The 112,287-nt window shown below is 38.8% G+C and overlaps 2 protein-coding genes across 2 annotated transcripts; both read left to right on the forward strand.

The window, feature by feature from the left end:
• The first annotated feature begins 1,075 nt into the window (after positions 1-1,075).
• On the forward strand, positions 1,076-9,308 carry LOC132143869 (arylamine N-acetyltransferase, pineal gland isozyme NAT-3-like). Its single transcript, XM_059554464.1, has 2 exons — positions 1,076-1,473; positions 8,387-9,308. The coding sequence occupies exon 2, from the start codon at positions 8,394-8,396 to the stop codon at positions 9,234-9,236; it is 843 nt and encodes a 280-aa protein (XP_059410447.1). The 5' UTR covers positions 1,076-1,473; positions 8,387-8,393; the 3' UTR covers positions 9,237-9,308.
• A 25,763-nt stretch (positions 9,309-35,071) lies between these two features.
• Positions 35,072-72,112, forward strand: LOC132143870 (neuromedin-K receptor-like). Its single transcript, XM_059554466.1, has 5 exons — positions 35,072-35,490; positions 46,359-46,547; positions 47,257-47,407; positions 64,473-64,669; positions 71,199-72,112. Exons 1-5 carry the CDS (start codon positions 35,123-35,125, stop codon positions 71,485-71,487), a joined length of 1,194 nt encoding a protein of 397 aa, XP_059410449.1. The 5' UTR covers positions 35,072-35,122; the 3' UTR covers positions 71,488-72,112.
• The last annotated feature ends 40,175 nt before the right edge of the window (positions 72,113-112,287 follow it).

Genomic DNA, 112,287 nt, shown 5'->3' on the forward strand with positions numbered 1-112,287 from the left:
AAATTCTTATAAGTAAAATATCTCTGAAGTATATTCCCATTCATATTCACAATTTTAAACACTCCAGAGTGTATATTAATATGAAATTATCCAGCCATGGCTTCTTGTTTCACAGAAATATAAATAGGAGGGAAAACAAAGCCCAAATCCCCTTACTCATCCATTACAATGAGAAAAATTAAAGAAAATATTTCAGATGTGCAGCAAAAGACTATTGAGCTTCACAAATCAGTGAAGTGGCTTTAAGAAAAGAGCTAGAGCAGTGAAAATTCCCATTTCCACCATCAGGTGAATAATGAAGAATTTCCAAAACAACAAAAAGTTTTACGAAACTGCCTGGAAAAGGAGGTGTCACTGTGAGTACATATCCATTGAAAGAATGAGCTAACCAATGGAACACTTTTTATGTGAGTTGGAAAACGGGACAAAGTACAAGTGCAACAATGGAGTTTGATGTTTTGGGTGATTTTGCTTTTAGTTTTCTCCAAAACTATACAGTAAAATGCCTTGAAAATTAATACAGCAATAGTCAGGCTCTCTCTGAATACATATGATTTGAAAGAATGAGCTAACCTATAAAGGTACACTTTTTATGAGTGTTGGAAAATGGGACACAGTGCAATTGCTAGGATGCATTTTTTTTGTTATACACAAACACACACATAATATATATATATATATATATATATATATATATATATATATATACATATACACAAACATATACATATACACAAACGTGAAATAAAAAACAATGAATGAAAATCATTAATATTAACATTTATAAATATTAATAAACGATTTATAATAATGTACAACACAAACGTTTATGTACAAAATAAATTATTTAAAAACAAAAAAATTTAAATCAGTTAAAATAAGCGAAAGTATAAAGGAAACGTGTGTTACAGCTTCTTACATGCATTTTGACTGCTCTCAGCACCCTTTTTTTAAGTGCAAGACAAAAAAAAAAAAAAAAAAAAAAAAGTGCGGCGGGCTGAGAGAGAGAGAGAGAGAGAGAGAGAGGGTAAGCAAGAGGCATGAAATATAAGAAACAATATTCTTAGTCAGTTCTAGTAGAGACATTAGCCTACACAAAAGATTAGGCCATACTGTATCTGCCAAACTCATTTTAGCAACAGTCACAAGACAGGAAGTATCTGCCACAGTCATTTTAGCAACGGTCACAAGAGAGGAAGCATATTGCGTAATGGTCTGAAAATGAAACAAACAGATCAGCATTGGTTTGAGTGTTCATCACGGCTCTTCTGTGAAACAATACTTTAAAAAGCAGTAGTAACGAATGCTGTGTGTTGAGTCGTACAGAAATGTTCAGCCTTTGTGGATTTTGCCCTTTGTTTATCAAAGTTAATTTATTACTCTGTGGTTAAAGTGTGTGTCATTCAGTCTTCTCATTTTGCAGACATTCTGAGTATTGTGCTTCCTTCAGCTCTCACTGGATTCGTCTTAACGGTAGGGTTTTTTAAATTCTAAAGAAATTTCTTTATTGTTTGTTGTATATTTGGGACACTTTTACCATTCAGATGACTATGAAAATGTCCCAGTTAAGCTGAATTTAACCTGCTATGTCTCCAAACGGAGCTTTAAACTAAATTACCTGCATATAAATATAAGTGCTGTCAAACGATTAATCGCATCTAAAATAAATGTTTTTGTTTACATAATATGAGTGGATACGGTTTTTTTATTATGTACAGTACAGACCAAAAGTTTGGACACACCTTCTCATTCAAAGAGTTTTCTTAATTTTCATGACTATGAAAATTGTAGATTCACACTGAAGGCATCAAAACTATGAATTAACACATGTGGAATTATATACATAACAAAAAAGTGTGAAACAAATGAAAATATGTCATATTGTAGGTTCTTCAAAGTAGCCACCTTTTGCTTTGATTACTGCTTTGCACACTCTTGGCGTTCTCTTGATGAGCTTCAAGAGGTAGTCACCTGAAATGGTCTTCCAACAGTCTTGAAGGAGTTCCTCGAGAGATGCTTAGCACTTGTGGGCCCTTTTGCCTTCTGTCTGCGGTCCAGCTCACCCCTAAACCATCTCGATTGGGTTCAGGTCTGGTGACTGTGGAGGCCAGGTCATCTGGTGCAGCACCCCATCACTCTCCTTCTTGGTCAAATAGCCCTTGATGCCTTCAGTGTGACTCTACAATTTTCATAGTCATGAAAATAAAGAAAACTCTTTGAATGAGAAGGTGTGTCCAAACTTTTGGTCTGTACTGTACATATAAAAACACATGAACGTATACATTTAAAAAAAAATGTTATGTTTATATATTAAATATATAGTATTACATAAATTTTCTAAATATGTACTGTATGTTTGTGCATTTATTTATATACAGAAAACACCTTGCTCACTCATTATGCAAACAAAATTTTATTTTGGATGTGATTAATCATGATTAATTGTTTGACAGCACTAATACACACACAGTTGGTACGGAAAGTATTCATACCCCTTAAATTTTTCACTTTGTTATATTGCAGCCATTTGCTAAAATAACTTAAGTTCATTTTTCTCCCTCATTAATGTACACACAGCACCCCATATTGACAGAAAAACACAATTGTTGACATTTTTTGCACATAAAAAAAAAAAAACACACACATGGCCCTAAGTATTCAGACCCTTTGCTCAATATTTAGTAGAAGCACCCTTTTGATCTAATACAGCCATGAGTCTTTTTGGGAAAGATGCAACAAGTTTTTCACACCTGGATTTGTGGATCCTCTGCCATTCCTCCTTGCTGATCCGCTCTAGTTCTGTCAGGTTGGATGGTAAACATTGGTGGGCAGCCATTTTCAGATCTCTCCAGAGATGCCCATTTGGGTTTAAGTCAGGGCTCTGGCTGGGCCATTCAAGAACAGTCACAGAGTTATTTTGGAGCCACTCCTTCATTATTTTAGCTGTGTGCTTAGGGTCATTGTATTGTTGGAAGGTGAACCTCCGGCCCAGTCTGAGGTCCTGAGCACTGTAGAGAAGGATTTTGTCCAGGATATCCCTGTACTTGGCCGCATTCATCCTTCACTTGATTGCAACCAGTCGTCCGGTCCCTGCAGCTGAAAAACACCCCCACAGCATGATGCTGCCACCACCATGCTTCACTGCTGGGACTGTGGACAGGTGATGAGCAGTGCCTGGTTTTCTCCACACATTCCGCCTAGAGTTAAGGCCAAAAAGTTCCATCTTGGTCTCATCAGACCAGAGTATCTTATTTCTCACCATCGTGGAGTCCTTCAGGTGTTTTTTCATGTGTCTTGCACTGAAGAGAGGCTTCCGTCGGGCCACTCTGCCATAAAACCCAACTGGGGGAGGGCAGCAGTGATGGTTGACTTTCTACAACTTTCTCCCATCTCCCGACTGCATCTCTGGAGCTCAGCCACAGTGATCTTTGGGTTCTTCTTTACCTCTCTCACCAAGGCTCTTCTCCCCCGATAGCTCAGTTTGACCAGACGGCCAGCCCTAGGAAGGGTTCTGGTCATCCCAAACATCTTCCATTTAAGGATTATGGAAGCCACTGTGCTCTTAGGAACCTTAAGTGCAGCAGAATTTTTTTTTGTAACCTTGGCCAGATCTGTGCCTTGCCACAATTTTGTCTCTGAGCTCTTTAGGCAGTTCCTTTGACTTCATGATTCTCATTTGCTCTGACATGCACTGTGAGCTGTGGGGTCTTATATAGACAGGTGTGTGTAATCAAACCATCTCAAGGATGATCAGAAGAAATGGACAGCACCTGAGTTAAATATATGAGTGTCACAGCAAAGGGTCTGAATACTTAGGACCATGTGATATTTCAGTTTTTCTTTTTTAATAAATCTGCAAAAGTGTCAACAATTCGGAGTTTTTCTGTCAATATGGGGTGCTATGTGTACATTAATGAGGAAATTTACTTAAATGATTTTAGCAAATGGCTGCAATATAACAAAGAGTGAAAAATTGAAGTGGGTCTGAATACTTTCAGTACCCACTGTGTATATATATATATATATATATATATATATATATATATATATATATATATGTATACAACCCTAATTCCAGTGAAGTTAGGATGTTTTGTAAAGTGCAGTAAAATCAAGAATCTGAGATTATTTAATTCTCTTTAACTGTTATTCAGATGACAAAAGTACAAAGAAAAGATTTCCAAAGTTTTCACTGGCCAACATAATTTATTATATACAAAATGTATTTTGTAAATATAAACAAATTATGTTTTTGACGAACACATTCCAGTTGGATAAGAGGCAAAATAAAGTTGAAAAGCTTATAGTGCATTCTGTTTTCTAACAATTCACAGTAAGCAGGTGAATTGGTAATTGGTCAAGATATCATGTTTGGGTATAAAAGGAACATCTCAGTCTTTGCAAGCAAAGTTGGATCATGTCTCATAACTATAGGCCAAATTTCACAAAAGAAAAGTGTCAAACAAATCAAAAATTGCATTTTGCAATTCAAAATTGCAAAGAATTAAGGTCTTTCACCAAGTACCATACATAATATTGTGTAAAGATTCAGGGAATCCAGAGAACATGTACATGTAGTGCAAGGCAGTTGAATGTGCTTGACCTTTGAGCCCTCAGATGGCATTGCATAAGAAACCATCATGCTTTGGTATTTTATATATATACATATATATATATATATATATATATATATATAGTAACAATTACAAACTTCATAATCATCAGGAAGAAGGAGGCGGGAACCGGCGGACAATCAAATCAAACTTTAATAATCAAATAAACACAAAACAGCATGGCAGCCCCACACGGAAGACTGCTGCGCACAAACAAAATCAAAACACAACTAAAATCCAGGCCTGGTCCTCTCTCGTCCTTCACTGTCGTCGCTCCTGTTTTATATCCTTCCATCTCCTCCGTGGGACTCGAGACCAGTGGGTTGAGCAGGTGTTGCTCATTTCTCAATCACTCCACCGGCCTCGCCCCGTTCCTACGGCTCTCGGCCCCACCCCACTTGAGGAGCGACAGAGACGAGAGAGGGGAGAAAAAAAAAAAAAAAAGATTCCGGTTCCCAGACGCACTGCCGCTCGGCCCTCCACCAGCTGGGTGATCTCCTCCGCGGTGCCTGGCGGTGGCACTGGACGGCCCTGGGCGGACAGCACAACACTCCTCCGCCGCCCGGTGGACGGTGATGGCTCCTCCGGTTTTGGGCAGCCGGCAGGAGTCCCCCGTTCCCTGCTCCTCCCGATTCCATCTAGGATGGCAGCAGGCTCCGGCCCCCTGGCGAACGCCGGCAACTCCTCCGCTCCCTCACGGACGGCAGCCGCACCTCCACATCACGGGTGGCTGCGGGAACCTGGGGGTAGGACAGACTAGGCGAGAGAAAAGGAGATGGAAGGATGAGGAGCGACAGAGACGAGAGAGGGGAGAGAAAAAAAAAAAAAAAAGATTCCGGTTCCCAGACGCACTGCCGCTCGGCCCTCCACCAGCTGGGTGATCTCCTCCGCGGTGCCTGGCAGCAAGCTTGCCCATCCCCGGCAACTCACTCCAGCTCACCGCCTCGAGCGTCCATGGCGGGACACTTCCTCGCCTGCTCGATGGCACCGCGGATTCACCACAGGGCCGAGGGATCTTCAGCAGCACTTCCCTCCTTCTCCCGGGCCTCGGCACCAGTGTAACAATAAAAACTCCATAATTATCAGGAAGAAGGAGGCGGGAACCGGCGGACAATCAAATCAGAACACATCTGAGCTCATCTCAGATAGTCAAAAAGACTGTGTGAAAATGTAGCAAAGCAAACGGCATGGGTGACTGGCATATGTGCAAAGGTACCATTGACATGGAGTCATATATTGGGATTGTACAGAGATACTTCCATCAAGATGATGTCTTTCATGGGAAGTCCATGGTAATTAGATCAAGACAATGCCAGCTCTCATTCTGCATGAGATACAAAAGCATGGTTTCGTAGAGCCATGTTAAATGTGTTAGACTGGCCTACATGCCGTCAAGATCTGTCTCCTATTGAAAATGTATGACCAGTCGTGAAAAGGAGAATCAGACAATGACGATCACAGACTGCTGAGCTTCTGAAATGTAGTATGAAGTGAGACTGGACAAAAATTTTGCTTTAACAATTAGTATCCTCAATTCCCAAACAAAGAAATATTAATTAAAAGGAAGGTTGATGTGACACAGTGTTAAACATGCCTCTTTCCCAACTTTTTTGGAGTATGTTGCAACTATCAAAATCTAAATTTGTTCTTTGGAAATCTTTTCTTTGTACTTTTGTCAATTAAATAAAAGTAAAAAATAATGAACGAATCAAAGATTCTTGATTGCTTTTTACAAACTGTCCCAACTTGAAATTGTGTCTCTGTGTGTGTCTGTGTGTGTATATATATATAATTATTTTCACTGTTGGGAACGTTACTTTAAAAAAGTAATTAGTTATAGTTACTCACTACTTGTTCCAAAAAGTAACTGAGTTAGTAACTGAAGCAATTTTATACTGTTTAGCAATTTAACAAGTCAGTTGAACAGAGTAGAACAGACAGGTGTTTGTACATAACTTTCGGTATTTATTGCACGTCAACAGACAGCAAGAGTTTTATCCTGCAATTCAAGTATTATCTTTGTAAGAAAAGTGTTTTTGGCCACTAGCTTTGTAGATGCGTGTGTCGTTGTGAGATGCTTCATTAAATTAGAGTTGCTTACAACGGATGTCGACAAAGTCTTCGCTCCTGGATATAATGTACACATTACATGTACCTTCTTGCCTTTGACCACAATGAATTTGAAGTAGTGCTTATATCTCCACCTTCAAAAAAATGCCAACTTTTAATCGGATTGCTCCTGACTCGCCATTTCTGCTGCTGCTGCGAAGCTGTTGCTTGTGTGTGTGTGTGTGTGTGTGTGGCTTATCTCGTTATTAACCCACCTCCTCACTCGCTGTTTGAGCCAGGGTTGCGTTCGGATTATACAGTTTATTCAATCAATGCATAGTAACGCACCGCATTTAACGTCCAGTAATGTTAACGGCGTTGTAACGATGGGAAAAGTAATTAGTTAGATTACCCCGTTACTGAAAAAATAACGTCGTTATCAGTTAATGTTTGGGCTTTTTGTATATATTAAAAATAATCAGTGTTTGGAATAACGCCGTTTAAAAGAACGGCGTTATTCCAAACACTGATTATTTTTAATATATACAAAGAGCCCAAACATTAACTGATATAAATTTTTTACTAGTATTTTCAATACATTTTATTTACTAAAATATCTAAATTTACATGTTTATTTAGATGTACAGTTAAAGAATTTCATTAATCTGAAATGTATTTTAAATATTTAAAAATATTACCTTGCTCCTTTAAATATATTATGGCATTTGAAAGATTACATGTGATGTTGTGAATTATTTATTTGGGGCTTGTTAGTAAAGGTTTGCAATCACTATGGCACATCCGGTTAGAATGCAAGGACTCTGATGTTTCTTCTTTACTTTTTATTCTCCACTGTAGATATGTGAGTATATGTGGTTCTGAAAGTATACATGGTAAATGAAGGGTACACAATAATAATTATAACAACAATAAACATTTACAACATATTATATAGTTACAAAAGGCATTAAAATATTTCTAGGATTAACTGTATTCAATGTATAATTACAATAATCAACATTATGTACAGCCTGCTCTGAGCGGGACTTGAACCCGCGGCCGTAACTTTATTAGCGCCATGCCGGCTGTTTTATGTAAACAAATGACGGTGCAATTTTATAACGTTAATCTTGAGGCATTTATAGGTACGCGTGCAAATAAGCATATAATCCACATAACGGGTCTGATAAGCATATAAACAGCTGTCATAAACTATCATAATCACATTAATTCACACAAAGGAATAGCAGTTGCTGAATCTTTGTACACACGCATACAGTATTGCCATTAATATCTGAAGTCTGTGATTATCTTAAACTGCAACAATACACAAATGTATTAATAACAAAGATAAGAACATTTGAACTTACTTCTAGCTGCACGCACAAACTTGAAATAAACTTTTGGAGAACACTCATTAGCTCCGCACTAAACTTTCTGATGCAACGCACTTCTATTTCCTTTGGCGGAACTACTTTCAGATGACGCTAAAGCTGTACTGATTCGTAGTTTCAACTGTCAATTAAAAAGCCCACCAATAGCATTCACTGTCCATTGTTTGTTATCACCGTCCTTTACAACATGTGATAATAACAATAAAAAAAAATCCTTGAGCCACACTATTTAACATACTTTAACATGCTTGTAAGTCATTAAATTTACTGTATAGCCATATAAAATGACTATCCATTTTATGTTAAAACTTTGTATATTGCTGCTTGTAGGGATATAATGGACCTGAAAGAGTACTTGAACAAGATTGGGTTTACTGGCCAATATGACAAAGCTGACCTGGACAATTTGTTCACCATCCACAAGCTGCATGTTATGAATATTCCATTTGAGAACCTCAGCATCCATTCTGGCGAGAAGAACACTATGGACCTGCACATCATCTATGATAAAATAGTCAAGAGCAATCGGGGAGGCTGGTGTTGTGAAAACAACCACTTGTTCTCATGGGTCCTGAAGGAGATGGGTTACAAATTCACTACACTAGGCTCCAAAGTGTTCACCTTGGACTCTCATCTCGTCAATCTGGTGGAGATTGATGGGAAGCAGTACATTGCAGATGTGAGCTTTGGAGTGTCGGGCCAAATCTGGCATCCCTTAGAGTTGATCTCAGGTAAAGACCAGCCACAGCCTCCAGGTGTATTCCGCCTCATAAATAATGGGATGCAGTGGGTTTTGGAGAAGACCAGCAGGAAGAAATTGATCCAAGATAAGGCCTTTGATGATTCCAGCCTCATTGATAAACGGCTCACCAAAACATTATACTCCTTCACATTAACACCCCGTGATGTAGATCATTTTCGAAAGATGTCCGATTGCCTGCAGATTAGTCCAGACTCTCTGTTCATGCTCAAATCCATTTGCTCCCTTCAGACAGCCACAGGCTTCAGAGCTCTGATTGGTTGGACGTACAGCGAGGTCACATTTAAAGAGAATTCAGACTTGGTGGACATGAAAGAAATCCCAGACTGTGAGATAGAGGCTTTACTAAGGGACAAGTTTAACGTGGTGTTAGTTAATAAATTCACACCCAAAAACAACAAAGCTAATTATTGCATCTAGTACTCAGCTCATCTAATTTTAGTAATCATTGTGATTTTCTTGAATATTGAGATACAAATTGTGCTCTCTGAACGCTCTGCTTCTTTGTATTTAATTATTTTGTTAATGCTCTCTCTATATATATTTAATCATTTTTTTATATTTTTGTTAATTAGGCTGTGAAACCATGTCTCCATTTTAAGTTTGCAAATGTCATAGGACAATGTGGAGAAATAATTTTCCATTGTATTTGCTTGACATTACAATACTTGTTGAATTTGTACTTGTCAGCTGAAGTCAAACTACTCTAAGAAGGACGCTGTAGGATTATCCTTGAACAGTCCATTTCATTAAAAGAACCCAACACCGCATTCCACAGTTCAGAACGATTCCCCATCGAACCATTAGTGCATCATAAAACACAGTCATGGTGCCAAGATGGCTAAAGGAGATGTCACCCCCTCCTTTCCCTTCTGTGCCTGTCTAATCTCATACCAGCGACGTCAGGACAGCAGGAAAAGATTTCTCTTTGTTCCCCAAACTTAAGACCAAATGGCCAGGAACCCTGTGGTGACCCCAATGCATAAATCCCCAGCCTTATCAGGAAAGGAAGGATGCTTAGGCATTCCTTTGGTCCAGGATCACCAAAAACCTTAAACCAGGGAACACCTCCTTGCTGCAGCTGTAAATTCCAGAGACTTTGTCTCCCAAAAACCAACATTGAAATTTAACCTACTTGTGGTTTAATACAAAAAACGGTCTCACAATTCCTTCCAATAAGCTAAATTGATTACTTTTTTTTACCTCACACATTTCTTAAGTATCATGTATGTTTTATATAACCTGTGGAATTATTTCTGTTTTTTTTTATTATCTTTCATTACAGCCTATTCGTAGGGTTTTCTACCTCAGTTATAGGAACTAATCACCAGAAGTTTCCTCATATATGTGTATTCTCTGTATTATGCATGCTTTACTCAAAAATTACTCAAGTAATTTTGTGTTAAACACTTATCACGGCTAAATCCTTATTTACTTCCACCTCAACTATGGGAAGTATATGTATTTTGGCACCTACTTGATGGGTAAATGATTTCTAGAATTTTGATATAAAGTAGATGTGTGTAGGATGCACCATATTTAAACTATTAAGTTTGCTTATTAAAGCGTTTAAACTAAACACTCAGAAGTTTGGACACACGCGATCACATGGACATTACGTTAATTACATGCAAGAACCGGAGAACGGGGTGTAGGTCCCGCCCAAGACAATATCTGATTGGCTGTCGCACTAAGAAAGGACGGGTCAGATGGACACGCTTATAACCCTATGACAGGCTTTTTGCCTCATGCTTTTTGCCTCGCTTTTGTCCTGCTTGCAGTGACTTGGGCTCTTGCCTATGGTTTGTGCTGACCTTTCCATCTTCCAGCGTGTTCCTCTTCAAACCACCAAGAGCTCACTCAAAACTCATCAACTCTTCCGTAAGATCCTTCGTTGAACTTCGTTAAAGAAAAACCCTCTCAGAGAAACCACCCGGAAACGCAAGTACACTATATCTCCTAATTCTGGCTGAAACTGGTGCAAATCTTATTATGAAAACGAACTAAGATTAAAGTGCTAGTAGATTGATTCTCTCAGGTTGCGGACAAGAAATAGTGTCTAACGCTAGACACTTGGGACTCCATTCACCCTCCGTTAATAGCATCACTTTTCTCTGTCACTGTTTGAATGAATGTTTGTGTGTTTTCATTAGTTTAGTTTGTGTGTATTAGAGTAGTTCAATAAAGCCTTGTTTGATTTTTACATACCAGTGTCTTGTGCTGTGTGCTTACAAGTTACTGCCTTAAACTGTAGATTCTGTTAACTTACCTTGCTCATAATCAGTTATCAAAATTTCAAGATATTATTACCATAGACCACGGGATAATATTTTGTCCAGAATTGATAAAATACCCTAATCCCAATTTATCGGTGGACGAATAGTTGATAAAGTGTTAAATATTAATTCTGAATAATTTGCATACTAATTCGGTTCTTATTTACTGTAATTCTATCCCCTTTGAGTTACATTGATCTTAATTCCCTTATTAATCTTACAACGCTATTAACATTATTCAGTGAACAGTGCTCATTATTCCCTTTGTCTACTTTGTCTCCTACTTTCAGCTCTTTCCTTGCATATTCTGCCTCACTGGTAATAAATGATAATGCAACTGATGTTGCATTATATAGTATGTACTGTGCACAACATGCAAATCATTGTACTACTGTAGCTTCACATAGTGCTTATATATATATATATATATATATATATATATTATTACATTTACATTTATTCATTTAGCTGACGCTTTTATCCAAAGCGACTTACAATTGCTATATATGTCAGAGGTCGCACGCCTCTGGAGCAACTAGGGGTTAAGTGTCTTGCTCAGGGACACACTGGCGGTTCACAGTGGATTCGAACCCGGGTCTCCCACACCACAGGCATGCGTCTTATACACTGCGCTAACACCACCCCTTATACCAGGGGTGGTGCTAGCGCAGTGGATAAGACACATGTCTTTGGTGTGAGAGACCTGGGTTCGAATCCACTGTGAGACACAGCCTCATGCTCATTGGCTGATAATGTCAGCTGATACATTTTCTCTTTATTCTAAGAATTAGATTAACCATTTATTTATTTATTTACAACAAAACAGCGAGATTCAGGAAGTGTCCGACTTCAAAGGTCTTTTTTGACCCCTCCACGTACTGCAGCCGCCTACTTTCGCCTACATTTCAGGCGAGGCAAGGCGCATCGCAAACAAGCCTAGGTTTGTTTGAGATGAGCAAAATCTGCACAGAACCGATCACCGGTGATCACCGCGAGATGCATGCCGGTTAGAAAAGTGTCCAAGTTAGGTCCGCCTTGCTCTGATGTCATGCTGACTTGTGCCAAAAAACTCTGGCGACGGCGAGACGGCTGTGTCGGACTGAGCAGTCGAGCGCAGTATGGAATTACATTTGTTTCAATAATAATGAACGAAACTTAATAAAACTGAACGTAACTTTTTCAGAAACTATCAAGAATATGCCATTACAACAGAAGAAAAAAAAATGAAAACGAAAAAAAATGAACTCAGTCGCACAAATTTAAAAGGCTCTTCAAATATGCTTCATTCTTTGTTAATGTTTTTCAAAGATTCGTTTTTGCTAATTGTGGATTCTGAATTCATTGCCACAGATTTCTCTTACGTTTCACAGTTTTTCGTTTGGTGTTTCACACAAACCTCTCGTGGGGGCGGGCTTAACAGTGATCTACTCTGATTGGATAGTGAGCTTTTGATGGACAGGTGCTCTCTGACCGGGAAGTACAGACGCCACTCAGTGGCGCGCATATTGGAAAGCTTTCGTAATTGTGATTTGTATTACTAAATATATAAATAATATTTGACCTTCAATCGTCTCAGTCTGTAAAGATGAGCTCTTGTCCTTCAAGGCAGCCTGAAGTCAGCTTGTGTTACTGAATGACAATAATAACCCGCAACAAACTGTAGCACACTGTAACATGAAAAACTTGTATCGATGTTATTGGTCACTTCAGTAACACAAGCTTACTTCAAACTGCCTTGAAGGACAAGTGGAGGAGGAAGATGATGCCGCTCCATGTCTCTGTCTCCTGAAAGCTCATTTTTACTGAGACGATCGAAGGTAAAATATTATTTATATATTTAGTAACACAAGGCACAACGTATTGCATACAAATCACCATGAGAGCTTTTTTTTCCTTTTTCTATTTTTATTAATGCAGAGAACAAAAACATACAAAGGTATAAACATACATCACATAATATCCACAAAAATAAAATAAAATAAAAAAACATAAAGAATATAAAGAGGGCCAAAATCTAAACAAAATTAAACAAGGAGATCAAAGGCAGAGCAAATCTAACAGTACTTATAGCTTTCTTATTAGACACTGAGGTTACATTCAAATAGTTGTCTATTTCTTTTAGGAAAACAGAGAAGACAGGTTTACAGTTGGAGAATTTGCATTTGTGAATGTGAAATTTGTTTAGGAATTTTTTTTAATTAATAACAAAACTGTTATTTTCGGTTGTGGGGTCAGAGTCATAATACCCAAATATAATGTTTTTCATATGTACTGAGAAGCCTGGCAAAATCTTACACTTGAAAAAAACACCAATATCATCCCAAAGTTTCTGAGTGTACTGACATGACCAAAATAACTGTACAGTTTCTTCAGAACTCGAACAAACAGACCATGTAAGATCAATGTCAGATTTAAATCTTTGTATAGACTTCTATACAGGGTAGAACCTGTGTATGAGCTTAAAATAAATGTCTTTCACTTTGTCTGTGAAAAATAATTTTTTGCGGTAGAGACCAGATTTAATCACTGTGAGAGCTTTCCAATATGCGCGCCACTGGGTGGCGTCTGTACTTCCCGGTCAGAGTGCACCTGTCCATCAAAAGCTCACTATCCAATCAGAGTAGATCACTGTTAAGCCCGCCCCCACGAGAGGTTTGTGTCAAAACAAACGAAAAACTGTGAAACGTAAGCGAAATCTGTGGCAATAAATTTAGAATCCACGATTAGCGAAAACGAATCTTTGAAAAACATTAACAAAGAATGAAGCATATTTGAAGAGCATGTTAAATTTGTGCGACTGAGTTAATTTTTTTCATTTTCATAGAGTTTTCTTCTTTTGTAATGGCATATTTTTGATAGTTTCTGAAAAAGTTACATTCAGTTTTATAAAGTTTCGTTCATTATTATTATTCATATTATTATTCATTATTATAGTTGCTCTCCATGGACTGCGCTATTTAAAAACATGATGGGAGACTATGGAGTAGGGCTGTCAAGATATTAGATTTTTCATATTACGGTTATTGTGGCCATAAAAATTCACAATATCGATATATCATGATATCTATAGAAACCTTGGGGGAAAAGATATCAGTCAAATAATTTTTTTTACTTTGTTTATTGAGTTTTTCTTTTTCCCTCAACGAACATAAGGATACTGATATATGCAGGGCACAAGACTCTGGCTTTGTCCGTCTTCTTTGAAGCTCCTATGAAATTACAAGAGAGAAAATACTGTCAAGTTCAACGGTAAGATGAATAAATATTAATGGTAACACTTTACAATAAGATGTCATTTGTTAACATTAATGTATTAACTAACATGAATGAACAATACATTTATTACACAATTTATTAATCTTTGTTTGTTAATACAAATCAAGTCATTCATTGTTCATGTTAGTTCAGTGCATTAAAGGTGCCATCTGTCATATCTGGCAAAAAAATCAAGTCATACTCCACATTCCATACCAGGTGGGGGCAGTATGCCTCAATAAAGTGAATTGGTCTACTCTAGAGTAACAAACGAGAAACGGCAGTCTCTATGCTCCGCCCCTACCTTCACAACAACCCTAGAGCATAGCTGAAGCCTATAAGACAGCGGTTCTCAATTGCAGTCCTCGCGCCCCACTGCTCTGCACATTTTGAACGTTTCTCTTAGCGCTTCAGACATTTGTTCTATTCGAACATAAGTGCCCTGCGAAGTGGACATCACAGGATATTCAGCCATGATTCCAGTTCGAAGTGAACGTAGCTATATGTTCCAATCAAAGTGCATTGAAGTGTGCAAGACGTGAATTTAAATTGTATTGATTTACAGAGGTATATGATGTCACAGTTGTCCATGTTTAAAGACGCTGCACAGCACAAATCAGTGAATGAATGTTTCGATGTGAGGTAAACTTCAACAGATTTCCCTTGCTCAGAGAGTAGGGAGCAATGAACATTTGAAAAACAGTTCATGCACGGAGTTCATTTCTAACGAGCTGATTATCTGAATCAGGTGTGTTAACAAAGAGAAACGTGCAAAATATGCAGAGCAGTGGGGCACGAGGACTGGAATTGAGAACCGCTGCTATAAGAGGACGTTTTGCCTACAGAGGAACGTTGGGTGATGTCAAGTGATTTTGAAACATGACAGCTTCAAGCTACTCCCCTTGACCTTTACCAGTGAATATGTTCATATTCGTTTTGTTCATATTACATTGAGTTGTATATACACATTATTTGAATTAAATTAATTTGACAGACAGCATTCTGTCAACATCATTGGTCAACATCAGACAGCTGATGTTGACCAAGCTAGCGCCAACCAACGTAACCAGAGCTGCCAACTCTCAAGCATGCACCGTGAGACACACGCAATTGACTCTTTTCACACGCTTTCATGCAACACATCAATTTTCTCACGTACAGAAAAACCACAAAGCAAAGAGGACACGGAGACCAACAGACTAGACAGAGCAGGTTACTTATGATATAAAAAAATGGGTAAGTTATAGCTAGCTAATTATCAAACGCAGCTGCGGTTAGCCATCGCTAACATTAGCACGTTTATAGAACAGCCTTCGATACATTTCTATGTTATAACTTCCCGAAATAAAATACACAAACATATAAAACAAACTTCTAGCGAAATACTAACAGCATCTAACTTACCAATCCAAAAGAAATGTTACAAGTTCGGTGTCGAACCTCATTTCTTTCAGGTCCATCAGTTGTCTCCAGCGATTGAAAGCAGTGCCGATGTTTACTCTGGTTCGGCTCCTTTTCTTATCGGATTTGATTTGTGATTCCGAGCGCGGTTGTTTCCCTGTAGCAGGTGGTGGTCTGTTGCCAAGGGCTTAAGTCATCCTTCCGCTCTCTTCCCTGAACTGAAATGAAGTAGTGGGCTGTACTTTCCACACGATTGACATCAGGTTCAGGTATGCCCACAAGCTGTGCGAGTTATTCGTGTATTGCAGGTTGGCTGGTGGTTATGTTGCCCGCATACCGCCTCCCATGGCCGAAACTGGTATTACGACACCTGTCGGGCCGGGGCTAGTAATGCTACTGCTAATTAAGGTTGATATCTCTGCAGCACTATAACTTGACATTTTTTTAATGACATCATCGCCCTTATTTCGTCTCATACTTTTGATGCGTGTAGGTCATTTTTTGTATATTTTTACCTCAATTTTTGCACATGGCACCTTTAAAGTTTACAAACACAACCTGTGATTTTAATAATGCATAAGTAAATATTGAAATTAGCATGAACTAAGATTAATAAATGCTGTGGAAATATTATTATTATTAATGTTATTTATATATGTTCACTAATGTAATTAACTAATGTTAACTAATGAACCTTATTGAAGAATGACCGCAGATGACACATTAAGTGCATGGCACAGCGACCAACTTAACATTTTACAGTTAAATGTAGCAATGTGGTCGCTCAGTTTTTCAAGATCAGTTTTAATCGTGTAACTGTTAATAGATTTGAACAAACAAATAAAGTGTTACTACGCACAGGCCTTATTGATTGCAAATAAAAAACAAGATGAGAAAAGAAAACGAGATAGTTATTAAAATAATCACCCTTTACTTAAATATATGAACACAGAAAACCGCTGTTAACAGGTTAATATAGCATTTCCCATTCTATGACTAGTAAAATAATGGCAACTTACTCTGATGAACATGGCTTTCCCCGGAGCAGCTGCGAGCACGACGTCTTCTTCTTGTTTGACAGGTGTCAGCGTTGAGGCACAATACTGCCACCTGGGAGCTCAACCAGGTACTGACACTGGAGTATTTACATGTGGTGTTATCATAAGAGAACTGTTCATTTTAAATATTGCGGTTATCACTAATACCAGTATATCGTTACAATAAATTAACACAATATTGATAATTGTTGTTTTGAATATCACGGTTATAGTCAATACCGGTATATCGCGACACCCCTAGAGTCAATATAATGCCATATATATATGCAAAAAAAATTATGTTTTGCAAAAGAAAATAACGTTTTGCTAACAAAAATTAAAGTATTGAGGAAAATAATTTTGCTTTTTTGCAAACAAAAATAGAGAATTGCAAAAGAAAATAAAGAATTGGGAGAAAAAATATTAAGTTTTGTAAACAAAAATAAAGAATTGACATGATTCACAATGTTATAAGACGTTTGACTCGTAGTGTAAATAAAATAGGATTGACATGGTGTGGAATTGAGTTTTATTATAGTTTTTGCGTTTTTTATTAGTAACCTTTTGCCTGGTTGAAAACACGAAATTGCAATAAAACCTCTACTATCCATTGTATAAACCTACGTGCATTCAAGTTTCACCATTACATGCATGACCTTTGTATTGCTAGCACCATGCTGTACCTTTTGGGCTATAATTTGAAAAGCAGACACATTATCTGTCTTGTTAACTGGTTTTCAGGTTAAGAGACATTAATAAAGAATAGCAACAAACACTGTACAACAAACAACTTTTATTATTGCCAACACAGCTCATTTAAAGATTTTCTTGTAGACTTTGACTCTGCAGTGAAGTGAATAAAATCTCTGCCAAACAGGACATTCATTAAAGATGTATTAACCTGTTTCCCTTATATGTTTAACATCTAGTGCAGACTTTGGTCGCATAAAAGCTATTTAAAAAAACAACAAAAAGCAGCGCATCATGTGATAGACATTGACATTCTACAAATGTTGCTTACATATATAAAGATCAGCTTAAGGTGAACAAATATCTACACTTTAATATTTTAATATTTATTATGTATTCAGCAATTTACTAAAAAATACATACATCGTATGCATCTATCGTAGGACAACTGCTTTACAAATGAGGATATCAAAATCTACAATCAAACTCAAATTTTCCAACAGAAATAAAAGGATGGTATTTTAAAAATAGAAGAAACAAAGTTTTTCTTCAAAATGGGCATTTCCGTTTGAGCTCCCATTGCTTCTACATAAATTGCAGAGAGAAATTAGAGTCCTATTTGGGAGGTCGACATTTACACCCTTTGGATAATCTCCCAGCATTGAGGCCTATGTGCAATCTTGATGATTAATATGTTGATATGAAATACTCTCCACTTCTGTCTCTTCAAAGTGCTATTGGATCTGAGGCCGTGGTTTCAGGATACGTTTTCCCGTCTAGTATGTGAGAGGGAAAAATACAAATGTTCGCACAAGAAAAGTTACTTTGCATTCATAAAGCAGTGAAACTGAGAGATCACAAAGGGCAATTCAGAGGAAAGTACTCACATCATCACTGGACATGTTATATTCTGCTAGTACTTTCCGACAGCGTGCTGCAATACTGCAAGAAGTTAAGGAGAGATTTGGTAGTTCCTAATCATTTGCAGGTTTGCAATTGTCACTAGTCAACAGATTGGCTGAATACAATGAAGACAGTAAAACTTTCTGTATTAAAAAGGATACATATATGGTGCAACAACTCATTTGTGTATTCCAGCAAAGAAAAGGCCAATCAGAGTCACACAGCTGATTGTGAAAAATGGATGATTCCATAAAGATGAAAAGAAAGAAACCTGTGGAAAGAGAGAACATGACAGACAAACCACTATAATGGCAAACATGCAGAATGCGGCATTTGACACTTATCTGACACCTCTAAATTTGACATATTTTCTGAGTGTCTGGATCTATCAGCCAGTTCCAGGCGCCTGTGGCTGTACACACAGACACCACGATCAGAATCACTGCAAAAAGAAGGCAGAATTCATGAATTAAAACAAGGCAATGTATGGCACAATATGCTTCATTTCAGTCCTTGTTGATTAATACACTATGGACACTTGGAAAGCACGTATAGATCTTGACTCAGACCAGACGCATAGTCCAGGTTTTAAACAGCTTGAAACAGATTTAATAAAGATCTGACCAAACAAGCTGGTCTGACTTACTGCGCAACGACCTGTAGCCGGCTGCAAACAAGACACATACTCCATCAGTCTTCTCTCAAAAGCCTCCAGGTCTGCAGAGGAGCAAAACAACTGCATCAGAACAGGACTGACACTGAGGTAAGCAACATTTGTTTTATAATTTTAATTTACAGAGAATTCAGCCACCACTTAAAGGACAAATTGAAAAACCGCTTTGTATCAATACAATGTTGGTAGTACAGATAAATAAATTTTTTTCCACATATGACCTGAACCCGGATCTCCCAATTTATTTATCAGCTAAAGTGATTTTCTGACAGCTGCAGGGCTTTTATTAAAACTACAGATGTTCCTTCCGCATTTTTGTATTCCCGACCATGGACAGTTGGATCGAACCCGGAGCATTATGGGTGTTGGAGTTTTCCTACATTTCTAGCAAAAGTGAATGCCACAAACCCTTTTCTCCATTTTTTCACCTCTTTCAACAACATTTTGCCTTTCTACTGTGCACACAGCCAAGTGTTATTAAAAGAGCGGTGAAATACCCCTTTAAGACACCACGCAGCTGTATTTCACATCACTCTGAAAAACGCATAATGAAGAAAAGCTAAAAATATAGATGGGCAAATACACTGATTTGAGTTTATATGGTCAGAAACATCAGCTGTACCAGATATATCAATGAACAGGCAGCTTTATAGCTATGACATTTTGTAGAAAATGTGCACTATTTTGCATGTATTATACGACAGTGTCAGATATGCTGGCATTGTGATTGGCCAGCACGATGTTTAAAAGCCAAGACCGGTTCTGCGTCGCAATGGGCATACAAGCCATCCTAAATTCTATGTGATATTAGTAATTTTTAAGACTTAGGGCAGGATAGTATTCACACTGGGGGATGCAGGGTGGGTTTTACAATGGCAGAAGAGCTGCACTCCTTGTTGAGACTGCGGTCAAGCCAGCCACGCATTGAAAATACACGGTCAAGACAGCCGCACTTCTTTTCTCTTGAGCGTGTAATCATGCACTCATGGTACGGGTGCGGAGAGCAGTCAAAATGCATGTAAAGAAGCTGTCATACACACGTTTTCTTTTTACTTTTGCTTATTTTAACTCATTTGAAATTTTTTTGTTTTTAAATACTTTATTTTTGTATATAAACGTTTGTATTGTACATTAATTATTATAAATAATTTATTAATGTTTATAAATGTTAATAATAATGATTTTCCTTCTTTGTTTTTATTTCATGGTTTTGTGTGTATATGTGCATATATGCGCGGCCGGTAGGGAAGCCGCTCACCAGCTCTCAGACCTACATCAAGGGACCTCCTCTGTCACGGACTACTCCATTCAGTTCCGCAACCTGGCGGCCGCGTGCCACTGGAACAAGGCGGCGCAGTGGGAACGATTCCTGTATGGGCTGGCCGACCGTGTTGATGCCCGGATTAATCGTCTGGGTCGACAGACCAGTCCTACAAGCCATCCCATCTCTCTGGAAAGGGGCCGCTCGAATCGAGAGAACGCGGCCGGTCCCGTCGACGACCACGAACCCATGCAGGTGGGTAGAGCTCGGCTGTCCCGGAGGGAGAGAGAGCGGCGGAGGTCCCAAGGACTATGCTTGTACTGTGGAGGCTCAGGACATACCATCTATTCCTGCCCGGTAAAAGAGCCAGCCCGGTAGTAAGAATGACGCTACTATCGGGTGGGATCTCCGCTGGGAAGTCCTCAACAACATCATCGACTCTCCTTCCGGTGAAACTGCGGTGGGAGAATCACACACACGACTGTCACGCCCTTCTGGACTCCGGAGCCGAAGGTAATTTCATCGATTCACTCCTTTCACATCACCTGAACATTCCTGTACTGCCTGTGTCTCTTCCCATCCATGTCACCGCACTCAACGGCCAGGAACTGCCTCACGTCACCCACTACACTGAACTCATCACTCTGCTCACTTCAGGCAATCATTGCGAAACCATATCTTTTTTTCTCATGGACTCCCCCGTAGCTCCCATTGTTTTAGGTCACCCCTGGTTAATGAAACATAATCCACGAGTGGATTGCGGTTCCAACACGGTTTCATGGGGAAGTCGTGGCCTAATGGTTAGAGAGTCGGACTCCCAATCGAAAGGTTGTGGGTTCGAGTCCCGGGCCGGCAGGAATTGTGGGTGGGGGGAGTGCATGTACAGTTCTCTCTCCACCTTCAATACCATGACTTAGGTGCCCTTGAGCAAGGCATCGAACCCCCAACTGCTCCCCGGGCGCCGCAGCATAAATGGCTGCCCACTGCTCCGGGTGTGTGCTCACAGTGTGTGTGTGTGTTCACTGCTCTGTGTGTGTGCACTTCGGATGGGTTAAATGCAGAGCACAAATTCTGAGTATGGGTCACCATACTTGGCTGAATGTCACTTCACTTTTTTTTTTCACTTCACAGTCACATTGTGGAGTGAAAGTTGTCATGAGTCTTGTCTGGTTTCTGCTTGTCCTGTTGTCCCTGTCTTTGTCTTTCAGAAGGAGAACATGGTATTATCAAACGTGCCCGCTGAGTATCTGGACCTGAAGGAGGTGTTCAGTAAGTCCCGTGCTGCTTCTCTTCCTCCGCATCGTCCCTACGACTGTGCCATAGACTTAGTGCCAGGTAAGTCTCCGCCTAAAGGCAAATTATACTCTCTTTCTATTCCAGAGAGGGAGGCCATGGAGAAATACATTTCTGATTCCTTGGCATCTGGGTTCATCCGCCCTTCCTCTTCTCCAGCGGGGGCGGGATTCTTTTTTGTGGGTAAGAAGGATGGTTCTCTGCAACCTTGTATTGATTACCGAGAGCTGAACAACATTACGATAAAGAACACTTATCCATTACCACTCATGTCTTCAGCTTTTGAGAGGATACAGGGAGCATCCGTATTCACAAAATTGGATTTACGTAATGCTTATCATTTGGTCCGCATCAGGAAGGGGGATGAATGGAAAACTGCCTTTAATACCCCTAGAGGGCACTTTGAATACTTGGTGATGCCATTCGGGCTCTCCAACTCGCCAGGGGTTTTCCAAGCACTCGTTAATGACGTGTTGAGAGATATGGTAGATCAGTTTATATATGTTTACCTGGATGACATACTGATTTTTCTTCATCTCTCCAGGAACATGTCCAACACGTCAGACGAGTGCTCCAGAGGTTACTAGAGAATGGTCTTTTTATCAAGGCGGAGAAATGCGTATTCCATGCACAGTCTGTTCCCTTCCTAGGGTATATCGTCTCATCCGAGGGAATACGTATGGACCCTGACAAAGTTAAGGCTGTGATAGATTGGCCATCTCCAGATTCCTGTAAGGCCCTACAGCGATTTCTGGGGTTCGCCAATTTCTATCTGCGTTTTATTCGCAATTTCAGCCAACTAGCCTAACCTCTGACAGCCTTGACCTTTCCCAGTACTCCGTTCAGGTGGTCGGACGCAGCTGAGACTGCGTTCACTAACCTCAAAAGCTGCTTCATTTCGGCTCCCATCCTTGTGGCAGTTCGTGGTGGAGGTCGACGCATCAGAGGTGGGGGTAGGAGCAGTGTTGTCCCAACGTGCTGCCTCGGACGATAAGGTACATCCTTGCGCGTTTTTTTCCCATCGGTTATCTCCTGCTGAACACAATTATGACATTGGTAACAGAGAGTTGTTGGCCGTCAAATTAGCTTTAGAGGAGTGGCGTCACTGACTGGAAGGTTAAGGGGTGCCTTTCATTGTTTGGACCGATCATAAGAATTTAGAATACATTAGAACTGCCAAAAGACTCAATTCCAGGCAGGCTCGGTGGGCACATTCTTTCGGTCGCTTTGATTTTACTTTATCGTACCGCCCGGGTTCCAAGAATGTCAAACCCGATTCTTTATCACGTCTTTTTGATCCCTCCGCCCGCCCGGTGACTCCCGAGTGTATTTTACCTGAGAAAGTAGTGGTCTCAGCACTCGTATGGGAGGTCGAGTCGAAGGTCAAGATGGCCTTAGAAGGGGTAACACCTCCGGCCGGTTGTCCACCGAACCGTTTATTTGTGCCGGAGGAGTTAAGGTCCGAACTCATTCAGTGGGGTCTCTGCTGTAACGTTGCTTGTCATCCAGGGATAAGTCGAACCAATGGGTTAGTTAAACAATGATTCTGGTGGCCACGTATGGCTTGTGACGTCCGCGGTTTTGTTTTGGCTTGCTCAGTTTGCGCCAGTGGTAAGTCATCTAACCGACCTCCTGATGGGCTCCTCCAACCGCTGTCTGTCCCTTCGAGACCCTGGTCCCACATCGCACTAGATTTTGTTACCGCCCTCCCGCCCTCTAAAGGCATGACGGTCGTTTTGACCGTAATGGACCGGTTCTCGGAGGGGGCACATTTCATCCCCTTGCCCAAATTACTGACAGCCAAGGAGACAGCGGTCACTGTCCTAGATCACGTCTTTCAGCTTCATGGCCTCCCGGTAGACGTGGTCTCTGATAGGGGATCTCAATTTATATCCAAATTTTGGAAAGAGTTTTGTAAATTGCCAGGAGCGTAAGTTAGCTTGTCTTCAGGTTATCATCCCCAAAGTAATGGGCAGTCTGAGCGAGCCAACCAAGATTTAGAGAGAACGTTGCGATGTTTGGTCTCCAAGAATCCTTCTTCCTGGAGTCAACAACTCTCTATGGTGGAGTACGCTCACAATTCGTTACCAGTGTCAGCCACGGGCCTTTCTCTGTTCCAGTGCAGTTTAGGTTACCAGCCACCAGTTTTTCCCAGTCTGGAATCTGAAGTCACGGTCCCCTCTGCTCACGCGTTTGTCTAGAGGTGCCACCGCACCTGGACCAGAGCCCGCGAGACTCTGCTCCGGATGAGGGAGCGCACTAAGGCCAAGGCCGATCGCCACCGGTCAAAGCCTCCCGTTTACGTCGTGGGTCAAAAAGTGTGGCTTTCTACCAACAACATTCCTCTGCGATCCGTATCTAACAAGTTAGCTCCCAAATTTATTGGCCCGTTTACTATCACCAAAATCATTAGTCCCGTGACAGTCCGCCTCAAACTACCTCCAGCGTACAGGAGGATACACCCCGCCTTTCATGTGTCCAAAATTAAACCCGTGTTTTATGCACGTATTAATCCGCTTACTCCGGTTCCCCCGCCACCGCGTCTCGTAGATGGGGAACCGACTTATTCGGTTAATCGCATTCTGGACTCGAGACGGAGGGGGCGAGGATTCCAGTACCTGGTGGACTGGGAGGGTTACGGTCCGGAGGAGAGGAGTTGGGTACCTGCTAGGGACATATTAGATCACTCCCTTATTGATGATTACAATCAGCAGGTAGGCCCTTCTGGGAACTCCAGGAGGCGTTCTTAGAGGGGGGGTACTGTCACGGTTGGTAAACCGTGATCTCTGGGTTTTGCACTTTGTGGTGAAGTATATGTGTTTCGCGTCTGCACTGATTAGCTTGTGGGCGTCTCCGTTAATTGTCATCAGCAGCAGCTGTCACTCATTACTCTCTCCCTATATTTTGGCTTGTCTCACGTCTTGTGTTTGTGAGAGCGTTGTTTCATGTCTGGTAATTGTTCTATGCTTCTGTGTTGTTCTGCGTTGGATGTCCGTGTCTTCCCCCGGAACCTCATCCACTCATCGCACCTTCACAAGCATCACCACTTACCTTCGGCTCGACTCCCCGCAGTTCCTGTGCCATCCTCTCCTGCTGCCAACTCACCATCACCATCTGGATTACTCACCGTCTCTCCACCATCTTGGATTGTCGTCTTCCCAGCATTATTTGTATTCTTGTTTGTTTTGTTTGCTTTTCATTAAATTGTTCATACTCGCACTTGTTTCCAGCTCCTCCTTCACCCAGTCGTCACACCTATAAAGGAACACTTTTTATGAGTGCTGGAAAATGGGACATTTTGTTGTTATGGGTGAATTAGCATTTAGTTTTCTCCAAAAATATACAGTAATATAACTTGAAAAATAATACAGTGATAGTCAGGGTCACTCTGAATACATATCCTTTGAAAGAATTAACAATTGACCTCATTGTTACGAATGAGGTCAAATCTCTACTCATAGAGTATTTCAAAGAAAACCCATTCATAACAATAAACAGGGAGCCAATCAACATACTCCCTGGAGTCCCCGCTCTCACTCCCAAGGCTTCAAAACACCAAAAACACTCTTTAAAGGGTTAGTTCATCGGAAAATGAAAATTATGTAATTAATAATTATGTCATTCACCCTCATGTCATTCCAAACCCGTGAGACCTCCGTTCATCTTCCGAACACAGTTTAAGATATTTTAGATTTAGTCTGAGAGCTTTCTGTCCCTCCATTGAAAACTTATGTGTGGTATACTGTCCATGTGCAGAAAGATAATAAAAACATCTTCAAAGTAGTCCATGTGACATCAGAGGGTCAGTTAGAATTTATTCAGACTTTATTCAGCATTGTCTTCTCTTCCGGGTCTGTTGTGAGCGAGTTCAAAACACTGCAGTTTAGTGATATCCGGTTTGCGAACGAATCACTCGATGTAACCGGATCTTCTTGAACCAGTTCACCAAATCGAACTGAGTCGTTTGAAATGGCTTGAATGAAGGGCAATCATCACCAATGACATCATTACGTCGAGCGCAAAAGAACCGGTGAACCGTTTTCTTCAACCGGTTTATTGAATCGAACAGTCCGGAAGAACCGGTTCGCGGAATAGAACTGAACTTCCCATTACAACTGGTGATCCGAAAACTGATGCAACCGGTTCTTGACTCGTGAACGAGTCAATCGTTCATTTCATTATCTGGCTCGGCCCGGTGTTCATCTTCAGTTCTCTCTTCACAGCAGTTCAGTCAGTGTACTGTTTGAGTAAATGAATTACTCCTGGATATTGGTTTGTTTTAACTCAGAGGGAGTGTCAGCCCCTTAAAAAAAAAAGTTAACAGCTTAAGTCATTTGTGGATTAATGCTTAATGGAGACGCGAGCCTTTTCAAACGATTCAGTTCGATTTGGTGAACTGGTTCAAGAAGATCCGGTTACATCAAGTGATTCGTTCACGAACCGGATATCACAAACTGCTTTGTTTCGATCTCTCTCACAACAGACACGGAAGAGAAGACAATGCTGAATAAAGTCGTAGTTTTTGCTATTTTTGGACCAAAATGTATTTTTGATGTTTCAAAAAATTCTAACTGACCCTCTAATGTCACATGGACTACTTTGAAGATGTTTTTCTTACCTTTCTGGACATGGACAGTATACCGTGCACACAGTTTCAATGGAGGGACTGAGAGCTCTCTGACTAAATCGGAAAGATCTTAAACTGTGTTCCGAAGATGAACAGAGGTCTTATGTGTTTGGAAACGACATGAGGGTGAGTCATTAATGACATAATTTTCATTTTTGGGTGAACTATTCCTTTAAAGTGAAAAAGTAAATTTTCAGTAAAATGCCTTGAAAATGATTACAGTGATAGTCAGGGTCACTCTGAATACATATGATTTGAAAGAATGAGCTAACATATAACGGAACACTTCTTATGTGTGTAGGAAAATGGGGCAGTGCAATTGCTAGGATGCAATTTTTTTTGTTATATACACACACTTAAACACACTTATTAAAGGGGTCCCATGATGCGATTTCAAGTGTTCCTTTCTCTTTGGAGTGTTACAAGCTCTTGGTGCATGAAGACGATCTCTAAAGTTGCAAAGACTAAAAGTCTCTACCTCAAAGAGATATTCTTTATAAAAGTTAAGACTCATCCATGCCCTCCTAAAACGGCTTGTTTAAACACGCCCCAGCATTTCTACGTCGCAACATGGGAAGATTTGCAAAACACCACCCAAATGTTCATGCAAAGAGTGAAGGTGTAACCTTTGATTCTCACCAGTGGCGGATTTAGCAAATTGGGGGCCCAAGGCGAAGGTATGTATGGGGCCCCCCCATCCGATTTTTAAAAAAGAGCGAAAAAAAAAAAAAGACTGAATTGTGGATAGGCAGGTAAAGCTAATCTACGGGGAAGTGAAGTTTGAAGAGGAGAAAAAAAAAACTTCCCCTTTGAACCCTGCATACACTTCTTTACTCCAAAATGAAGATGGAAAGCAGAGACCACACAAAGTGTAGCACTACACAAACTAATAGTCACGATTGAACCCAACAGATAACAGATAACAAAATTTGCCAAAATGCCAGGAAAACCAGCACTGTTTATTATTTTTATAAGAGCAAATTAACATAACCAGCAAGACAAGTAGTAAGGGTAAACCCCCACAAACAGCCATATACTTAGCAAATATTGCATTCTACAAACAAACCCATGTACAAGATACAGGATATTGTAAGTGAATTGACATTACATTTGAGATTGAACATTTCAAACATTCTACAAACAAACCTATGTACATGATAGTGTGTGTGTGTGTGTGAGAGAGAGAGGGCTGAAGTTGCAATTGCCATTGCATAAGCAGACCCATGTACAGGATACAGGGTATGACAGAAAGTGTGTGTGTGTGTGTGTGTGTCATTGTCTGAGTGAGTGAGAGAGTGTCTGTGAGTGAGTGTGAGTGTCTGAGTGAGTGAGTGAGTGAGTGTCTGTGAGTGAGTGTGAGTGTCTGAGTGAGTGAGTGTCTGTGAGTGAGTGTGAGTGTCTGAGTGAGTGAGTGTCTGTGAGTGAGTGTGAGTGTCTGAGTGAGTGTCTGTGAGTGTCTGAGTGAGTGAGTGTCTGTGAGTGAGTGTCTGTGAGTGAGTGTGAGTGTCTGAGTGAGTGAGTGTCTGTGAGTGAGTGTGAGTGTCTGAGTGAGTGAGTGTCTGTGAGTTTCTGAGTGAGTGTCTGTGAGTGAGTGTCTGTGAGTGTCTGAGTGAGTGTCTGTGAGTGTCTGTGAGTGAGTGTCTGTGAGTGTCTGTGAGTGAGTGTCTGTGAGTGAGTGAGTGAGTGTCTGTGAGTGTCTGAGTGAGTGAGTGTCTGTGAGTTTCTGAGTGAGTGTCTGAGTGAGTGAGTGTCTGTGAGTGTCTGAGTGAGTGAGTGTCTGTGAGTGTCTGAGTGAGTGAGTGTCTGAGTGAGTGAGTGTCTGTGAGTGTCTGAGTGAGTGTCTGAGTGAGTGAGTGAGTGTCTGTGAGTTTCTGAGTGAGTGTCTGTGAGTGAGTGTCTGTGAGTGTCTGAGTGAGTGTCTGAGTGAGTGAGTGAGTGAGTGTCTGTGAGTTTCTGAGTGAGTGTCTGTGAGTGAGTGTCTGTGAGTGTCTGAGTGAGTGACTGTGAGTGTCTGAGTGAGTGAGTGAGTGAGTGTCTGAGTGAGTGAGTGTCTGTGAGTGTCTGAGTGAGTGAGTGAGTGTCTGTGAGTTTCTGAGTGAGTGTCTGTGAGTGAGTGTCTGTGAGTGTCTGAGTGAGTGACTGTGAGTGTCTGAGTGAGTGAGTGAGTGAGTGTCTGAGTGAGTGAGTGTCTGTGAGTGTCTGAGTGAGTGAGTGTGAGTGTCTGAGTGAGCGAGTGTGTGAGTGAGTGAGTGAGTGAGTGTCTTTGAGTAAGTGAGTGAGTGTCTGAGTGAGCGAGTGTCAGTGAGTGAGTGTCTGAGTGAGTGAGTAAGTGAGTGAGTGAGTGTCTGAGTGAGTGAGTGAGTGAGTGAGTGAGTGTCTTTGAGTGAGTGAGTGAGTGAGTGAGTGAGTGAGTGAGTGAGTGAGAGTCTATGAGAGAGAAAAGAGAGATTGTTCTCCACATGACACACTTCTGACACATAGAGTCCTACTTGTTGACATTTTCTCACAGGTCTTCTCACCAACATGATGTGCAGATGTAGGAGCTGTACCTGTAAAATAATAATAATAATAAAAAACATTGTCACCAACTAACAAAATGGTCTATGAACAAAATGAGTGTGGGACAATTTTGTGGTCCAATAAAAGGTTGAGTCAATTACCTTAGCTATCCAGAAGTTAGTGATGGGCTTCTTTCTTCTATTATGAAGTGAAAGAATAACAAAAAACAACAGCAGTCAATCATTGGGATTAAGAAATAATTAGAATTTTTCTATTGTTAAATGATTACCTTCTCTATTTTGCGTCTCTGTCCCTTCCTTTCTCTCTTTCTCATCCCTCTGTTTCTTTTCCTCCTCATGCCTGTTTTTAGTCTTTCTCTCCCTTGTCTGTCTTTCTCTTCCTCTACTCCTTTTTCTGTTCTTCTCCTGCTCTTCTTTATTGACTGTGTTTGAGTGCTGAGTGTATCATCTGCTTTTGTCTCTGTCCCTTCTCTCCTCCTCCCTCTCTTCCTCCTCATGCCTTTTTTTGTCTTTCTCATCATGTTCATACTAATCTTACTCTGCGAGCCTTGGCCTCAGCAAATTTTCTAACTATGGAGTCTGTATCAACAGTTTCCACTATGTCATGTTCGATGGAAATGACAGCCAGGGATGACAGTCTTTCTTGGGACATAGATGAGCGCAGATATGTTTTCAGTCGTTTCAATGTAGAGAAACTTCTCTCACCTGATGCAACTGTAACAGGAAGAGTAAGCAAGAGCCGCAGGGCTATGCTAAGATTTGGATACAGATCTAGGAGATTCTCTTTGTATATGTAGTTAAGAACTTCCAATGGTGATGAGATGTGTGGGGGGAAAGACTTAACAGCACCTGTAATTTCCATTTTTAGGTCCCCTGCATCCACATCCTCCATTGCCTTCTCAAACCTGTTGCAGCATTCATCTAGATTGCCTGCCTGTATGGTGCTTTTCATTATATCAGTGGAGTAGAGAAATCCATACAACTTAAAGAAGTTCTCCATGTAGGAGAATCTCTCCCTAGTCTTGACCAGGGCAGTATCAACTAGGTGTAAGAAGAACTCTCTTCTGAAACGTTCCTCTGCAGTTGAAGTAGTCTCCTCTGTGCCCTCATAGTCAAACTGCCTTTTTGTTTTTTTCTGCCGAATGTCTGCCCAGATCATCTCCACCTCCATCTTCTCTGCAATTTCCCTGGCATCTATTTTGGCGGCATTGAATCCGTGCTCCCTGAAATCTTGGAGGAAGTCTATGACTGCAGAGATTTCCCTCTTCATGGTCTCAATGCTCACTTTGGGGCCCTGTAGGATCTTACTAACTTTGTTGATAACGTACAATACATTGTACCACACCACACAACTTACCATAAATGGCCATTTCTTCAGTTCCCGGCAGAGGCTTGAAGCACTGGATGCACACTCTGAATCACTCTTTTCTATGGCAAAGTCATGTAAAGCCTCCAGGGCATTCAAAATTTCTGGAAGCTGATACCGTACAGCTTTTACAGCCTCCACACGGCATTCCCATCTGGTGGTTGACAAGGCCTTGATGGTAAAATCCTTCACATTCGCCTGGAGAATGGCCCACCGCTGAACAGAGCCACTAAAAAGATTGTAGAGTCTCTGTAACACACCATAGAAGTTGAGGGATATTGTGGATGATTTGGCAGCATCCCCAATGACCAGGTTCAGTGTGTGACTTCCACACGGGACACAGAGGGCTTTGGAGTTGAGGTCAAGGACCCTCTTTTGTACCCCCTGCTTCTTTCCCTGCATGTTACTGCCGTTATCATAAGATTGACCACGGCAGTCAGAGATATCCAGGTGCAGTGTTTCCAGATGTCCAAGAAAAAGTTCGAGTAGGCCTTTGCCAGTTGTGTCCTCTGCCAAAAGAAAGCCTACAAAATGCTCGTGGATGGACACGTCTTTGTGCAGCTCGCAATTAACTAGGCGCAGGACCACAGACAGCTGTTCATTGTGGCTGATGTCAGGTGTGCAATCCATTATGACTGCATAATATTTGGCCCTCTTCACTTTTTCAACAATGGCATCAAGGGTGCTCTTTGCCACATGTGATATCAATTCATTCTGGATGTGCTTACTCAAATAAGTGTCTGACAGCTCTTTTTCTTGGATTCTTCTTAAATGTTCTTTCATGAATGGGTCAAATTTTGCCATCAGCTGTACTTGTCCTAGGAAGTTTCCATTGCCATGCTCATATAATTTCTCCGTATGCCCACGGAAAGCAAGATTTCGCTCAGCTAGATGGGTAATTATGGCAAGCAATCTTTTTAAAATATTTCTCCATCTCTCAATTTCTGCCATCATTGCATTTTGGTTCAGCTGATCAATGGCTGTGCCTGTCTGAAGTCTTTGGGTAAGTGTGTGCCAGGACTCCATATGAGACACATGTTCAGCGGACCTCTCATGCTGTTTCAGGTGAGCTCCGAGGTTTCTCCAATTGTTAAAACCATCTGAACTTAAATGTGTGTTCCCCTCTCCAAAAAGTCGGCAACAAAAGCACATAACACAGTCCCCTGATTCACTGTAGATAAGCCACGTCCTATTAATCTTCTCCCCGTTCTTCATTTGGATGCAGTAATTATTACTGGTAAATCTCCGCCCCTCTTGATTTTTGGGGAATTCTACACCGGCTTGTATGGGACCTTTGCGAACGATCGCACATCTCTCCTCGGCTGTGAGCTTCTTAGGCCAGAGAGCCGGGTCATCTGTCAGCAAGCCCACAGTGCTTTGGTTGGTGGCAGCAGGATTAGCACAGCTAGGGCTATTACTACACTGTAAAAAAAAGAATTGTAATTTTAACAGTAAAAAACTGTAAAAAAGCAACGGAAATGCTTAACAGTATGTTAATTAATTGCTTAACAGTATGTACCCTTACAGTGAAAAACTGTAATAGCTCTCACAGGACATTTCATGTAATTTTACTGTAAAATACTGTTAAATGTACAGATTTTGGAAGAACACTGTTAAAAAAAAATACCATAAACTTACCATTGCATTTACCGTACCTTACCGTAAAAATAAAAATAAAATTTAAGGTATAAAACTGGAAGCTGTGGTTGCCAATACTTTACCGTAAAAAATACTTTAGAAACATTTATGTTTAATGGCATTGAACTAAATTTTACCGTAAAAAAACATTGTGGCTATTTATTGATGATGGCATAATCGTCATGTAGTGGCCTGATTCACTGAGCTCATAAAGAGTCTTATCTTTCATTGTATGGGGAATGTTTAATACTAATTAATATTTCATGTTTTTGAGTATTATAGCTCTGTGACCCTACCGCATGCAAGCTAGCAGTGACAAACAGGTAATCTGAAGAACTTTAAAAACACACGATGTACAAAAAAGGATTAAAACTTCTAACGTTATATGAGTTAGCCTAGATCAACACAGACATCAAGAATCGGCGTATGAATCTCAACAACGGTGACAATCAACAAAATAATCAGATAAAACTCTGAACATCACAAAACAAGTTACTAAAAAGTTGCAACAAAAACAACAGCAAAAATAAAAGCAGATAATAATAATAAAAGAAAATACTAAGGCAATTCAGCATAATTTATTCATGCTGCAATGCATGTTGGGAGATATTGATTGAGTTTTGATTGATGGCTCCCATCATGCACTGCACTTATATCCCCGTTGTTGAGATTCATATGCTGAATCTTGATGTCTGTGTATGTCTGAAAAATACAGTAGTTCAAACCTTTATTGTGCAAATTTTTTTTACAGATTCTTCAGATTATCACAACACGGATGGATCACATGCTGTAGAATCATAAGTCTACTACAATTAACTTAGTTTAAAAAAAAAAGGTAAATTTCACAGGGTTATTTTAAATTGTGTTGTTGTTGTTGTTTTTTTGCCCGTAAATTTAAGTCCCGTAAAACATAAAAGGTTGCCACCATTTTTTTTTCATGGTAAAATACATCAGCCACATCTGCCGTTTTTTTTTTTTTTACCGTAAATTTCACCGTTTTTACACTAACAGTAGAACTAGGCTAGGCGGTTGACTCACCAAATCCCCGTCATCGGTGTCAAAATGGCCATCACTGGACAACTCTTCCACCTCATCTGTGTCAACCTCGATAACTCTGTCGGTGACGGCGGGCAGCAACAACGTGATGTCCTCATTGTCTTGGTCAGCGTTATCCTCCTCCTCACCTAGCGCCACTTCACAGCTAACGTTAGCTGCTGCTGCTGCTGCTGTAATGTTAGCGCTTTGGATGTTGTTGTTCCAGTCTGTATTAGCAGCCGTAAAAAAGTGTGTCAACTTTGGCAGCGTTGCCAAATATTTATTGGCGTCTTTTCGCTTTTTTCTTTTAATTGACCCGCTTTCGTAACTTCTTTTCATTTTCCCGTTTTGATTTGCCTTGCGTCGTCTCTGTGTATTTCTCAGTCCTCCTGTCACTGACTGTGTGTTTATCTTTCGCGCCGCGCAGCGTTATGGACTAGTCCATTTCATTGTGAAAACAGGGGGTGTATGTGTAGGGACAGATAACCATGAACTGGACATTTTAACCACTACTTCAACGTTTCAACGTATTTCTTAAGAATATTAATAAAGTGTACCTTGCTTTTGAAGCATTCATGATGATAAGGGGCCTTTTCTTTTTTTTTTTTTTTTTTTGAGGTTTGTTGGGGGCCCCCCTTCTACGACCGCTGGTAGGGGGCCCCAAGCAGCCGCCTACCTATGCCTCTATGTTAAGACCGCCACTGATTCTCACTGTAGTATTGTTGCTGCTGCCGGCGACATATCGTGGAGATGCTTTTTTGTTGTGAAAGCATAAATACTTTGTTTGGACTTCATAAGAGGACGCAACTAGAAATCAGTGGTTAAGTTATTTACAACACTGTTCCAGAATAGTTCAACTCAAATATTCAGATGTGTGCAGCACATTTTATGGAGGATTGTTTCCTGATCCTGGGAGAGAAGGCTACAATGCCGGCTGTTCTGACTCACAGTCTGTATGTTTACATATGTAAAGGATTTGCCACTGGTGATTCAAACACGAGTTTTGAGCAGTGTAGAGCAGCGGGTTCTCAATTCCAGTCCTCGCGCCTCCCTCCCTCCCTCTATATATATATATATATATATATATATTTTTTTTTTTTTTTTTTTTTTTTTTTTTTTTACTTTAAATCGCATAAACACATTTCATTATACCAAATACAAAAAAATTAAAAATAAATAATAATGTTCTTTAGCAACATCATATGACCCCTTTAAATGAATGCAGGTGATGGTTAGCAGGAAACTTATGGATAATTAACTTGTAATTCCTCCAGATTTGTTTCATTAGCTTGAACATCTGCTAAGTAAAAAAGCTGCAATTCCCCTGCAGTTGCAATAATGCCACTCAATCCTATTTAAGAGACTGTTAAACACAATTTAACTGTCATGGTGATGATATTCTTTCCCAGTGTTAGGCCTTATTATATTGTTTTTCCTTGCATTTTATGCTCTTATTGAATTTTGAGCTTATTGAAGTTTGTAATTTACTGTACAACCATTTACCATTTTGCACTGCTATGTGCAGAGAGAACATGCATTGCATTTATAACACTCCTCAAATATTGTAATGATAACCATCAAATGTGCATCCCTTTCAGCTGCAGTTGCTCTGTAAACCAGTCTCATCGCCCCAGACGTATTTAACATTTGTCCCAAGGTTACAATATGTGCAAAAGAAATTGCATACTGAATTTCATTCAGCTCAGGGTTTAAGGAAATAAAACTAATTTATAATACGACTGCAATGAAGATGGTAACTGACAGCTTAACCAGTGGGTTTGTTTAAAGTTTAAACTGTCTAATTTAATATAATGTGTACAATACAAGGGCAAAATAGCTTCTGCCCTTGTTTTTTTTCTCTCTCCTGTAATACTGTGCATTGACCTGTTTCATGAATGTATTTTACCCAATGATTCTATTCAGGAATCAGTTCAATTTGTCCTTGTCTGTACTTTATGTCTACACCGTGAATCAATCGATCACTTTCTCTCCCAGTGGCACTAGTTAGACCAGTTGTCACACTGTGCATGACACTGCATCTGACTACAGAGTGTGTTGCGCTCGTGGCTGCGTTCAACAGGAGTAAAGAGACAGTCACGCGCATTTAAGAACTTAGAAGTGGTTTACTTGTCGATAGAGAAGACAACACAATTGTTCAGTCGGTACATTTTGCATCGATTCTCACCAGATCGATCATTTATAAGTGACATGTTGCCGTTTTTCGCTTGAGCACAAGACTCTGTCGCGCGCGTTTGGAACAGTGTGCATCGTGAGCGGTCTCCAGTCCACTTTAGATATTTTACATCAGAAGATTTTTCTGGTCATTTTCGCCATGGCACCGCCACAGAACGGATCTAACCTAACGGGAAACTTTACGAACCAGTTCGTGCAGCCGCCGTGGCGCGTCGCGCTCTGGTCTGTGGCGTACAGCTCCATCCTGGCGATCGCGGTGTTCGGGAATCTGATCGTCATGTGGATCATTCTGGCTCATAAGCGGATGCGAACCGTCACCAATTACTTTCTGCTCAACCTGGCGTTTTCAGACGCATCGATGGCCGCCTTCAACACTTTGATTAATTTTGTTTATGCCACGCACGGTGACTGGTATTTTGGAGAAGCCTACTGTAAATTTCACAACTTTTTCCCGGTCACCTCCGTGTTTGCGAGCATTTACTCGATGAGCGCTATAGCAGTCGACAGGTAGAGTACATGTGAAGATAACGTTCAATCACTGTGAGAACTCGATGGGTGTCGTGATTAATGCATGCTTTCATTCATTCACTGTAGGAAGTGTGATCAGATACACTAATTGCAACACATTTTTTGTTTGTTTTTACAAAAGCAATCTATTTTTTATATTGGTAAATGAATGAATGATTGATGAAAATATTTTTCTAAAAAAAAAAAAGTTCACAAACTGATTCTAAATGTAGCATACCACCGATTAAAAATAAATATAAATACATATTTTTATACTTAAAAAATAAATACAATTAAATTGAAAGTCCTGTCACATGACGACAAAATGGCTTTTATGCTGATTAATTCACAATGATTTTGATTAGGCAGACAAGTTTATATATGAACAATGTGTGAAACTTATTTGCTAATAAATAAGTAAATAAATAAACCACGAAATATTTTATGGAAATACTGATGATAACAATAATAATAATTATTATAATAACACTAATACACACTATAATTTGTAATTCAGAAATTGAAAACGTTTCATAGAAGAGATATTCAGTGCTTTTTATATTTATTCCAACGTTAATTTTATGGCATGTAATTTTATCAATATTTTTCCACAATTGTTGGTTTAGGGATGTCTGATGTATACTGATGCAATGATGGGTTAGTTTTGACACCACTGCCCAAGTAAATGATTACCTTACAAAGCCAATTGTTATCCCCCCCCCCCCCCCCACCCATTTCTCCCTTTTGTTTGTTCTAAAGAGTTCTATGTGTATTTCAAATATTTTGATATGGATTTTATATATTTTATAGATTTAGTTAAGGCTGATTTAAGCCATCATTTATGTGTTATTTGTGTGCTGATATTTGTTTGTTGTGCTCCATGTGCCTGTAATTTTTCTTAACTGGGAAAAATGCCTCAGGCAATTCTTCCAACTCACAGCAGAATGCTTGACTTGAAGTGAATGGCTGCGTAATGATTGTGGATCAGTGAGCTCTGCTAACATATTTACAGTACCTTCAGGGGGCATCTTGGCAGGTGCAGATGCACATTCATTCAATACATGGAAATAACACAGAGCAACTAGAACCATAAGCATCATGAATATAATTTATTGTATAATTCTTTAAAAATGTAAGGTTTGCAAGCAGTCAAGAATTTGTCACATTTAAGATGCATTCAGATTATTACTAGATCACATGACATCTAAGTACTATTGTTCTATTCTTCTTTCTTTTTAATGTGCACCATAAAATTAATTTAGCCTGACCATATTGAGTAGTGAAATGAATCCATACCAATCCAATAGCAAATTAATGGGCTCTCAATGAACAATGGACACAGTCGAGAGAGAGACAAATTGTTTGCATTTAGCACTAACAGAGAGCTAGTGCTTCTATGGCTATACAGTAGCATTCATTTATCTTGATCCTTTTATTTTATTTATTTATTAATTTTTTTTTTTTTTTTTACCTCTAATCAGATGCAACTCTTTGAAATCAAATGATTTAAAAGAACAATCCAAACTAATGTGAATGAGTGCAACTGATGAGAGATCTGTAGGATAGAAGCTGCAATACTGAATGCTGAATATTTCAGAGAGTCTCAGTGCTGTCCGAATCATGTTATTTTGCCAAAAGCACTGCTTTGGAACTTTTGAGGAACTTTGAATGTATAAGTCCTACAAGTTTTTTTCCCCCCACTGTCCAGGGCTGCGTTTCCCAAAAGCATCGTAAGCCTAAGTTGATCGTAAAAACGATCGTACGATTGATCTTAATATTACGGTCTGTTTCCCAAAAGCATCGTAGCTTAAGTAGCACTTGAAAATCTTCGTAGATCTACGAGTGCTCTGGAGTAATCGTACATCCCCAAGTGCATCGTAAGAAGACAGATTTATGAGGACACCTGCAGGACAACCGGCAGATTACACTTTTATCTAGATTTAACACACTGCAACGCGAGTAATATAATAATATTTTGATTGTACTTTATTGTACACTTTATTGTACTCGTTTTTTGTTTACATGAATTTATAAATGAAATAAATAAAAAGGGGGAAACAAGATAAAAAACACATCTAAATTAAATGAATGAACAAAAAAAATCATAAAAGAAGTAATGTGGGAAATTTGCTTCAAAGACTGGGCAAAATAGGAATGAATTCAAAAAAATCTGTCAATGACTTGCTGACGTGCACGAAAACCAGCCATGTATTGGGCATTTCTTGGTTGGCCATGTGGTCCCATGCCATCTTCGTCCTCCATATCCTCCTCCTCCTCCTCCACCTCTTCATCTTCCTCCCTGTTAAGTAAGGGCACGCTCATCTGCACTGCAATGTTGTGCAGCATAGCTGTTACTATTATTACTGCACAGCACTTTTGTGGAGCAAACAAAAGACCACCGCTGGACTGGTGAATTGCCCGAAAGCGCATCTTCCACCTCCCTATTGTGCGTTCCACAATACTACGTGCAACACGGTGTGCCTCGTTGAAATTTTTCTCCCTGTTATTCATAGGATTAGCCACAGGGGTGAAGAGATATGGCCTCAGTGGGTAACCACTGTCCCCAAGCAGCCTCCACTGTCCCTGTAAGTTTTGTGCCTCCTGACCAACAGATGAATTGGTGAACATGAAGGAGTCGTGTGTGCTTCCGGGCCACCTTGCCACAATGTCTGTAATCAAACCCTTAGGGTCACAGATCACCTGGCAGTTGATAGCTGCATAGCCTTTGCGGCATATATATACATGGCCATCCACAGATGGTGTAAGGATCGGGATCAAGGTACCATCGATCACTCCAATGACCTGTGGGATGTGATGATGTGTTAAAAATACTGTTGTATTTCTGTGATGTCCTGTCTTGATGCTGGAAATTGAATGTGTTCCACAGCAAGTGGAAGTAATGCATTGGTGACCGCTTGAACAGCTCTTGAAACTGATGCCTTACTTAGTCCAAGCCCATCACCAAGTACCTGGAGAAAACTGCCTGTTGCATAAAATCTCAAGGCTGATAGGAGTTGGATTTCAGGGGACAAGGCAAAATTTCTCCTGGTGGCACGCATCAGCTGAGGTCCAATGCTATTTAGCAATTGGGCTATTTGTTCTCTTGGCAGACGGTATCGCCTTATTATAGCCATGTCATCAAGGATATCCAAGGGGTTTTGATGCTGTCTGATGAAGGCATTTAAAGTCACCAGTCTACTTCGTGGTCGTCTCTGTCTTTGTCTTTCTCTGACCCTCAATTGAAGAACACGCTGTAGTGCAGCCATGATTTCCTCTGCAAGTCTAGTGAGGTGTAAACTCTATACTAATCCTAGCTTAATTGAAGAAACCATGTGAAGGTCATCAGGCTGTGATAATGTTCACATATACCACTGCCTATCATCAATTTCAGTAATGACATTAGGCCCTACCTTGAAGAAAGTGAAGGTGTGGCATGCTTAGAAACTGTATAGATTACATATTATATTCCTTTAATCTATCCTCTGTTCATAATGATGAAAAGTTGTGCTTATTATAAAAATGTACACATAGAACAGTACTGGTAAAAAATGTTGTTGATTTTTTTGTCTATACCTGTAGAAATGTATTGGCTAGATGAAGTACTGTATATATATTTGTGTTATCTGTCATGTCAAATATATAGACTTTATATTAATAATATTGAAACTTAAATGCTTATGTCTGAAAATAATCATCAACCATTAGCCATTTACTTCAGAAACATTTGGAAGAACTCATAACAATTATTTTATTATTTCATATGGTCTTAGGCCTCGTGTGCATGGTTCAACAAACACATGGACATCAAAAACACTGCATATAGCTTTATTAATAAAAAACATTGCATAGGTTTATATATATATATATATATATATATATAAATCTTCTCTCATTCTGGGTTATTCAGTTCCCCACAACCTGCAAAATACATTGTACAGTGAGATGAGTCATAACTACATATAGAAAACATTTCACATTGCACAAATTACTGAAACAATAAATCACATTACCCGTGTCTTCTGGCAAGATAATTGGTACAGAAATTGAGGGCCTTGCAAAACTCATCTCCTCTAGTGCAAGCCTCCTCTCTTCTAAGGCCAGTTTGGCCTTCTTGAGCTCAATGAGCTGCTGTTGGAAGTTGTTGTCTCTCTCATTGGCTTCTTGAAGGCATTGCCTAATGTCTTTCAAGACATCTAGTTTCTCTCTCTCCAGCTGCACTAGGTCCTGACTACAGCTACAGACATTCTCAAACTGCTGAGTTGTTGTGGCTGCAGTCTGGACCACTGAAGATGGAGGCTGTGGCCTGGGAGGGTTTTTTGGAGGACTAGGAGATGGTAGGTGCTCGGAGATGGCAGATGAAACTGATGGTTCCTCTGAGCATGAAGGACCTGACTCAGGTTCAGGCTCAGGCTAAGGTTGAGTTATCCCTACTCCTCCATGGATGTCAATACCACCACTAATTCCATCTGAAGCACTTGTGCCAAGTATTGACAATGCCTTTTCTTCCTCGGCTGTAAGAAGGGGGGACTCATTGGTCCCACCACCTGTTTTTTTAATTGCAGTCCTCTGCAGTGCCCTCTTCCTTTTTGCCAGGCTTGCAAAATCCTGCCACTTCTTGCGAACCTCCTTCCCTGACCTTTGAACACCCCTGGTTGCAGTTAGTTTGGTAGCAATGTCCTCCCAGATGTTTTGTTTTTCTTTATTAGTATGGTGTCCTTTAAATCTGGTAAAAATCACATCTTTGTTTTTCTCTATCTCCTCTAAGAGGACATTAATTTCATCATTTTGAAAGGTATCTTTTCTTGTTTTTTTTTTGTTCAGCCATTTTGTCAGTGTCTCCGCCTGTATGTAGATGCTTTATATAGACTTGATTGTCTTGATTGGTAATCCAAAACAGATGACAATTATTAGGTTAAACGTTCAGAATACGATTCCATATAAGGTTAAATTTCAGCACTTCGCGAATGGACAGCGACTCGTAAGTAGCACGTAGATCGCGTTCTCGCGCGTTCATGTTAAGTGCATTTTTGGGAAACGCTCGTGGAATTGCTGCGAGCGTTCGTAAGTTTGCACGTAGAAAACGCTCTTAAGAGCTAAGATACATCGTTATCGGGAAACCCGGCCCAGGGCCCTCATTTATCAATGGTGCGTACGGACAGATTTGTGCGTAGTGAGTGCGTAAGAACAATTTCACGCAAAGTGTGGGATTCACCAAGTTGTACTTATACGTAGAAATGTGTGTAAATATAAGCACACCTCTGAGCATGCTTACGCAGATAATCTAGTGGTAGAATAGCGACACTACACATAAAAAGCATTTAAGAGTGTCACAGTAAGCATTAAGCAATCCACATATGTCCTGTGTTTCCTTTAAAACACTCAATTTATAATTTGTCTAGTTTTAAACACGATGCTTAATTGGTGTCAAACCCTATAAAAGACAGATGTGAAATATATTTGTCTCAGTGCAATGGCTTATCTTGCGTTATTGGAAGACTTGGCAAACAATGCGCTCCGCAGAGAGCGCGTTTTCCAAGATCGCGCTGATCTGCTTGGCGAGAGCACAGAGTGGCTTCTAAGTAGGTACCGCTTTCCCAAAAATGTACTGCTGGATTTGTGTCGTGATTTAGGACCAGTGTTGGAGAGAGAAACAAATCGCTCGAAAGCCATTCCCGTGCACATCCAACTCCTGTCCACCCTTGGATTTTTAGCTACTGGCACATTTCAGCGTGAGGTTGGAGACATATGTGGTAGCCTATATCCCAGCCATCAGTGAGTAGGATCATGCCGGCAGTGTTGGATGCAATTATTTCCTTGGCCCCAACCTGCATCCAGTTCCCTTATCGAAATCCTCAACAATCCGCAATAAAACGGGACTTTCATGCCATTGCTAGATTCCCAAACATAATTGGAGCTATAGACTGCACCCACATCGCCATAAAAGCACCATCAACCAACGAATTTAATTATGTAAATAGAAAAGGGTTTCATTCTGTTAACGTGCAAATAATTTGTGATGCAAATTTGTTGTTATTAAACGTCGTTGCGCGGTGGCCTGGGGGAACACACGACTCGTTCGTTCTGCAGAATAGCTCTGTGGGTGTGCATCTCCAAGAAGGCGCTGCTGAGGATGGCTGGCTCATTGGTGAATTTAAGGCTACAACATGTTTAAAATGCTAGTGTAGGGCTATGTACAATTACTTAAAACTATTTCATCATTAGGTGATCAAGGTTACCCGCTAAAGCCATGGCTAATGACCCCCCTGCTGAAAGGACGATGGCTGTGTCTGTCAAGCACGGGAGGGATACTGCAGTATCAGCCAGAAAAAGCATGCAAAATCATAATGGCTTGCAGTGTGCTACACAACTTGGCCATCAGACAGGGCATCCCTCTGCAGGACCAGAAGGCCCTATGCCCGATGCAGTGCCCCTGCTACCTCCTAATGCCGCTGGCATTCAGACAAGACAGGATCATACAGACATTTTAGGTAAGTCTGGCCATTGGTCGAGTGCAGAAACATTACAGCGATTTCATTTTGTGTTTCGCAGCTTCTTGGAAACAAATAACTGAAATCACATTAGTCAGCGGTTTATGGTTTATTAGCAATTGTATTTGCGCAAGAGGCAATCTGTTTCAGAGACTCGTTGATTTGAATCAATACATTCGTTATGTTGCTCAGTTGATTCTTTAGGTCATTAATGGATTTTGTTGTTTCCTCTTGATTTTGTAGCACCGCCTCACTCAGCACTCTTGGCGCACGGCGCATGGAAGGGGCAATGGATGGGCCCGGCTCCTCAAGCTCCTCAGGCACAACGGGTGTCGCTATTAAGGAAACACATGTTCACATTAATTTGAGTTTATCCTATGAATGATTTCATTAAAAGTTTACAAATTGAAATAAAATGTATGCAAACACAATATCCTATTCCAGTTGGTTTATTTTACCTGCACTTTGGGTGTTAGATGGCCCGGTTTGTTCTCTCGCAAGAGCATCAGTGTCACCGTCCTTAGCAATCCCGGACAGAGCCGTGTCTCCGATGATGCAGGCTATGCGGTTGTCCAATGGGGAAAGTTCCGTTGTTGTCTGTCCTCCTCCAGTTGCGGACATTTCTCGTCTGTGTGCTGTGACACGTTTCTTAGCCAATACTTTAATATCAAACCATTTTTTATTTATTTTTGGGACAGTTCTCTCCTCAGACCCAACGGAATTAACTGCATTGGTGACATTCTCCCATGCAGCATTTTTTCTTTTATTTGTAATTCCTCCTGCAGTGAATGAACTAAACAATATCTGTTGGTTGGATTCAACATCTTTTACAAGTATCTCTAATTCTGTGTTTGTGAAGTTCCTCTTCTTTGCTCTCTTTGCCATATTATTGCAGTGAGGAAAAAACACAATCACGTAATTTTTAAAGGGAAGTGTTGTCACCATATATGGTTAATTGGAGGCGTTTCCGAATGCTGATGACCATGAATGTGAACGAGCATGGTACTTACGTACATGTGGTATTTATCAACAAAGATTGCTTACTCATGTGCGTAAGAACTGCGTGCGCACGTTTGACAAACGTGGATTTTCTTGTACTTAGGCACATTCTAAATTTCATTCGTTGGACAAAATATAGAACCTTTTCTACGCACTGTTGATAAATGAGGGCCCTGGTCTTTACGATGCATAAAATGCTTGCACATAGAAAAAAGGTAGGATACTGTCACTGAGACGGCACCCTTTCAAAAAGTATTAATATGCACTTTCAAGAAGAACCAATTAGAACCAATTAGTCATCCATAAGGTACAAAGATGTACCTTTTAGCTTTTGTACCTTGGAAAAGGATGATTAAAAAATGATTTTTAAATGATTTTGAAAGTCTCTTATGCTTACATAAGATTTTGAAATATTATTATAATTTTAAAACAACAGTTTAATATTTTAATATATTTAAAAAATGTGTATATATATATTTTCGGGATTCTTTGTTTAAAGTTTTTTTTAACAGAATTATTTTTTTTGTAACATTCTAAATATCTTTACTTTCACTTTTATATATATATATATATATATATATATATATATATGTATATAGAATATATACTTTTTTTCTTTGATGTTTTTGTACCCTGCTGATATTTCCTTATGTTTCATATACAGTAATTAGACAACTCAGATTTTAATCTCACAAACAAAATAATGTGAAAATAATTGCATATTAAATGGGACTTTCGAACTTCATCAGTAACCTTAACAGATATGTACGATTAGTTCGGCACAGTGTGCAAATGTCAGTATATCTGGGTACTTGCTTAGGTAAATTATTTGGGATGCTATCTATGGCCCTTGTATCATGAGCGGCATGTGTTCTGCAGTAAAGATGAGTTCTCAGAGTAATGCAATGCTGAACAATGAGTCCAAAAGCTAGAAACTGTAGCTGAGTCTTACAGACATCACTCTAATGTCAAAATCTATCCATGATTTTTCTGTGTCCTGTCAGTGGAACTCATGTCAGAAAGCGAGTTGTCACTTTGCACATGTGAAAATGATGGAAGCAGCATATCTTTTGATTACTTTTAGAACTGATACCTAAAGCACATGGTCTGAAGCTTGGGTTTCTGTCACAGGTTGACTGACTTCTAGTAAAATGTCAGGTTAGTCAGATACAACAATAAGCTATTATTCATCCAACATAATAGAATGTTTTTTTTTTTCTTATGCATAAGATTAAAATGCTTAAAAGATGAGTTGGCAATCGATGAGCTGAACTGCTTTGCATTTTAATCCTGATATAATATTAATTAATTCCAAAAAGTGGACTTGCTTTGAGGATGCAACTGTAGTAATTTACAAGGCTTTTATCAGCATTGTTTTATTACTGTAAAAGCAGAAGTACAGTAAATTCTATTAAACTATCCTATCATTAGCCAATCAACCTTTCATTGATGTTTTAAGATTAAATCTCAAGTTACCAATTAACTCCAAATCCAAACTACTATGAAAACATGAGATCATTTATTGAAACTCGACTGCACAAATGCCTCGATTGACTTGACTTCGACATCAATATGAACTTTTTTCCTTTTTCAAGGTCCCTAATAATTTCAGCCTGATATGAATAGTCTGTGCTGCACTTTCAGCATGGGTTATTTTCTGATCCTGTAACAGTTTAATGCAAGCTTTTTTCAATAGATAATTGATACTGAAGGTTGAAAAATGAAATATGGTCATAAAAATGGTCATAATTATTATCATATTATGGCTTATTTTGTTCCAAAAACCTACTAATATATATTGGACCTTGGAAACAAACAAACGAACAAAATTTATGTTATTTTTTGCAACCAGTATACATAAGCAACCAGGAGATAGTTACTGTTATTTCCTGTGCTCAAAATGTCACATAGTGCTCATGGCTCCAGGCTACATATTTCACAACCCACGTTTGCTGGTACTGTTGTTTTGCTGGTAGGCAGTCACTACTCTTATATACAGAGCTATTGTGACGTCTGCAGGAATTTGCAGTGGGTCAGTGTGCTTGCACTGCTGCATTTGGAGGAAAGTGTGAGATTTGTGTTGACATCACTTGGCCAGACAGTATTTTTTAGTAGGATAAATGTTTAATTTTACTGTCAGAGAGATGGCATTGCTAACAAAACCTCATTGTGTTGGTTTATGAAACTTTAATGAAACTGTTATGTGTAACATTTTTAAAGAATAGTGGAGGCCTTTAAGTTCAATGTCAGTTCAAACATTTTGTCATCAGTGGCATTACACTTCAATGCAATGTTATTTAGCTGAGTGATTTTACATGAACAGAGTACAAAATAAGGCATGAAACTCTAAAATCTGCTGTATTTATGTATAGCCTAAAATGTTACTCAGCTATGTATTTGTATTTATCGATAACTTCGATTTTCAACAAATTAAAGAAAAAAAAAAACTTTTATTTTAGGTTTAATTTAATGTAATTTTGTTTGTGCTGGCTGAATGATTGTTTTTTGGCAACCGCATGCATGCATGCATAATAAAATAATCTTACCAGAAAAAATCAAATAAAGCCAAAATGTGATGTTTAAAACTATGCTGTGTTATTTATTTGTTTATTTATGCTAAATAGTATAAATAACAGGATTCGTTTTTTAAATGGGATGCCAAATTGTGCTGTATTCATCACGTGTTGGCTTGTATGAATGTGGCAACGTACACATCACAGCATGAACTGAGCTGAGTTTTTAATTGCGGTATATTAATTAATCTACGTTTTTGAATGTTTACTAGATACTTGCTGAGATTTATAATCATGACTATTATAACTAATACACAGTGTACCCCTCTGTCATCTTTCCTGTTGTTTATCCAAGATGCCTACAAAAGTGCTTTGACATCCATATCCAGAAATAACCTTCTCTGCCCAAGAGTAAAATTGGCTGTCTAATAAGCCATTCACTGCTTATAAGAGTGAGTCGTTAACAAAGCAAATAATTTTATTTTATGAATAATTTTGAATATGTTAACCACAGAGGCTTAGCCTCACATTATCGTCCACAAGTTCACAAGTAATCAATGGCATATGATTGGTCTGCGTTTCCATAGTTAAAATAAAGAATTGAAGAGAAAGTTCTTCTTATTACTGTTCTGTTATGTTGTATTCGTCTGTCAGGTTGAATTTCTGCATAGCATTTGAGAGAAATATTTAGCTCACACATACAGCAGTGACAGATATGATTGGTCTCTTTGATGTGGCCCATTATCAATCAGTTAATAGATCATTACACAACCTGCAGATTTAAAATTGCCCAAATCTGGTGCGTCTTTGATGTTTTATCATATTGATGGTATTTGAGATTGAGCAGTCATCTGTTTGTGTTGCACAGGTACATGGCCATCATCCATCCCCTGAAGCCACGGCTCTCAGCCACAGCCACTAAGGTGATCATTGTGTGTATTTGGGTTCTGGCTGTGGTTTTGGCCTTTCCTCTGTGTTTCTTTTCAACCATCAAAAAATTACCCAAGCGGACCCTCTGCTATGTTGCCTGGCCGAGGCCTTCAGAAGACCCTTTCATGTGAGAGCTCTTTAAATATGCATGCACAAATTTCTTTCTTTCCTCCCAGTTTATTTGTAAAGCACTTTGAAGTGTAATCTTGTGTGAAAGGTGTTTTATTATTATTATTATTATTATTCTTAATAAAACACCTTTCACACATAATAATAATAGTAATTGTTGTTGTTGTGGTGGTTTCATAATCTTAATATTAATAATTACAAAATTATTTGTTAATATCACTTCTACCACTACTACTAATTATAATAATATTTATAATAATTAACATCATCATTCAACAACAGTAGTTAAACAAGTATTATTATTACTATTTTTATTATCTTTAACAACTATTATAATTATTAGTATTATTGATATTATTATGATTAATTAGGATTGTTGTTGTTGTTAATAATAAGAATAATAATATCAAGACAGCTATTGTCATTATTATTAACAACCACAATGCTACTACCACTACTATTTGTTGTTAATAATAATAATAACACTTACTGTTGTTATTTATTGTTATACAGATTATTCATAATAGTCAGAATAAAGATTATTAATAATTATTTTATTAGCAATGTTATTATTAACAACAACATTAACAACATTGAAACTAATTTTAGAATGCAAGAATCCCAAACTGTATAAGAAGGGCTAGTGAATTCCTGTTTGTATCTTCACTGGCAGCACAGATGCTATATTACTCTCTCTCTGATTACAGGTATCATATCATAGTGGCTTTGCTGGTGTACGTTCTGCCCCTGGTGGTCATGGGAATTACCTACAATATTGTTGGTTTGACGCTTTGGGGAGGAGAGATTCCTGGAGTCTCATCAGACAACTATCAGGGCCAACTGCGAGCCAAAAGAAAGGTAAATAGTTCAGATTCTTGAGGGTCTCTTAGATTGACTCTTATAAAACATCGTCTCACCAGAGCCATTGAGCTGGAGCAGAAGTACAAATGCAGAAAAGTAAAACTGTAAGATTAGGTGGTCCAAGGTTTGGGCAGTGCAATGTAAGTGGTCATTAAATACTAATCCCACGTTGCTGGATGTAGAGCTCAGTTGTACAGCGATGTTGTGTTCAACTGATGGAATGACACATACAAACATCAAAGTAAACACCACACACTCACATTTAAAGGGTCATTACATGTGGGATCAATAAGATATTAGAGAAGGAAGTTCTTTTAAGAAAACAGAGAGGGCTGGATAGTCTGGCAGGTAGCAGGAAGTCATTGAAAGAGAAGGATACATAAAGAGATGCAGACAGTGATAAACCCAGACAGAGCTGCCTTTTAGTTGATTTAGAATTTTTGGTTTTTTTTTGTCTACAAATACTGCTAGCCATGGTGAAGGGAAAATGAGCTAAATGTTTTTCAAACTAATTAAATGTTAATATTTGCTCCTGCTATGGAGATTATAGCAGCAACTGGCAGCCTGCTGGCCGAATCTGGCCTGTCAGTCATTTTTATGCAGAACTCCCACTGATTTTGATGAAATGGCAAAACTCAGCAGTGAGTTCAACATTTAATGGTTGTCAGCAGGCGTTAACCCATTTCCATACTGGAGGGTTTCATTTTTAAACTTGTTTAATCTTTTTTTTTCTTTTCTTTCTCGTCCATTAACCAGCTATTTTACTTTACTGAACATGAACTAGGTCAGAGTTTAATTGCACTTATTTGATCAAGTTTTATCCAATCAGTTATTTTGTTTTTTATTAGGGCTGTCAATTAATTAAAAAAAGTAATCAAAATATACATTAATCTACAGTAATTGCATGATATAATGAAAAATGATCAGATTATTTACAATATGTTTTAAATGCACGATGGTGTTTTGTGTGAACAGCTCTACTCAGTCTGTGCCACCTGCTTTAATTATGTGTCATGTGGGAGGTGTGTCACATGTAGTACAGGTCAGGGGTCCAAATTAAATGTGTTTAATGATTCATGATCATTACACTAAATGAAGTAGATTAACAAACTGACAGCTCGATGTTAATCTTCAGCTTTACAAGAGATGAGTCACAGCAGCTGTTATAAACACATTACATTTCCATAAATTAAATATATGGTCATATGAAGTCTAAATATAAAATGTATTTCAGTTTTGTAGAGCAGTTTTGGTATATTTGCATGTATATCTAACCCATGTTATGTTTATGTACAAGTAAATGTAATGCAGTTTTGGACTGTAGATATTAACATGCAAATATACAAATGTTACTATGGGAATTAAATTTTTTCATGTTATTATACAGTATTCATCTTTATCTTCTTATAGATAGCATATATGACTATTTATATCATATAACTCTTGATATAGGGCAGTATATGGTGACATACATTAAAAAAAAAACTTCAAAGAAGAATAGACAGATATGTTCACTGTTAAACTCTGTGCTTAAAGTGTTAAAATGGCAAATCTAATTTGTCTGTAGTTCTTGGTAATGAAAGTGATAAAATACAGGACCAGTAAGCAAACTTAAAAGTATATATATATTTTCAAGGGATATTTTGTATATTTTACTTTTGACTTTTTTCCATTTATGCTAAATGCTTTAGTTTTGTTTTATGTTAAAGTTTAAGATTTCAAATTAAAAGTTCAGATCTCATAATTACTCATTTCAAGTGGAAAATATTGCGCTTGAAGAAATTAGATGAAATTCCCGGATGAGGTATTGATTGACATGTTCTTAGCACTGAATGCAATCATTTTCCTTGATAACATTGACACGATAGTGGTCAGCTTGGGGGCATTTACACAAAAAAACACTTAACAAATAAGTATGGTTGATCTATAGCATTCGTTGACTTAGCTAATGTTAAATCAATCAAGAAATAAGTAATTAAAAACTCCCAATTAGGGGGAAAAACACAAAAGCTTAGGCCTGCTTCCAATTTTCTGTTCTTTCACGGTATGTACTGAAATTAATGAAAAACAAATAGATTGCTTTCTGGTTTCTTTTCTAGTAGACTAGTGACAAATTTCTGTAGACTGATGTAGAAAGCAACTCTGAGCGACTTTTCATAAATTTGCTGTTGTTTTAGCAAGCATAGCTCTATTTGTTTTCTCAACGATTTGCACCAGAATCAGATTTTGAGCGTGTGATCCCTTCTGTCGCGATGTTGGGATTCTTGTATAAATACATTAGTGCCACCTTGATGTATTCTTTTGTATATCATGGATGAGAATCCCGCAGGCACCTCTAAGTGTAGCCAGTGGAAAAATCTGTTAATTAGAGCCAGATGGTCCATTAAGTGGAAATTATGTTTTTCAAAGTGTTCACAATATTGCAGATCAACAGAGAACATGCATTCAGGCTGAATCTGGTCTTACAAGCCATTGTTAGGGCTTTGAAGAGACTCAGTCCTGGAATACAGACGTTCACTGGTTCAATAGGCATTTTGTATATTATATATTCCAATCAATAGCATTCAGGGCTCAGTCTGCTGGTTATATGTTTCATTAACACCTGCTGCGTTTGTGCTGGATCTCTATTTCGATCAGCGCTACATCTTGCTCGCTTCCTATGGCTGTCCCTCATCATGTATCTTTCTTCCATTAGTAGCTGGCATGCCAGATATGTGTATTTGGAGCCAGTTAACTCTTGCACTTTCTACAACCCGAATTCCGGAAAAGTTGGGACGTTTTTTAAATTTTAATAAAATTAAAACTAAAAGACTTTCAAATCACATGAGCCAATATTTTATTCACAATAGAACATAGATAACATAGCAAATGTTTAAACTGAGAAAGTTTACAATTTTATGCACAAAATGAGCTCATTTCAATTTTGATTTCTGCTACAGGTCTCAAAATAGTTGGGACGGGGCATGTTTACCATGGTGTAGCATCTCCTTTTCTTTTCAAAACAGTTTGAAGAAGTCTGGGCATTGAGGCTATGAGTTGCTGGAGTTGTGCTGTTGGAATTTGGTCCCATTCTTGCCTTATATAGATTTCGAGCTGCTGAAGAGTTCGTGGTCGTCTTTGACGTATTTTTCGTTTAATGATGCGCCAAATGTTCTCTATAGGTGAAAGATCTGGACTGCTGGCAGGCCAGGTTAGCACCCGGACTCTTCTACGACGAAGCCATGCTGTTGTTATAGCTGCAGTATGTGGTTTTGCATTGTCCTGCTGAAATAAACAAGGCCTTCCCTGAAATAGATGTTGTTTGGAGGGAAGCATATGTTGCTCTAAAACCTTTATATACCTTTCAGCATTCACAGAGCCTTCCAAAACATGCAAGCTGCCCATACCGTATGCACTTATGCACCCCCATACCATCAGAGATGCTGGCTTTTGAACTGAACGCTGATAACATGCTGGAAGGTCTCCCTCCTCTTTAGCCCGGAGGACACGGCGTCCGTGATTTCCAACAAGAATGTCAAATTTGGACTCGTCTGACCATAAAACACTATTCCACTTTGAAATAGTCCATTTTAAATGAGCCTTGGACCACAGGACACGACGGCGCTTCTGGACCATGTTCACATATGGCTTCCTTTTTGCATGATAGAGCTTTAGTTGGCATCTGCTGATGGCACGGCGGATTGTGTTTACCGACAGTGGTTTCTGAAAGTATTCCTGGGCCCATTTAGTAATGTCATTGACACAATCATGCCGATGAGTGATGCAGTGTCGTCTGAGAGCCCGAAGACCACGGGCATCCAATAAAGGTCTCCGGCCTTGTCCCTTACGCACAGAGATTTCTCCAGTTTCTCTGAATCTTTTGATGATGTTATGCACTGTAGATGATGAGATTTGCAAAGCCTTTGCAATTTGACGTTGAGGAACATTGTTTTTAAAGTTTTCCACAATTTTTTTACGCAGTCTTTCACAGATTGGAGAGCCTCTGCCCATCTTTACTTCTGAGAGACTCTGCTTCTCTAAGACAAAGCTTTTATAGCTAATCATGTTACAGACCTGATATCAATTAACTTAATTAATCACTAGATGTTCTCCCAGCTGAATCTTTTCAAAACTGCTTGCTTTTTTAGCCATTTGTTGCCCCCGTGACAACTTTTTTGAGACCTGTAGCAGGCATTAAATTTTAAATGAGCTAATTAAGTGGATAAAAGTGTAAAATTTCTCAGTTTAAACATTTGCTACGTTATCTATGTTCTATTGTGAATAAAATATTGGCTCATGTGATTTGAAATTCCTTTAGTTTTCATTTTATTAAAATTTAAAAAATGTCCCAACTTTTCCGGAATTCGGGTTGTATATGCCCCCATTTTATGTGATGTGTAACAGTGATTATGAAACTCAGAAGCATGAACATTCTTTTCAGCCTTTAGAAGACTCTCAATTAAGCCTGGGGACATTTTCATTTTCATTGTCAGTTCAAATGTAACACTTTGAGAAGATTGGAGAAGCTGGTGGGTGACCAATACTTATCTATTCCAGGGCTTTGTGTATCCATTGACAAACCAGAAAAAGCCATCCATTTTTTTTTACATGAATGAATGGAGTGCAAAATGGCATTGATATGTTAAAAGAACATCATCTTTATATAATGTACTTTCAGTTTAAATTATAACCGGCACTGTTCTTTGTAATATAATTGTGAAAAACCTTGCCGGTAATGTGTCCATTCATGCACTTCAGACAATCTTGCTAACATTCTATGCTATTTTATGATAAAACAACACCTGTTCCTTGTCTGCATTATGAAATGTTCCCTATCCCTTTAACCTTAACATCTAATCCAGAGCAGGATGCATTGTTAGTAAACATAAACTTTGTCATTAAAACTTCACATGTTGTCATATTAGCTGAAAGCCTTAGGCTGTTGGACTTGACTTCGCTTGTAGGATTTAGGCATCATGGGTCGAAAGCTTCACCAATGATATCTGCCTTCAGGATTACCAAGGCAGTGCTTACTTTGGATTCAGGGCTTAAAGTTCTCCATAACTGTGCCGGATCTCCATTGTATGGCATTTGGCTGCGGGGGGGAAAATAATAATCATCCTACATTTAAAAACACTTGTTGATATTATGTTCGAGTTCATGAGTTCGCCTACCAATGTATGAGAGGAACACAGCTTTCACTCTCAACCAAACTGACCTTACTAGCCAATCAGATCATGAGATGTGCATAATAGTATCCAATTGCCGAGTAGCAGCCGATGAAGGGAAAATAATCCTCGGTCTTGAACGCGACACGTTGAAGGCGCAATGGTCAAAGATTTCCATGTAGGGTCATATTTACAAAGAAAAGCTATTTCACAAGTTCACAGTTACATATAATGAACAGAGTAATGGTTATGCGTATTTGGCATGCTGTCCAGGGAGAGGGCTCTGAGCTTTATAATTAAGGCTTTAAGCCTGGACCCAGATTGCTCCCCTGAGTGTTTCTCCCCATGCTGGGGTAGGAACGGGCTGAAGGTGAGGAGTCGGGGTGGTGGAGGGATTCCGAAAGACTAGAGATAATGGAGGTTAGGCTCCTTTGATTATTTATAGGGGTCTCTCTTTGTTCTGATTGGATAGATGGTGTAATTACTGATGATAAACTGTCCGTGTTGATTATCTGCGCATGCTCCTCACGAAATTTAATAAAACATCACTTCACAAGTTCACACTTACATATAATGAACAGAGTAAAAGGTTATGCATATTTGGCATGCTGTCCATGAAGAGGGGTCCGAGCTCAGTAATTACACTTGAGCCCGGGGGTACTCCCCCTGTCCGGGGAGAGGGGTCCGAGCTCTGCTTTTAGCCCGGACCCAGAGTGCTCCCCAAAAGATGCAATTAGTATGGTTCAGCAGCCAGAGAGGAGTGTTGATAACCCCCCAAAATTTGCAAAGCTTAAGATTGGTGGGATGCTGGACGTCGCTTGTAGAAGTGGCAATGCTGGGGCTTTAGACGAGAGAACTAGAGGCTTCTGCGGAAGTGGGCACTGCTGCGGTATCTGAAAAGAAAACTCCTGTGGGAGCGGGGAATGCTGCGACAGTGGGGAAATATGGAAAAGCTCCTAAGGGAGCTGGCAGTGCTTCAGCAGTGTGGGAATTTTAGGTAAGGCAGCAGATTGCCTCTGACAACATGTCAAAAATTATAGGGCTGCTTCTGCAGCCGAAAGTGAGGCGGACAGAAAAGTAAAAACTATTTTGCCAGCGGATGCTGGATAAATGCCAAAAAGTAGAACCCAGAACAAAATATTTGTCTTAAGTGTATTGTCACACCCCTAGTGTCTATGAGTGTTATAAAGCTCATAATTTTACAAGTGTATGATAAAACTTTCATTCTTCAGGTCAAATCATATATTCATTAAAAAAAAAAAATCAGTATGAATAAGGAAAGTGATAACTTTGCCATAGTATCCTTTCAAATATGAAAGTTGCCACAGTCATTGCATTCTTTGCATGTGCTGCACTTTATTTGTACCATTTGGTTTTATTATTTTATTCAAATTTGTAAGATAATAACAATATTGATTGATAATTGAGATCTGATTTTAGTCCTTGAAAACCTTAAAACATTTTAAAAAATGTTGTTGTTGTTATTTAAACTGAACTGTAGTTTTATGTATTAAACTGTCTTTGTATATTTTCTATTTTCTATTAATTTCCTAGCATTTAATTGACCATTATGCATTTTGAACAAAACAATTTGAGAAATTTCATGTTTTAGATTCTAGGCCATCTTGTACCCTGTCAAGGACAAAGCTAACCAGCAAAACTTGATACCAGAAGCATCCTAAATGTTACATGTGTTTGAACCATATTGTAGTGAGCAGTGAGAACCTTTCTTTTTATTCCTCTTTCAAATATCGCACCATAATCTGTAGTCTGAGCCTGTCAAGGGCTAATGGCAATGGCAGATATGTTACTAGTTAGTTTCAAGAAAAATCTTTTTCTTTTTTTGTTTGCCAAATAACCCAATGTTTTTGTCCGGCCCCGTACCCCCCAACCCCCAGAATAAAGTTCAGGCACAGGATTTTTGTTGTTGCTTTAATCCCTGTGGAATCATGTATTAACTCTAATCTAAGTTTGAGGAAAGTTATCCTGCCAGTTTTGCTCTGATGATTATGGATTAGGGGGCTCTGTTGATGAGCCAGGCTCGGATCATGTCACAATGGCTGCCCTCACTTAGTTCTCAAGGCACGTTTTCTTTCTCTGGTTATTTGGAAGGTGTTTGTTTGTGTTTCAGGGGTGGGCCATGTTTAAAAAATAAAATAAATAAATAAATAAATGAATAAAAAAATGACAGAATGGAGCATTCAGCTATTGATCTTCTACCATGAGAAAGGTGTGACCGTCATTTGAGTTTAAAACAGCCTTTGCGATCGGTGCACTTGCGCATAGTTTTGCAGGTAGTTTTCTGTCAGGAAATAGGCTGGATTCAGATGCGGGTACAACAGAGGCTTTATTGAACAGAATAATCAGGGAAGAGAGCAATTCAGTGGCAAGTTCGTGAGAACGACGAATCTCATTCCACCCAGGTGGGTGGGTGACACATGCTGGCAGAAGATGCGTCCGCGGCAGTGGAGATGAGGCCTTCTAGGCAGCTTGTTAATCTGAGCTAGGGGCAGAATAATTCACTGGAGACACCGCAGAGTCCACAGGTACCTGAGTGCATGGAGAGGTGCAGGAAAATGAATTGCAGCTACGAGACACTACAGCAAAAGACAGAATTAACTGACTTGAAGACATTTTTTTTAGCTGGTGAAAATACTAGTGTTCTAATAATTTAGGCCACCACTGTATATATTCAAATATTCTTTCACATAGCATACACAGGATGTTGTAGATGGTACATACATACATTATGGCTACATAAAGGTTTTTAGAAGCTCTGTAGCAAATTACATTTGAAGAGCAAGTGTAAGTGTTGGGGCGTGTATTTATATTTGTTTGTGCTCATTTGTGTTTACAATCTGACACTGTGGATCAATTGAATTTGTTAAAAGTGTATGTGAAAGCGTTCAGTTGCAAACCTATTTAACATTTCTAGAGTGTGCTGCGGATAATTATAATCACAATTTTGGAGCGCAAAGCATCAATCAAGCTCTGCTGGAAGACAATGACTGCTGCCATAGTGTGTTAACTGTAATCACAAAAGGGCACTTGAGAAGTTTTGCTTATCTCATCCAAAACAGAGAGCTAAGTGCCTGAGCAACAATACTATCACAGTCCATTTCCATCCATATTAGCTTTGTGGCTCCTCCACTGGAAATCAGAACAAAATCTGCTTCTGGAACATAATTGTAACCATTTTCAAATAAAGAAAAGCACCAACTAAAATTTAAATTTGATAATTTGACTGACTGATTTTAAACTATGTCCTATATATATTTCTATTATTCTCTCTTTGTCTGATACTGAAAAATAATTGTTTGGAAAGGTTACATGTAATAATAGTTGGTTATTTATATGTGTGGAGGAAAATCAAATTTCTTCTTCCTTTTACCCTTTTTTCGGAAACAAATTATTGAATTTAATTTGACGCTGAATCATTTCAATTCCAGTCTGATTAGACAGTTTACTAATCAGAGGAGCTTTTATGCTGTTGCTGTCAATAAAACTCATATATATGGAACAAGTAAATATGTTGAGTAAGCAAATTAATTAAAACAGTTTATCACTGCTGATACCTTCATTCTGAATATAAGATATTTCACAATCTACAGGCTGGTTACAGCAAACAGCACATCACTAGAGCAAAGTGAGACACTCAAGACTTTTTCACAGATATTCTGCACAATCAGATTGAGATCCATTTCCTCTGCAGGAGCTCTTTTTGACTGGGCTCCATTTTCACTAAATAACTATTCAAAATGATCCCAGCACTGTTTTCTGGAATGAATATATCACTACACCGTAATGGTCAGCGTTACAGCCTTTCTGTCATCTGTCATCTCATTCCAGCCGGATCTGTTTTGCAAGTCTATGTTTGAAGGTACTGAATGTAGATACTCTTTTTATTTTTGAATATGTGACTCCACCAACATGCTTTTAGGATGCAGCTATGTTAGTATTTATTATATTTTATTTGTTTTGCATACTCAATAAGCCAAAAAATAAGCCAAAAGAGAATAAGACTGAAAATCATGATAAAAAAATCATGATTCATGTTTTCTTACATACAGTTTCTTTCAAGGTTACATTTTACTTGTATAAAGTTTATAGCTGCAGTTAATATAATAATTTGTAGAACAGAGCAACATACAACCCATACAGTACATTTATGTAGAACTGAAAAAAAAAGAAAAGTGTGATTTTTATTCACCAAAATCCCTTTGTGTTTCACAAGCAAGAAAATAATGTGGGAGGACATGGGTGTAAGTAAATGATGACTATTTTTATTCTTGGCTGAATTATTCCTTTAAATACATCTGTGGTGTTAAACAGAGTGAAATTATTCTGGTATTAAATATTCAGGAAAGACAGGTTATTGTGACTATAACTGCTGAGGTTAAATCAGCTGTTTGTAATGTGCAATGTTTGAGGTATAAACTTTTATCAAATTTTCTGACACATGTATTGATGTAATGGACCTTCTCCTGTGCATTGATATGTTCTGACAACAGTGATTTAGGTTTTATCAATAAATATTGCATAGATCTCTTTCTAACTCCTGATTCTATGCACCAGAGGAAGTGATGTAACTGATAATAGCATTGTAAATGGTGATGTGGATTCAGTTCACATGCTTCTGTTTAAGAATACCATGATTCTTCTGTCAAGCAATCATTGGCTGAATCAATACTGATTAGGATGAGAGTGAGTGTGTCTGCAGAAGTCGAGTGAGTTTATTTGCCATACTGACAGTCTGAAGTGAATCAACACCCAGCTGTCAAATTTGTCAGCTTGATAAAGTATGCAGTTCAGTGAGTATAATACAGTGAGTATTGAAGTTTATTATTGGTTGTTTCCACAGTATGGGTTATGTGCATCATGTATTCATTTTAATATAAGCCGGTGATGTGGAATATAGTGTTCCTCTTCAGGAACTCGAGCTGTGTCGAAAACTCTATGGGGAATGCGTTTAGTGTGAGCGACTCTGATTATCTTGTGTAATCTGTTTTATGGAAAAGCGTGACGTCACGGGCGTGGTGACATAAGCGACCAGGAAGCTATAGCTCAGCTTCACTTCTTTCAGCAAGTGCTCTGTGTGTGCATGTTATTCTGTATTGTCAATCTTATTTATTGTTGTTTGTCACTATTAGCTCCTCAAACAGTAAGCAATAGTCAAAGAGCAAAGCTAAGACGAGACATCTGAAAGGCGAATCCCGATCGCATTTCAGATTGTGTGTTCCTCCCTGCCCACGCTACATCATGAGTGGGGATACACACAGTCTGTGCATGGTCTGCCTGGGATTGAAGCATGCTGTTTCGGCACTTGAGGGAGCCGACTGCCTGCACTGGTAGGAACCAGTGTGGACACTGTCTTCGCCAGCGTTTCTCGCGGTGTCGGTCCCGATGGTCCCTCGATGGCTCTCCGTGGGAGATACCAATCAGGACAGACCTACTCTCACAGGCGCAGGGCACAATAATTCACCTTCTCCCGGAGTTATGGAAGCTGTGGGTGTGGCCCCGTAGGGGGCACAGCTCATAGCATCCGGTCTCTCAACCGAGGTTGTTGAGACTAGCCTCCAATCCAGAACTCCATCAACGAGGAAACTGTACGCACTGAGGTAGAAACTGTTCACCTCATGGTGCAGAGACCGTCAGCTTGACCCAGCCAACTTGTTCAGTTGGTACAATTCTGGAGTTTCTGCAGCCAGGTTCGCTGCAGGGTTGACCCACTCCACGCTAAAGGTTTACGTGGTGGCCATTGCGGCCTACCATGTCCCTCTCGATGATCAGTCTTTGGTAAGGCACCTCCTAGTTACATGTTTCCTCTGTGGTGCGCTGAGGCTGAGGCCTCCAGTACGGTCCCGTATTCCCCCCCGGGACTTGGTTGTGGTGTTAGAGGCTCTTTGTAGAACTCCATTTGAGCCAATACAAGATATATCAGACGGATATCTGACCCTTAAAACTACCTTTATGTTGGCTATCACCTCTCTGAAGCCCTCTCAGTGGCCCCTACTTATCTCGACTTTGCGCCCGGCATGGCCAAAGCACTTCTATACCCTCGAGCGGGTTGTGTTCCTAAAGTTCCCTCTGTCACACCACAAAGGATAGTACTGCAGGCTTTATGCCCTCCTCCCTTCCGGGAGTCCAACCAGAATAAGCGAACTGTATGTATCCAGCTCGAGCGCTGGACACATACGTCCACAGAGCTGTCCTGTGGAGAAAATTGGACCAATTGCTAGTGTGCTACGGCCCCCGAAAGGGGCTTTCCTGCATCTAAACAGATTCTTAGCTGTTGGATAGTCAAGGCTATCAATGCCACCTATGAGTCCTCTGGTCTTCCCCCGCTGTTGGGAGCCAAAGCTCACTCCACACGGGGTATGGCGGCCTCCAAGGCCTTCTTAGCAGGTGCATCCATGCTGGACATCTGCAACACTGTTCCTGTTCGACATCTGATCCTGTTCTCTTGTCCTAAGCTGTGCTCTTCGAAGACACACTAAGCAGGGATTTGGTAGTCTGGCAGCGTGGGCACCTCGTTCCCCATAGCGTTTTCGATGCAGCTCGAGTTCCGGAAGAGGAACGTCTCTAGGTATAGCATGTAACCATGGTTCCTCGAGATGCTGTGTCTCAATGCCATGCCCCCGGCACCCCTGCTGATGCTTGCTTGTACTCAAAGCTGACTCAAAGATGTTTTTTTTTCTTTCACAGCTGCATAGCAAAAAATCATTTTCCTTATTGAACCACCCATAAAACCCTATACCTTATAATTGTGCAGAAAAATAAAAATTAAGTCATAATTATAATTATTTTTAAGGCATGACATCACATGTGAATATGGGGAAAAATATGTAATAGGTATAACTAATAGATTCCCCTGTTGATTGATTACATTAAGAATTGAAAACATTTTTTTGCAAACAAAGTTTTTTGAAATATTATGTTGAAAAATGCAAACAGGGCATTATCTAATAAATATGCTCTAACTTGCATACATTTCCATAACCAAAATCTAAACACTGAATTAAGCCAGGTTCAACAATTTTGTTTCATTGTGTTGACATATTAGAGTCAAAGGTTTTTACGAAGGGGAATTTAGATATTTTTATTCTGAAAATACGGTCAACAGCCAGAAAAAAAATTTAATAAATAAAAAAACCTTTCACAATTTTTGGCTCTGTAAAAAATCTTCAGAAATTTTATAAAAATAAACTGTAAAGTCTGGTGTATGTAAGTGGAGATGTCTTAGTTTATGAGAGAAAATTATTTTGAGAGAGCGTCCTTTAAAAATATGTATTGTAGTTGAAGTCTACAGACGCAAATAGAACAAGTGCAATAAAAGCAACTCTAAAAAGTGTATTGGATGTTTATTTTCTACTAGTTTGAAGCAAGTTATGAAAAGCCACATACAGTAGTCCAAAATTACAAAATTGAATAGCATATGTAAAACTATTAAACTGCCTTAAATATTTTTTTTAGGTAGTTTAGTTTTTTTTCTTTTTATTAGGAATAATGTATATAAATATATATTGTTAAAGACAGAAAGAGGCAGTACCCTGCATCATTGTGTCTTTAAGTTCATCTCCTGTTTGTCCATTCAAACACAGTCTTGCATACAGTAGTAATCTCCATTTCTGCTACCTCATGCTGCAGAGAGAAAACATCTTGGTTGCTCACCCATTGCAAGATGCTGATCCAAAAAGACTGTCTCTGTTTTAAGAATAATGCCACCCCACAAAGTTTTTAAAATAATATATATATACTGTATGTATGTATATATATATATATATATATATATATATATATATATAAATTTTCAAACTCAATTGGTTGGTTGCCTAAACAACTACTGTCACAATACTGCTGTTAAGTAGACAAAGGAACAATGAAGATTATAACAAATAATTAAATGGTAATCCACATGAAAACGAGGGTCTAACACACAGGATAACATTCACCATTACCGGACAAAGGAAAAGGAAGACAGGACAGACTACACTTTAAATACGGGAGCAAATGAAAAAAAATTAACCAGACACACCTGAACTAAATGTCATAATCAAATGGAGACAGAAACTAGGTCAAACATACTGTAGCACATTGGGGAAGAAAACACAACAAAACGTCTAAGGGGGTGACAACTACATTAAGCATTAATCTTCCTATATTAAATAAACTGGTTTCAGGCAGGGTGCTTCTAGTCTTTCATCAGCAGTGGGGCACAGGCCCCCCATTTAGTATAAATGGATGTTAATTGTCTTTACCTGCAGTAGTTCATTGTGCAGAGAATAAAGATATTCTTCACCACTGACAATCAATATTATTAATTTGCAAGTTTGGTTTTCTACAATGAATTATAGGTCAATATCCTCCTCCAGCACTCTTTTTGTTTTCTGTTTTACAAACTGTCCCATTACTATTTCGATTATTATTTGCGAAACCGCTGTAGATTTTTCAGTGTGTGGTTGAACTGTCCTAATGAATCAAACTGAATCATAAAGAATTCATGACATTTTTACAAACTAGTTTGACCTATTAGATCAAAAGAGTGATTCATTTGTGAATCGGGCGTCTCTAGTTCTGATGCATTTGTTAGATTATATGGGAAAATGATTCTCAGATTGTTACATTATAATCTTCATTGACAAATTCAAGGATTTAACTGTTATATTCACTTCATTATTACTGACGTTTGTGTAGGCTACTTAAAACTATAGGTATTGTTATTGTTTGGGAAAACCTGTCTATGGCAACCTTTTGGCAAATTTAGATTATGTTGCTTCTTTCACATTTCATGACACTTTCAATTTAAAATCTCCAGTTGTGCTACAAGAATGTTTAATTTTAAACTAAAACAGATCGATGTGACTACAACAAAGTTTTAGAACTTTAGTTGTTGTATATACAGCATCAGAAATAAAATGTCTGGTGAATGTTAAAAGGTTAATGAAAATAACACACCACCAATGCTTAATGCTTCCATCAACCTAATGATAAAGTTAAAGAAAAATTAAGAATTTGCCAAAATTAAGGTGGAAGCTCGATTTCCAGTGAGCCCAGGTTGTTCTTGGGGGTAGTTTCCCAGATTTGATGTGTCTGCTCCACAGATTTTTGTGTGTGTTAAAGAGGACTGCCACATAAAAAGTTTGAGAACCACTAATCTAGTAAATTATTAGTCATCCATTGTGACTCATTATGAATGACTAGTAGAGTAAACCTGAAATGATGAATTCATGATGTCTATTTTGAAACTATCTTCTTTCTTCTTGAGTGCCATTTCTTTGTCGTCTCTCTTATGATCTATATCAGTGTTTTGATCAGTACTTTATGTTATCTAGTTTCCAATTCTTCATTCTACAATCTTAAGAATGATCTCCCGTCTCTATTTGTACCTATTCAAGCGCCAGTCACCAAAAGGACTTCTATTTCAGTCTGCGTGTCCTTGTCTTTTCTCTATCTCTGAAGTGAAGAGGCAGGGCGAGATAACAGAAACAAACAAGTCACTCTGTTGTGGTGACAAACGCAGTGCCCTTCTTTCAGCTCTTAGTATGCAGAAGCTTCTGTCTGGAGACGTATCAGGAGACAAACGTTGGCTTGAAGGTGAGCGTGAGTGGCAAACATATAAGCTCTCCTTTTACCCCAGTTATCCTTCTCACTTCCACCTCCTGCTGAAATGTAGATCAGGCACTATATCTGATTGTGTCTTAGAAATGTAAGGGATATTCTTATGGCATCTCTAGGAAAAACAGAGACATTGTGGAATACTGATGAAAAATCATAATAGGATTTCTTTGAAGAGTTTGAATTCCAGAATTAGATATGCATTTTATGTGTCATACATTTAATTTTTCTGAACATATTAATGGCATAACTTTAACAGTGTCAGTGAAACACTCTTGTGTAGTCCTCTGATCTTTCCTTTGATTGATGTTTCATGAATATTCATGTATGAAACACAATAATTTTAGAGTTGGCTGATATATAAACAAAAAAATCCTTTTGATTCTACAGCAAATATATATCTTAATATTTATATATAGTATTACTCTGAATATACATATACACACACACACACACACACAGACAGACACACACACACACACACACATATATAAATATATAAGAGCTGCTTTTAACATCGACATCATGAATATATTTCTGTGACTAATAATTATACCTGATTCTTTTAAGCAAAAAAGGTTCATTCATACATACAACCCTAATACCAAGGAACACATAAACAACTTAAACTTATAAATGCAATGCACAACTTAAGAGAAAAGTTCTGTCTAAGTATATGTCTGTCTGTGTCTATGCAGTTTCTGTTGCAGTGTGATTATTGACTTTAAGACCAAGCCAAATATTGAGAATGATATGTAATTGTAAATTCTGCTGTGACTCCGTTACAGTTCAAGGTTTCTGTTTTAGTTTTTAAAAATGGTCAAAATATCTACTTGCAGAAATGACATTAATGTTTTAATGATCAAACCCTAATGAAATGCCTGATTACATGTCCTTTTTAATATTAATATTTCACGTGCCAAATGCAGGATTAGTAGTATTATATTCATTTGTTCATTAGTTCATTGATTCCTGAGGTGGAGCACTCTAGTGATCTTCAGATTGTTAGAGGACCACGGAAAGCTCCACTCGCTGTCTCAGTGGGATGGCGTGAACAATGTAATTAAATTCATTAGTGGACTGAAGCAGCCAGCTCCTCCAATCAGACTTTATGAAGTGGTTACAGAAACAATTCACCTCTTGAAGGATGGGAAATGGATTTGTTATGGCAGAAGCCCCAGCAGGGCCAGAAGGACACTTGCTTGAAGAGAGAGCATAGTTTGAGGACCGAATGAACCTGACAGGATGGAGAATACACAACAGTTTGACAAATGACAGCAGAACAGTAAACACAGAGAACTGCATGAGAAGCTACAATTTGTACATGAATTGTGGCATTTGCAACTTTGTCAACATACAATTTTTAGGCTTTGTATTTATTTTTTTCACACCACAGAGCACTTATTCCATTAAGACCTCATGTGGTGTCCTTGCTCTGCTGGAAATGTGTTGCCCAGGGTTTTCTTTCTTGCTGCAGATGCATTGCTTGCCCAGAGTGTCTAAGCTTGTTGGTGACATGACCAAGATTTTGGTATCCTGACAGTGTTTGGTGCTTTTGGGTGTGCTGGATGCTGTGGGATTTGAATGACAAGCAATGTCTTAATGAATTAACATAATAAATTAAAACATAGCCGTATAACTATTTGTGATATAATTGCTCCTCCACTGTTCTCTTTGTTTTTGTATGCGTGAAATTAGGTCAGTCACAATGTCAAAATGACGAGCACCACTTGTTTAGTATAGGCTATTTATGTGATGCGATCTGGGGAAACCTATCGAATGTCGTGCTGGGTTGTTTTCAGGAAATTCGAAAAAAGGTCAACTGTCAATTTTTTGTCAAAATGGAAAATTCATTCAACTAATAATTCACAACATCTTGAAAATATCTTGGCAAAATTCACTTGTTCAGTGCAAAAAAAAAAAAAAAAACTACGAAAAAAAACCAAAAACAAAAAAAGTAGAAATGTCTTTCTCTATGTTAAGAATGTGCTGCATTGGTGCTTTGTTTTATCACCACAAAAATAGTTAACCCATCAGAATGAACCATGTAACATATGTAATAAATGTATATCAATGCTCATTTCCCTCCAGTCCTGTGCAAAGTTTTTTTTTTTTTTTAATATCGTGAGAATACTATTCTTAATAGTATTAACAGTATAATAAATGACTAGTATTTTATATATACATTGTGACATTGATATTTATCTCATGTATTATTGCCCACCAGTGTATTAAACACACACCAGTTATAATTCATTACCATGTAAAATTTCACTTTTGCCTTCATTGTCTTTTTCCAGGTGGTGAAAATGATGATCATCGTGGTGGTGACCTTTGCCATCTGCTGGATGCCATACCACGTATATTTCCTCGTTACGGGGTTGAACAAGCAGCTGGTTAGGTGGAAGTTCATTCAGCAGATCTATTTGTCAGTCATGTGGCTTGCCATGAGCTCCACCATGTACAACCCCATTATTTACTGCTGCTTGAACAGCAGGTAAGACTCAACTTAGAGCATGCCACAGAGATTCATGACACAAATGCATTTTGTCATAGCAACATGAGTGTTGTTGCCTCTGTTTATTGCATGAATAGGCCATATCATGCAGTAATGGACATACTTGAGACGTTCCTCTTTTTGTGAATATTACTCATAAATCAATGATTAAAATTAAAGTGTTTTTAATAATCAGTCCAAGAGAAGGACAGGGATAGGAAACAGGCTTAAGCTGACGCTGTGTGAATTACAATTTTAAGTACTAAAAACACAGAAAAATTTATGAATTCATTAATTAAATTAAAGGGGCCATGAACTGTCATAAAACATAAAAAAATAAATTAATTAATAATTAAGAAATAATAGGTTATTTTCTGTCCTATTTTTAACTCCCCTCATCAGAGAACTCAGTTTGAATAGGTGTAGATTTTAGACTCAGAAGTAAATGCCAATTGCTATGATTGGCTAACAGTTGTGTGTTTGACAGCCCACATCCTTCATAGATGGACTTTGCTGTGATTTAGGTCAAAAACACATAAATACTCATAAATACTCACACATAAATAAGTACATTTTAAATGATCTGTAATAACAGACAAAGCAAAAGTGATCACACAAATTTGTGTGGTGCAACATTACTGCTAGTTCCAATACAGTCGGCACAGCATCATCTTTTAGTTTCAATCTTCATGAAAATCCTCCGTCAAAATCTGCCTTGTTTGTAAACAAATCTGAAGTAAGATGAAGTGAACAAAGGATCTAGTCCTTACTGATGCAGTCTGGCACTTCATTAAAAATAAGGTTAATCAAATAAAGTAATCATTTTGTTTTTGCGTAGACCTGCATTCACCTTTCTTATTTACTCTGCATGCATGATTCGGTGGGCGGGGCTAAACAGGCAGTGATGGTGTTGATCTTTTTCTATGGAGGCGGTGTTTAGCCACACAAAGTGGCACATTCCACAAGCTTTAGGCTTTAGTACTGTATAAGCTGTTTAACAAGAAAGTTCTGAGTTCTGAAATATACAGAATGTTTTTATAGCACAATGACCTCATGTCAACGGATCAAGAGAATTTGGATTTCTCAGTTCATATCCCCTTTAACGTAACACTTTTCCAACCTTTTCCATTCTTTATTTACTCATCTTAATGTCGTTTCAAACATGTATGCGGACATTTTTGTCCCAAGGAACATGTGAATGTTCTTAAAAGTTTTTTTTGAAAGAAAGGAATAAAGTTATAAAGGGTGAATGAATAATGAAAAATGGGTGAACTAGTTCAGTGCAGCGTAACAAATCTTTATTCATCCTGTGTATAGCCGACAGAAAATAAGACATGCAGATGTGAATGACAACAGAACGGGGACTATTAGAAAGCCCTTTAGAGTCAATGATTTTTGTCCAAGGATTTAATTAAAGGAATGTTCCTGGTTCAATACAAGTTAAGCTCTATCGACATCATCCTTTGTGTGTCGCCACAGAAGAAAATTTCGACATTCTTTAGTTTTTTAAAACTAGAAGTCATGTTTAAAGCACATTTACATTGAAAGAGAATGCTCTGATTAAAATGTTCACTGTTAAAAAGTAAAAAAATAACAACAATAAAACAAGACATTTTAATGAGATTAGTGTGATTAAAATATGTTTATATCAAGATTTCAACTCATTTAAAGCCAGTACATCTGTTAACCAGAGAAGCACTGTAAAGAAAAGACCTCACAAGTATTAGTAATAAAGTCCTATATGTCTAGGATTATTTGTGCTAAATTATTTATAGTGTAGATTTAGAATGTATTTAAGATTAAAGATATTAAGTCTGTCCACGTAGACATGTTCAATGAAATGCAAATTTTATTTTTTTTAATTCATGGCTATACAAAATCATTGACATTAAAAACGGTTGTGTCAGGTTTGGTTAAAGGCTTTCTGTACCTTACAGTGCGAGCTATATAGAAGTATGTTATATGGCTCCCCATAATGACCTTTACACAGCGCTGCATTTTTTTTTTTTTTGAGCACTCTACCAGTTGTAGCCTGGCAACTGTTGCTATCCACCATTAACGTGATCAGCCTGGGACAGCCATAACATTGACTTTATGTAAATGCACCACAGATGGAATACATGGCTAAAATACAAGACTGAATGATAAATAATCCACATCTATTTTCTTCAGGTCCCATTTGGCTTAGTTCGAAATGACACCAGTACTAGAGCATGACAATTTGCAACCATATGCTATTCAATGACCAGAAAATCATTATCAAAGAGTTGAATACAACGAAAAACAAAACAAAAAAACAAACAAAAAAAACAGCAGCTGTTTAATGTATCTGGCATTTTCTGATTATTAAAAGTACATAGCATAGGCTTATGTTAGCAGCAGACTCTGATATCTATCCTGTGATATTGGTTTTCTCTTTGTCCTGTGCGGTCACTTGGACGTCACAAATTTATCGTGTTTAATGGCTTTTGGCCATTTGCAAAGATTTTTTCTTTCCATTTTCATTCTTATGAAAGCCATGCATAAAGGCCCCACTTAAAAATAAATATGCTAAAATGTATTTGAAATGCATTCATCTCATCCTTAGTATATTACAAATACATGTATATTTTTATGTATGTAATAAAAATACCCTACAACTGTACCTTTAGAATGCTAAACTGGTATCCAACGGAGGGAGTTCTGTGCGTACTCGGCCCACCCAAGGAATTGGTTCCAAGAGTTCTGGTGGCCTTGGCAGAAGGTACGGAGGAAGCGTCCAATCTCCTGGACCTTTCTCTCTGTCTGCCCGTTCGACTGGTGGTGATAGCCGGAGGACAGGCTGATGGCCACACCTAGGAGGGAATGAAATGCTCTCCATACCCGGGAGATGAACTGGGGGCCTCGATCCGACACAATGTCTTCTGGGATGCCGAAGTACCTGAAGACATGGTTGAACATCAGTTCTGCCGTTTCCATGGCAGTAGGTAGGCCCTTCAGAGGAAGAAGACGACAAGCTTTAGAAAATCTATCCACTATTACCAAAATACATGTGTTATTGTCAGAGGGTGGAAGGTCTGTGATGAAGTCCACCCCTAGGTGTGACCACGGGCGATTAGGAATGGGCAGGAGTTCTCAAGTTTGATGGCTAGCAATTCCCGGTTCCCGATGTCATAGTTTACCTCCGCCGGGTTGAGTTTCCTGCAGAAGAAGGCACATGGATGGAGGCGGCTGGGAGTCCCCTGCTGCTGGGAAAGGACCGCTCCCACTCCGGTGGTTGAGGCGTCCACTTCCACCACAAACGGTCGATCGGGGTCCGGATGTACTAGGAGTGGAGCGGTCGTGTAGGCTTGCTTGAGGGCTTGAAAGGCATCAGTGGCGGCAGGAGTCCAGGAGAGAGTTTTGGGTTTCTGGCGGAGAAGGTTGGTAAGAGGGCTGGTAATTGTACTGAAATTATGAATGAATCATTTATAGAAATTGGCAAAGCCAAGGAATCGTTGCAGCTCCTTGATGGTGGTAGGAATGGGCCAGTCCCTGACTGCGCTCACCTTCCCCTCGTCCATCCTGATACCACTGCGGTCGATGGTGTACCCAAGGAACTGCACTGAGGGCTGATGGAAGGAGCACTTCTCGGCTTTAAGGTAGAGCTGGTAGTCCCTCAGGCATTGCAGGACCTCCGCAACGTGGCGCTGATGTTCTGCCAGGCTCCGGGAGTAAATCAGGATATCGTCTATGTAGACTAGGACGGATTTATGGAGGAAATCCCGGAGCACCTCATGAATGAAATCCTGGAATACGGAGGGGGCGTTAACAAGTCCATACGGCATGACGCTGTACTCGTAGTGGCCAGTGGGGGTGATGAAGGCGGTCTTCCACTCGCCCCCCTCACGTATCCGGATGAGGTTATACGCGCTGCGGAGGTCCAACTTGGAGAACACAGTGGCACCACGGAGACGTTCCAGGGCCGCAGGGACGAGGGGAAGTGGGTACCGGAATTTTAGAGTTATCTTGTTCAGTGCTCTGTAATCGATGCATGGCCGCAAACCTCCATCCTTCTTTGCCATGAAGAAGAAGCTGGAGGCAGCTGGTGGCCTTCTCCTCGCTTGGAGGCCCGCTTAGGGCAGAAGACATCGCTGAAGGGGGCGTAGCACTGAGGAATGGCGATCGATTGGTTCTCGACTGGGCTTTCGATAGAGGTGGAGTAGACTGGTAATGGTTCGGGGGGATGTTCAACTGGAATAGGGCAACCGGAGATGCATGATTGAAAACAAGCCTCGCCCCACTTCAGGATCTCTCCCGTCTTCCAGGAGATAACTGGGTTGTGCTGGTCCAACCATGGGCGCCCTAGGATGACGTCAGCGGTGGAATCCTCCAGAACCAGCAGATGGATTTCCTCATGGTGCAGAAGTCCAGTTTGGAGGGAGATGGGACCCACACAGTGACATATGTTTTTCTTGCTCAACGGTTTGCCGGTGATTTTGTGGACCTGGTATGCGGCTGGCATGGCCGTAGTAGGGAGCTTGAGATGATGGCAGAGGGCGCCGGAGATGAAGTTGCCGGCTGACCCAGAATCGAGGAGGGTGGAAACTGGAAGAGATACATCAGCGGCAGTAAGTGTCACAATAGTGGTGAGTGGTTTCATTTGGTATCTTGAAGGGAGAATGGCACTCACCATGGGACGAGGAGGAGGGACGGGGCACACAGCTATGGTATGCCCCGGAGCTGCACAGTAAAGGCAAAGATTCTGGGCCAGCCGTCGTCGACGCTCCGCCATTGTAAGGCGGTAGGAGTCAACCATCATGGGTTCATTGGCTGGTTCTGGGGAGCTGACGTGCTCTGGTCGGCAGAGTGGAGTGGAGGAATGCGCCTGGCCCTGGTGCTCTTCTAAGCACGACTGCATACGAGTGGCAAAGCGGATGGACAGCTGGATGAATCGCTCAAGGCCAATGGTATCCTCGTATGCAGCGAGATGCAACCGCACTTGGGGTTCCAGTCCTTGACGGTAGGTCGTTAGCAAAGCCTGTTCGTTCCATCCACTGGAGGCCGCTAGAGTTCTGAACTGCAAGGCATATTCATTGACAGACATTTTCCCTTGTTTCCAATTGTACAGCTTCTCACCTATCGAAGAATCCCAGGCAGGTCTGCAAAAAACTTCTCGGAAGTGGATGATGAAGCTAGAATAAGACTGGATAACTGGGTTATTTTGAGTCCAGAGTGAATCTGCCCACAGTAGTGCTTTGCCTTGTAATTGGGAAATGATAAAGGCTAACTTAGAGCGGTCCGTTGTATACATGTGCGGTTGCATCTCCAGGACCAGTGAACACTGAAGCAGGAAACCGCTGCATTCCTCCGCCGAACCAGAGTAGGGCGCTGGCCTGGCCATGGGACTGGCGTGCACAGCAGGTGAAGGAGTGATGACGGGATCGGCGGAAGTGCTCGCTGGTGGTGCAGATGCTGGGGCTGACATGAGTGTCCGACGGAGTGCATCTACCAGGTCTTGAAAGGGGTCCGTGAGGCTCATGCTTGTCTCTGTCGGTGCGGGTCCGGTCATCTGTTACGGATCACTCGGGAAGCAGAGGAGTAACAGATGATGGTGTTTATTTAGAGACACAAGCAGAGGAGCAGGAAGTGAGGAGTGAATGGGAGTTTGGATCCGTGCAGGTAAGGCTGGGACTTCTTGGAAGGATTGGTGAACCACACACACGCACTTCGGGGAACTGGGACCTTCAGAGAGAATCCTTGGAGAGTGAGTAGAAGAGGAGTTAGTCCTAATAGTAAGCATACAGGAATGATCTTGTCGCGAACGTGACCGGACGAAGTGCAGCGCTGATGAGTGGGTGATGAGGAGCAGGTGGTGGTGATCTAATATTCAGGTGAGGGTGTGCGCTGTGATTGTGTGGAGGTGGAACCTGGCGTGTTTGTAACAGTCTTAAGCCGCTGGGGTATATTTTTAGCAATAGCCAAAAAAAAACATTGTATGGGTCAAAATGATACATTTTTCTTTTATGCCAAAAATCATTAGGATATCAAGTAAAGATCAAGTTCCATGAAGATAGTTTGTGAATTTCCTACTGTAAATATATCAAACTTAATTTTTGAACAGTAATGTGCATTGCTAAGAACTTCATTTGGACAGCTTTAAAGGCAATTTTCTCAGTATTTAGATTGTTGCACCCTCAGATTCCAGATTTTCAAATAGTTGTATCTTGACCAAATTTTGTCCTATCCTAACAAACCATACATCAATGGAGAGCTTTTTTATTCAGTGTTCAGATGATCTATAAATCTCAATTTCGGAAAACTGACACTTAAGACAATCCTCATCAATAATGACATAAAAACATGTTTTAGGCTTATTAAGAAATGTGCATTATGCACAAGTAGTTTAATTATAATTTTCATATCAGTAAGTCTCAAGCGATATGTCAGTAAATATTTTTATAGATTTTAACTAATGAAATAACTGTATTTTAAATATATTATTGCATTTTTGCCCATAGATTTGTTCAGTTTTTCATCTTGCTTTGTATATGTCCTTGTCTGTGCTCAGGTTTCGGGCCGGCTTTAAACGGGTTTTCCGCTGGTGCCCTTTTGTGCGGGTGTCAGACTATGATGAGCTTGAGCTGCGGGCCATGCGGCATAAAGTAGCACGCCAGAGCAGCATGTACACACTCTCACGAATAGAGAGCACCATCGTAGCTGTGTGTGACCCCTCAGAGCCAACCGGTCACCTAGGCCGAAAGAGCCTTCACCACCACCAGCACAACGGCTGCTCCAACCCTAACAAGAGCAAAGAAGTGACGTATATGCCGAGCGACCTGAAGGAGGAATTCTGCTGAGATGGACTTTGACGTAAGATTCGTACTGAAGTATCAAGAACAGCTGTTTTAACAAAGCCTCATTCTGTAAATTGGAAGGAGGTGATGAGAATTGAAAAGTAGACTGTTTATTTGTCATATCATTAATTGAAAATGCGAGTGTATAACACATAAACAGCATCCTGATACAGTAATGTTTTGTGGCGTATGTCTGGTGCGCTATGCCTTAAAAAAAAATGGAGTCACCCCCAGCACTCATCACCACAAAGACCAATATTGTCCAGCATCTGAGGAGCACTTTGTCTATAGCAGAAATTGTAGATAGCGGCTGCCCTTTGATGCCATTCAGGTCCTGTACTCTTTCATCATGTGGTAAGCAAGGACAGCATGCTACCTGAATGCCAAAGTTTTGATTTCTCCCAGGAGCTGAACACTCAATACTTGTTAAAATCTCTCATGTTTGAAAAGGCTGAGACTGATCCTGAGCTGGTAAATAAGCAGGTGTGTTTCCAGCACACAAGCTGCTTGGCTGAATCGTGTAGGGAAATTTGTTAGCTTCATATTCTTTCCTGTTTAATCTAAAACATTTAATGTAATTGATGAGGTGGTAAACCAATTGTGCATCATCATATTAGCATAGCAAAGATCAATTTTGAAATCTGAACTTGTTGTGGACTGCTACTGCATTACTGCTGTATGTATGTGCAGTATGCAGATTTTCTGTTTGCATGGAATAGCTGGATGACTTGTTCATTTGGCAGAGAGCACTGCATGGGATGCTGTATCCTTTTTGTGCAATGCGTATTAATTTTCATGACCATTAATTTCCAGTGTGATGAAAGAACCGTCAGTTTTCTTTGTTGTTACTTTGTTTCATTGGTCTGCTGATCAAATTTTTATTTTTATTTTTATTGTACAATAACTAGACGCTATAAGCTAAATTAAACATGGACAGAGCAAGGTCTTGACAAAAATAATGTAGCATGATGCTGTTTGAAATGTTTGCATAATGTTGTTTTGATCAATATAATGCATCTTTTATGAATATAACTATTAATTTCTTAATAACATAACATTTTTGGTGATGTACACTGTACATAATATACTTCAGTTTCACATTTGCAAATAGTATGCTAGCTGGCACATAATTGAAATGCTTAAAAATTAATCAGCTAATGCCTAATCAGCCCAGCTGATTAATCAGTTCAACTGACTAGTACGAAATATACTACTGTATTTGATCCAGAAAATGGCCAGGATGCATCTGAAAATGGTGTTTTCATTTCAAAGTGCTCTCCATCCACAGCTGCGGGTATTAGATGCTTCTCGTCCATATGGAAATGTGATAGGATGATGCAGAGGGACCACACATAAGTTCTCACTGTATTCATCTGCCACAATCTGTTTATTACCAAATGTATCGCAATCAATCGCCATTAGTTTAAAAATGCAATGGCCCTCATGTTTTGCCACAGGACAGCAAGTGTAATACATTTTCTATCATCTTTGCAGAAATGGAATATAAAGATTGTTCATTGAAACTCTGGCGTAAGGCTGGTGTTTTGTTTGTACTGTTCAGCGAAGCTTCCAGCTGAGCAGCAGTGAGGGGTCTGATTTTTCTCAAATTATTTTTGTCCTCTTGTTGATGATCATTGGGCCGTCCACATTCTGCCCTGGTTAGATCTCGTTTGCTTTCTTCAAAGACAGTAGTCACGGAACAGGCGATGATGTTTCTAGGAAAAAAATGTGTATTTTCTAAGAAAGTGAAAAAAAAAAACAACAAAAACATTTCCACACGGATTTCTCAAGTACTACAGTAAATTAGAATTGTTTCTTAGTTTATGTAACACAAGACTGGAGCAATGGCTTATAGAAGTGTGACTTTGAATGTATCAGAAGTAAAAATTTGATTTAGTAAATATAAATGTTAATAAAAGTGTAAAAGTAAATATAGTTATAATATATAAACAGTTACAATATTTTAATAACAATTCTTTATTATTATTGCTGTTGTCATACCTCATTTGTTTGTGGTCCTGTCAAAAAACAAAAACAAACAAAAAAAAGCAAGTAAACCAGATTTTCCTTGACATGAAGGAAAGAATTTCAATACCTGGATGAACCTTGCCTTGCTCAGCCTTGGAGTGAAGCAAGTGACCCATTTACATTTCCCTCTTATCTTGTCCTTAGGTTGTTTTCCAGGGTTTGTACTTGACTCTCATGAATCATGATAGACTCCACGTCTGTGCTCTTATTTTAAGCTATGTGTTACGGGAATCTGGAGGGCTCATATATTTAAACAGGTTAACCCCCCCCCCCCCCCAAATAAATAAATAAATAAATTACAATTCTGTTATTTACTCACCCTTATGTTGTTCCAAACATGTACAGATTGACTTTTTTTCTGCGGAATGAATGTTGTTAACAGTGACCATTGACTTCTGTTGTATGATACTCAAATTATTTACAAAAAGTTAATAAGAAAAAAAAGAACATTTGCAGCAACAGGATGAGTAAATGATCCCTAGGGTTGCTGTTTGTATAGATTATTTGTATAGATCAAACACCCAGTGGAGTTTCTCGAGGAGGATATATATTGTTTTCCTCCATTCTCTTCATTTTACCCATTTAACAGCAATTATGAGGTAATCCATCACTAATAAACACAAAACAAGATCTATAGCTGGCTTAGCCATAGGCATTGATTGGTAAGGATTGCTTGCCACAAATCTGACTCTTAAGTTGTTCCTTAGAAAACATGTCTGGGGGCCTTGGTATGCTCACCCTCACTGCACCACCAATTGCATTTTTTTTTCATAGTGATGAAACCAGCTGTGGTCACTCAGATAAAAATGATTTGTGCTCACTGTTTGTGCATGTGTGCACCCAAACATGTATGCATAAATAACATGCATACTGCATATATTCATCATAATATAGTGATTTGTTTTGTTTTAACAATTGTAATTGTAATGTTTGCGTTTTTATTGTCATTTTTTCTGACACTTTGTGTCTTTCTCATGGTAAAACGTAAGATCGATTAATGTGGGCATAATTAAAATTATGCCAGCCTTTAAGGGAAGAAAACAAAAAACAAATACCTTTTATTATTATTATTATTATTTACAGAAAACTATCTGAATCCCTGAAAATATCCTGGATAACACATAAGATTAAGAAATTGATAAAAATAATTGAACAAAAGCATCTTTAAAATCCTTAATGTTCATGTGTAAAAGTTTGTGGTCAGTAAGATTTATATAATAAAATATACTTTTATTTGACAAGGAAAAATGTATTTGATAAATTGATGTATTTGATAAGTGTCAATGGTACAAAATATTTAAATAATTAAATGTTAAATATTTAAATAAATGAAAGTCCTAAAGAAAAGAAAAATATTATTGATATTGATGCTGAAAATTCAGCTTTGCCATCACAAGAATAAATTACATAAAAATTTACAGTTTTATTGTTTTTGTTTTTGTTTTACTGTAAAATAAATGCAGCCTTGATAAACATTACATTTTTACCGACCCCAAACTTTTAAAGGAAAGTGTACATTTCACTGTATATAAACATTTAAAGAGTCATCAATGAACTGATAAATCACGCTTTTACCTTAATGAATATGGACTACATAACCTATGGACAAATATTGGGTTAATGACTCTCACAGTGACAATATTAAAGAACATCATCTTTGTCCTTTAATGTTGTTTGAACAAAGCACTTCTGGCATTGTGTAGCCTGGTTTCTTGTCTCATATCAGCTCTCTCAAACTCTTGCATTGTTCTGTGTCCTTTAAGTGATTTTCCTTGACTTCTTGAACCCATTTTCCCCCTTGCATTAGTTTCTATGTATCAGTGTTAATTTGGTTGATGTCTAACATCTTGCATATCAGTAACCTTTAATTTGTGCATTACTGCACTACTACAAGCCTACAACTGATGTTCTTGTCAATAGTCCAATGCACCTGCCCAGTGAATGTGCTAAGACCAGTTGAAAGTATTAACCATGAATGTAGAAAACATCATGGACATGTTTTGACAGTGTTGCATAGCATTGCTAACAGACTGAACTAAATGAATAAATGATCACCCCATTATCAACTCACATCTGTCTAAAAGAACACTTGTGAATGTATGCATGTCAAAGAATGTCCTTATTGCCTTATCACTGTGTTTCTGAAATTCATGTATGTTTATAAGTTAAAAGGCCCATATACCCGTAATGGAATACACTCAGCAACTGTACAGTATGTCATAGTTTGTCATGTATTTTGTTGATTCCATTGTGTACAGTTTAAAGAGATATACTTATCTTTTTCTTCTTTTAAATGTTTAATTGTGTTTGATGTCCGAGGCTCAATGGATTTTTGCGAGCCATTCCTATTAAAATTGAACACAAGGACATTTGATTTTCTGTGTATACTGTAGTTATGTAACCATAACACTCCGTACTTGTGGATGTTTGTGCTGGTGTGTACATGTATTATCTAAAACAGTATTATTATATTTAATTAGATAAGCTTACATTTTTTTTTTATGTATGATTGTATAATCATCAGTCATGTAACTATAAGTTCAACTTTTTGTATGCATTATTGATAGCTTGTGAAAATTAACCCTTTTAACTGAATGTTTGAGCTATGTTTTTTTTTTTTAAATTGCAACCTTGCCATTTTCCCAGGCTAAAAATGTTCTTACCCCACAGGCCATCAAAGATGTGGATGAGTTTGTTTCTTCTTTGGAAGAGATTTGAAAATTGCAGCCTTACATTGCTTGCTCACCAATGGATCCTCTGCAGTGAATGGGTGCAGTCAAAATGAGAGTCCAAAAAGCTGATAAAAACATACAGTAATCCACACGAATCCAGTTCATCAATTAATATTTTGTGACGTGAAAAACTGTGTATTTGTAAGAAACAAACTCGCTTCTGGATAAAATCCATATCAATAATAATCCATTATAATGCTTCCCCCAGTGAAAAGTCCTGTCCTCTCACATCAAAATCCACCAACATATATATATATATATATATAGTGCTTGATGTGAGCATTTTCTCTCCTGATTCAGACAAGATGACTTTTTCACTGAAGAAAGCAATATAATGAATAGAGCACTCATATTTTAACCAGAAGCAGTGGTTGGAAGTTAAAATTGTCTGTATGCATTTATTACAAACGTGACACATTTAGCAACACAAGGCACTAATTTATTGAGTCATGTAGATTACTTGTGGATTATTGTGATGTTATTACCAGCTATTTGGACTCTTATTCTGATGGCACTCATTCACTGCAGAGAATATATCAACCTGATCTCACCGTGAGGTGACCACCTGCTAATAAGCCCAAGGGGGGACAAGGGGTACGTTTCTGAGGGACAATGTGGGACACCCCATGGGCAGACTCACTGATAGTGGTTTACCCATTTCTAGCACATACCACCTTACATGGTATATTAATAATGCCCTATTCCCCTGAACATGTCTAATTGCTGATGTATGCTCATGACAGAATTGACAGATGCACTTCCACTTACGATTTACTTTAGCTATTTTATTAATTTTTCATTACAATTTATTCACTTTAAATAAATTATAATATAAAATTATAGGATTAAAATGAATTGTAGTTGCTCAACACCACAGGAAAAGTAAAAAAAAAAGTCTGACATCACAACTCAAGGGAAGGGAATTCACTCATTCACTAATCCCTATATAGTGTATGGCAGTTGAGTTCACTATATCAGGAAGGAGCGAATAAATAAATAAGTGAACGGATTCGGACAGTGACGTATAACCTACACTGCGCGTTAGACTTGGAGCTGTTGCAAAAACATTGCCATGTGTACTTTTATATTATCTACCTAATTTTAGAAAATAATACTAATAGCAATAATACTCAAAATTACTTTATATTGCAGTTATACATACATCCCGCGTCAGCTTTGTGGTTTCATTGATAGTATAGCCTATGGTAATAATATATATATATATATATATATATATATATATATATATATATATATATATATATATATATATATATATATATATATTGTAATGCTTTTATGTTCATAATCATTAATTGCTATTAAAATAACGTAGGCCTACTGAACAAAAATAAACACACATAAACGTTCATAATTATGTATTTATTACTTTTAGTATCTTGACACTTGCTCAAGCAGCGTTTTGAGCTCAGATAAGATGGTTGTTGAGCGTCCACAGGCGACTGTTAATTTTACATCAGAATACCTGTTATTAACGGAAAAATGTAAATTATTCACCAAATTATCATTTTTGTAAGTTAAAAAAGATGCCACCCAGTGTTGGGGAGTAACTAGTTACATGTAACGGCGTTACGTAATTTAATTACAAAATTATTGTAACTGTAATTAGTTACAGTTACTAAGAAAAAATGAGTAATTAAATTACAGTTACTTATGAAATTTTTTACGATTACAAAGGGGATTACATTTGAATATTTACACACATCCACATACAGATTTAACTGATTTCTTTCCCAAATTGCACTGACTATTCTGAGACATACCGCCCTAATAATTCCCGGGATGCGGAAACACAGTCTGGTTCATAGAATCCAGTCATAAAAACGGAATGCCTAACGCGGACGGAATATGCCACATTTTGGATGACTAAATCAAAAGTAGGTCAGTACACTTGAATCAAAACATGACATCGACTAGTGTCTGTGAATATAAAGCCCCAAAAATGCAATATGACTTGCACATTCTGCATTTCTGTGGAAATCAGGCGCGGACTGGACACCGGGAGAAACGGGACAATTCCCGGTGGCCTGGCAGCCGATTTGGTCCTCTATTTAATATCATTATTGTATAATTGCCTGCCGAATGTACTAAAGCGATCATTTGCGAATCCGCCATTTGATAATTAAATCTCTAATAAGTCATGAAGTGTTAGTCATGACTCGCGCGCTCTCCGCGCCTCCGCCAAACGGTTTGGATCAGACTAAGAGTAATCAATGCGAGAGAGAGAGAGAGAGAGAGAGAGAGAGAGAGAGAGAGAGAGAGAGAGAGAGAGAGAGAGAGAGAGAGAGAGAGAGAGAGAGAGAGTGGACTGCTGGAGCAGAAAAGCAGAACTACTGTTCAGGGTTTCAGGTCAGTTTCATCTGTAAAGATGCTTTTTTGTCTTTGTTTTTTTATTTATTTAATCAAGCAGCAGCACGTTGCTCATCAGTCATCACTCAAAATACTATATAAAGGACATCATTATTATCAGTTAATAATCTACGACAGTCTAATAATCAGGAGCTACGACAGACAACACAACCCTTACGAAAATTAACATTTTAATATTTAACTATAAATCCAGAGAAAATGGTTAGCCTACTATTGTTTAACTGTGATAACCAAAAATGTAAAATTATTTTACAAATGTATTTATTTAAAAATAAATACAAATCCATTTGCAAAAAAAAACAAGGTTATTTTACTTTTATATAGGCTAATAAAAGCATGGTAATTTTTTGTAAGGGAAAAACATGACTCGTGTACAATATTAGGATTTTTCTATAAAGATATTGTAGTATTGTAGAGTATTGTATTGTAAAGTATAGTTTTGTTCAATCTTGAGTATTAAAGTCATGAGAGGGATGGATAACAGGGCAAAATAAAGAGACTGAAGAGAAAAATGGACGTTCAGGAGAGAACTTTAAATTATTTTGCATGTCCCCAAATTAAAGATTTAAACCTTTTTTATGTCAGGTCCATACAAAAAAATAGTTTTGTCCATGAATTTGTTTGTGTGAGTTTGGATTTTCCAGTCTGAATTTTTTTCCCAGTCCGCCCCTCCTGTAAATTAATGGCAAAGACATGGTTTCATTTACTACACATAGGCCTACTGAAGCTCGCAGTGTTTTCAACCTCTGCCGCCTCAATATAGGACTACACGAGCACATAAACATAATTTCTAGAACTGCTTTGTGTCACTTAATGAGCATTTTACTTATTTTGAGAAAACTATCATCATATACAAAGAGAAAGCTGTTTAAAAAAAAAACACCAATGTTTCAGGAGTTTAGTACACAGAATACATCACATGCTTATTAGATAACTGTATTTAAGTTTATGTATATGCTTTTATTTATTATTCTTTAATTTTCACAAATTTAGAAAGTAATCAAAAAGTACGCAAAAGTAATTAGTTACATTACTTTAATAAAGTAATTGAAAAAGTTACACTACTATTACATTTTAAACAGGGTAACTTGTAATCTGTAACCTATTACATTTCCAAAGTAACCTTCCCAACACTGATGCCACCTCAGTAAATTAGTCAAATAGTAAACTGAGTTATTGCCTACATAACATATTTCAATATAAATAATGTAGGAAAAAAACAGAAATAATAAAGATGTAAACTTCATCTCTCATTCAAACTCGCTCGCTCCCGCTCTCGCAGTAGCGTGATGAACTGTCAAGTAATGTTCGTTTGGCTGCCTGGGGCTCGAGGATATAGAGCCATCAACTTTTTTTGAGCAAGCATTGATTTTACGTGACACAGTCTCAATTTGCGGGATGCATGAATTGGGCTTCAAACGCTGTGCGCGCACGCGCTACGCGGGACTGGTGGTCACCCTAATCTCACGTCAATTTGTACATATAAGGTGGCTTATTCGTATGAATTCGTACAACCACACTCGTACAAATTCATATGATTTTTGCCAAATCGTACGTATTTTACGAGTTGCACCATTCGTATGAATTTGTACAAATGACCTTCACCTAACCCCACCCCTAAACCTAACCGTCACTGGGGTTCAGACAAATAGTATAAAATCATACGAGTGAGGTCGTACAAATTTGTACCAATTAGCCACCTTGTAAAATTCGTACGTATTGGGCGTGAGATAGCGTTGAATAGGCTATACTGGTGAGCAAATTATGTAATTTCCCCAAATCTGTTCCAAAGAAGAAACAAACTCAACTATGTCTTAGATGGCCTGAGGTTGAGAATTTTTTCAGCAAATGAGGGTAAACTATTCCTTTAAGAATGGATAAAAATGATGGGATGAAGCTATGTGTTACATTGGGCAAGTTTTTACAAATGACTAGCTTTTTTTTTGATAATGGTGTTGTCTGATTTTGCAAATAATAATGCATTTTTTTATAAGTGTAATATTTACTATAGTGTCTCCTTTTTTTATTTATTTTTTTAGTATGTTTGGTCAAAAAGCTGTGTACTGCCAATGTTTTTTGTTAGATATTCTGACTCTAGTTCAACTGCTGTAATTGCCAAATTGTGATTGATGAAAATAAATTTGTTCAAAAGCTTTTAAAATGACAACTGTGAGATTCTAGTCCTCATCGATTGACAGCCCTGTCAAAACAATATTTGAAAATAAATATTTGGTTCTGCTGTTACTCAAATCAAAATCTCCCAGTTGAGCAGTTTAAAAAATAAATAAAATAAAATAAAATAAAATAAAGTTCCTGTGGACTCAATATGTTTATGATTTCTGTTGAAGCTGATGGGGAGGTTTAGTTTCTGAACCACTGATCTACACTCATCTTGAGGCCCTCGGAGGACTAGATGGAGTACTTTTAAGAATAGTGCAGCATCAGTCATGTGTGCACCGGATTTTTATTAAATCTGGTGTAACTCAAATGAGACTAATCCCTAACCTCCCGATAACACTTGGTGTATCTATTTTCCCACTCTGAGATACTCCCTGCTGTCTTGCTCTATTGGAAATGGAATGTTCCAACACTAAAATTATGTGCGTTTACCAGTGCACACCAAATAGTGAGCTTAAAAAATCTAAAAAGCCAACATTATTTAACACAATGAACCATCACAAACTGCAAGAATAAATATTTATATGAAATGGTTACTGGTTAATCTGCGATGCTCAATTTTAGAGACCCTGTAGATGCTTATGAATACTGAAGGGCTAAACCTTAGCACAGCATTTTTTTTATCTTTATCACATATTTCATATTTCTACTTACTAATAAAAAGGTAAAAAGAACGAGCTAAGCAAAGATAAAATAGAAATGCTCTGTGCAGAACATGCAGCATAGTTCAAACCCCTCTAAAATAAGTTAACCATGGTTTTGTGGCATATTGATTACCGTTTGCATAACCACAGTTTTAATACATATTATGTATACCATGGTTAAAATATTGTTAGTGTAGCAAAACGTACTCGGTTACTAACGTAACCTCGGTTCCCTGAAATACGGGAACGAGTACTGCGTCGAAGACGCTTATGGGAAAAACTAATTTTTTCTCCTGAACTGATGCCTTATTCAACCACGTAGTGAAACTGCACGGCCATTGGTTCGTGCAGTGTTATTAAAACAAACCAATGGCCCGGCAGTGTTGCTGCACGAACCTATGGCAGCGAAGCCCGCCAAAATGGGCGGGGGATCTGGCTATATATTGGCCGCTTCGCCACAGGAATTCAGGTTACTTCGACTGAAGCGACGACTAAGTCGTGCAGCCTTTTAGCATGGCAAGGAATGCAGTACTCGTTCCCGTATTTCAGGGAACCAAGGTTACGTTAGTAACCGAGTACGTTCCCTTTCAATACTTCACTCGTACTGCGTCGAAGACGCTTATGGGAACCCAGTTCAATCACGCCATGCTAAGAAGGGGGGACGACCAACACAATCATACTTGATCTGTGATACCAAGATATGAAAATAGCAACTAGGAGCAGAATAAGCTCAATGAGGTTACGTCTGGCCTAGCCTGATCATCCAGTGTTCGTATCGCCTCAGTACCAAAGGGACCGAGTGCATACGAGCAGAGTTTGAGTCTTGGGCAAAGAATGGCCAAGAGCATGCAAATGAGGAACAAAAAGACACAGAAAGTACCCTAGCATGAAGTGCCGGGACATCTAGATTATAAAATCTAGCAAATGTGGACGGCGGGTTCCAACCAGCCGCCGCACAAATTTCTGCGATAGTCACACCACTAGACCATTCCCAGGACGAAGACACTGCTCTTGTCAAATGGACTCTTACTCCAATTGGGCTTTGCAAGCCCAAAGAAAAGTAGGCTGCGTCCACAATCCACTTCGAAAGACTTTGCTTGGAGACCGGTAACCCTCTGGCGCGGTTTCCAAAGCATATGAAGAGCTGCTCTGATCGCCTTATCAGCGCAGAATGCTCTATGTAGACTTTTAGTGCCCTCACTGGGCAAAGCAGATTCAGCTCTCAATCGTCCTCTGTGTTTTGTAATGCAGAGAGAGTGACCACTTGTGCTCTGAGAGGTGTGGAGAGCACCTTTGGTACATAGCCATGCCTTGGTTTCAGGACGACCTTCGAGTCGTTAGGCCCGATTTCTAGGCAATTAGGGCTTATCGAGAGAGCTTGCAAATCGCCCACACGCTTAACAGACGCTAGTGCCAACAGCAGAGCGGTCTTTAGTGACAGGGCCTTAAGGCCTATGGACTGTAGTGGTTCAAAGGGGGCCCTCTTTAGGGCTCTCAGTACCGTGGGCAGGTCCCATGAAGGGACAGTGGGAGGGCAAGGCGGGTGAAGCCTTCTGGCACCTCTCATAAACCGGACGACTAAGTTGTTTCTGCCCACCGACTGGCCTGCTATAAGGGCGTGTGACGCCGCTATAGTCGCTACGTAGACCTTGAGCATGGAGAGGGATCGTCCCTTTAGCAAGAGCTCATGTAAAATTGACAGTATCACTGATACGTCACAGGAGGTAGGGTTTTCGCCATGGTCTGAGCACCATGTGGAGAACACAGACCATTTGGAGGCATATAGGCGTCGTGTAGATGGAGCTCTAGCCTGTGAAATTGTGTTTAGCACACTCTCAGGGAGTCCCGTGCTCTGGGTTCATTCCAACAGTCGTGACGTTAGTCTGAAGAGACACGTCGATGACAGCCCACCTTGGTGATTTATGTAAGAGACCACTGTCATGCTGTCGATCTGACAAGCACGTGGTGGCTCTTTAGGTCTGACAGGAAGCTCTAGCCCCCTCCTCTTTCTTGCCTGTAGATCAGGATGACGGCGGCAGCGCAGGGTCCAGCACTAACTTGGGCCGGGGTCCCATGCGTTTAGGGAACTGAAACCGTCTGGTGGCCGAGTGAGAACGGTGTCGGGGCTCGGATTCCAAAGGCTGGGCAGCGGCGGTAGCAGCGGGCGCTTGCTTGGGAGGCTGACGAGTCGGCACCTGTCTGGGGCGACTGGCAGTGGCAGATGAAGCGCGCTTTTGCAAGAAGTATCGCATCGCCTGGGACAACTTCTGTGCCTCTGTGAAGCGTTCAGTGAAACCTTCAATCGCTGGACCGAAGAGGCTGCTGGGGGAGATCGGCACATCCAGGAACTGGGCTCTGTCAGCATCCTTGATCTCCGTGAGGTTAAGCCACAAGTGGTGCTCCAGGACGACCAGGTTAGCCATCGAGCACCCTAGCCTGTGCAGTGCTCTTGGTAGCACGCAGTGCCATGTCCGTTGCACTTCTCAGCTCCCTGAGCATGGCGAAATCTGGGTCCAGACTCATCAGTGGCGATGAAAAGTTTGGCCTGGAAGACTTGTAGCACTGCCATGGAGTGGAGCGCCGCGGTTTGGACGGATGGTTGGCCTTGGCTTTCCATCCAATAGCCGTGGGCGGGCAGAGATGCTCGGCCACAGACTCGTCCAGCGGCGGCAATCGCTCGTATCCTCTCTCTTCAGCGCCGTCAATCGAGGTGAGGGCAGATGAAGATGAAGTACGCAAGTGTGCTGAGTAGGGGGCGCACCATGATTTTGTAAGCTCGTCGTGGACCTCCGGGACGAACATGGCGGTTCTCTGACGAGGGGCTTGCTGGCGCCCCGGCAGAAACCATTCATCCAGACGGCTACGAGATGGTTCCTCTGGAGGAGACCATTCCAGACCCAGCTCATCCACTGCCCTGGAGAGAACGCAGATAAGTTCGGCGTCCATCCCGCGTTTCGTGCAGCTGGGTTCATATAACATCGAGGGGGCGGGGCCCGGCGAGCCCGACAGCTCCTCAGCATCTGAAGCAGCTAGAGACATGCTGTCCTCTAGCAGTTCCTCCTCAGTCCCTCCAAACATGACCAGATCACTCGCTGCAGCTGAGGGACGTTGGTCTGGCTGAAAAAAGAGGACTGGGGAATCCCCTCTGGGCAGAGAAAACGAGGCACGTGGGGGCTGAGCCGGCGTGAGCTCGCTTTCATCCTGTTGCTTTAATCCTCTGCCCCGCAGAGAAAACGGGAGGGCGCGAGGAGCGAGATCGCTCTCTGAAAAGAAAGCGATTCTCGAGCGCAGAGAGGCGATATTCATGTTCTCACAATGAGAACAGGAATTCCCCGCGAGTGCTGTGTCAGCGTGGGGTTTTCCCAAGCACACGACACACTCGCTGTGCCCGTCATCAGCGTGCAGAGGGGCTCTGCACGAGCTGCAATGACGAGACGGCATTTGAAACAACGCCATTGAAAAGGCTCTTTTAGAGAAATTTGCTCTTTCAATATATCACACCGGATGGCCGCAGGGAAGCGATGTATCTGCAGCGGGGACCAGCAGGCGCGTTCCAGTGCGAGGCGTGTCAACGGCGAGTAGTTCAGCCGAGATCAGCTGAGATCAGCAAAGCGATGTGACGTTGTCGCTGAAGGAGAAGAAATCTGAATTTCTGTGGCGAAGCGGCCAATATATAGCCAGATCCCCTGCCCATTTTGGCGGGCTTTGGCGGGCTTCGCTGCCATAGGTTCGTGCAGCACCGCTGATGGGCCATTGGTTTGTTTTAATAACACTGCACGAACCAATGGCCTTGCAGTTTCACTGCGTGATTGAATAAGGCTTCAGTTCAGGAGAAAAAAGGAGTTTTTCCCATAAGCGAGTGAAGTATTGAACGGGAACCATGGTTAATTTGTGGTTACCATGGTTTAACTATAATAACCATGGTTTCTGGTTTTATAAAATCATGGTTAATTTTCAAAGGGTACTGTCGTAAAGAAATTGGTCTCCAACAGTGTCTGCATGTTTGCACACATGATTATTAATAACACCAACTATTGGGCTGTTGCTTAAAAAATAGCTTCCTAAAGAAGTATTCTAATAAAACAGCAGAATTTGAAGGTGGAAACAAAACAACCTTGAATAAGCGAGGGTATGCCAGAGTTACAGTTTGCTGAAGAAATTACACATTTTCGTATACACCAACAAAATGCAGTATATCAAGTGGGGATATAAGCAAACTCATCCACTCTTGTGACCAACACAGAACAGTGATAAAAGCTGAGTGAAGATCATGTGGATATGGATAAATAAAATGTATTTGCTGCAAGACACAATATAGTAAAGGATATAAACGCTCAAGGGCCACTACAAGTTGAAGGTGCATCTTGCTGCGTGTCTGAGTTGTTTGATTTCCAACTTAGACACATTACAAGAGCTTGATCAGTTTGTCCTTAGGCCAAAATTGATTTACAGCATACAGCATTATACTTTCTGAACATGCCCTGAAACTGCACATCTGGCGCAGTAAGACTCAGGATGTGTCAGTTTTGCCTTGGACAGCAGCCATGGAGACACAACAAATAGAGATGCCTTATCTGCACTGTGTGAGATCTGTTACTAATCAATGGAGGAATGTACAAAAGGAACACAAGTGTGTGAAACACTCCCACAAGGCATTTCTCTTCTTACAGGAAATGACTCAACTGGGGCACCTGATTCACTGTGACTCTCTGCCTCTATTTCTCCTCTTTTATTTCCTTACTACATTTTGTGCATAATAATGCCCCATCTGTGGTAATTTTTTGGTAAGTATGCCTGGTTTGCATTCACACTCACATATTTCACTGACAGAAATTGCAGTCCTTCATTTTTAGAGAGAGTTTGTGATTTCTGTATATATAATCTTGCTTGTGATATGGCACATTAGATAGCTAAGCAACTGAGTAAATTAAACTAGATCAGCATGATTTGGGCCAAGACTATAAACATGTCTTAATTATTTGGGGGGATTTTTGGCAGGTTTTGTACCTTTATTTAAAGAAATTCAAGAAATAAAGGAATTAAAAAGACAAAAATAATTACTTAAAAAAATCTTTAAACAATTTAAATAAATACATTTATTCAATTCATTCATTTTAAAAGATGTAAATTTAACTAATTAAATGCTTTTTTTGTTGTTGCACACAACAGCTTTGTTAAAGTTTGATTTACATGTTTAATTATGAATTACATAAAAAAATAAAATAAAAAAAGCAACAGGGTCTGGTGAGTCATCAGCCACTCTATTTCCAACATCCACTCTATTTCCAACATCCACATACATGTTTCTTTATATATGAGGTGATAGCATATCCAGGAATTCCAGAGGGATGGGTTGTCATACACCTTATTATTATAATTTACAGTACATTTGTGTTTAAACTATGCAGTGTTTTTTCAAGGCTCAGTTGTTGCAAACTGTGTCTCCTTGGTCCCACTTGATTGGTCACTGTCCATGGTCCTGATGTTATAAATGTCCAATGGAGCCACAATAAATGGTCCTTGGGATATGATTGCTTGTTGACTGTCTTATACTGTTTGCATTAGAATTGATTAGAAGACATTGCTGAATTGGACCATTTGGTTTTAATTTTCTCTCACAGAGATATGATATCTGTAGAGCTTGTCCTTATAGCCCCTTATTGAGAAATCAGGAGCCGAGACACTTTTTAATCATGTTGATGTGGTGCTTCACCTTCACAGGGCTTGATTTTGGACCCACTTTCTCATAGTCCAACAAATCCCACAAATATATGCTTCTGGCAACAAATGCTGAGGGGCTAGAAATGTACCTCAGTCTCTCACATCCATGTAAATTTAAATTATGCACCAAGGGAGCTGGCGTTCACAAACCTCTTTAAAATTTCAAGGAGACCTCAATTCTGGCTTAAGAAAAGGGGTTCAAATGAAGTGAAGTCAGTGAATGCCCAGAAGAGACATTTGAAAATGGGGTCCCAGTCACCTTACTGCTCATCAACCACCTGCTTCTACATGCACTTCAGAGTGAGGATCAACAAAAAGCATTGACACAATGCAGCCGCAACATTTGAGGTAGTCTGTATGCATAGTAATGCCTGTGCCATCAACCCACCTTTTCTTTTGCACCTGTTATCCTGAAGGTGGAAAAACATCCAACAGTCTTGGTGAACATGTTTTGAAGGATTCTATCATGTTACCCTAGCCTAAACACGTTGACGCTTTAATTACTTTCTTATGATGAATATAATTAAATTTAAGCTTTTATTCACATATTTAGTGAACATGAACAGAAGCTCAGCCATATTTGCTTGATGCATGAGAACAAATCTTATTGTCTCTAATGGAAGCTCAAACAAGCTGCGTAACACACATGAATGAACCTCATTGGTTTTCACGTGTCAAACAAGCATACTCAAGCTTCCATTTGCCATAACCGATGTATGTGTTGATTAATATTTATATGTGAATAAAAGCTAAATTAAATCTGTTCATTATATAAATCAACTCAAGTCAATCAAGTTTGGACTAAACTGCTCAGTTCAAATGGATTAGTTTTATCTCTTTATGAACTTTTGTGAGGCATCAAAGAGATTGTTATTTTAGTTTTCTTTGCTTATGTAATGGAGGCCAATGGGTAGGTGCTGTGCTGTAAACCTCACTCTCAAGAGATGCACTAGCGAGAGATGCTAGTGGCTGCAGTCATTTAGCCTCCTTGTTAGTGCGTCCACCTCCAATGCCGGACACCCGGGTTCGAGGGCCACTTGGAGCGAGACTGAGATGTGGCCCTGAGGACACGGGAGAGAGGGATTGCATTGGTGCCGTGACCCGGATGGGAGTCAGGTTTTGGGAGATGAGTGTAATGGAGGCCAATGGGTAGGTGCTGTGCTGTAAACCTCACTCCCCGGATCTCAAGAGATGCACTAGACAGGTGTTAGTGGCTGCAGTCATTTAGCCACCTTGTTAGTGCATCCGCCTCCCATGCCGGAGACCTGGGTTCGAGGCCCACTCGAGCAAGGACGAGGTGCGGCGGTGAGGACCCGGGAGAGATGGGTTATACTCAGTGTTGGGGAGTAACTAGTTACATGTAACGGCGTTACGTAATTTAATTACAAAATTATTGTAACTGTAATTAGTTACAGTTACTAAGAAAAAATGAGTAATTAAATTACAGTTACTTATGAAATTTTTTACGATTACAAAGGGGATTACATTTGAATATTTACACACATCCCTAATAATTCCCGGGATGCGGAAACACAGTCTGGTTCATAGAATCCAGTCATAAAAACGGAATGCCTAACGCGGACGGAATATGCCACATTTTGGATGACTAAATCAAAAGTAGGTCAGTACACTTGAATCAAAACATGACATCGACTAGTGTCTGTGAATATAAAGCCCCAAAAATGCAATATGACTTGCACATTCTGCATTTCTGTGGAAATCAGGCGCGGACTGGACACCGGGAGAAACGGGACAATTCCCGGTGGCCTGGCAGCCGATTTGGTCCTCTATTTAATATCATTATTGTATAATTGCCTGCCGAATGTACTAAAGCGATCATTTGCGAATCCGCCATTTGATAATTAAATCTCTAATAAGTCATGAAGTGTTAGTCATGACTCGCGCGCTCTCCGCGCCTCCGCCAAACGGTTTGGATCAGACTCAGAGTAATCAATGCGAGAGAGAGAGAGAGAGAGAGAGAGAGAGAGAGAGAGAGAGAGAGAGAGAGAGAGAGAGAGAGAGAGAGAGAGAGAGTGGACTGCTGGAGCAGAAAAGCAGAACAACTGTTCAGGGTTTCAGGTCAGTTTCATCTGTAAAGATGCTTTTTTGTCTTTGTTTTTTTATTTATTTAATCAAGCAGCAGCACGTTGCTCATCAGTCATCACTCAAAATACTATATAAAGGACATCATTATTATCAGTTGTAATGTTACAGTAGTAATTTAGCTGAAAAAAATCAGATTTATTTTATAGGTTTAGGGGGAGCTACGACAGACAACACAACCCTTACGAAAATTAACATTTTAATATTTAACTATAAATCCAGAGAAAATGGTTAGCCTACTATTGTTTAACTGTGATAACCAAAAATGTAAAATTATTTTACAAATGTATTTATTTAAAAATAAATACAAATCCATTTGCAAAAAAAAAAACAAGGTTATTTTACTTTTATATGGGCTAATAAAAGCATGGTAATTTTTTGTAAGGGAAAAACATGACTCGTGTACAATATTAGGATTTTTCTATAAAGATATTGTAGTATTGTAGAGTATTGTATTGTAAAGTATAGTTTTGTTCAATCTTGAGTATTAAAGTCATGAGAGGGATGGATAACAGGGCAAAATAAAGAGACTGAAGAGAAAAATGGAAGTGAAGGTGCCGTTCAGGAGAGAACTTTAAATTATTTTGCATGTCCCCAAATTAAAGATTTAAACCTTTTTTATGTCAGGTCCATACAAAAAAATAGTTTTGTCCATGAATTTGTTTGTGTGAGTTTGGATTTTCCAGTCTGAATTTTTTTCCCAGTCCACCCCTCCTGTAAATTAATGGCAAAGACATGGTTTCATTTACTACACATAGGCCTACTGAAGCTCGCAGTGTTTTCAACCTCTGCCGCCTCAATATAGGAGTACACGAGCACATAAACATAATTTCTAGAACTGCTTTGTGTCACTTAATGAGCATTTTACTTATTTTGAGAAAACTATCATCATATACAAAGAGAAAGCTGTTTAAAAAAAAACACCAATGTTTCAGGAGTTTAGTACACAGAATACATCACATGCTTATTAGATAACTGCATTTAAGTTTATGTATATGCTTTTATTTATTATTCTTTAATTTTCACAAATTTAGAAAGTAATCAAAAAGTACTCAAAAGTAATTAGTTACATTACTTTAATAAAGTAATTGAAAAAGTTACACTACTATTACATTTTAAACAGGGTAACTTGTAATCTGTAACCTATTACATTTCCAAAGTAACCTTCCCAACACTGGTTATACTTACAAAAAGTATTCTGTTAGCTTCATAAATTAAAGTCACATGGACTATTTTAATGATGTCCTTATTGATATCCATGTTCTGGGCCTTGAACATGGTACTGTAGTTGCAGAGTCAGAAAGCTCTTGGATTTCTTCAAAAATGTCATAATTTGTGTTACGAAGATGAATGAAGGTCTTATGGGTTTGGAACGACATGAAGGTGAGTAATTAAGGACAGAATTTTTTTTTTTGGGTGAACTATAACTTAAATATACACATTAGTATCTAAATGGTATCATCTAGTGAGAGTTTTATACCATTTTTTTTCTGAGAGTTTATTTATCATTGGTTTATATTGATTTATTTTCTTAACCTTCTAATGTTTAGTCCAAAAGACAGATTTCTCTCTTCAACGTATATCCCAATATGTATGTTTGAACATTACCTTTGAATTATTTTATATATAGGTAAAAATAATATATAGCACCCTTAAATACCTACAAATACGGAGCCCCGCACATGACATGCAGGAAAAAATATAAGGCTAAATCGTTTGCACGACTTACTAATTCGTTCCCTCGATGTACTAAAACGTGCAGACGATTACTATAGCATTCCCTCGATTTATAAATTGTGCGCACGATTTACTAATTAGTTCCCTCAATTTGCTAGATTTTTCATACTTCATATGCATTAGCACTCAACTCTGTGTACTAACTGCCTGCAAAATATGACTTTTGAATAATGGTTTTGAGTTATTGTGGCATAACAATATTGCTAGGGTGCTTTGAGTAGCCCATTTGGGGAATAAAATGCAAAAACAATATTAAACATCTTAACCAGTTTTCACTTTAACATCCCAGTGTGCAATTTATCATTATGCTTCTGCCACTCGATTTGGGATTCAATCCAGGATTGTGAACTGGATTATCACCATTCTTTACACATCTGCAGATAGTCCATTCTTAATATGTTTATAACAATACTAATCAGATGAATGGGCTTCTCACTCGAGCAATCATGTGAATAAGCCATGCTCAGATACTGATATCTGGATCTGTTTGAAGGAATGGCTATGCTTTGTCTTATATTAAATGCAGAAGCCAGTTCAATACGATGTGGGTTATAGTAGTAAAAAATATACACCAGGCCTTTGTGTGTCTGTCAGTTAATTTTTTCCAATCAAGCTCTAATTTTGCTGATGTTGATTGGAAGAATCCAAGACAGAATAAGGAGGATGATATTGACCACTCAGAAATATGAAAATCAAAATTTCATTATAGTTTCTGTAGGAATGGACTTTAAATAAATACTTCACATAAAATGAAATTCTGCCCGATATATATATATATATATATATATATATATATATATATATATATATATATATAAAAGCATGAAATAAAATTATTATATAAATAATCTAAATCAACTACATTTATTACATAAACATCGCCTCAGGCACAAAGGAAAATTTGTACCGATTTGTGGAACATCTAATTGACCTTAAATGTCGCCCAAGGGGCCACTCAAAATAATAATTCAAGGGTCCTGTTATTTTATGTGCCATCCTCATTACTTGTGGTTCATAATAAGATGTACTTCGCAAGGGAACACCTAACATTTTTGAGCACATATTAACAATAACTTGCAAATGATGTTTGTTCTTTGTAGACAATAAGGAAAACCAATAAATAAAGGAAAAGGACAGGATACTTTCAACAAATTGAGTATTGAAAGTCCTGAGAATGACTCTCTGTATATTAAAATTATTCAGGTTCCTCAGCACAAACAATCTTTAATCTTACTTTTTAATGATTGCATCTGTTCCTAAACACTTGTATTCCACGACTAAATTAACCTGTGTGTCATTAATGACTACCCTTCGAAGTGCAAGTATTTTCTTACGAAAATTGATGATCATCTCTTTCGTTTTGACAGATTAAAATCTAATTTCATCCTATTACACCATAAAATAAAATAATCCAAAACTGGAAAATATTCTTGAGCTGGATATGACAGCAAAGAAGGAAGCACAGAATCATCTGCATATTTTCTGTATATTTTTCCATTTATCATCTGCAGCTCATAAAAGTAAAAAATCCAGTCTCTCAAAATAAGAATATTTCCTAAGATCAATCAAAAAAGGATTCGCAAAACAGAAAGTTGAAGCATTTTAAAGTATGTTCATTTATTCAATCAATACTTGGAAGCGATCAGCCTGCGGGCTGCTGAGGCACTATTGAGCCTTGAGCTTGTCTGTATTGTTTGATCGACTGTTTCTTATCTTTCTCTTGAAAATATCCCATAGATTCCATATGGGATTCAGGTCAGGCATGTTGACTGGCCAATCGAGCACAGTGATATCATGGTCAGCAAAGCACTTGGAAGTGGTTTTGGCACTGTGGGCAGGTGCAAAGTCCTGCTGGAAAAGGAAATCAGCATCTCCACAAAGCTTGTCAGCAGATGGAAGCATAAAGTGCTCCAGAATCTCCTGGTAGATGGCTGCATTGACTTTAGACTTGATAAAACACAATGGAGCAACACCAGCAGACGTCATGGCACCCAAATCATCACTGACTTCAGAAACGTCACACTGGACCTCAATCAGCTTGGATTATGTGCCTGTCCAGTTTTCCTCCAGACTCCAGACCTTGATTTCAAAATGAAAAGCTAAATTTAATTATACCTGAAAAGAGGACTTTGGACCACTGAGCAACAGTCCAGTTCTTTTTCTCCTTAGCCCAGGTAAGATGCTTCTGACATTGTTTCTGTTTCAGAAGTGGCTTGGTAGCTCTTTTCCTGAAGATGTCTGAGTGTGGCTTCAGTCCACTCGAAAATTTCATCTAAATGTTGGGGGGGACAATAAACATAACATTTCTCAAGAGCAAGTTTTGAAGGGGACACCAATAATACAGGCAAAACTGAACTTAAGGATATGTGTACAGAGAGGAAAGCCTTACTACTATTGCATGGAGACCATTCCATTATCCTTCTTCTCAAAGTTTCTTTCTGGTTCAATGAAAAAGCTGACTAAATTGACCAAAACATTCTTCAAAACATTTTTTTTTTTTTGCAATGTTTTTAAGTTGTTGATGTTGTTGAAGTTGTTGTTGAACTTAACTTCAACTTTTATTTATTTATATAGCACATTTAATAGCAATGTTGTTGCTTCACAGTTATAATTAAAACATATAGGTATAAAAGCATATATAAAAACATTTAACATGCCTAGCAAAATGCATGACTACTGTACACACTCTTAGACATACACCCTCACACAACTGGATAGTGAGATCAGTATAGACGTAAAAGAGAGGGGAAAAAAACTTAATAAGAATAAGTTATGTCAATGTCTGATTTGTTCAAAAAAGCGGATTCATTCAGTTAGGAAACACCTCAGTGTGTTTCTCAAAGACACAATTACAGTGCTGTTACTGCTGTAGCTTAGTTTTCAACTTTTTTCGTTGGTGAAATAGAGCTAAAACTTGGCTTTTTGATGGCTTTTAGTCAGAAAACGTAAATAAAATATATTCAATATCGCAAATACTTGGTAAATTATCAGCCCAGCCGCTCCGTGAGAAGTTTAAACAAATAGCACGTAATTTACGTCTCTATGATGATTGGTTGATATACCAGAAGGGAGGCTAGACTCCTGTATGATGTTCCTTTTCTCAACACTCCTCAGCGCTGAAAGTGAACACTCGATGCTGATTGGTTCCCCTGGCCTCCCCCTCCCCTTCTCTTTCACTGAGCGGTTGTAATTACATCAGCAGATTCGGCACATTCCCGATAGAAAAGTGGAGCTTTCATGTAATGGTATTACAACTGTGAAATTACAAACAAAAAATATACATTCTGAGACCTGAACTGAAATGAATAATGAGTTTTATTAACATTAAATTATTATAATCGCTAACATACCAGACTACATCGGTGACAAAAGTACATTGGTACACAATAATATTTTTTGGACACGATTTATTAATGACTCACCATCATCTATATTACAGAGAAAATAATCACTTCATCAGATGTTTAAAAACAGGTTGTTTTCTCGCACCGGACTGTGTGTGTGTGTCGATGGTGGTGAGGTAAAAGGGGAGTGGACCAAAGCACTGTGAGGCAAAGCAGGGGGAACAAAAAATGTTTCAAACTTTTTTTGTTGTTGCTCCGTTTGCATTTGTATTGTTTAACTACTTACACAATTAGTTTAACTATATATCATTATATTATTTACAATACACATATTTTAATTATATTTTAGAGGGGGACAACCCTCAGATGGGGGGGGATCTGCTTTGCTTGACAGTATTCTCAAGCTTGCGGTCATCCCTGTTGCTTGTGCACATTTTCCTACACAATTTTTTTCCTTCCAGTCAACTTTGCATTTGATATGCTTTGACACAGCACTCTGTGAACAGCCCCCTTTCAGTATTGACCTTCTGTGGCTCACTCTCTTTGTGTCAGTGATTGTCTTCTGGACCATTCCCAAGTCAACTGTCTCCCCTGTTATTGTGGTTTCAAAGATCAGGAAATACCTGGATTTATACTGTTGGGATGGTAATTTAAAGAAACTCAAATGTGAATATTCTAATATTTTTAGAAACTGGATTTTTGATTTTATCAAGTTTTCTACAAAGTTTCAGCAATTTTACTTTTCCAAATTTGATCAGTGTATCCAACCACTCAATGAAACTATTTAAAATAATCATAAAAATCAACAGAAAACTGTAATTTTGTCATTTTATATGGTATATACTGTATATACAGTATAAGCAAGCAGTAGAAGCAAATAACTTTTAATCACCTTTAATTCCATGTTTAAACACAACAGATGATACTGTACACTGACATACTGTAACTGAAGGTAGCTATGGCATGCTTAGTTTAAGAGGCTTTGACAATTTCAAAAGATGAAATGAGCATGATGTTGCCTCTTAGTTCACTGGTCTTTTCAAATCGGGTGCATGTCATGATCAAGGGCCAGATATCTCTGAACAGACTCCTAAGGGCATAAGACATGCTGAGATGTAACCTGTTCTATTTAAGTTTGCTAAGTCGAGCAAGAAATCAAATCTTGATATGATATATGAGGGAATGATACATGAGGAGTGAGAAATTCAAAGAGAGATGTGGAAGATTTTATATTTGCATAGTACATACAATATTTACTTTCTGAGTTTACAAATCTCCAGACAGGAATTGCATATGCCATAAACAGTATGTGGTTCAGATGCATGATTGTTCAAAACATGGATTTTTGATTTGATGTATTTCTGGTCACTGGAGAAAGATCCAAAGTCCATGTAATGAAAATCTCTTTTAAGCATGGATGGATTTCCCATAGGGCAGGAAGCTCAATCTTCTGGACTCATCTCATCATATTCACTATAGCTTCTGCTGTAGCTGAGATCTAATGACTTGGCACAGAACATAGAACATTCAAGTGAAATTTCTGATGATCAAGAATTCTTACATTAATTATTTCTCAGATTCTGTCTTGTAATTAGTTTCAGTTTCTGCCAAAACTTTGTAGGTACAAGCTGTTGGGTTGGTATTTGTTCTTCTGTGGTGATTTTTGAAATATTACTTTTGCAGATCCAAGGCTGCCTGTAAAATAAGTAGCTCAAAATCCAAAACCAATACATATAGTTTTCCTCTTATAAGTATGACAAGATGACTTTCCAGATATACTGTTGAGCTCAGAAAATACCTCTTCAAATATTATTGCATTTGTGTACACCTGAAACTGAGTGTGGAAAAAAAATAAATGAAGAATATACATCTAACATTAAAGTAAATAACATTTCTGAGCTGCTTTATAAATTATTTCGGAATAAACATGTGTGTTTATTCTGAATATTTCAGAATCCATGTGTGCTCTGTACCTTTCTGTCAATAAACCTTTTCTGCATTCCTGTTCCATATTCCATATTTCGAAGAAAGCTTTTGGTGAGCAGTGACTCATGTGGGGATCCAAATGGAGATCCAAATAAACAACAGTACACAATGCCTGCCAATATTTACAAGTGGTTAAAGTAAGAAGACATGAACAACGGAAGGCAATAAAATTTGATTTTTATGGTATGGACTCTCACTCCCCCCAAAAAAACATTAATTAACAACTTAATGAATTTGTTGTACTGGTTCACAAAAACGGTTAGAATGATACGTTCACTAATCAGACTGAATCATTCCAAGTGGTTCTTGAATCAATAACTCGCTGACTCACTGAACCAAGTTAGTGAGTGTCTTGATATATTTTCTGTATGTTAAAAGCCATTTTTAAAAGGTGATCAAAACATCATCTTACCCACATGTATATGTCTTTTCTATACCTGTTTTATGAATGATTGGACTGCACAGCAACCCAAAAACAGGACAGTCATTTCTAAGTGGATGCAGGATTACATAAAAGGCAATGAGGTGTTACAGAGAACAGCATCCACAAGTTATCTGAGTTATGAGTCATGACCCCTGTGATACAGATGCGTTTGAAATGATTGAGATGAAAGTGGTTTGATCCACATATATTTGGAAAAGCATCTGTTATTGGCCATTAGTGTTCTCTGGATCTCTGTAGCAGTTCTTTTTCTCGGTCTGGTTCTTCTGCTAAACTACCATCTGTGAATCGAACGCCTACAACATGCTTTTAAAGGCATCCTTATTATAGCCACATATTGCGCTGTAAATGATCCTGCAGAATGTAGAATATATTGTTTCAATAGCAATAATTTAATCTGGTGAATAATGTAGGAGGGCTTTGTGAGCATTTACATAATTAGATACAGGTATATGTCGTTGGAAATGCTATTGTCTGACATGCATATTTATTTGCATACATATTTGGACAATTCATATTCTAGAATTCTGGAAGGGAAAAATAAATATACTAATCTGCAGAGTGAAGACTTACCGATTTTTCATCATTTGTCATCTTGATAAGATTTGCAGTCTCTTAGCTACTGTATATAAATCAAATGCTGTTGTTTCCTTTTGACGCCTTGTGACTTGTTAAAGGTGAATGTGTGCTAGATATGGGCCTTGTGTGATGGCGTGCTTATCAATGAATAATTACTTATGGCTTCAACAGACATAGAATACATAATGGATGACTTTTGGGGTGCATTGTTTGCATCTTGACATGCCCTGTTTATACACTCTTCTGAAAAAAAAGTCACTGGGACAAAATCCTTTCAAAGGCTACTAATATGCATACTTTAGGTACCATTTAGGGGTAAATAAGGTAAAAAGATGTACCTTTTAGCTTTTGTACTATAGGGTATCGTCCCAGTGACACCTTTGTACCTTTTTTTTCCTTCTGAGAGTGTATAAACGGTTGTTGTCAGTTTTTCTACATTTATATTTCAGAGAAAAAGCAACAGCATATGGGTTTGGAACAAAATGAAGGTGAGTAAATGAGACATTTTGACATGAGACAATTTGCATTTTGGGGTGAACTATCTGTTTACATCAGTGTTTCCCTGCAGTTATTTGCATTAGTGATTCAAAGTGTGAACTATTCAGTGAGAAACTTTCAATGAAGTCTAAAAGCGATGGCACAGAGAGTTTTCTGGATCCCACAAGCACATCTTGTCTTTATGTTTTAATTAATTTACCTACAATCTAAAAGCATCTGATTGAGGAGGTTTTGTAATATCCAAATAGCTTATTTATTTATTTTTTCTCTGTTTCTCTGCAGGGAAAGAGTGCTGGATAATGGTAAGGAATTCTCTCGGGCAGTGATAAACTCTCTAGCCTTCTGCCTTGATTTATGAACTAAATGCTGAATTTAATTGAAACTGCATGTGTAATGAAGCTACTTTAATTGGAGGCTGGAGCAGTTCTTTCTTTGAGTATTTGTCACTTGAAGCCTGTTGAAACAGGATTGGGCATCTTTATATGCAACACCACTGTGGCTATGTCAGTCATTATTACATTTAAGATAGCTTTAGGAAAAATTATGTTTATGGCTGTTGGAAGCCTCTGTGCCTGTGCAGTCTGAGATAGATTGTGTTTTACACTGTTCTCCAATTAGTTGATGGAAATCTACACATTACAGCGCAGCAGCATTATGGAAATTATGCTCATATGCTTGCATTCATTTGTTGAAAACCTGAAGGATATAGAATTGGCTTATGTTTGTGTAATAAAAACACAGAGGCTGTTTTAAAAAAAATACTCTCGAATGTAATATCAGAATAATTGCAGATTGCTAAAACTGGGAAACGATGGGATGGATTTCTTTAAAATTCATCAAGGGTGTTGCATAACAAATCCATTTGCACACTAATCTCACTAATGACTGATGCTTGGGGGGCACTTTCTTTTCTGACATTTAAATGACATTTCTCATTTTTCATTTTATCCAATAATATTTGACTCATTGAAAAAAAACAAGACATAGCATTTATCGATCCTAGTGACAAAAAAGAAGACCTTTTATGTGTATGTTATCTGTAGTAGCAGAAAGAAGCTGGATGAGAGCAGCAAAACGAGGCAAAGCCACATTCAGCTGTGCTGGTTCTCATGCAGTGCAGAGGATGGAGCTGGAGAAATCTCCAGTGGAGTTGTTTATTGCAGCTGGTGCTGGAGACTTAATCATTGCTGTGGAGAATGATGGAACTGTCTTCACAAACTGGGGCTAAGAGTGGATTGGAGCAGTTCGTCTCTCTTTGGATTAGTGAAAATCGCCTCAGCTGCAGTTTAATGTTGAGAAGCACATTGTTTGAGACAATGATTCTGTAACTGTTCTTATTGATTAAAAATGTTTTGCAGCTTAAATGCATTACAGTTCAGTTTATCATCTCCAAACATGCCTTGATGTTTATTGGATTTATTATTTTGGTAAAGCAGGCTGATTTAGTGATTAGAAAGAAAAAAATAAAGAGAATTTTGAATCTCTTTATCATCTATCTATCTATCTATATATATATATATATATATATATATATATATATATATATATATATATATATATATATATATATCATAAGGCATTCAAAGAGATTTCACTGTTTGTGAATTGTTTAAAAGCCCTGAATTGATCACAATATAGCACACACACACACACACACACACACAACACACACACACACACACACACACACACACACACACACACACACACACACACACACACACACACACTCAAAACAAACAAAGAACAAACAAACTGGTATAAAATGCATTTTTAAATAATTCTCACTCAGAAGTTGCAAGCAAATTTCGGGGGGAAAAAGTAGGAAGACTGAAAAAGTATTTAAAACAAACAAACAAACAAACATATTCCAATAAGTTTTCAACGGTTCTGCTGTTGATTTGTTGAACTAATTTTATTGGCAGAGCATGTATGCATGAATGAATGAATGAATGAATGAATGAATAAATACATATTTCTTTATTTAAAATGTAAGTTAGCTACTGTACTACATATGTAGTTGTTCTTTATTGTACTATTGTATAAAAGCAATATCACACAATAAACCTCATAACATCTTGAGTGAGCCCACTGATTAGGGAAAACGCTTTGATTTGGCCATTGCTATTTCTAATTTCATTATTTATTTTTTGTGTTTATAAATGAATGGAAAAAAACCTTAATTTCAGATTTTAAGATGAAAAAGTTCAATTTCAAAAGTTGAACGATTGCTAGTTCACATCTTCGAATTTCATGGTATCTTTCAAATAGATCTGTCTTTAAAGCAAGGCAAATACCAAATAGGAGACCATTTTGGAGACCTGTGGAAATACCAAATATTAAACCTGAAATTCAACTTTTTTTTCACTCATTTATAAACAAAAAGGAATTAAATTAGAATATAAACAGCAAATTACTAGTGACCTCAGACTTTTATGCACACTGTTTGACAGTGTATCAGTACAAGAATCAGTATCTTGTAGTCAGCAGGGTTTTTTCTATATGCACTTGCTCCTGTTCTTATGACTCATTCCAGTGCAACATTTAGGTCAACAATCCTGCTTGCTCACATTGAGTAAATGGCACTTAACCCTAGTAGCTCGAGGGAATCTGTCCCTGCAATTAGTGTCCAATTGCAATTTCAACAGCACTCGATGGAAAGCTTCCATCAGGTAAAGAATTTTAAACGGAATGCTGCCTATTCATTTCAGTGGTGTGCCAATATGAATATACTGTAGATTGCAGATGGGTAAAGTTGAAGTGAACATGAAGATCATTTTAAGGGCCTACATATTACATGTTGTCAGGCAGGATTGCAGAAAGTAATTTCAAACGTTTTGAAATGATTGGTTTTGAAAGAAGTTCGGATGAAAGCTAAAAAAATAACATTCCTCAAGTAGTAAAGCATGCTATTATCATCAAGATCATGTATTTGATTCCCAGGGAATGCATGAATTGAAAAGATCTGTATATCTATTTGTCTGTCTTTCTATCTATCTACATACACTGATAAAAAATATTTTGTCGTCAAGTAAATACTACAGAAAAAAACAAATGTAATTTACACATTAATTTAGTTCGATCAAGAATAAAACAAAAGTGCAAATTCTATATTAGTACTCAATATAAGCTTGTAGAAGTATATTTTAAGTATGTTTTACTTGGAATTGTTTGTTATGTTTACAAGGATTCTTTAAGTAAATATCAAAGTAATGATCCTGTTGTTCCTATCATGCACTGGGGCATAAATAATTAATAAGGTTAAATTTTTCACTGTTTTGCTTTGCATTTAAACTGTTTTATGGACGCTTTTGTTGTTAGGTTTAGTAACTTTTGTGATATGTATGGTTATTTTTCTACTCAAAATGACCTATTGTTACTCAGATGCTATCCACTGATTGTTACCATCATTGTGTATCATGTACCAAGTATTCAGGTCTCAGTGTTTATTAATAACTCTATCGAGTAGACCTGTTATCTTAAAAAGGATCTTCAGCTACTTGCTTACTTACGTGGCTGTAAGTGAACCACATGCTTTAATAGCATGATTTATTTTTTCAGTGTTACAGTATATTGTTTGAGTGAAGTTTAAAAACCGTGATTAAGTGAAATTTATTGGAGTATTGTGGAGTAAACATAAAACAATTAAGTAACTGAACTATTAAGTAGAGTGTTAGATAAAAAATGTTAGCATGAATGCACTGTAAGTCACTTTGGATAAAAGCGTCTGCTAAAAGCATTAGTATAGTTAGCATTAGTCTTAAATCCATGCTTATTTTTTTTCTGCAGTTCCTCAGGACTCCAGGCATCTTTTCCCCCCAATCCATTGTCATTCTGATCTAAAAGACATTTCTCTTTAAATGCTTGGAAATTACGAAGCCTTTCAGAGCAAAAGGCCGACTGAGAGATGCATGAGGACCCGACAGGTTCATTTTTGAAATTTAAACTCATTCAGTCATCCAATATGACACATATTAATTATTTGATGTTTATTAAACCAATTTTTGCAGAAGCGATAGTGTCTAAACTCATGGGTAATCTGCTAATGTTGTAAATGTCAGGGTTGTAAATCACTGCATGGTCAGAAATACAGTTTAGTGGTGGGTCTCTTTCCTTAAAGAGTTGGGTGAGTTTTTTTTTTTTTTTTTTTTTTTTTTTTAAACATAATTTTTCCACATAATTTACCTTAATTCTACACCACTCTGTCCCTTCTCCTTTGAATGCTCTGATGATTTCCTGTTTTTATGAAGCCACTCCCTCAGAAATACGTGATGGCCTCAGATTTGTTAGCTGGCCCAGTGTGATGTGATTGGTTAAAGCACCTAGTGCATGTCTAAATGTTCCCCTCACCTCAGTGGCATGTGCTCAGGTTGTATTGTAAACAATGGCGCCATCAATATTGCTAATCAATTTGAGCCCAATTGAGACCCAGATAATATTAGTGAAGAGATAATATTAATAGCTTTTAATATACGGTTTTATCCTGATTAAAGCTTTAATACATCATGGCAAACCGCATACCCATCCATGTTTAATACTTCTCATAACTATATGAAAAATATCTGTCTGAGAGATGCAGAGCAGAGCGTGAGTAGAGCAGGGGGATGCAAGGAATAGGATTAGAACATTGATTTTAAAACTTGTGAATCAATTAGAATCGTTAAGAGACATTATAGCGATTCATATATGAATAGATTTTTTCGTGCACCCCTAGTTTTGACAGCATGGCAACAACTCTTCCTCTTCTCTAAAGCAGCCGAACATGGCCCCGCTTCCTTTGTTGTGTGTTCATGGGGCCGGGGTTTATCAGGGTTTGTGACATCACAAACCCGGGAAGTAACTCAGTGTAGTCCGTACATATCTGTTTTTGTAGGCATTAAACTGCCAAAATTTTAAATTACGATATCTTCATTTGCGTTGAAATTTCAGCAGATATTGTTTTTGCTCAAACAGCAACATTACACAATAACATTAACAATAGTGAAATCACAATCAACCACCCCATTCAAATATTGTTCTTTTCAGATTCATTATCAGGAATTTACTCACTTATCACTTGGGATTAATCAAAATAGTAAATCCCATTTGTGGAAAGAAAGTAAGATAAATCTTCACATAAAAGTTATGTTCCTGCAGGATGAATCAGACAGTTACATTACTCTCTGCAGTTCAGACTAATTAAGGGTACTTGATTTATGACATGCCTTATTACAGTAATATGAAAACAATAAGAAATCAATTATCCAGTCTTCCAAGGATTGCTCTTTCCATTTTAGGTGTTAAGATGCTAATTAACAATACCACAGACATTCTAGGTTTTTGTGTGTGTGTGCATGCATTTTTTAAAACACTCTACGGTGACAATTACTTTATCTGTCCATGGGTTTGGAATCAATTGATGTGCTTGGTTTGCAACATGGGGTGAAATGAATGAATCAGTAAGCTGTGAAAGCTTGAATTTTTCTTCTTTCACTTTATGTGTTTGCATCAAACTGGTACTGTTTTGTAACAGTCCAAAACTTGATTCAGCAGGATTAAATCTAACATCTTCACAATAAGGGATATATTGGTCTCTGCAGACAGTGTTTAAAGCTTCTATGCAATGTGACAAATCAGTCATATCAGGATTTCAGCCATATGAAGGTCTGTTTTGCACTGACAGAATATTCTAATATATATTATGTAATATAATAAATATAGAACTCTCATTTATCTGGAACCTCTTCTGTGCCATTTCATTATGAAAGTGATTTTCTTTTTCAGTTCTTGCTGGTGCCTGCAACAGTTCCACAATTAAAAGAAATGGCTAAAACAAGCAATTGTTTCTTTCAGTACTTGGCATCTGACATGTCTATGTTTCATCTAAAATGACATTACATCTATAAAATGATGTATGTCCTCATAGACATGAGGTTGGTAGGCACAATTTTCATTATTTGGTTGAAAAAATGTGTGTACATGTGCAACAAAATAATTCCTACAATTTGTGACTAAATCTATGCTGTAAACAAAAAGAAAATATAAAAAACAATTTAATTTGGTTATATATATCCCATTTGTGGATATAAAGTAAAATACATCTTTACAATTAAAGTTATGTTCCAGCAAGACGAATCAGAAAGTTACATCTGTATGGTTAAATGTCTTTAATAATAGTTTTACCACTATTTTAATCAGTTAACCAGTCAGAATCAACAAATGAAAAACACAAACTTTAATTTCTTTTACAAAATCTGTATTTTTATTTACCCTCTATTGGAAGTATTTACTTTTTTCTTCTTGCGTAAAATGTGCGCATGTATAAATAAATCTATTAATGTGTTTAAATCAAAGGAATGGATGGCTTAATGGCAAGCCTGTGATGTAAAAAGAAAGCCCCAGGCATAAAAACCTTATTTACCTCCACTTTTGTGCAGGATCGATAAGCCATTAAAGGTTTCCTACAACCTTAATAAGACATCCATTGAACTACACAGACCCTCTATATGTATCTCATTGCAGCACTGTGTTTATTTTCATGCCTCTAAGCTCACAAAGCACTAATTTCAACTCGGTGAATTGGATGATGGGATAGATTCAACATCAAAGTATAAGGAGTTGAACAATTTGCATGTGGGTCTATTCATGCTTTGTTCTGCATTGGCCAAGCGGTGACCTTAGACTGGATTTGGGTCCTAACACCTCTTGACAGTAAAAGCACTGATGTCAAGTGGTGTCTTCATTCTCTACAAATTGTGACTCCATTAATGTAAAAAAAAAAAAAAAGATCCAAGAAGACTTTTGAACCAAGTTAATCTTTACAGTATTTCAAAATAAAAGCCTATTAAACTGTGGCATCTCCTGCAAATTAAGAAAACAAATTAATCAATTTGACAACACACATGCTGCAAATGCTGTCAAACTGCTGTCAAACTGATAAAGATGTTTTTGTTGATTTGCTGATTCTTTTTCTATTTGCAAGTGTTTTCTGAGGTTGCAGCGCGTGGAGCTCTCTCGGCCACCGTAGGCATCACTGTTTAATGCTAGTTTTCTATTAACCAGACATTACACATCATGCTGTTGCGTTATACAACCAACTTGCAGCTTCATGCAGAACTGTATCTACAATTCCTTCTTCCTTAGTGCTTCAGAAATATGTAATGTGTCACATTTTTTTACCAAAGTTTAAAACAGTTCTGTTTTCTTTTCCATATAAAAAACAACAGTCTTTAAAATTTATGAAATTTATGTTAATTAAGAATGACCTATATTTACAGTTTCTAATGATGCCATTTGAGAGGAATTGATCTGAATGTGAGCTAATGTCTTTTCTATGAGCGGAATGGTTATTGGCAATTTCAAGTTTCATTCTGAATAGAGCTACGTGTGTGTAATGAATTAACCTTTGTATTCATCCGGAAGAAGGAGGCGGGAACCGGCGCACAATCAACAGAAAACTTTAATGATCAAAATAAACACAAAGCAGCGCATCAGCCCCTCACGGACGACTGATGCGCGCAAAATAAAACCAAAACACAACTAAAATCCCAGGCCTGGTCCTCTCTCGTCCTTCACTGTCGTCGCTCCAGTTTTATATCCTTCCATCTCCTCCATGGGCCTCGAGACCGGCGGGTCGAACAGGTGTAGCTCATCTCCAATTACTCCACCGGCCTCGCTCCCATGTCCCTCGGCCCCGCCCCACTCGTCACATACCCCCATCGCCCCTCGCAGGCTGGGGGGTACTCCCGAGACTGCGCTCTACTCCCCCCCCCCCTCCCTCCGGGGGGGACCGCTCACGGGGACCTGCGGGAACCTGGGGGTAGGACAGGCGAGGCGAGAGAAAAGGAGATGGAAGGAGGAGCGACAGAGACGAGAGAGGGGAGAGAGGAGAAAAAAAAAAAAATAATAAAATTCCGGTTCCCAGACGCACTGCTGCTCGGCCCTCCACCAGCTGGGTGATCTCCTCCGCGGTGCCTGGCGGTGGCACTGGACGGCCCTTGGCGGACGGCACGACACTCCTCCGCCGCCCGGTGGACGGCGACGGCTCCTCCGGTTTTGGGCAGCCGGCAGGAGTCCCCCGTTCCCTGCTCCTCCCCGTTCCGGCGGATGGCAGCAGGCTCCGGCCACCTGGCGAACGGCGCCGACTCCTCCGCTCCCTCACGGACGGCAGCCGTCTCTCCACATCGTGGGCAGCCGGTAGCGAGCTCGCCCGTCCCCGGCAACTCGCTCCAGCCCACCGCCTCGAGCGTCCATGGCGACACACTCCTCGCCTGCTCGATGGCACCGCGGATTCACCACAGCGGCGAGGGATCTTCAGCAGCGTGTCCCTCCTTCTCCCGGGTTTCGGCACCACTGTAATGAATTAACCTTTGTATTCATCCGGAAGAAGGAGGCGGGAACCGGCGCACAATCAACAGAAAACTTTAATGATCAAAATAAACACAAAGCAGCGCATCAGCCCCTCACGGACGACTGATGCGCGCAAAATAAAACCAAAACACAACTAAAATCCCAGGCCTGGTCCTCTCTCGTCCTTCACTGTCGTCGCTCCAGTTTTATATCCTTCCATCTCCTCCATGGGCCTTGAGACCGGCGGGTCGAACAGGTGTAGCTCATCTCCAATCACTCCACCGGCCTCGCTCCCATGTCCCTCGGCCCCGCCCCACTCGTCACAGTGTGTCACTTCTGCTTTAATGTTGTTGTTATTAATTAAGTTGGCTTGAGAAGGCCAAATGGGTTGGGGGGTGTCCTGTAGCTAATTTTACATAATGATTGCAAAATTTTTATAATTTTTTAAAATGTTTTATTTCATGAACAATTTGCCTCATTAAATTAACTATTATTTATAAGCCTGTTTCCCCCCTTCCTGGGCCTGAAATGGAGTAATTTTTGTCAAAATGGATAATTAACCAATATTTAGCTAAATGTGCTTTTGTGCTGAAACCTTGGCTGGTTTAGGCCTGTCATGGATTAATAATGATTACAATGAAACCACCAGTAGATTGCAGCAAGCCCCTATTTTGATAAATGATTTATTGAATTGTTCAAATCAAACAATTCACTCAAAACAGTTGATTCAATTAGAAACTAAACAAGCCTGCGTCACAATGTGCATACTATCCATCCTAAATTCTATGTGATATTAGTAATTTTCAATAATATTCAGGGCAGATGGGATGCAGGGAAAGTGTCCATCTGAATGGGCCATTGAATCATTGGCTCTCTTGATTCGTTCAAAAACTGGTTTATTCAGGGAACAAAACGTACTCGGTTACGAACGAAACCTCGGTTACCTGAGATATGGAACAAGTACTGCGTATGGGGAAAAGTTAATTTTTTCCTCGATACTGAAGCCTTTTTTTAATAATGCAGTGCAACTGCACTGCCTTTGGTTTAATCTGTTAAACTTTTTTAAACCAATGACAGCGCTGCTGCGATGCATCGCTCCAAAGCCCGCCAAAATGGGTGGGTTGAATGGCTATACAAGCAGGCAAATCGCCAGTGGAAATCAGGTCATCTCAGGGAACCGAACTTACATTCGTAACCGAGTACGTTCCCTTTCGGTACTTCACTCATACTGTGTATGGGGAACGAATTCAACCGTGCCGTGCCACGGTAGGGAATGACAAGACTTATCTTGGACACCTTGGGGTCCAGGGGACAAGTGAGAGGGCCGGAGCCGTCAAACCCTTTACGCTACACTGCTAAGAGGGAGCTAGCTCCTTTGAGGTGGCATAATGACGGAGTCTGATAGAGGCCGTCGTTATCATACCAAAAGGACCCGAGCATGCAAGGTTGGGTTGTACAAGTTGTACAAGACTATCCAATGCGAGAGTCGCTGCTTGGAGACTGAAGACCCCTTGGTGCGGCCACCAAAGCAGAGCAAAAGCTGGTCAGATTGCCTGACTGGCTGTGACCGCTCAATGTATATCCTCAAAGCCCTCACTGGGCAGAGTAATGGAGGCAGTGCCGAGAAGGAAATGACCTGTGCTCTGAATGGGGTCGAAAGCACTTTAGGGACATAGCTATGCCTGGGTTTTAAAATGACCTTCGAGTCATTGGGCCCAAACTCAATGCATGCATGGCTCACCGAGAGGGCCTGCAGATCGCCACTGATTGGCCAGCGATAGGAGCATGAAATGCTGCGATGGCTGCTACATACACCTTGAGCGTGGAAGGGGTGAGACCCTTGTCTAGACGCTCTCGGAGAAATGACAGTATCGAAGATACGTCACACTCAACAGGGTCTTTATTTTTGTGCTGAGCACCAGTCAACGGTCAGACAGGGACCTGGCCTGAGCAATGGTGTGTAGCACGTCCCCTGTGGATGCCAGATTGTCCTGTTCACCTGAGCGAGGAGGTCCCGCCTCAGGGGGATTGGCCATGGGGCTTTCGTGGAAAGCCTGAATATCTCTGAGGACCAAACCTGGCTCCTCCAGAGTGGGGACACCAGGAGGACTCTGTGCTTGTCTTTCCTGACTCTTCTGAAAACCTGAGGGATTAAGAGCGATCAGGGGAAAAGCGTAAAGAATGAGGCTGGGCCATTTTTGTGGGCCAGCGCATCTGTGTCCTTCGAAAAATAGGTTGGTCAATGAGAGTTGCTTTCTGAGGTGAAGAGGTTGACCTCTGCCTTCCCGAAGATCTCCCAGATTTTGAGAACCATCTGGGGATGGAGCATCCACTTGTCCATGGGGACATTGCTCCGAGATAGCATGTCTGCTCCAAGATATGTATTGCCAGGTATATGCATCGCCTTGAGTGATTGCAGCCTGGGTAATGCCCATTCCAAGAGGCGCTTTGCCAGTGCGTAGAGGCGGCTGGACAAATTGCTACATTCTTAGGAGGCCGAGCTGGTAAACTGGGGAGGTGGAAGCCATCAGCCCCAGCATCCTCTGAAAGAACTTCAGAGGGAAACAGGCTTTGTTCCTGGCGGAAGCCGTGAGATGCTGCATTACCAGAGCACGCACTTTTTCATGTTTTTCGTTCATTCGGATAATTATACTATACTTTACAATACTTTTATTTCGACAGAAAATAGAAACCTGAGGTCCTGAGCGACACAGACATTGGCCCGTCACATGTGTTTTTCAGGAACAAAGAAGTTGTTAGTAAGCGAAGAAGTTGTCTGTTAGTTCTTTGGCTTTTGTCATTTTTGTAAACAGACATTTTCCCTCTGACTAGCTGTGAAGTATTAAGGGCACTTAAACTTGAACTGCGTCATTTTATTTTTATGTTTACAGTCATTCATAAGACTTACTGCTGCACTGAATTAACTTTACACCCGTCACGTGACACGATTGTGGTGCTTAATGAAACATAACTAAATTAACTTCGCAAAATGCATCATCTGTCTGCTCCAGGATTAATCGTATGCTCCTGAATATTCATCACCTACAATTACCCATCAAAACATTCTCAGGTCGCCATTTGTTGCTTTCAAACAAGAAAATCTTTGTGCATACAGGTTGTTTTAAACTGGGTCATAACATGACCCTTTTAACTGTTTAGTATGACTATAAAATGGTAAATGTATGGACTTTTACAGCATTCAATTGTCAAACTAATGAGCCATGCGATTTTAAGCTTTTTTTCTACACGTTTAGGTTCTTATTGAAGAAAACGGGCCGTTTGGATGGGAATGTGATACGTCCTCCTTACAACTATATGTTTGCTGCATTTTGCTGTGGTTTATTGACAGCCCTGCATGCCACTTAGATGATACAATAAATGGATTTACTTGGAGGGTTTACAATTGCTATGTTTTTTCCTTTTGAATTAAAGCTTGCCATGCAAGGGGCTGTCAACATGACATTTTGAGGCTGCCAAGTTTAGATGCAGACTGCTTGGACATATAAAGAAGAATGCTGAAACCAGCTTGAGGGAAGAATGTTTCTAAAATTTGTGACCTATTTCCTAGCTTTACAAGCTAACTGCTATAATTAATCTTTAAAGGGTGAAGCAAAGAGTGTTTTATATCATTTAGGCAAATTCTCTTAGTCAACAGCACATTATCATCAGAGCGCTGAAGGTGGTTGAGATGCACACCTGCTAGGTGAATACATTTCCATATCAAGTGAATATTCAAATGAGTATTAAATGAGAGAAACTGCAGATTGAGGAAACACTGTAACCCTGAGCCAGTTTGCAGATCACATGAAGGGAACACATGCCATTTCACGATCGTCATCAAAAGTCATCTCATCAGTGGAATGTTATTGAAAGTCTAGATATGGCAAGATTTTATATCAGCCCAGCCTGCTGTGTGCACTAACCCTGCTCGATCTGAGCTTTAAAATATCTGCTATCGGGAGAAATGGATTTGATGAAACTGATTTGATGACAATTTTGCATTACATGCATTGCATGTCTATGTTATGGCAAAAAGTTTGAATTAGATTCAGATGTTGAGAAAGATTATTTTAACTATGCATATTGTTGTTTACTGACTTTAACGGTAGTGTCTTGGTAATTGTAACAAGCTTTTTCCAAGGAATGTGTCCAAATCACTGCTACAGATGTCAATGGAGACGAACTTGCCGGATGACATTCCAGGTAACTCATTGACTGGCTCTGTATTGCCACCTAGTGGGAATATGTGAAACAAAAACTTATCTAAACAAATACAAGATCCTCATCTGTAATTTCCCAGCTATTCATTACATTTTTGTAGTCTCAATCTTAAAATATCAACTCTAATTTTTGGAAACTGATTTGTAATTTTCTACAGAGTTTTGACTCTAGATTAATAATGCAATTTTGAATGATTGAACAATTATACATAATTTATTAATTTAGTATGATTTACAACATATGCTGTAACATCTTACTGAAAGAAACCCAAGATACATTTCTGATGACATTAAATTATGAAATATGAATGTCTGTCAAAATTGTATACATCACTATGCAAAAGCTAGCTTGTACAGCTAGCGTTCAAAACTTTGGTGTTGGTACGTTTTTTTTTCTTTTCTTTTTTGAAAGAAAGAAAGCTGAATTTAGTAATTTTTTTAATAAAATATACAGTAACTTGTGTTACTCTTTTCTATTTTAATTTGTTCTCCTTTGATGGCAAAGCTGAATTTTCAGCATCATTACTCCTGTCTTCAGTGTCACGTGATCCTTCAGAAATCATTCTAGAAACCTTTTGTAACCTTATAAATGTCTGCCACTGTTGAATTATGTTTTATGAATTATGTTTTATGAATTAAGTCATTTTTAACAATTTTTATCTAATTTGATTGTTTTTACCTGAACTGATTAAAAAACTCTCAAATCCTAACTGAGGTCATGGACATATGGTACATATGTGTGATTTTTAATTTGCTCAAGCATTATCTTTGATCTTTAAGCATGTCTTTGTAAGACTTTCCCCCAATAATAAGAGATTTCAAAGGCTAGTGGGCCTTTTTTGCCCCCCTTCATACTGCTCTGCTTTGGAACATAATCCCATTATGTTGGAAACAAATTGCTTTAGTTCAAGGGTGCTTCTCCACTCAGGCTTCTATGTTCTTCTGATTCCTGGAATGTTCTTTTATTCCCTTGCTTTTATAGAGTCCTTGGCCAAAGACTTTGACTATGTGGATGCGCTCTTCAATGTTGCTGTTTGCGTTTCTCATTAAAAGCAGTTTCTATTTGTAGTCTATCCTGGCTAGAATGTACCACCTTCTAGAAATCAGGAATAATGCAATAGCATGAATATATTTCATTTTTAGTGGTTCCTTACAGTTTCTCATTTTTTTTTCTTTGACATAGATTTGTCCTTCATGGCTCAGGAGTGTGAGGAATCGGGCTGGGACTTCACTATGAATGTTAATGTCCATAGCATGTACCTGATGATCAAGGCCTTCCTGCCTAAGGTCATCTTGTCCTTCTCTCTAGGATTATCCCAGAATACCTCATGCTACCTCTTCTTTTTCTCCCCGATTATCCCTGGAAAAGACCTTCGTATTTAAAGATTATGTTTTCATCCCCATCTAATTTGTTCTTTGGCTTAAGAACAAAACAGATCTGTAATACATGGTTTAATGTTTAGTGACTACTTACATACATACATATATATATATATATATATATATATATATATATATATATATATATATGTATATATATATATATATATATATATTTTTTTTTTTTTTTAAGAAATATAAATGTATGTCAAATTAGTAAAAAAAATTGTATACATCACTATGCGAATACTAGTTCTTATACTAATGTTCAAAAGTTTGGGTTGCTTAGTTTATAAAAAAGTAATATGACTGTATTGAATGCATTAATATGAATGCATTTTAAAATGTTATTTATTCCTGTGATGGCAAAGCTTTTTTTTTTTTTTTTTTGATATAGTGCTCATGTAACATTTCAATTAAAAACATGTTGACAAAAAGAGCATTTATTTAAAAAAATTTTTTGTAACATTATAAATGTCTTTACTGTCAATG

This window comes from Carassius carassius, chromosome 7 (assembly GCF_963082965.1).
Source record: "Carassius carassius chromosome 7, fCarCar2.1, whole genome shotgun sequence".
Lineage (NCBI taxonomy): Eukaryota > Metazoa > Chordata > Actinopteri > Cypriniformes > Cyprinidae > Carassius > Carassius carassius.

Bases quoted from the DNA above. Each gene is read 5' to 3' on its own strand.
- LOC132143869 (XM_059554464.1), top strand. From the start codon at position 8,394: ATGGACCTGAAAGAGTACTTGAACAAGATTGGGTTTACTGGCCAATAT.
- LOC132143870 (XM_059554466.1), top strand. From the start codon at position 35,123: ATGGCACCGCCACAGAACGGATCTAACCTAACGGGAAACTTTACGAAC. The intron at 46,548-47,256 runs GTGAGAGCTCTT...CTCTGATTACAG, and splicing joins CCTTCAGAAGACCCTTTCAT to GTATCATATCATAGTGGCTT. The intron at 64,670-71,198 runs GTAAGACTCAAC...GTCTGTGCTCAG, and splicing joins TACTGCTGCTTGAACAGCAG to GTTTCGGGCCGGCTTTAAAC.